General features: G+C 37.4%; 5 protein-coding genes across 8 annotated transcripts; 2 read left to right on the forward strand and 3 right to left on the reverse strand.

Moving 5' to 3' along the window:
- Positions 1 to 11,956: 11,956 nt before the first annotated feature.
- On the reverse strand, positions 11,957 to 21,744 carry LOC113053409 (WD repeat-containing protein 3-like). Of its 2 annotated transcripts, none has more exons than XM_026218402.1 (27): positions 21,622 to 21,744; positions 20,861 to 21,047; positions 20,555 to 20,764; positions 20,342 to 20,460; positions 19,796 to 19,874; positions 19,540 to 19,635; positions 19,295 to 19,390; positions 19,072 to 19,173; positions 18,792 to 18,889; positions 18,610 to 18,711; positions 18,289 to 18,519; positions 18,097 to 18,190; positions 17,416 to 17,517; positions 17,177 to 17,262; positions 16,933 to 17,071; positions 16,652 to 16,708; positions 16,460 to 16,560; positions 16,143 to 16,254; positions 15,727 to 15,861; positions 15,393 to 15,443; positions 15,246 to 15,311; positions 15,067 to 15,159; positions 14,849 to 14,899; positions 14,504 to 14,547; positions 14,288 to 14,416; positions 14,026 to 14,119; positions 11,957 to 13,932 (listed from the first exon to the last, which is right to left on the reverse strand). In XM_026218402.1, exons 2-27 carry the CDS (start codon positions 21,032 to 21,034, stop codon positions 13,777 to 13,779), a joined length of 2,817 nt encoding a protein of 938 aa, XP_026074187.1. In that variant the 5' UTR covers positions 21,035 to 21,047; positions 21,622 to 21,744; the 3' UTR covers positions 11,957 to 13,776. The 2 variants fall into 2 exon arrangements, with proteins under 2 accessions (XP_026074187.1, XP_026074188.1); XM_026218403.1 differs by lacking the exon at positions 21,622 to 21,744 and adding an exon at positions 21,414 to 21,432.
- Positions 21,745 to 22,147: 403 nt separating this feature from the next.
- LOC113053410 (ganglioside-induced differentiation-associated protein 2-like) lies at positions 22,148 to 47,392 on the forward strand. 2 transcript variants are annotated; one of them, XM_026218405.1, is made up of 15 exons: positions 22,148 to 22,358; positions 22,616 to 22,752; positions 23,184 to 23,407; positions 25,250 to 25,389; positions 25,564 to 25,717; positions 26,337 to 26,425; positions 26,547 to 26,623; positions 26,938 to 27,097; positions 33,373 to 33,523; positions 34,341 to 34,417; positions 36,323 to 36,399; positions 37,190 to 37,329; positions 38,802 to 38,856; positions 42,273 to 42,416; positions 46,316 to 47,392. In XM_026218405.1, the coding sequence occupies exons 3-15, from the start codon at positions 23,211 to 23,213 to the stop codon at positions 46,355 to 46,357; spliced, it is 1,503 nt and encodes a 500-aa protein (XP_026074190.1). In that variant the 5' UTR covers positions 22,148 to 22,358; positions 22,616 to 22,752; positions 23,184 to 23,210; the 3' UTR covers positions 46,358 to 47,392. The 2 variants fall into 2 exon arrangements, with proteins under 2 accessions (XP_026074190.1, XP_026074189.1); XM_026218404.1 differs by lacking the exon at positions 22,616 to 22,752.
- A 6,136-nt stretch (positions 47,393 to 53,528) lies between these two features.
- On the reverse strand, positions 53,529 to 59,437 carry LOC113053411 (terminal nucleotidyltransferase 5C-like). Of its 2 annotated transcripts, XM_026218406.1 has the most exons (3): positions 59,327 to 59,437; positions 59,046 to 59,170; positions 53,529 to 57,797 (listed from the first exon to the last, which is right to left on the reverse strand). In XM_026218406.1, the coding sequence occupies exon 3, from the start codon at positions 57,783 to 57,785 to the stop codon at positions 56,616 to 56,618; it is 1,170 nt and encodes a 389-aa protein (XP_026074191.1). In that variant the 5' UTR covers positions 57,786 to 57,797; positions 59,046 to 59,170; positions 59,327 to 59,437; the 3' UTR covers positions 53,529 to 56,615. The 2 variants fall into 2 exon arrangements, with proteins under 2 accessions (XP_026074191.1, XP_026074192.1); XM_026218407.1 differs by lacking the exon at positions 59,046 to 59,170 and having other exon boundaries at positions 59,327 to 59,406.
- Positions 59,438 to 64,678: 5,241 nt separating this feature from the next.
- LOC113053412 (mannosyl-oligosaccharide 1,2-alpha-mannosidase IB) lies at positions 64,679 to 88,672 on the reverse strand. Its single transcript, XM_026218408.1, has 10 exons — positions 88,534 to 88,672; positions 86,094 to 86,174; positions 76,926 to 77,020; positions 76,077 to 76,200; positions 75,917 to 76,010; positions 70,796 to 70,911; positions 70,440 to 70,659; positions 69,990 to 70,162; positions 67,117 to 67,232; positions 64,679 to 66,736 (listed from the first exon to the last, which is right to left on the reverse strand). Exons 1-10 carry the CDS (start codon positions 88,639 to 88,641, stop codon positions 66,604 to 66,606), a joined length of 1,260 nt encoding a protein of 419 aa, XP_026074193.1. The 5' UTR covers positions 88,642 to 88,672; the 3' UTR covers positions 64,679 to 66,603.
- Positions 88,673 to 110,303: 21,631 nt separating this feature from the next.
- Positions 110,304 to 117,170, forward strand: LOC113053825 (mucin-13-like). Its single transcript, XM_026219061.1, has 11 exons — positions 110,304 to 110,312; positions 113,033 to 113,180; positions 113,452 to 113,568; positions 113,660 to 113,747; positions 113,988 to 114,118; positions 114,235 to 114,366; positions 114,467 to 114,512; positions 115,782 to 115,819; positions 115,932 to 116,019; positions 116,540 to 116,735; positions 116,908 to 117,170. The coding sequence occupies exons 1-11, from the start codon at positions 110,304 to 110,306 to the stop codon at positions 117,043 to 117,045; spliced, it is 1,131 nt and encodes a 376-aa protein (XP_026074846.1). The 3' UTR covers positions 117,046 to 117,170.
- The last annotated feature ends 5,649 nt before the right edge of the window (positions 117,171 to 122,819 follow it).

A 122,819-nucleotide genomic window follows, 5' to 3' on the forward strand; every position in this document is an offset into this window, starting at 1 on the left:
ACCCTGCACTGCCACCCTGGGCGCTAGCACCCCACTGATATTCAGACTTCATCTGTCTTTGTCGGCCTGTCAAGCTCCTGTTCCTGCAGACATCCATGGGTGTAAGACAAACTTTCTGATAAGCTGTGAACAATGTTGTTAGACATTAATGATCGCTGCTGCAGAAAGATGATGGATGAGCATCCAACCCCTTAACCTCTTAACCCCTCTGCTTTATTTTATTATCCATTAAAAGGTGAGTACGTTTTCAGCAATATTTTTTATTTTTGGAAGAACTATTCCTTTAAACAATCTCTATATTGGTTCTGATGGGCCTCTGTCTGCTTGCTACAGAAATGGCAGTGACAGAGTAAGAGTTCAGTATAAAGATCCAGCGGTGGAGGACAGTGAGAAGAAAGGGGAATACTGAAAGAGAAAGCAGCCTGGGCAATAAGTCACACACACTGATGTGTGGACAGGCAGACAGATGGATATAGAGGATCAAAAGATGAACTGCAGAACACAGAGGAGAGGAAAGAAAACGTACAATGTGTGAAAACACCATCCCACAAGTCACTCATGGTCTTCATTGTTATTATTCATTATGGTTGCTGCTATATTTTAAGCCAAGAATCATACATATCAGTTTATCTTATCAAATGTACTTGTTATGGGAACACATACTTGGTTGACACAATTGTTAACTTCTCTTGGAACAGGATAAAATAAAATGATAAAATTCAGTTGTATTCCTTTCCAAAAAAAAAAAAAAAAAAAAAAAAAGAGAAAAGCAACAGAAGTTACATCCTTAAATCATAATCATATTCATATTTGTCCCAGATATGTCTTTCCTTAAAACTGTCCTGTGGTTAAGAAAGTAAAATACTCAAATAGTCACAAATGTTGTATTTGGAAATATTTAATGACATAGTGTTTGATTATGACATGAGAGACTTAGATCTATTTTTCTGACCATTTTTTTTTAGCAAAATGTGATCATGGTTGACAAGCAATGTTCGATGTTGCTGGTTTAAAGCAGAGGTTTATGCATGTGGTATATGTATGCATGCATGATGGGAATGTGCATGTATGATTATGTACTGAGTCCTGAGGTGGTTTGTTTTGCCAGCTGTTAGGAGGGAAAGCCCAGTCCCATGTGACCTGTGTTTCTCCAGCTGTTCCCCAAAGCAGGACCTCAATAAAAGCCTGTCTCTCACATGACTCAGTCTGTTTCTCTCATATTTAAACTCAGATTCCCATTGCTTTGTGTCACAGGATCTGATGGTTTGCACTAAGACTCCCCAAAGGAAGAAAAGGTTATGATCCATATACACAATTTTTATGGAATTGTTCCACCCTTCTTTATTTTTTCATTTTTTATCCCACTAGCCACAACCTATTAGCACATAGTTTTTTAATGATCTTTACTTGTTGCTGAATCTTTTCTCATACATACACAATAGATGTTTTTTCTACAATTAAATGAATGCAAACACACACATACACACATACATACATACATACATACATAAACTACAGTTTCCCCAAGAGCTTTTATTTTTATTTTTTGGTGAGAGAAGAGATTTCTTTCAAAAACATTTAAAAAATCTTAATTAATGTTCTGTTGATTGTTTTGAGAACGTTCTGACAAAATGCTGAATAATAAGATCATCTATTGCAGTGTAAGTAACAACAATGAATGAAGATGTATGGAAATTGTTGCACAAAATGGTTACGAATGGATAGAAAAAAGGACCAAAAAAGAGTAGCGTAAAAGTAGCATGACAAACATTGTACCCTTGAAAGTGTACCCATGAGGTTTTGACTGCTGGATGCAATGTAAGTCCTCTGGTCTTAAAGGGTTAACATGTTAGTGTGGATGGTCCCAGCTGGTCAGACACGTCTGTCAGCACAGCTATTACAATCCTCTCTGCCAAACGAAAGGAGAGTAGGCCAGTGTCCTTGGAACCAACTCTGAACATTATTTTCTGCCTGCCACCCAAATACACATTACTTTTAGAATTCACTCATGGACATATGTTCATAAGTGTGTATTTGGATTTATTGTGAGCATGACTGTCCAGTGCTTATAGTGTACCATGTTAACATAAGTCCTCTTTAGGAGAATGGTTTTCGGCTTTGACCCCTTAAACTTCACACAATGTGATAATGCAACAAGGGTCCGTATGCTAAGTGTGAATATGTGTGAGTGCTGATGTCAGTGAGAGACCCACCCTGAGGAGTGAAGGAGAGTGTTCATTTTGCTACTCAACAAAGAAGCTTTGTGGCCTTCAGTTTAAAGTCCCATATGGAGATTAGGGGGATCTCATTTTTTTATTGTGAGTGATAATGAGGGCTTATGCTCACTGCAACGCATGACGACATATTGACCAGAGATTGTATGAGATGCATGATCTACTTTTCCCCCGAAGGGTCAAGAAGGTACGGGGAGACTAGAATTCCACAGAATTCTGCAGAATGTTCCACAGATCTCCACAGTGGTTGGTAATTATATACACTGTATATATACATATCACATGTATTTTGGGGGGAAATGTAAATAAAAAGCTACTTTAAAAAGATTTTATGACAATTTCTAAAGTAATGGCACAGCTAACACAAATACAATGAATTTTAAATTTGTTTGAGATTTTGATAATTTAGAGTCATGAAGATTACGGAAATAAATAATTAAGATACTATAAAATACTGAAGCTTTAACTGCTGTAACTGTTGATGAGTCAACAGAAAAACATACATACATCTTTTCTCGTTCAGGCTGAATTCGCATTCACTCTGGTAAATAGGATTTATTTTGTCTGTAGTGTTGTTTGCAAATTGCCATTTTGCATCTAACTTATCAAGTTTATTTTTAAGTTGAGACCATTGTTTGTCCATTTTTTGAATAGGCATCTGGCAAGGTTGCAACAGTCTGTTGTGCTGCTTGATAGGGCAAACTGGTATGTTAAGATGATGGTTAGGGTGAAAATGCCCTACTTAATTGTAACATATTTAGATATAAGTTTAGTATATGCAGACACATCAGCTAATGAAAACAGACACATTTGCTAATTTAGTTGTCATATTACATAATGCTTAAAAGTCCAGGGCCAAAGTGTCCTCAACATAAATTACTAAATGAGCAATTGTATTTGAAAATTTTGACAATTTAGTTTACAAATGTTGATATTCAGATCAACCTTCCATTCATGACTACAATAAAATGAAGCATGGAAATGTGTAGGCCTACCTGTTGACAAATTTTTACTGGCACATAGTTTAGTATAGTACTGGGATATGATTATAATAAAGTCTGAAGCCAGCAGCTCATGAAAAATGTTGGTGAAGCACGGTGACAGGTCTGACAGGTCAGGCTCTCACAGTCCTTAAGACTTTGGGTTAAATATAGATGGAGGGATTGGATGTGCTCTTGGAGACATGAGCTGAGGCAGTAGAGGAAAGTGATGAGCTCTCCACTTGTTGGATCTTTCTAAAGCCTAGCATGTCTGTCCATCACTCATCTGTTGGCACCTCAGCGCTCAAGTCCCCTTCATCTCACGTCTTCCCTCAGCAAGCATCTCCAGCTTTTAGAGCCCTGTGGTTCTGTCCCAATACAAACTGCCACATAAATCTGGTGCTGTGCACAGGCATTGGGGGCCTTGAATGTTAAGTAAGTGTTTGAGCGACTTTGCTTGTGCAGATGAGTGAAGTTGAACACATGTGTATCTGGCATGTTTCTGGGACAAATTGTACTGTCATGCATTGCACCATTAACATTTTCGCCATCCTTTTGAAGGTAAGACTACACCACACTGGTTCAGTAACAAGCTGGCGGAGAGGCTAAACATCTGAATAGCGTGGAACAAGATGTACAGCTGGGCTTCTTAGATTCAAGTCATCATTAGAACAAGTTTTAACCATGGTGCCTTGCTGCTGTTCCCGTCCCTCAAATGACATGACATGTTTTAACTGATTCAGGCCTCTATCCAAAAGACTATGTTGACTATGATTAAAGGCCCCCTTGGGGGTTAAGGAAAACCAGTGCTTCAAATCCATTGTCACCAGCTATGGGTTCAGTGATTATGTGAAGTCATCATTTTCCTGAAATGGATGGAGGTTTTAAAACGTATTAGATCAAGCTCAGTGACTTGGTTAAGCCTTGGTCCTGGCTACCAGGTCATAAAAATGGCTCACCTCTGATCCAAATCGTGACCGAAGAGCAGCATACTGGAGGTTTCTGGCAGTAAAGTTGGCTCAAGTGTGATCCTGGCCTTAGCATCGTGGTAATGTGAAAACAAATTCATATTAGCAATGTAACTTTTCCAGTCATATGTTTAAAGTCAGAGTGAGGGAATGTAAGCCAATAGTGATTACCTCCAGTATTGTGGCCATTGCTTCAGCAAATAGATTGAGAGGTTTTTGTTCACTTGAGCTCTTAGTGACCTTCTGCAATGGCTGCATGTCACCAATGACACCTGTATATCAATGCATGTGCGGTTAGAGTAAATTTATATGGACCAGAAAGGAAAGGAGTAGAGGAGCCGAGAAAAAGGAGGAGAACAGGAGCAAGGCTGAGCCGAGTGAGGAGGTGAAGAGAGAGGAATAAATTCTTCAGAAGCTTGAGCTGGGAGGGGTGTGGATGCAAAGGAAGAAAGACCCTTAGAAATTTGCTGACAAGATTAATATGCAGTTGATGGAAAGGTTTTCAAGACAGGGTGCCAACAAATAAACACAATTCAAGGATGCCAGCTCTCCCGTGGTGTGGCTCCGCTGAATGAACACCATCATTCCCAGGATTCCATGGAGGTGATCCAGTGTCAGGTGGTCCCAGCCGCTCTCCCTCTGCCTCCAGGGACAGAAAAGTTATTTCATTCTCCAACAAACCAGAATATTGAAGAATGATAAGGTTCACCAGGACAGCTGGAAACTAATCTCACATCCATGCCGACTAAAAAGAGAAACACCAAAAGGAACTCCAAAAGGAGTCCAGTCATACGATACTAGTGAGAAACAATCTACTCTAGAAATCAAGATCATGCTATTATTGTATGTTCATCTCTTCCATTCTATTCTTAACTTAATATGTGTCATACTGTAATTACTTTGTTTAATGTACCAATGATTGAACTTATAAACTGCTAATTGGGTCAATGACATGACACAAGGTTTTCAAATCCATTTGAAACCATCATAAAAACAAAGTCTACATACAAATACATAAAAAAATACAAATAAATCATGGACACTCAAATATGCCACTGACCCATTTAATTTAGCAAATGTAAAACAGTAGCAAACAACTATATTAAATTGCTAACCTTTTAAGTATTTGTGGAACATGTGTCATGTTTATTAGCTGTTAGGCAAAGTCTCACTGATAACTTGATCAGAGATGCTAAGACTGTGCATGCAAAATTCTAAACTCTAAGAAAAGGCGGCAAAATTGTGGCCCAATGTACCGTCTTAATATGAAGAAATTTCTCATATTAATTTTTTAATTGAATTATAAGGAAATGTCTAATAACGTAACAGAAAAAATATTACTTATTATTTTTTTCAAGGACATTATCAATTTTTATGACTTTTTTTAAAGTGTAGTAGAGCTGCACGATTGTGCCAAAAATCATAATTTTGTATTATTCCCTTGAAATTGTAATTGCGAATATTAATTACGATTATCACAATTTAAACTGAATTATGTACATTTACACTGAATTTTATTTTTTTTGTTAAGAATATGTCTTTCTGTCTCTTTAAGTTTAATTTAGTTTTAATTAATTTTATTATTTCAGTTTTAATTTTAACAGACTTATTTCAGCTAGTTGTTTTTAAGTTTACATTTTTCATCTAATAATATTATAACAAAAATTATTGTAATAGTTTTAGTAAATAAGTAAAGCTGTAGTAAAGAAAAATATCATATATTTTGGTAATATAAATTTTTTTTTTTTTTTACAATTTTAGCCGTTCAAAAATATCTGACAAGGAACACACCAAGGCCAAAAACTCACATTTAAAAAAAATCAACCCATTAACCTCCTACAGTAGCTTCACAGTCTTAAGAAAATGTTTTGGTAAAGGTACAGTTCAACTTTGCACTTTTTCTATTGCTTCCCATCAAATTATCAGGTGCTTAATATTTGTGTTTTACAGGCTTTAGGCTGAACATGTGTGTTGGGAATCAGGTTGCAGGGGTAGTCTTGTGTTTTAGGGGTCCAGGGAGACCTATAGTCAAAAAGAGAGGCGAGCATGTCCCCCAGTACAGCACAATAACCACAAACACTGTGCAAAGACTGCTAGACAACACTGAAGTACAGAGCCAACATCATCATGACAACAGCTAATCATTGATTCATTCTCAGAAAAAAGACCTCCGAATGATGATAAATGATCAACAGCTATATGGCCCAGTAGCCATATTTTCAGTCATGGCTTAAACAAATGACATATAAACACCTGCAGTGTAGGAGTTAGTGTGCTACTGAAGCCCAAACGTCAGACAAGGACCAGGGTTCCAGAAGAACTTAAATGGCTGCTCACCCTAGACCCAAACTTCTTAGATTTACTGAGATGTTGAAATATGGGAAGAAGATCTGGGCCTATCAGAGTACAGCAGACTGAGTGAAATTTAGAACTGGTATGGTCATCAAAATTTATTTGCTTAAAAATGGTAAAAACAGTATGCACATAATAATGTGAATTAATATTACAATTTAAGACAACTGTTTTCTGTTTCACTTACTAATTTATTCCTGTGATGTCATTACTCCTGTCTTCAGTGTCAAATGATCCTATAGGAATCATTCTAATATGCGGATTTGGTGCTCAAGAAACATTTCTTGTTATCAACTATGTTGAAAACAGTTGTGCTGCTTTTCAGCAGAACGCTGCTTGGTCAATCAGCACGAAGGACCGGAACTAACGGCTGCTTAAATTCCATTCTGGTACTATGTAATGGACTCAGGGGAAACAAAGCCACACTTTCCCCTCTAGCACTTCAGCGAAGTGTGATTTTACATTCCTATGAGCATGAAGCTCCATAAGAAAGGGGCTGTTAAATCCCCTTCCCCTTCAGTGTGGAAAGAAGGATCTCACTGTATAAATATTACACGGTATGGTGGTGTGATAATGAGATTTGTTTGAAATTAAATACTAGGAGCCACAATAAAAACAGACTCCATACTGTAAAATGTGCAGTGATGGATTTAAACCGTTTTCTGGGGCACTGAAATAATGGCATGAAAAGAAAAATCACGTGGTCATGTAATTGAAGCCCACTCAGTATGTTATTGCTTTAAGAGATTTATGGTCCTGTGGCATGTTGGCCAGATAAAAAGAAACTCAAGACACCAAAAACAAACTTGTTCAGACTTTCGCTCACTTTTGTCTAAAATATATATTTTTTTCCTTTTCAACTAATACGAGATTATATCTTGCTCTTCTGGAGAAGATCTTTGGAGATCAGACCTGGCTCTGTTTAGCCCGTGCTAAAAAGGTTATCTGAAGCGTATGAAGGTGCTAAGCAGAGATCTTTCAGTGCGAGTGCTTCAGGGAGCGTCAGTATGTGTGTGCTTGTTTGTGCAGAACTTCAGATGGGGGTCACTCTTAATGCTTTTATTGAATTAATCACATGAGTGGGAGATCAACCTTGGCCAGAGGCTGCAGGAGGCCCGGCGTCCTGCCCATCGCGGTGATGGCAGCCCATCAGAATGGGTTGCTGCTCTGCACATGGAGAGGGAATGAGAGCGTGGGGTTCACTCTTTAACTTAATTAAACGCTAATATGAAGCAGTCAGTGCATCTGCTTTTGTTGTACGGGGGCGTTGGGAAGGATCTGGGCCACTTAGTGTGTGCTGAAGCTGCTGAGATGCTATTAGTGCAGGATTACACCAAACCCCAGGGCTCTCTGGCTGGCCGCTTGACCCTCAGAAAGGAGATGTGGTGGAGGGGGTCCTGTGATGTGGGATTGGCAGAGGTGTGATCACTGGCCAAAAGATCTACGTCTCAATCCCGTTGTGCTGACAGATAGAAGAGAAGCAGTGTGGACCCTTGAATGCTCTTGAATAGGACAGTGGCAGTGATTCTTGACTTATTTTTTTGTGCAGCGGTGAATGGAATATGAGAAAAATGTAACGTTTTAGGTAGCTGATGTGTTTATGTCTCTTGGTAAACATTCACATGAGAAATTTGGGATTTTTAGTGCTAATTTGAGAAAGTATTACTGCTTAGTCTATAAAAATGGCTGCATATGTTCGATGATTGGCAGGTCGCTCTGTGGTCTGGGTGGTCTTTGCGGTGCTAGTGTTGGGGGAGGGATGGTTATGACAGCTTGCATGCCTTCAAGACATTTTAATTTTGTCCTCCTCCTTTAAAAATAGTAAAAGAAGTAAACCTTAAAGGGATTGGCCATGGATATAGCATGGACATAGCATCCCCGAAGGCACTTCTGACATGTGGGGCTCCGAGTCCACATGTTCCCAATAAAAATAAAAACCATACAGTCTCTAATGAATACAACCTTTCACTGATTTTTTTGTGTGTGTAATTCGCTTTTTACGGCTCATTTTTGACTTGGTTTACTTTCAATTCTTCACAGACTGCAGAAATATATCGAGTCTCGATGTCAAAGGAACTTGACAGACGTTCTGGGAAAGCTTTCACAGTCCAGCTGATTTGATCCTCACAAATACATCGATCTAAACACTGTGATTGCTCTTGTCCTTGCACACACCGTATGGTTGTCTTAGATGTCCATCACGCTCTGGTGTTTACATACCAGACCCTGGTGACCTTTACAAACATCCATTAATTGGAGATAAGATCCATTAGTTGGATCTGTTTCCAACCGAGAGCAACAGCATACAAAATCCAAACAGATCAGTGGACAAAACAAAGAGATCCCTAGGACAGGAGATCCCATCATCCCCACTGATCCTCTGCTCGAAATCACGGATGTTGGATTTTCCTGCTCACACCTGTTGTCAGACAGCTGAACCCAATGATATGCAGGGAAGGCCGGGGCTAGTTGTTTCTTGTTAATACCTGGTAATATATCTGTAGCTTCGTAAAAACTGCAAATTCATTATAAATGTGAGTTGTAAGATTTGAATAATTTACATTACTTTTTTAGAGATCACCTTTTATATAACTATGATTATTTTTAAGTATTTCTAGACAGAGGGATTGCTGGGGGTTTTTTTTGGGGGGGGGGGGGGGGGGGCTGAAGGGGTGAATTAAAATAAAGAAAATATCATGTCAGAGCCAGTAGAATCCCTGTTCGTAATCCTATAACTCCCGTTTTTCTTTTGTGTGAAGTCTAACTACTGTACACTTTGAATAATGGCAAAATGGGGAAATAACTTTTTTTAGTTGTTTAGGCTTATTTTAATGCTTCTTTTGTCTTAATTAAACAGAACAACTATTGTTAAACACAAAACTACAACGACAGAAAAGGTTATAAAATTATTAAATTGCTAGTTTCGCCAATGGTAATGATATTAAAACTAAATAAAACGTATTAAAAGGGTTTTGAAATAAAAACCATCACAGAAAACTCACTGCTAAAAAAAACCCCAAAAAACAATGAATTGTGAAGTAGGATTCTTTACCGAAATTGTAAAGCCTTTGTGAAAACTTCCCTGTGTGACAACTAGCCCCCAACAAAAATATAGGCTATACATTTTCTGTAGACATCTTAAAAGCCAAAGCAGGCACAATGGGTGAATAACACGTAAGTGTGACATTTTATATTAGTTAGGAACGTGGGAAGAAAGGTTGATTTTCATCACGTGTCGCTTGTGCATCCGCTATGTGTGTATCTGAGAATAAACTTACATCCGAAACAACATTTACTTCCATCCAGATCACTTTAGCTTTCCTTTAGTAACCCCAGCTGAATATCTGAATAAGATTAACAATCATAGTATGTGTACTTGGTCTGAGATAAAGAGATAAAATAAGCTATTACTATAATCATCTAGCATGTTATATATTTGTATATTTTTCTTTTGAAATCACATAATCATATGAACTGATCAAATATTTTAGCAAATGTTAACACATTAAAACTTTTACTGGCTAACAGAAGGCTGCTTAGCTTGTGTAATGCGGATGTAGGTCTGGATATATTTAGATGATGTAGGTCAAACCTTTGAAAAACATGTCAAGGACGTTTTTCATTCATCACCCCTGCAATATTTGCATCGTAAATCGAAAAGTTGTGTTCTGTTGTAAAAGTGTTTTAGGAACAAATCTTGACATTGTGTCCATAATCGGTTTGTAGTTCTTTTCCTCGTTTAATTGGACAAATGAACTGCATTTCTCCATGAAAGTATAGAAGCATTATTGTTGGGGAAGGATAAACACGGTGGTCCAGAACGGATTGTAAAAGACTAGAATAAACACAGAGGACAGGACTGAACACTGAGGAAAGGATTGAATGTCTGTTAGGGAGTATTATGAAGTTCAAGACTCTGAAATGACTAATTACATCAGCTGTGTGGATTTCAGGGGAGAGCTCTTAAAAATGTCTCTCTTTGTGTGGGTTCATGGTTGTTATGGGGTTCACATAGCAATGGGACGCTTTCAGAGGCTCAATCGCTCTCCACCTTTGGTGAATCGGTGTGTAGTGGCTCAGAAAAGAGAACAGGATCATCTGACACACAGAAAAATACATTCTAAGATCAGGCCTCGGTTGTTTTATCTCAATTTAAAAGTAAACACACTGGACCACAGGTCAGCCATTACTGCTTGAAATCATTTTCAAGGTGGGAGTGAATTCACTGGTGACTGAATTGCGTTTCAATCCTGAAATGTGGTGGTTGTCAGCTGGAACTGATAGAACAAACCAAAAATGAAGGTGAGGGGGTGAATCAAATGCAAGTAAGGTAGAAAGACACATTAAAAGAATCGCTGATTTCGAGATTAGCCAGTGACTGAGAGCTCAGAGAGGCGTTTTTGGAAAAGCAATGGTGACACCCAGTGGTCATCCCACATGAAATGAGAAATGCAATAGCCCCTGTGTTTACTTATCATTAAACATAAAGCATATTTAAACTTTGATTTAAAAAGAAACTAAATATAGCATAATATATGTATTTATTGAACTTATACAATTTACACACTGTTATAATTTATTATCATTTAAATATTCTATATTGGTCTTGTTTATTTGAAAATAAATACATAATTAGTAATTATCTTTGGGCATTAGCTGCAGAATAACTTAAGTTAAAATAAGGGTTACACTTTATTTCGATAGTCCACTTTAGACATTCTACTGACTGTAAGTAACTTTGTAACTACATGTCGACTACATATCAACTAAATCTCAGAAATTTGCAACTACATGTCTACTAACTCTCAGAGTAGACTGTTAGGGTAGGTTTAGGGTTAGTGTTAGGGGTAGGTTTAGGCTTAGTATAAGTTGACAATAAGTTGAGAAACAAAGTGTTAGAAGATATTAAGCAGACAGTCTACTAATATTCTACTAACTGCTAGTTGACAGGTAGTTGCAAAGTTACTTACTGCTATAGAATGTCTAAAGTGGACTATCAAAATAAAGTGTTACCAAAATAAGTTACCTGCTGGTAAATCTGACCATAGTTACCATCTGAACAGCCCCAAGGGATTGTCAGTATCAGCCTCATCTAGGATCCATTTGACCAGTTCTTGACCGATAAAGCATTGAAGAACCAAAACTGTCCTCTACTAAAGCTTACTTGGTTAAACTGGCAACTGATATACACACTTCACATCAATTTTCCTACTTTTTTCCCTCTCTTAACTAAATGCAGTTTCGATCCCACTGTGCATATGCTGTATACGCTGTCCTAATTGTCCAGTGTCAAATATCAAGGCTTTTTTGCACTTTGTTATTGTTTATGTGTTGTAATATGTTGTTTATATAGAAGACATATAGCAATAAATTGAGAGACACATTCCTGTACATCAAAATAACTTGAAACAAAGTCACCCACTTTTTTTTATTTTACCATCATTATTTTTATTGAGAAGCAACACGATCACTGATATCCAGTCAAAGAAATAAAGGGGGTGTTAGGAGTGGAAAGTGGGCAGTAGATCAGTAAATCTGCCGGATGACTCAAGCGTTGAGGAACCGTGGAGATGTCAGGAACATGTCATACACACTCTCCATGCTGTGGATGTTATGAGTGTTCCGTTATTGCTATGAAAAATATCAGCCACAGTATGAAACTAAATTATTTCTGGACTCAGCTGTATAGTTTTTGAAATTGGTTCAGACCAGGACTACTATTATTCTGTTCTGTTTACAACTGAAGCAGGAGGTCAGAAGGTTATAGGTTCATTTGAAAGAAGGACTGATGTCTCCAACATGTTGAATCTAGTCATTATCAATGGTAGCCATGTTTAAATTAATGTGCTTTTCCATTAAAACAAGGCTGTTTTTGATTAGTTTGTCCTGCTCAAGAAGGATTAACACAGAACATGTTCTCAGGCATTTAACTTCAGCTTTTTTTTCAGAGGAATTTTTAATATTGGTAGGTGTGATATTTATAGCTTTGAAACCCAGACCGGTCTCATAAAATGCTGCAAGCCTTTTTACGGCTTTATAAATACACGGTTCATCTGCTTTTTTCAATACTGTTAGATTGAACTGGTTTGAAAAGGAGAATGTTGAGGGATTTGTTTCATTATTTCCAAGACACTGATGATAAGGATGTTAACACAGAGCAGGAACCTGAAGTGTGAGAGCTGGGTGAGAATCACTGTTAAGGCCAACGAGCACTAAATAGGAGTGAAATATGTCGCTGAAATAAGCAGCATCAGTTTCCAGGTGGTGGATTATGAATCTCACATACGTTCAAGCTGTAAATTTAATCCAGGTTATGAGCTCAGTATAGTCAGTGCTGAAAACAGGTCACCCCTTCTTCAGCCATACAGAAAGATTTAACTCATTTATTTCATCCCTATTGAAAGCTCTTGTGTTTTTACAGGCTTGCAGAGATCAGTGAGATTTAGAATCCGTCTTGATTACTCACTTCTTCATCTTTTCCACAGAATTAAGCATAACAGAAAACATATGGGCAATAATGTTAGGTTAATTTGGGACATTAGGTAATATGGGGCTCCAAAGATCTGATGCATACATTTCTCACTCTATCGCAGTCAAAAAAGTGCCAAATATGTCCCAGATTACTCTGATTCAATGTTAAATTATGCATATTTAACCACTGCTTCTACATAAGAAAATGGCATGATTTATTTGTGCCACTCCATCATTTGATGCACGAAAGATTTCATTATAAAACAGCACTGCTTCTCCTTGGTGGAGCTGCTGCTTCACGGTTCAGTAGCAGCCCCTGCATAAACCTGCCAGTAAAACGCCTCACTTTGGTACTTACATTTAAAAAAAAAAGCCTTTTTTTTATATTTAAACATTAATATCTAAAATTAAAGAGTCTAAGTGTTCTTAACATGTTTTCATAAAATGTGTTTCTTCTTTAAAACTGTCTTAAGCATTTCATAGCTAATTTAACAAAATGGGTATAATATGATTTTATGTAGTCCATGCAGCTACAGTATAAGAACGATGCAAATGAAAATCATAATGGCCATTGAATTGCCGGGACTCTACATTTACAAACATATAAAAAAAAAAAAAAAATAGCCTCACTAATCTGATTTGTGGAGAAATTCACCTTTATGGACTTTAGACAGGTGCAAATGACACATGAACTTCTAAAAACATCAGCGTGATGCTTCTTCAGGATGGTAAAGCACAAAGCAGTAGAGTCTGTTGACAAACACATCAGTTTCATGTGACTGTAAGGACGGCTCTTTCACGTTTCCTTCTCTTTCTCTTTTTCTCTTCAAAGCGGTCTGTGGCATCAGCAAAGAACATTACGTCCTCTTTGCTCTCAACCTCACGCTGCAGGAACTGAAGACCCGCACTGTTAAAACCCAGGACATCCTGAAAACACAGGTAAATGAGAACACACAGGCTTACACAATCTGATCATATGAGTGGTCCCATCCTGTTTCCAGTACTGAAAGCGGTACTCACCCTGATCTCTCGCACTTTAGAGATCGTGTTGGTCCTTAACTCATCAATGACTGACAGCAGCATCTGATTACTGGTGATCTGACCAAAATGGACTCTAGGAAAATGGTAAATGATGGAACTGTTCACCAGGAGCAAAATCACATCGGCCTAGGAAAATAATTACCTCAATGCTAATGAAAGCATAATTCAATAAAAAGGTAAAATGAAATGAATAAATGTAAATTAAACCATAATATGAAAAGCTACAGCTACAGATGAGTACCTGAGCAGGAAGAAGAGGCAGCGGCACACTAGCTCCACCTCCAGGCCCTGCTGTACGTAACCACTGAAGAGCTTCAGCAGATCTGGCACGTAAGGAAACGGCAGCACCAGCAGAGACACTTCCAGCTCACTGAAGAGAAAAACAGAGCCTATAAAACATAATGATACATAACAGATGAGTTAGATGCATTTGACTGGGTTTAAGAAGAGCTCTTACCTGGATCGCACCTTCTTTATTACTTCCAGAACATATCGAGAGGGCTGCAGATATAATAGCAACAGTCAGTAAATATGAGTGATGAATTTCAATTTTTAAAAAGACTTTTCAGCTAAAAAATACATTTGGCTCTTTAGTGTGGTGTATTATTAAAGATGAATTTTAAATAAGCAGTACATGATAGCAAAGATTAATCTAGATATCAAAATAAAGGAAATGTGCATGTATAGTACTGGCTAACTGGCTATTGACCGACATGGTCCTGAAACATTGTGCACCCCTAAATTATTAAACAAATATGACGAGCAAACAATCCCAGTGCTAATAATTCAAACACACGCTCACAGATATATTTCCAAAAGCCACAAGGATGGGGTTCATCTTAGGGGGTGGTAACTGCAAAAAAGAAAAACAAGTAAAGCACCAGCATCATTAGAATGAAATCCATATTTTGTGAACTCTTCAAGCTCCAGACCTAATTATGTGCAGACAAAAAGAGAACTTCAATCGAATGTTGTGTTTCCTCTCTTTAATGGGCTTTGAGTGTCTAGAAAACATCATACCTCCTTCCCCGCTGCCTTGCAAGCGGCTCTGTGCTCCTCCAGCTTTTCACTTTCCTCTCTATAGAGCTCAATAGCCTCCATTATTCGCTCAGCCTATAGAAACGCAACACAAGTGTCATTTCTCCATTACTGAATTTAAAGGAGAGGAGCTCTTTATCTGTACAGTTCGGCAGACTCACGGCTTTCACGGTCTCAATGGTCTTCTTCCCAGCGGGCTCTGCCTCTCCTTTAGTCTCTCCGGGGACCTGCGATACACGAGGAAACACTGAGACCACGCAGAGACATAAACACAGAACTGTTCTCTAGGGTTTAAGAGAACCACTTACCACAGGTTCATCACCTTTAGCTAACGACTCCTCAAATTCTGCTTCCCTTTCCTGAGGAGAAAATAAAATGTTCAGAGAAGTCAGCAGACATATTCTAATGCTGTGCATAGAGTAGATGTGCGTTTTTATAGATTAACTTTTAAATGCTGATATACTTGGGAGAATTAAGTTTCTTCTTTTCAATCCCAAAATATTTTATGTATTACATAACCATGTATAGTTTTTGTGTAGTTTTTCTAATTCAGCTTGACATGACACACTAGAGTCTATTGGAGGTGTAAATGTAAACCCGTTTTCTCCTTAGTAACATTCTGCTGAAAAACCAAGCACTCACCATCTCCTTCTCCTCCTCCAGGATGATGGGCTCCCTGGTTCTCTCCCACAGTCTGAGGGACTTATCATGCGACGAGGAGACGATGTGGTCTCCATTGGGGCTGATGGCCAGGCACCAGACCTCACGATGATGACCCTGAGGAACATCCAAGGGTCAAAGTTCAAAAATACAGTCAAGAGTATGAGCGGGTCTGCAATAATGCAACAGTTCCAACACATCTTCGTCTGTGATTACAATGATTAGGGCTTAAACAAAAGCAGACTGCAGCTTACGTAATGAGATCAGCCTCCGCTCCATATTGACTGGGCTCTTATTATAACTCTAATCCTTTCAATACAACAGCGACCTTTTTTCAACTCATTCCAGCTATGGAAAAACGCCTATTGTAAGCAGTCCAACTATCAGAGAAAGGTCACCTCCAACGTCTGGATGTGCTCGAACTTATCAGCGTCCCACTGCTTGATCTTTCGGTCCTTTCCCGCAGTGAAGAACAGATGGGTTTTAGGGACAAACTGAAGAAACATGACACTAGGGAAACAGGGAAAAAACAGTGGATGACAAATGATGACCATCTGGGCTGATGTCATCCAGCAACTACAGGGATCGACTGGAGGGATGTCAACACTGTAGGTAGGTGTCACCTGACCGAACGCTGAAATCACTGCACTTGTCATCAACCGGAATCATAACAATATAATGTGACTGGACCGGCAATGCAGCAGTGTTTTATTACCTGTCGTCATGTGCAAACATGGAGCGATGACAGTCTCCGAAGTCCAAACCCCAGATCTTGACGTTTCTGTCCGCTGAGCCTGTGGCGATTAAAGCGCTGTCCTGCAGAACATGCACAGAAACCCACAAACAACATTTGAGCATAATTACACCATCCGCCAGAATGACTTGCAGGATGTGTCAATGCACTCACATGTGAAATGTCCAGGCACAGAACGGGCAGCTTGTGTCCATACAGCGACAGGAAGAACTAGAGGAAGTCGAGACAGGTGGCAAATCTCTTATTATTCTGCACAGCTCTCATATCTGTCCTCTAAAGCACTGCTGTTGTTTTGAGTAGAGTTGGACGGTAGGTATGATTAAGTCATATTACACGAGTGGTGATTGGTTATGGATTTAACATACCATGTGAGATACCATGTGTTGCAGTATGAGAAAAGTACTGTAATGCTGCATGCCGTACTTGCGGTTTACCTTTAGAGTGTCTGTGTAAAAGATCTTGACCGTACAGTCTAGAAGAGAGACAGCCAGCAGTCTCTGGTCAGGACTGTAGCGCACACACAGCACGTCCTCATCTAACTGCAGGGTGCGTGTGTGCTTCACCGTCAGTCTCCTGTGGATTACATGAAGCAATAACACATTAAAGCCAAGTAGAGAAAGAGAGATGGAGAAGTCTGGATGAGAGAGCCATGCTTTGTGATCACAGATAATAACTCACTTGTTCTTCCCAGAGTCCTGATCCTTTACGAGTTCAAAGTCCCAGAATTTCACAGTCTTGTCAGCACCACCCGTCACAATCCCTCTCTGTATAAACATACAAATCAGGAGTCAAATTTGTTCGCATGAAGCTAAAATCCTGGCTGACAGCTTACAAAGACTTTGGAATAAAGTCAGGACTGTGGTGTTTTGTAGGGATGAGAAGCTCTTTGTCATTCGACAGAGAGATCGGTATTATACCTGGTCTGGAGCGAGACACATGGACCAAAGAGCTCCATCATGGGCATCAGTCGTCTCTAGAAGGCTTCCTGAGGCCAGGTCGAAAATCTGAATCTTCCCACTCTGTTATAGAAGACACATAAATACCACAATATGGAACGAGCTGCTAAAAATAATGCAAAATACATTTTTCATAGCAAAAGATATATGGACTAAAAGTTTTGGAACAGTTTCAGGATCTTAATCAGCATTCATTAATTAGCTAGTTACAGGACAAGCCAGATCTAATGGCAAAGGCATCTGATGCCAGTTACAGGCAACCTGGCACCATGTCTTTTTTTTGGAGCTTGATTGCCCATATCATAACCAGTGAACAGAGCAGAGCAGACATTCTGCAAACCATCTTATTTTGTGTTCCACAGAAGAAAGTCATCAGGGCTGCACGATAAATCACATGCAATATTTAATGCACATCTTGTCAGTAATGCTGGTTCTGTAATCAGTGGTAAATCACTTTTTTTTTTACTGCTGATTACAGAACCAGCTTTACTAACAAGATGTGCATTTTAAGTATCGCATTTATCGTGCAGCCCTAAAAGTCATGCAGGTTTATAATAAAGTTAAGCAAATGATGACAGCATTTTATTTTTGGGTGAACTATCTCTTTATTGATTGATGATAGAGATGTGAATAGTTATATACCTTTGTTCCTAAGATAATCTGTCTGTCTCCAGGAACAAATAACGAGCAGAGAGCATATTCACATCCCATGGTACGAATGACCTGCAAGGTGGACCTGAAAAAAGAAGATACATCCTGTTAAGGATTCGCAATCTATAAACCCATGCAAAAAAAAGGTAATTGATGGAAAACATGTGTCATCTTCACACTGACCTGTTCCACACTTTGACCGTCTCTCCAGAGGCGGAGAGGATGGCTATGTTATCTGAGCTGAAGGCCAGAGTTCTGACGTCTGTACGATGACCGCTCAGTGTGAGGCGAGAGGTTTTGGTACCAGTAGGATTCTTCTCTGAAGTCTTCAGTGTATATGTCTCCACTGTGTTATTCTGCAGAAGAAGAGCAACCTTCATCTCTCCGTTAGGAACCAGAAGGCAGTCCATTGATCTGTAGATTAAAAAAAAACAAAAAAACATTACCATCAATACTTGATGACAGTAACATGCACGAGGGCACTGTGCTTGCATGCTTACTGACCTGATCTTGGATGACGCCTTTATGTTTGCCAGCTTTTGGATCTCATCTCTCAACTTTCTCTCCACTACAGGTTCAGGCACATCATCTCCTCCTCCTTGAGACCTGCATAACATAACAGTTCATCAGAATATCAGAAAGGCTTAGAGTAACAACTTCATATTTCAAAACAGAGGTTTACACACTTTGTTTTCTTCTTGGCTTTTTTTAGTTTTCTGTCCATTTTTTTCTGGACCTCTTCCTCTGACAGTACAGTGAAGACTTCAAGCGTAGCATCCAGGCCCTGTTGAGATTTAAAGAGAAGTTATATGATGTAGGTTCAATTTTTGCCTAATTATTACATTGCTACTTTTAATAAGGGACTTCCGATCAATACCTTTTAAGCTAAGGAGAGTGGAAAACTTTTTCCAGCATGATGTGATTTTTTGCAAAACACTAGTATACACAATTATGAAATATACTTACATGGCATGCAAGCACTTTAGCTTTGGCGTCTGTGACCAAGGACACAACCCTGTCTCTGGCTTCCCTCAGAACAGAACCAGCTTTCTTACAGCTGAGAATTCGCTGTGGACAGAAATCAGATCTTTGATGAACATCTGAAGGAAACCCTTTTTCTTAAACTAAACGAAGTGTACTGTGTCATGTCAAATCACTAATATCCACTGAATACTGGAAGAAATATTACTTCTTCTGGCTCTCCGTCAAGTCCGTCCTCATCTTCCTCTTCATTCTCAAGAAGAGTTCTGGCTTTCTTTTCCTGTGGCTCCCCCACTTCTTTACCCTGTGAAGACACTTTAAAGTCATTCGAAATACATGAGATCACTTTCAGTTTTCTATATGAGAGACAAAAGATCACATTCAAGACTGTATTGGAATGTAATTCAGCCTACAACGTAACCATTTGGCACAGCATGAGTGATATTGCCTTACCTCCTCAATGTACTGAATGTCCCAGGCTCTGAGCTCACTGTCAGCAGACCCTGTGATCAACCTACTCTCCTGGTTCAACAGGACCATTCCCCATACCTATAGAGATGGGACAATGTTGCACTGCACTACAACACTCAGATATACAGATTGTGCTGGAGCCTAATCATTTACATTCATTAACATGCATTAATTGTATTGTGTAGTATATTTCAGAAAGATCAGGACAGTCTCGACAGTGTCCAGTGATCCTATTCACCTCAGTGCGATGCCCCACCATGGTCTTGAAACAATGCTGTGTGTCCAAGTCCCACCACTTTACAAAACTGTCCTTAGAGCTGAGGAAACATGAGAAACACAGATACAGATCAGCAGCACGTTACTACATCACTGCACCAAGGTACACATCCAGTTACTTTATTTTTTTCAGCATGAAGTATTATATAAAACGAAGCAGTCGGTTCAGAAAATGTAGTCAGTCAGTTTGTAGTAAGTTGCAAATTGCATTTTAGAGAGATCAGTGTATGTGTAAGTCACATTTCATTATATAAGTGAAACCACTAGCATGTGGGAAAAGGCACTATACAAATAAACTTGTCCTCATGTACTATTCACTTTAGGCAAAAATACAAACATTTAACATTTTTTACATTAATTACATTATATAAGCACATTTCAAATGATAAAAAGGCTACTTGCATTATGGAAAATGATGTGTCCATGCATGTATGTATATAATCTTATATAAAATGTTGAACATTTTCGAATGTAAATTCATTTCAATAAAATATAAAGACTGATTTACCTTGTAATCAGCAAGTTTTTGCTCTCCAAAAACAAAATCTGTGTGATTGCATCTTTATGTCCTTTGAGTCTGTACAGACCACACTCATTGATGATGTCCCACACAATCACATCTGTGTCCTGAAATACAACAACATCAAAAAAATGATTTTACTTCATACATAACTGAAAATCAATAATAACAACAACAACAAAAAACCTGTTCTGTTCTTACTCTGGAGCCAGTGACGAGACGAGCTCCCAGTGCATCATATCTTATAACCGAGACAGCTGATTTGTGTCCACTGAAGGATATGCTGCTTTCACCGTTGAGCAGACTAAAGATGCGCACACCTCCGTCCTCATAACCTACAGCTATGTGGACGCCATCAGGAGAAGGACACAGGTATGTCACCTCATGCTTTTTACCTTCAAGTATAAGAACCTGAGAATTGAAAGGTGTAAGTGCAATGTTTATGACTTTATATAAACTGATGAGTAAATGTACCAAGCAATCTTCTAAACCATTTAAAGCAAGTACCTTCTCAGCTTTGCGGACGTCCCATATGAACACATGCTCACAGGCTCCGACAGCAACATATCGACCCTTCTCACCTCCCCTGAGGGTCACAAATGCGATATTGGCCTTCTGACTGCCGATCACTCCAAATACAGCACTCGAAACATAGCGCAGGTACTGCTTCGTTAAACCCATGGCAAGCCAGAGGCTGTAAACACACACACACACACACACACAAGGTAGTGGAGTTAGATGTGTATCTCCTTTAATCTAGCAAACTGTGCACAATTTGTCATGTGAACATATATTTAGAACAAAACCAACTATATTTTATAAATCGGTGTATTTAGCTAGTAAATGTACCAAGCATTTGCTATATCTTTAATTATGATATTAATGGTGTGGTTTTTTTTTGGGTTTTTTTTTGGTTCCTTATAATAAATAAAGAAATCCTAATTGGCGAAAAACTAATGTATAAAACCATAAATATAGTGCTTGCTGAAAAACTAAATTGTTATAGAACGTTATAGATAATAAATGTCACACATTTCACGAAGCTCTTAACTAACGTTACCTTTAAAAGTTATGATTGCCAATTGTAATGTATATTAATTGAACGATCAGACCATAAAATGAAAGTGAGATCCAACGCCACGCTTCACAGCAACGTGAACCACATGCAGTCTGTTTAATCTTATTTTCAGCGAGCAAGAGATATGCAGATATTAATAAACTACAAAGTTCAAAATAAGCAACTGCGTATAGAAAATGTAGTTACATACTTTGTCGATTAGATGTATATTTTATCTGCAGTCTTTTATGATAATATTGTTTCTGTGGATGTGGAGAACTTCTACATGCTTTTTGGTCGCATGTGTGACATCAGGTAAAGACAAAAGCGGTAGATTACCGAGCGGAAATACGATGCAACAGCGCTTGCAAAATGTCGCAAGAATGTTTTTATAGACATTTGTATCACTCTACAAATATGTCTTCGAATGCTTCCTTATTATTCACACGGCTTCATGCGTTTTATGTATCTGTTCTTCTTTTGAGGCACGTGTATGGTATCGATTACTTTGGTCTGTGAATGCGAAGTCATGTAGCTGCCCACGAGGCGCAAGATGTGTTCATAATTACACTTTATTTAATTCATTTATTCATTATTATGCTTATTTTTAGCTTTGACACTGTAAAGTCGATTAAAATATATGTTAAAATCTAAATGTATGTTCTATTTGATAAGTCTGTGCGTTTTCTACACGGATCGACAACATAGCCACTGCCCCCACTGCATTCCCGGAAGTGACGAGCTTTGTCCTCGTGAATCAGCTGATCAGGAAACTCGCTGAATGTTGCAAACACGACGTGTTGACCACAAGCAGCTAAAATCACATTTAACAATGACCCATTTAAAAGCGGAAGCACAGGAGGATCACAGTGATCTTTAACTCTGTTAAGGGATTCGTTCGACCTAACGTGGGTTTGTGTTTGGGGTAGCTGCATCAGATGACATCTGGTAGGTCGCTGGTCATTGTGAGTGATTGATGGTGGTTAAAAGTCGATATAAACATTTGGTCTTGTTAGAATAAGTCTGACGTGTTGCTCTCTGAAACAGGATTATTCCTCATTGTTTGTATGTTCCTGTTGCAGTAGAGATGAAACTTTGACGTATTTGAACAAACTCATTGTTTTGTTGCTGTTGAAATCTAATTTGGCGAGTCGACCTTTACACATGCATCTAATTTCTGCTGAATATCTTCTGTGTTCCTGAAGTCCCGTCTGGCTGCACTGATACAGCCTCTCTGTTGTGCTTGAAAGTCAATTAAGTTCATGAACACTACACTTCTCATACTGCACCTGGCACACAAAGTTTTCCTGAATACTTTTAAAAAAAGACAACAATTGTAAAGGTTCGGGAATTTCTTTCCTTCTTTTATTTTCCTTGTGGTTTTATGTTTTATGTGAATTAATTTTGATAAAAGCACTACACTGTATTCAGATATAATAACAATAATGCAGATATCATGTTGTTGTTTTTTTGTAAACATCAGTTATTGAGTGTGAAACCCTTGCATGTATATGTGGGTTTAAAAAATACAACATTTACTAAATTGGTTCTCTAAAAATTACAATGTATACAATTTAAATTAACCTTCAAGTATTGTCTTGGACAATAGTGGCCCCAAAGGACTGCTTTAATTTCATACACCATTTATCTGCCTGAAACTCACTGAAGTCTGCCATTATAACCACGGTCTTACATGTTTTAAATGATGCAATGCCAAAGCCCAGGTCAAACTAAACTCTCTTTCTGTGTTAATGCACCTCTGTGTCTTTTCAGTTCAAAATTGCTCACTGAAGCTACAGGATGGATCCTTTGGGAGCTCGTTCCCAGTTTGTGGAGGTCCAGACCCTCCCCACGTGGGACCAGCCTCAGGGAGTCCAGGACGAGGTGGATAGAGGAAACCAATTACCAGAGGAAGATGAGCAGCTGACCAATCAGCTCAATTCTTTAGAGTCCCCTTTCCCCTTCAGAGAAGACATCAACAGAAAGATTGTACTATTGTGAGTGTTGTTTTCACTGTTTATTTTTGTTATTTTAACAAAAATCACTTCATAAACAGACTACATAAATCTGTTTTTTAGTACTAAAAGTCTAAACTTCAAGATTATCTATACATGTGAATAATAATTGGTTTAATTCAGTAGTTTGAGATCAATCCATTAGTAATTTAGACCTAAATATTATGATGATCTTCATGTCTGTTAGTCATTCCCTCGTGCACACAAATCCCGAAACATATTTTCCTCAATCATGTGACTGTGTAAAAGAGGTCCTTTTGGTTTTCAGACCAATGTAGCTTGGTTAGGGCAGAAAGTTAAACATCGCAGTTGTATTTAGAAATATTTGAACTGATCTAGGGCTGTAACTAATGATTATTTTGGCAATCAAGTATTCTACTGATTATTTTCTGAGTAATCTGATATTTTTTAGTAACACAAACAGACCTAAGTAAAAAACCAGGCTTTAGTATGACTATTTATATATAAACTAACAATGAAGCAATAATAACTGGCTCAAATAAAAAATCAAAACCAAGAAATTACAAGATTTTATTAATTCATAGTTTCTCTTTTTTTTTTTTTAAGAAAGCGGAAACTCATTGCATGCAACTTCTCTTTGAAGTCAAATTAATAAAACCAGTCCTTCTGGAAATTGAGTCATGAATAGAATTCAGCTGTAGGGGAATTTACGGTTAAAACCCAAGGACCAGATATGTCGCAATGAAGACCAGGAGTCAGAGATGAGTTCAATTAATAATAATAATTTTACTTGAAGAAAATAGTTTGCAATTTCATCAGCAGAAGTCAGCTTCAACACTCTCGAAGGAGTTCGCAGGCCGCCCCATACAACTTAAAATCAACCACAGTTATACCCTGACAGAGGATACTAATTGCGTCAATACATAAGTCAACAAAATTCTGATTGGTTCCAAAACCTAGATAAAACTCTCCAAAGACGTATATCTGATATGCTGGACACTGGCAGTTGATCGTTTGTCCTGGGACTGTCTGAGCTTCTCCCTGTACAGACAGATACTAACACACATACGCAGAGAACTTATCTAAAATTCAAGGCTTTCTAGTACTGGCGAGTGTCTTATCATTACGGTTGGATACACACACATAATATGTGGCAATTACTCTTAAGGAAAAGAAATACAGCACACATAAGGTTACACATTTCACGCTTGCTATAAATTGATTAATAGTCAAACAAGAAATCATGTAATAATATAATTAATATCAGTATGAAGGATATGGCAACTCGGCATCCACTCCTTCACAGCAGTACACATAGTTTTATGCTTGCAGGATTTGTTTATAGTGATTTATTATAGCGTTCATCTGATTTCCATGTATCTCATTGCAAAACTGTATTTTTTTTTTCGTTAGTTAAAAAAAATGAAAAAATCGACGTGATGGCATAATCATATTTACATTAACACTTAAAGTTACAAAATAACATTTTAAAATAGTGTTATTTTAGTATTAATAATAGTATTTATTAATATGTTGAGCTTTTATTTTCATATTTTAAGTTGAATTTAGTTTTAGGTAATTTGTTATGTGCATTTGTCTTTTTTTTGGTTTTAGTCTAATTTAAGTTCTTGAATTTCTGTTAACTGCTAAGGCAGTGTTTCTAATTTCTAAATTGACGTTTTCATTCAGTATTTATATTTGATTTTATTTCAGCTTTATTTCATTTACCAATAATTTTAAGCATTCTATTTTACAATAACAACAATGTTATTTATGCAACATTTGTTTCACACAGCTTTTTCATAGATTATATGATGTTCTGTATCTGATGTGCTGAATTTATATCATTCCCTTATTTTACAGTAATGGAGATGTGGCACTTTTAAACTGCACTGCAATCGTCAACACAAGTAATGAGACACTAACGGACAAGAACCCTGTATCAGACAGTATCCATAGATATGCCGGACCTGAACTAAGGGATGAACTACTCAAACTGAAAGGTAGGGGGCACAACCAGAACAGCAGATGGAGAATTGATCTCTAACTATGATCTTAAACTAAATGCTGTTTGTGTTTGTTACACAGTTTTGGAATGGATATTAATCGAATTTCGTTGGTATCTCATTTTGTGTCACTTCCATTGGAGTGATATGCGTTTGTGTATATTTCTACAGGATGTCGGACCGGGGAAGCAAAAATGACAGAGGGTTTCAACTTGGCTGCACGCTTTATCATTCACACAGTTGGACCCAAATATAAAGCCAAGTACCGGACAGCTGCAGAGAGCTCTCTTTACAGCTGTTACAGAAACGTCATGCAGCTTTCCAAGTAAGCTGGACCATTCCGATAAATGTTTTTGAGATTGTTGCATAAATATTAAATGTTACCTCATAAAGACTGTCTGGACATTCTGACATGGTTATACTAAGTAAATATGCTTAGATATTATTATTGTTATATCTGTAAGTCACTCTCCAAGATCATATCAGACAGTTCAAATACAGTCTAAATCAAATATTTTAGCATGAACTTGTGTTGATTGGTGGAGCAGTGAGGCGTTTAGTAAAATAACACCATCCTTTGTGTTCAGTGCTTGATGATTATTAATAACAATGTCTGATGATGTAAAGAATAAACCCAATGCGCTTCTGGAAAAGAAAGAAAATTATACAAGATTTAGATTCCGTCTGTGAATACATTAGCTTTTGTGATTTTTAACCTTGGCTAAGGATAAATGCAAATTGATTTCTTTTTTGGGAATGAGTGTGTGTGTGTGTGTGTTAACAGGAGGCATTTATGACAGGGATGCTTTACTATGCAAATAACATGTCATTAAAGACACTGCTGCCTGCTCTTAGATGGAAAAACTGGCTGACTAATGTCAACTATGTGTTATTGAAGTACATGCAAGATATTTTATGTTTATTGATTGTGTTTCTCTCCTCAGGGAACATGCCATGGCATCTGTGGGCTTGTGTGTGGTCAGCACAGTCAAAAGGGCATATCCGCTGGAGGATGCCACACATATAGCATTAAGTAATTGCTGTTTAATTCATTTTATTATACAAGTGTTATACATCACATGTGAGGTCACTCCTTTCTGATTAAATTGAGAGGGATTTCATCAGAATGTGTTCCCCCACATTTATGCTTTTAGGGACTGTTCGTAGATTTCTGGAGAACCATGGTGAAAATATTGAGACGGTAGTGTTTGCTGTTTCGGATGTTGAGGAGGTGTGTGGCATTTCATTTTCACTGTTACGCAACAGCCTCCATCCTTGAACTCTCTTGTGTGCTCTTTCATTTTCTAATGAAATTCTCATTTTGATTTAAAAGCCAAACATTATTTGTGTTTGTGGGTTAAACTAACTTGTTTTCTGAGTGTTCCTTGCTAACATTTTTTAAAATTGCATTATAAAAAAAAAAAAAAAAATATATATATATATATATATATATATATATATATATATATATATATTGCACAAATGTTTTAGCATGTGCCTGAATGTGTATCTATGATCGATTGATTAATTGATTTTGTTTTCCAGCCAGTGTACAGGAAGTTAATGCCATTGTATTATCCATGCTCAAAAAGAGAAGAGAAGATCAGTCTGCCTCTCCTCCCTGCTGACATTGGTAATGCTGAGGGGGAGCCCGTGGTCCCGGAGAGACAGATCCGCATTGCTGAAAAGCCAGGAAATCTAGATGGTGAGCTCAAATAATTGTTCACTGTATCATCTTTTCAGATCTTTTAGGCAGATTTTCTATTCAAATAATTTGGGCTGCTAAGATTTAAAAAATATATTGGCCAACCGATATTGTTTTTTTTTTTTTTTATATTGGATGCCCAATATAATTTTATTTAATATTTAAATCATTTTGAAAATGTATTTAAAAAATAAATGTCAAATTAACATACTTCTTTAAAAGACAATGTATGTTTCACAAATAAACATATATTCAATAAAAATATAATTAAAAAGGAAGTAACCACTGTAACCAACAGAGCACTCAGTATTCTGTAAGTTTGTGTGCGTTGGAAATCACTTTATATATATATATATATATATATATATATATATATATATATATATATATATATATATATATAAAGCCAAAGTAACATTGATTTTAAATACAGCACACAGTGAAAATGACATGAATCTGACTTTGGGCAAAAGCATGAAGCACAGTATAATTTGAAATCATAAGTTTAATGTATTCAGTTTACACGGAGTGACCGTCACAAAGTGCATACACTATCGTGCAGGATACAAATGCACACTTCATTAAGTTCTCACAGCTGGATTCGACAAAGTTTGCAAAGTTTGTGAAATTAGATGTTCATTAGTCATTCAAAGTTTTGTTTCAATTATATAAATGCCTATTTGCTGAATGCTGACGGTATTATAATGTTTGCCTTTCTATAACTAACAATATAAAAGCAAGCCTAATAATTCTTTTTGTATACATTTTACAAGTTCTATCTTAGTGATAAGTGAGTGATGTGACATTTAGCCAAGTACGGTGACCCATACTCAGAATTCGTGCTCTGCATTTAACCCATCCAAAGTGCAGAAGCACAGCAGTGAACACCCACACACACTGTGAACACACACCCAGAGCAGTGTTCATTATTTATTCTGCGGCGGCCGGGGAGCAGTTGGGTGTTCGGTGCCTTGCTCAAGGGCACCTCAGTCGTGGTTTTGCCGGCCCAAGACTCGAACCCACAACCTTAGGGTTAGAAGTCAAACTCTCTAACCACTAGGCCACGACTTCCCCTCTGAGAGACTGTGGACAGAACTGTTAACAACGAGAGCGAACAAGAGTGAGAAAGTGAGCACTGTGACAAACTAATCGGCCGATGCAGATATTTAAAAAATGCCAAAATATCCGCTGATATATCAGTCGACCACTAATTCATATTTAAAGTGCCCCTATTATGCCATTTTTACAATTCCTAATATTGTTTTGGGAGTCTTCTACATTAGAATTAAATGCAAAATGTCAATGTTGTTTTCTCAAAATATGGATTTAATATCACCTCATTTTCCATCAATTCTCAAACGATTCATTCGAAGCAGTTCAAAGATTCAGTCTCTCTAAACCCCTCCTTTCTGTGAGTCTGCTCTGCTCTGACTGGTCAGATGGCTAGTCTGTTGTAATTGGTCTACAGCAGGGATCCTCAAATCTGGCCCATGAGATCCACTTTCCTGCAGAGTTTAGCTCTAACCCTAATCAAACACACCTGAGAGCATGCTAATCAGTGTCTTCAGGATCATTACAAAATCATAGGTAGGTGGGTTTGATCAGGGTTGGAGCGAAACTATGCAGCCCATTGGCCCTTCAGAGCAAGATTTGAGGAACCCTTGGTCAATAGCGTACAACTGCAGTGTTTCAAGGGTTCGAGTCGTTCGCGACCGGCCAATGTAGAAAATAGGTGCGCATTATGCAAATGTGTTACCCCGTAATGTTTAGCCATCACGAAAGTGGGATTTGAATAACTAATGACTCGTTTAGGCTTTAAAGAGTCAATTTTTTGTTTTGGGAGACAGTAACTTTATTTATCTTGCACTTTCAGCACACAGATACATTATACACTGCACGAAAGGCAATATTGGAAATGGTTAAATAGGGACACTTTAAAGAAAAGTACATAAAAATGTTATTATGTGAAAAATTTTTATAATTTAAAATGTGTTTTCTATTTGAATATATTTTGAAATGTAATTTAATCCTGTGATGCAAAGCTGAATATTCAGCAGCCATTACTCCTGTATTCAGTGTCACGATCCTTCAGAAATCATTCTAATATGCTGATTTGGCACTCAAGAAACATTCCTTTTTGTATTAATGTTGACAACATTAACCTGCAATATTTTTGTGGAGGCTCTGCTACTTTTTTTTTTTTGGATTCTTCTAATGGAAAGTTCAGAAGAACAGCATTTATTTGAAATCTTTTGTGACATCATAAATTAACTCTTTACTGTCACTTTTGATCAATTTAATGCATACTAGCTGAAAAAAAAAAAGTATTAATCTGTTTCAACTTTTAGAAGAAAAACAACAAATCTTACTGAATGGTAGTGTAAATGTCTTCAGTCTACCAAACAAACAGTAGGAGTAAATGTTTGCAAAAACCGTTGGAGAACATTCATCAGAAGGACATGTATTTACAGTGTGTAATGTAAAAGTAATGTAAAAATGTAAAGTTTTTTTTTTTTTTAACAGAAGCGTATTCATGTTGTATTTGATTTACTGAATGAAAAACAATTGCCTTTTATAAATGTGATAGAATAATGATTATGAGCAGCATGCAGCTGATCAAGTCATCTCTTCCTCCCTGGCCTTTCATTTGGATCTGTTAATGGGTGTTTCATGAGTCCAGGGGCCTGTTCTTCGTACGTCGCTTATTACATCCAAGATCAAATGACACATCCAAGATGATATCATCGTGCTAATCATGATCCGGCTAATTGGGCTCTTCGAAAACACCTGTTGTGTATAATTAGTATCGCTGGATTGACTTATCTGAGATAATTGCGCGTTCATGTGTTGTCTTAAAAGGGGATATGTATCGATACTCGAAACCATGATCAGCAGTGCAGCGATTGGCTGGTGGCAAGACGGCAATGTAATGACGTCATATAATTTAAAACGACACCTGACGAAAAACTTGACAAATTTCTGGACTTTTATAAGGAAACAGCCAAGCAAACAAAACTACATAAATGTAATATTAGATACATAGATACATGTTTTTATTTTATTAGAATTTTTTTCATGATTCCCAATTATTTAGATTCGCAATTTATAATAGTTGTGCAGTCTTTACATTTTTATTTCAATGTAGAAATTATCTATTCATTTCATTTTATATTTGGACAGATTTGTTATGTGACCGCATTAATGAAAGTTTCTTAAGGGTCAATATCATGTTATCTGCATCTCCTGTGCTCCATCAAGCCGCTCTTATAATAGCAGTCATCACTCAAAATAATGCACGACTCCATTATCTGTATAGCATGTGTGTAAGACTCTAATACAATTATGAAGTAATAATTTTATGACAAATAAATATTTCAGTATTTTTAAATATATTTTTTAATAATTATTATTTTAAATTATTGTCCCTGGATCAGTACGATACTCTTGTAATAAAGTAGCGGTGGTAGCAGACATATTTTGAGTATCAGTTCTGGTTGAAAAGAAGCGATCTAATCCTGTTTACATGAAATAAGCCTGCTCCCGAGCAGGTTTAAGCTTATGGACCTGTTGCTATGAAAGCAGCTCCGAGATGAGCTTCGAAGAACCAAACGATCCAAGATCACGGCAAATCGTCAACAATCAAATCCAGCTAACTGAGTTAGCGACGTACGAAGAACGGGCCCCAGGTTAGCTGACACTGCCTCTTTCTCCTACAACAGGTGTTTTGACTCCAGCAGAATCTTCTGCGTTCAGACAGACCCACACAGCTACAGTCAAGTGTGTGTGTGTGTGTGTGTGTGTGTAGGCACCAGTGTCAAAATGGTAATGCCTGTATGAGAATGAGTGTATGTTTGGCTAGTTTGCTTGCCATAGCACTCAGAGCAATTGTATATTTATTTATTTAGTGGGAGATTTAATTTGTATATTTGTTGGCTGCCATTATTCCAAACCCAGAACACGTGGACTGTGAGCCAGATGTGTTAAGTTAATCAAGTCTCACTGTTGAGCTGTTGATCCGTTGATCCAACTCAAACACGACGCATAAGCCAGGTCATATGTTAAAAAAAACACTGCACTTTCCTGTCTGTCTACGATCCAGGACATGAAACGGCAGCCCAAGGTCTGCTACCAACTGAACTAATAAATACCACTCTTGCCAAGTTAAGGTCATTCAATAATCTGCTTGATCAGTCTCACTTCTGGTTGTTTGCTTGAGCCATCAAGAATGACAACAAACTCTAATCTGAACAAACATGATCCCTTAACCAAATTTACTTTGGTGTACAGTATACTGAAATGGCAAAACACTTCCTTGTTAATATGAAGTTAAAGGTGAAGTGTGTACTTTTTGTGCCACTAGTGTTATCAAAATGAATTAATGAAAAATTTGATTCAAATTGCCATTGGTCAGCCAGACATTAAGGGCCCTATCATACACCCAGCGCAATGTGACAGCAGGCTCAGCACAATTGTATCTCGGTAGTTTCAGTCCCACGCAGTTATCATTTTCATGTCCAGCACCACGTTGTTTAAATAGCAAATGCATTTGCACTGATGGGAGCGCTGGTCTAAAAGTGAGGTGTGTTCAGTGCATTTTTGGTGCGTTGTTGTTTTGAGGCAATTGCAAACTATTCTGCCATTGACCAGATAAATACTGGTCTAAAGTCAATGACGCAGCATTTTTTTTTTTTTAGGTTGAGTTCGTAATAGGCAGGTGAACAACACATGTACACTCTCGCATGTCTCTCGCATGATCGCATCAATCTGCGTTTTCTTTGTTTACGCTTAATTTATTATTTAGTTTTAGCCTTATTATAAATATCAAAAGGTGGGTAACTTTCAGTCAGCTGTGTCATTATAGCAAAATAAACCCAACAGTGTGATCAGGACCCTGACCCAATGCTTAAGTCCTTTACTTAACATGCTTAGTAATGGTATACCACAAGATTCGGTGTTGGGCCCTTTCTAAAGCAGATCATGTAACTTTGTCACATCTGTTTTATTACTTATAATTTCTGTCTTTTGGTTGAGCCTTTTTATGAGGATCAGGAGTGTTTGTTCCTGTGCAGTCTTTCTCAAAGACATTAGAGGACAAGTTTTAATGTTTGTAAACTGGCTCTGCTGCACCCTGCCACTGATCTGGCTGATCTCTTCAAGCTTTTGTCCTATTAATGCCGTTTCATCATGTGATTTAGGTCTGCCTGTCATTCTTAGAGTAATATTAAAGACCGCAGGTGACTAGGCCTTCACTTATACAGCCCAGCTCTTATGGATTAGTCTATGAAGCCATGTAGATGTCTCAAAGCATGCCTCAAACCACACACTTGCCTAATCTGCTTTCTCCATTTGTTCTTTTGTCTTTCCAGTTTACTTAATGCCCATTTAATTTAGCGTATTTACATTTTCTTTCCTTCATTTGCTGTGCCATAGAAATATTTGTATTTAATCGTTTACTTTTTTGATTAGATCTTTGTTTGTCACAAAGTTAAATATCACATTATGGTGAAGTGCTCCTGAAATCCAAACAAATTTCCTCTTGAGGCCATAGGCCTTACTGCTCTCTGTTCAGCGAGGAAGGATGATCATAAAAGGACCATATGTTGCATTACAAAAACATAATCTCAGTCCTTGCTTCAACATGCTGTAATGATTTTGGCCAAAGATAACTTTCGGGAGACATCTGTCTCTCATTGAGTCCTGATGATGTCTGACACTAGGTTTGCTAGCAGCATAGAGTATTTGGTTGTAATCCACTTATTTACCTGTTAAAGTCTTTTTACCTCTCTGTCAAAGGTGTTTCTTTTATTTCTGGCTAACTATTTTGTAGTATGACCAGTGACCATGTGGTTGAGCTGAGGAACTCAGCCGTTTGTTGTTCAGACTGGACTTTCTTTTCATGTCTGTTCAAATATGGCTAAGGTTGGCCTGTAATAGAGATTTGGCATACACATGTAAACAAGAATAACAGACAAGGATTATTTTTATGCTTTGCCTGGCTGTAGATCACACACACCACTTGTCTTTCCCAGCTCAGATTGAGGGAGTGAGTTCAGGCCGGGTGGAATGCACCACATTGTAGTGCTAACTGAACCTTGTAATGGTCATTACAAGTGTGCCAAAGTATATTTTACTGTTAATCACTGCAAAGCATTTGCGCTTTAGCGAACTTTTATGGTGCATTGGTTTTGCTTTTATTGTAATATTCAGATCTCTGTGTAGTGCACGAATACACCCTGTTAAGTATATGATAGTGATATTAATCTTTTTTTCTGCAGATGACTCTGGGGATGACTTACTAGAGTCCGACCTGGGGCTGGTAGGAAGTCATGCGTTTGCTCGTATGGAAGGGGATGTGGATAAGCAGCGTAAACTCATCCTTCAGGGCCAAGCATCTGAAGCAGCTCAGCAGAAACAGCACCAAAGGAAGTAAGATGTCTAGTTTTCTTATTACCGTATTTTTCGGAATATAAGTCACACCTGAGTGTAAGTAGCATCAGTCCAAAAATACTTCAAGATGAGGAAAAAAACATATAAGTCGCACTGGACTATAAGTCGCATTTATTCAGAAGCAAGAACCAAGAGAAAACATTACCGTCTACAGCCGCAAGAGGGCGCTCTATGCTGCTCAGTGCTCCTGTACTCTACACTGAGTAATACGGTAATGTTTTCTCTTGGTTCATTTCTCTTAGTTCATTTCTCTTGGTTCATGTCAAATTAATTTTGATAAATAAGTCGCACCGAACTTAAAGTCGCAGGACATGCCAAACTATGAAAAAAAAGTGTGACTTATAGTCCGGAAAATACGGTATACTCTCCACCTTTTACAACTACCAAGTTTCTTAACCTAGACACTTGCAAAATGTTACCATGATAGTTTCTGCCAAAATAGGATTGAGTGATGTTGATGCGAAGCAACTGTTTTGGTACCCATGCCATATTTATCAATTGTTTTCTATGAAGAATTGAATCTGTTGTTTTGCATTGGTCATATACTATATATACTTTACTATATATACTTATACTATACTATACTATACTATATATACTTATACTATATATTCTTAACAGCTTTTAGCCGTTTCGATATGTGATCTTACTCATATTCATTATTATTAGTACATATTTGTTTAGTGTACTGTAGAACTGTGTACACTAAACAATGTATGTGTATGTATGATATTTGTATATATGTCGGTATATTTTTTTAATAATTCTGGTTCATACCAAAAATCTTTCTTTACAGTTATAACCGCTGGCTTTGCAGAGCTCGAGCAGAGGACCTTTCAGACATAGCAGCATTAAAGGCACTATATCAGACCGGTCAGTCTTTTTCTTCGAGTGTTTTATGTATTTTAATATTTATGTAAATAAATTGTAGTTTAAATGTTCTAATAATAAGGCTGTCAATTTTACATAATGCTTTAGAACAATCAATTGTGTAGCATTAATAAATTAACTAATTTAAAGGGGTCATATGATGCTATTTCAAGTTTTCTTTTCTCTTTGTGGTGTTACAAGCTGATTGTGTATAGATAAGATCCCTGAAGTTGCAAAGACTAAAGTCTCAAAACCAAAGAGATATTGGTTATCAAAGTTAAGACTCTGCCACACCCCCTAAAACGGCTTGTTCAAACACGCCCCCACATGTCTATGTCACTATGTGGAAATATTTGCGGAATGCAACCTAAAAGTTTAAGTGTTATTGACTGTTCAAATGCAGAGTTTTGTGCATCGTGTGTGTGTGCGCTTATGTGAGAGCGAGAGAGAGTGAGAAAGAGAGAGGGTCACACAGTGGAGCTGTCTTAACCTTCCGTGGCTTGTGTACTACAAACACATACGAGCTTCATCACTGTGTCTGCAACACGATTCTGTTCCCCTTTCAGGCTTGAACTGATGGTAAAACTAAGGACATTTTTAACTGTCTTATTATTAATGAGTTCTTGTGGTGTTCGGCCAATCACAATGCACTGGGTCAGTTGGCCAATCAGAGCAGACTTTGCTTGTCTGAAGGAGGAACTTTGTAAAAAAAATATGCATTTAAGAGAGGACCTACAATAATGTACAGTATTTGAAAAATAATGTTTTTTTTTTTACATTAAAGCATGTCAAGTTGTCAACATTTTCTTAGAACAAATACACAAAATAACGATCTTTAAAAAAGCATCATATGGACCCCTTTAATCAAATTAAACTACTTTTGCCACGGTCTCAAAAATGAAACACTCAGGAATAATTAATTTAATTGGTATGTATATATTACTTTGATTAAAATATCAAATCATATTACAGCCCTGGTTCATGCGTGTTGAATTTATTGTATTAGTATAATGTGGTCCGATGTTTGCCTGTTTTATCTCACACGTTCTCCAGTACATGTTCTCTCTGTATATCTTTATGCACATGTGGACTTTGTGTTCTCTCCATCTGTGTGTTTACACTCTGGGCAGGAAACCTTTATTCCGCCTCATTGAGCTCAACATCAGGGGGTTCTGTAATCCATTTCTCTCGTTTCATAATTTCAGAACAAAAAAAATAACCACCAAAGTAACGGTTTAGTATTTATCATCATATCTTTTTTTCTTAGCTCATACAGCGTCTAAGCTGACCTACTTGAGTTCTAAACCTCATGACATTTTACCACAGCCTGTACACATGAGGTTTTCCAGAGGCTATTAGTCCTGCCAAATTTGATCTTGAATTTCTTCTTTTAATCATGTTAAAGCAAGCCACAGAGCAGTACTTTTCATAGACATTGACTCCCTTGACCAAAGGGGGGCAGACTTTCTCCAGCTGTACAGCTCAACATGCATCTTCACTATGCCACATTAGTTTGGACTGTATGAAAACATCTGGCTTTGCATATCCAGAGGATTCTAACAATATAGTGCAGAAAATGTATTTTAATATATATATATATATATATATATATATATATATATATATATATATATATATATATATATATATATATATATATATATATATATATATATATAAACACGATGAGGCTGAAATTTCCATTGTGTTTCTCCAGATTTGCTGCATGTGAGAATGTTGCCAACAGAGTAAACAAACTGGAGAAATGTCACCCTCCTAACCATCTCCTCAACCTTTGAGGCTGGGTTAGGGATAGGAGTTAATGCACCTTTTGCAGTGGCTGTGAGAAAACATCCTTCCCTAATATAGTTCTATTGCAATGCAACTCTTTTTTTCTCTCGTTTTCAGGCGTTGATTTGTGTGGTAGGACGGTCATGGTTGTTGTTGGCAGGAATATTCCAGTTACAATTATTGATATGGAGAAGGTAAATGAGAAAATGCTCATACTTTCCTTTATGATGTTCTGTGTATGACAATACATTTTATTGATCGCCCTGTATTGAGCATATCTTATGTTGCACCAACTGTTACATATATTTTGTCAGATTTAGCACTAAATCCTGCCGACGAAATGAAAGGCTAACCTAAATTAAACAAAATAATGTTTGGCTCAAGATTTCTATTTAGATGTAAATCTTTTAGATTTATATTTATGTTAAGAGATGTTATGGGATTTTGTGTTATGAGATTTGCATTGTATCAGAAACTTTGATTTTAATTAGATTTTCTTTTTAAAAGATTGACTTGTTTATATTTAAAACACTGTAAACAAATGTAAAAAATGATACTGCACTGCACTCAAAACTAAAAATCCTGTCATTGTTTACTCCCTCTCATATCATACCCATGTGGGTTTCTTTCCTCTGTGGAGCACAGGAGAATCTGAAATGTCATGTAGGTGGTAAATGATGACTGAATTTAGATTTTTGAGTGAACTATTACTTGAAGTAATACAGTGTACCTACTTAAACATATCTGGGGGACAACTTTGAGTCTAGAAGGGAGTTAAAAAGGATGAAATGTCTTCTTAAACGTCCTCATTTGTAAAAAAAACAATGTAAAAATTATAAAGCTGCAGAATGTTTTCTGTTAAGGTTAGTTGTAGGATGTATTTTAATGTTAGGTCATAGCATTTTAGCTGGATATAAAAACAATAGAAGTCTATGGAATGTGCCTTTTTAGATATCTAAGTAAAGATGTTTGTTTGTGTGTTAGGCTTTGCTGTATTTCATCCACGTGATGGACCATATTACAGTCAAGGAGTATGTGATGGTGTATTTCCACACACTCACTGGTGAACACAACTACCTGGACACCGACTTTCTCAAGAAGCTTTATGACATTGTGGATGCCAAGTAAGATTTATTTCTGTTCCATTACAGAGATACTACAAACCTCCCACAATCCCTGATCTCTAAGACCTTACAATGTTTTTGAGATGACTTGACCCAGTTCTTGACTGAGGTATTTTTTTAAAGCCATAACTCAGACTCGCATGGAAAAGCTAATCACAGTTTTGCATAAATGCTGGCTTGGTGACTATTCATTTTTAGGAGCTCCTTGTGCCCAACAGTACTGCTTCCTCAAACCCAAACACACCACATATGTTGTGATAATCATAAGGGAATGTCTTTGTCTTGGGCTTCCTGTTCTTTGAATGTCATGAAGATTTATACACAGAAGCTCAACCCTTTTGTAGCTTATGACAAGAATGGAAAGCACTGTTCAAACACAGCTGAGTGACGTTTTACCTGCTGTTTCTCCAAAATATCACTCTAAATTGGTGCTCAGATGTGGCTATGGTGATTTATTCTTCTAAGGAAAGTGAAGTAATATAGCTTTTTTTCAGAGCACTTTGGGACATTTTGAAGGGGGTTTCTGGATTTCAATGTTAGAACACAGAGCGATGAATCTGAGGTTTTGATGTTCTCCTCTCACCCAACTAATTGAGAAAAACGCAAACTAGCACCACAGTCACCAACAGTGGCCTACAAACACCTGTATTTAGGATGTAGCTCCATGGAATGCCATTGTAATTGTGTGTTAAAAAAACACATCGTTCTTTTAATCGAACAGTCCTCATAATCGCTGTTTTCCTGACTTAGCGGAAAGGTGATGGTGAGTTCAGGCATCCGTCATTTATTCAGGGGACACTCTCAGCATGCAGGCAGAGGAAACCACAGCCTTGAAATAAAAAGCAGAAACGCTCTCCAAGCTCCAGTCCCTCACACTTTCCGTACATCGTGGAGATCAGCGTGACTCATAACTTTGAGATCCGGGCCAGTTTGACTCGTGTCATTTATTATGAGGAATCAGCAGAGCACAGCAGATCATCAAGAAAGTGTTTTACAGACATTAATCCTCAGCAATCTTCTGGTTCTGTTAGCAATCACAGCCATGTTTATAGCGGAGTTAGCCAGTTATGCTATCACTCCCTATGACCCCTGCTGATGGGTTTGAACTGGATGGGCTGAGACCATCGTGGGAAAGTGGAAAGGTTGACGGACACGTTTCTTGTGCTTTTCGAACACCCCTCCACTTCTGGTCTCCTAGCCATCCAGATCTCTATCCATCTGTGGGTTTTGGACAACAGTGTGTGGCTTGGACATGGCTGCCCTGTTGGATTTGATTCACTTACGTTTGCTTGTTCTTAAAAAATGCACTTCAGCTCTCTTTCTAATGGGTTTATTGTTTTTGCTAAGGCAATAATCCATTCTTAGCCAAGTGCGCCAGAGGAATTCACTATTTGTGTAATAAGTCATTGTTTGGATTTGTTGATAATGTTTCAAAAACCATTACTTGCAAGGTTTTCCTTTTGTGTTTTCAGGTTTAAGAAAAACCTGAGGGCTTTCTACTTCGTTCATCCAACGTTTCGCACCAAGGTAAATGTAATTAGTTCATCAACTCGGATGGAAGTCCATTAAATGCAGCACTAGATTTTCATCTCATATTGAGCTTTTCTTTCTGGTTTGTACAGGCCTATGGTCTGATTCACAGTGGTCAGCTCCACATTTAGCATTGACTAAGAGAGACTGTATGTGAGTTTATGTAACTGAATATGTTGAAAAGCGTCTCTGAGACCACATTGAGATTCATGATGTTTCTTCACTAAGTGTTCCGTAGTGTTTCACAGAACCTATTCAGGTAATTGAAGTACTTATGGTAGCATGTTGCCTCTGCCAGGCTTTGCTTTCATTTGGAAAATAATTCAATAATTATTCTTTGTGCACTCCAAATGTGGAGGAACCCTGGCAATTAAGTGTCAGATAATTGTTTGTTTTAAAATGCATCCATTTCAGTCAGAGAATGCTCGAGCGTTGTAACAGTCCCATGGGTGAAACGTGTTCAAGTATCAGGGCTGAGTCATTGGAGTAAATGCTGAAAATGACTAAAAGCAACAGCTTTAGGAACTTAGAGTTTGCTTTTAGCAACAAAACACTTCATTCAAGTGCAGCTCCACCAGTTTTGTAGCTGTCTGATTTAAATTGACCTTAAAATGGAGTATTGTCTGAGCTGTTTTCTATTTCTATTACATTTGAGTTAATTTACAATAGAAAAGAATCACGCCCCCCCCCACCTTAAAATAATAACATTCTGTTGCTTTCCAGCCTGAAATGAAGACAGACATGGTTTTGTTTTATCCAGCTGTATTTACTCAGTGCAACTTATAACATCCGAGGGGAAGATATAACATCAATATGTCAGAATAATAATAATAAAAAAAACTGAATCACTGGGTTGGATGAAAGTTCACCCCCCTCCCAATTTAACTTTTAACTGTAATCAGCTGTGGTAATTTTGATTAGAAAAGAGCTTTCCTGGAGCATTTCAGTCCATTTCAGGTAGTGCAATTGAAGTGAACAATCAACTATGGGTGGCAAAGCATTGTCAAAAGGTCTTGACGGGATAAAGTTGTCGACAGGAACAAGTCAGGAGATGGATGCCAAAAAATTTCAAAGGCTTTTTCCATGCCTAGAAGCACAGTGAAGTCTATTATTAAGAAGTGTTTGGTACAACACAGACCCTCACCAGATCAGGATGTTGTTCCAAATAATCAACTTTGTGCATGTGACAACAATATCACAAATTTTCTATGAATGTGGCTTGTATGGGAGAGCTTCGAGAAAAAAGAATACAGGGTGTATTCAGTCACGACTGAGCTTTGCCCAAACCTAGAAGATTCTGAGGCAGATGAGACTAAAGTTGAATTATTTGGCCTTAACACCAAACGATATGTCTGGCAGAAATCCAGTAGAGCTCACCATTCAAATAACAGCATTCCTCCAGTAAGCATGGAGGTGGTTAGATCCTGTTATGGGGAGTTTCTCTGCAGCAGGGACTGGAGCACTTGTCAGGTTAGAAAGAAAAATGGATGGGGAAAAATATAGTAAAATTATTTTAGGAAAATCTACTGCCCTCTGTCAGAAAGATGTCAATGGGAAGAAGGTTTAGCTTCCAACATGACAATGAATCAAAGCACACAGTCATTTGAAGCAGAAAAGGGTGAATGTCGTTGCATGGCCTACTGCAAGCCCAGACTTAAACCCCACTTATGATCTGTGGATTGACTTGAAGACTGCAGTCCACACAGGGCTGCCCGATTAATCAAACACGATTAATTGCAATCGTCACGCATGTATTGTCGCTAAAGCCGGTTCTGTGATTAGTAGTAAATCTCCATCACCTGCTTTCAGATGGAGCTTCTCGGTGAACTAAGGCTCTATGTAGTAAATGATGCTCCATGAGAGCACGTGAAAATACCACATTTAAAAACGTTTTTACTCCAAACCCGCTTCATAACGTCAGTCGAGTGTTTTAAATAAATCCTTCTGTGAGATGATGTGTCTTCTTAAACAGAATAATTAAGTCACACAATATTTAATTGTGTTCCAAGCAGTGATAATATATCAATTAGCATTTCATTATAGATATATTTTATGTTAAAAAAAATATATAATAATGAGAGCTCAGATAAACCATATATTGCAGTAGTCGTGTTTCTATTAGTCATGTTGAATCAATGAAAGCAGTTACCGTATTTTACGGACTATAAGTCACACTTTTTTTCAAAGTTTGGCTGGTCCTGTGACTTATAGTCATGTGCGACTTATTTATCAAAATTAATTTGACATGAACTGAGAGAAATTAACCAATAGAAAACATTACCGTCTACAGCCGCGAGAGGGCATGAAAACACATACTGAACACACTGAACTACACTGAAAACACAGAGCGCCCTCTAGCGACTTTTTTCCCATGTTGTGACACATTTTTGGACTGATGCGACTCAGGTGCAACTTATAGTCCGAAAAATCCAGTAAATCTTCTGTTTTTTTCATTTCCATTTCCTGGATTTCTTCTAGGCATATTTGTGACCCTGGGCCACAAAACCAGTCTTAAGTGTAAATTTTTTAAAATTGAGATTTATACATCAGCTGAAATACAGCTGTTTGTAAATCTGGAATCTGAGTGTGCAAAAAAATCTAAATCCTGAGAAAATCGCCTTTTGAAGTTGTCCAAATGCATATTGCTATTCTTAGCAATGTATATTACTAATCAATGTTTTGATATATTTACGGTAGGAAATTTACAAATATCTTGATGGAACATGATCTTTACTTAATATCCTAATGATTTTTGGCATTAAAGAAAAATCCATAATTTTGACTCATACAATGTTTTTTTGGCTATTGGTAAAAATATATCCCAGCGACTTAAGACTTTTGGTAGTACTTATGGTAACTTTTGTTTGCATTAGCCTATTGTAATGAAACTGGTCTCAAAATATTAATTGACTCATGCCGAAAACATATATACTAAATATGCCAGAGTAAGATGAACTTCCTGTCCACCATTTTGATTTGTTGAAAACCTACTTTTTCAAACTCCTCGTCAAACAGTTGGTTCGATTTTCACCAAAATGGAGTCATATAATCTTCAAACTCTGTAACATGAAACCGTTTTCATAGCGCCACTACAAATTTTAGGCATCGTGCCAAACTGCATCTGAGGCTATATTTCTCAGCAAATATTTGACAATATTGACACCAATTTCATTTCCAAATTTCACAAATATTTGACACACTGACAGCAATTTCATTTCCAAATTTCAAACAAATGCTGTTTTTCTAAACTTTCTATTCTTCAACAATTCATTGAATACAAAGTTCATCATGTAATTTAAAATGTAGTCATTAAAATAATACAATTGTACCAAGATGAATTTTGTGTTTCAAGACCAATTTTTGTACCTTTCCATCTCAGCCAATCTAATGGTTTTATTTTTGATTCCTGTCAGGTCTCTACATGGTTCTTCACAACATTCAGTGTATCAGGCCTTAAAGAGAAAGTCCATCACATAGAGAAGCTCCAGCAGCTCTTCACCTGCATCCTGCCTGAGCAGATCGACATCCCTCCTTTCGTCCTGGAGTATGACACACGGGTCAGTATTCAGACATTCAGACAGACTACAGTTGTCCACTGAGGATAAAGGACATTACACTTCGCAAAAGAGGTGTGCATGCAACTTGACTTTTACTAATTATTTTAGTATTTAATCTGTATTAAATTCTGTCAACATTTATTCTCCGTCATGTTCTTCAAAACCTGCCTTACTTTCTTCTCTGGAACACCAAAGGGAAAGTTGAAGAATGTTTTAAACCTGTTTATAAAACTGGTCTGACTTAAAACATGAGACATCATCTTTGTGTTTCACAGAAGAAAGTAAGTCATAATATCTTGGAACAACATATGTTTTTTTTTTTTGAGGTTAACTATTTCTTTAAGAGAGTTTAATTTTTATAAATTTAATATTTAAGTCTTCGGGAAAATTTTATTATCTTATATTTGTCGCTATATGCAACTACAATTAAATTCTCGATTGCTTCTTCACAAATTATAGAAAAAACAGTTCTAGTTTACTGTACTACTAAACAAAAAATAATAATTCAAATAAAGTGACACTTTCTGTAATGAGCTTAAAGTTTAGTGAAAATGTCATGTTCTTAAACATTTTTAGGAAAATTATTAAGCTCAAACATGCAAAAGATTTTCTCTACGCTTAAGGTAACTGAAATGTTGTGACCAATTTTTAGATGCAATTATATGCAAATTCTTCAGACTAGTTTCCCTGTGTGAGCTGTTCTTTAAATGCAGCCTTTAGCACGGTTTTATTTTGGTGCAGCCGGTTTATAAAAATATTTACTTTTTTTTTAGTTCTTAATGAGGTCCTTTTTTGTTTTGAAATGGATTGCGTTTGGCTTGTGGAAAAGCGATGCTTAGAAACTTATTTTTAACTGTTGACCCAAAGTATGGGTGGAGGAAAGTCTTTCCCCTCAGACTGAAAGAGGCCTTGGCCGTGAGAAACTCCTCCAGCTCAAAGGAACACAACACATTTGTATTTCTTAAAGATTACTCTTAAACTTCTTATGTGGGTCAGGGTGACATATTTAAGGTTACTCTGGAAAATGAGAAGAGACAATGAGGAAACGAAGGGTGTAGTCATCTGCTTTGCAGAATCTCATACTACCATTATAACGTTACGTATCATTTAACATGTGTTTCCCTCGATAGAAGAACATTGTTTTTCATTTAAAATGATGCGTTACCTTTGTTACCACTGTTGAATCCAAGCAAACTGATTTGACACTAATGTCATAAACAGAGTTGTCACAGCAAATAGCAGACCATATCCATGCATTGATTGAGCCCATCTGGACTGCACTCATTATTTAGTTGATTTTCATCATGTCATCCCTGAGCTCTTAGTTGCACATAAACATGCCATTCTTCTAGAGTTTCATCATAGGTGGGTGGTGTTACCTAGCGGTTAAAAATCTGGGCTGGTAACCAATAAGGTTAGGTCCAAGCCCCACTAGGCATGGAATTGGGCTACCACCATTATGCCCTCAATTTACCCCATGGGCATTGTTCCTGTTGTGATCCGTTGTCCACACTGATCTAGGATGATCCGATTGCAATGGGGTCCAAAAAGTTTTGTGCTCTGACTCTCATACAAATTACATTCCGGAATGCATATGACCACATCACATATGTAATGTAAATGCTAATCTTAAATGTCTTAAAGACAGTAAAGAACCACCTACTCTTCACTGATTTCAGTAATCTTTAATACCACACCTTTTATTAAATGTATTTCAGATTCCGCATAAACCGATCGTTACACACACAGCTGTGTGACAGTAGAAGTGCCTTCTGAAAAAATTTTTCCCTTGTTGTTTTTTGTCCTTCTGTTTTGTTCCTGAATTAAAGGGCGCTGGATTAAAGTAAATGAAAGCAGGAAGGAAGGCACAAAGATGAGGCAGCTGTGAAGAATCGATCATGCCACTAATGCGTTAAATGGATGGTCTTTCTCGCGCCAGGTGCATGTCGCCCTGTATTTATGTGTTCCCTGAGCAAGAGTGCAGACACACAGGCTTGATTAGAAACATTTTTTCCCTGCAGGCTGTGTGTGTGTATTTAATTTGCATGAAAAACATTTTGTACTTCTACTTTAGTACGTTAACACAAACTCGGTGAAAAATGCAAGCTTTAATATAATGTCAGAATTGAGTTTTTAACCCTGCACTCTTCCTGTGAAAGTAAATGTCAAATCAAATTCCAATCAGATGGTCATGTTCAGGGAGGGTTTTCACAGAAAAGTATCTGAATCATCAAACTCGGGATCTCTTAGATTTGTAAGCAAACAGGGAATATTCCACATGTTGCTTCTGTTAAAAACCAAAGGCTTTAAAGTTGTACTTGACGACTCATTTGGACTCTTGTGTTTTTATTAGTACTGGAAACTGTGACATTGGAGACTTTGTAGGGATTGTTGTCTTTAGGGAAGATTCATAGACATTTTATAAATTAATGTGTTGGTCACTTGAATGGATAAACCTGTTTTCTTTTGATGTGTCTGACCTTCTTTAATGCTAGTATAGCGTGTGTTTTAGTCTCGTTTAGTCTTGGATTCACTCCTGGACTCCTGGACTTAAGTATTTCCTGTCATTCTTTGATTACCCAGGAAGATAATGGGCAGGAGGGGAAATGGCAGAATGTGTAAGCTTTTAATGCCAATTGCACTCAGCTTCTCTCTTTGCCCATATGAATAGATGCAGTGCCATGGAAAGTCCAGCCGCAGTCACCTCAAATAACCCAGTCAATTTTCCATAAAAACCCTTGATGGGCCTTTCAATGCTTTATTATTATTACTTTGGACTATCACCTCTATACTACAAGAACTGTTGTGTAGTAATGGTATACAGTGTGTAATTTGGATTATGTAATCAAAATACAAAAATCTTGTTGGATTATAAAATCGATAAAAAAATAATTGTGTTAGTTATTTTTGTATGGGTAATTGGGTATCATGATTGCAATTGATTTCTTTGACTTTGTTGTAGCTCTACATAAATAGAGTGGTCTCATTCCTCATTTGACCACAGAAACACCTTTCAATGAGACGTATTGAAAATGTCCTTGCGTTCCCAAACATGCCTTAAATCCATCACAAGACTCCAGTTTAAACTGCTAATGTTTAATGAAAGGATTTTTGGTATCTAAACAACTTCATGAAAATATAAAAAATGGGAAACCTGATATGAGGACCTTTGTGACTCAACATAAATACAGAAATCTAAACAAGAATAATATGCAAAAGGAAACCAAGTGCAAACCACATTTCAGATATGAGAGAAACCCTGCGCTGAGTGACCCTGTAGCAAAAGAAAACACACAGCCTCAACCCTCTCTTTATTCGCAATAAAGCCACACAACTCCACTTTGCGCCTTTTTTTCGTTTCTAATGAATTTCCTGTGCTCTGTGAAACAATTTACAGCATGATCTCTTTTTGCGTTCATTTGACCCGAAGGCCTGAAGCACGTCTGTTAAATTGTCCTCTTAGTTTTCAGGAGGTGAATCATCTGCCGTGCTGGGAGTCGTACAGTAGCATCCACTCATGACACTCATTCATTCCCAGCACAACTTTTTCCTCATTCGGCTATTGGAATCCTTCTTCAGAATATCCTGGAAACCACAACCTTTATTAAATAATTGTAATAAATATTTACCTACGGAATATTTGTATTCTATGGCAAATACAACCTCATTCGTTTGATTTACCATGTAGTTTGATCTAAATCTATCATCATATTTGTGCCAACATGCTTTCTTACGATGTAGGTGTGTCTTGGGTTTATGTTGTGCTGGGTGACTGGCCTCTTGGCAATTTGCCTGTGGCTTTTAACCGAGTTAGTGCCTCTCTGCCAGTCGGTGAACAAATTTAACCTTTACTACTGTATATTCGACTGTACTTCTAAATATCATCTCTGCTCTTCCAGGTTAACAGCCCTTATTACACGGCTCAGTCCTCAGGCCTGTGATGGTGCCACTTTTCACCGGGCGAACACTCAACCCAATGACCCTGACTTTGATGTGAACAAGATGAACACAGACAAAAGTGCATCTTTGTCGTTCCTGTTGGGCAGGTTTTCTCTGTGATGGTGAAAGACTCTTGATCAATAATGCTGTATAAACACATCCAGCTGAAACCTGCTGAACTGTACCAAACCCAGATCTCACTGAAGGAACCGCCTGCCTGACCGAAGCTGTTTTTGGACAAGGTATGTTTGTGTGGTGTGTGGATGAAGAGACTGAATTTGACAAACATACTAAACCAATGTTTTGTACCAATGTGAAACACATGTACCAGTGTCTGCGAGAATAATGGCTGGCAATAGCCGAAACCATCCTGGTTTTAATTTCTTATGTCCTTGTCCATCCAATCATCTAAAAGCCTCATATTTTGCTGTTTTGTAGTTTCATCTCATGTTGTCTGCAGAGTCACTAGAAGGAGCAGCTTTCTGCTTTTATCCTGATTCTCTTTTTTTTCTGTCACCAAGCACTTTTACAGCTTTATCTGAAGTGTTAAACAACCATCTCTACAGCTCCCTGAGGTTTGACAGGAAGCAACTTTTCCTCATGTTTTGAGCAATGTGATGTTGGAAAGATTGCAAAAATCAGGTTGGCCTGAAGAGATTTCCATGAGCCAAATTATAATAATCCTTTCTTCTGTTCCTTCAAGTATGGTACATCATCGTTGTGGTGGCTTCACCTGAGGTAGACTGAAATCTTGCAGTGCACCTGTTGGTGTTTGGTTTTAAGCAGATTTACAAGCTTGGCCAAAGGAATATCACAGACAGAGGTGTGATCTCTAAGTGAAGCACTGTAAATAGATAACTGTAGATTCTACAGATGCTGTCTGGTATTATTAATTCAGCTTTTTTTTTTTTTTTAGTTAGCCTTACTGTAGCTCTGCAGTGATTCATGTGCTAAATTTCATACCATTTTAAATAAAATATGATGTATGAATTACGATGATGAAGAAAGTAATATTTGAATAAACAAAAATATAAACATTTGATGTTATCATTCATCTTTGTTTGGGCGTCTTTTATTGAATTATTTTGTGTAATTGTATGATCAAGTGTGTTTTCAGTTTGTCAGCCCTTTGACATTGGTTTCAAAACAAAAGCAATCTTTTATTTTCTAATGGTGTCTCAAGTGAAATGATAATGAAAAAAGGCTAGTTTTATAAATTTTGTATGAGGTTGAGTGATTTTTAAAATTATTCCATAGACTGCAAGTACTATTGAACAAGTATAGCTGTACTTTTATGACACCCCTCACCAAACACTGTTTTCTGTAAGACATATACACACACACACACACTTCTATCATGCTGTTTGTTTTTAATCATTAAAGCAGTGCTGGAGAGGCAGCAGTCAGTCCAGCAGAGTGCCAGTGTGTCTGAGGTTGGTGCATGTGGTGAGGAAAATGAATCTGTCTTTAACCGAGCTCTCACTACGTCTGAGGAGTCAGCAAAGAATTGCACTGGACTGGACTATATTGCTATGGCTTTACACTGTGAATCAGACCGATCATCTTCAGGAATCAGCAGGGGTATCTGGGAAACGGAGACATGTCTGTGTGTTTAATCATCACTGGAAGGTCTGCAGGCTTACAAGAGCTGTCCTTAAATAACCCTCCTTACAGTCATCATTTAATCAAATGCATTCATTACCTCATATAGCCTATTCATACTACATTAATTCTCTGTTCCATGTGTTTTCCAATCATTAGTTAGTTTGGGCATGATTCATGCGCACAAAAGCCTGTCATTTTACTTCGCTTCATGCCAATCCAAACCTGTAAGTCTTTTTTTTCCGTCTGCAGAACACTGAACAAGAATGTTGGTATTCGAAATGTCTTGGTACCCATTGACATTTACTGTATTTTTTCAGTCAATGGGAACGGAAACCATTTGGTTACCGACATACTTCAAAATATCTTCCATGTTCTGCAGAAAAGTTGTTACACACTTTTGGAATGACATGAGGGTGAGTATGAGGATAGATTTTTATTTTTTTATGTTTAGATGAACATTCTTTATCACAATGTTTGCCGACATCTGGATGTGTTGTTGCACTAACTAAAAGCACTGTGAGAGAAATCGTCTGAAGTGATCCGGTTTGAGCAGAATGAAATGAAACAGACTGATTGGCCCTATAGTCAGCAGGATGATTAATTGGGTGAATGAACATAGAAGCTCGCGCTCTTTTATTAGTGCTGGAACCGAAACTATGGCATTGACTCGCGCACACCATCTGCTTATTGTCCTGCTCTTGTCTGTTCTGATGCTGCTGAAGTTGGAGGGCAGGAGCGGGTCACTGTGCTGTTAGTATCACCGCTCAGTGGGGGGCGGCAGCACCCTTACTACATTTCTGGGTTCTTGAGTCATTATGTAGAATATTAATTGTACAATTCTGACTGTAAATGTTTCTGGGAAATGATATCCACGCGCGGAAGGTTTTGGCGCGAAGATGCTTACAGCAGGAAACTTCCTGAAAGTGATGATGACACAATCAAACAGTAAGTCGTTTTTACTGACTGATATTTATATGGAATATGAGGTTGTAACTCCACAAAAGCGAGGCAAATTAAATAAAAACAAATTTGCTTTCCATGCCTGCAGTATTTGATACCAGTTCATAGACATAAATCAAATATGAGAGATGACATTCGGTAGAAACCGGATCCTGGCCGTATCTTATTGCACATTGTCAGGGTTCACAAGACAGTCAGGAAGTGCTGCATGCAGAAATCGGTTGAGGATTTTATCAGTCCATTTACGGTTAAAATGACAATGCATATTATGGTTTGCTTTATTTTCTTTCTGCTTAAACCAATCTGCTGTTTGTCATTCTCGATCATCTGATCGGAATTTTATCTTTTCACTCTCTTTGTGAAAATTGCATGATTTTATTTATTTATTTTATTTATTTATTATATATATATATATATATATATATATATATATATATATATATATATATATATATATATTAGATATAGATATAGATATATATTAGATATAGATATATTAGATAGTAGATAGTTGGGTAGATCTAGATTAGATTAGATCTTTTAGTCTTGATAGCAAGATTCTACTTTAATATACAAAAATTGCAGTATGATTTTATACAGTAGGTATTATAGACTATTAATAGATCATGTGGGGTGTGGCTCAGCGTGAAGCGAGTGGGGAGCTTGAAGTTGTTTCTCACAGGTTTCTGAGTACCGTCAAACAGGGGGAGGTGCGAACTTTGAGAGGTGTAAGATTGTTTCTGAGAAATGCTACAGACAATGTCGAAAAATGCCCAGCTTCGGTACAGTTTACTCCCCCTTACCCCCACCCCACACCCCTCTCCTCTCATTCTCTCTGTTTCAGCCACAAGAACATCTGGCATCCTTCCCTTCGTCTCTCACCTGTTTCTCAGGACCTTGAGCTCCTATAAATGGCACCTCTTGAAAGATGTTGATGGAGGCAGTTAGTGTTTGAGCAGCATGCCCATTTCCTGGCTAGGACAGACAGTTTGCTTAAGCTGCTTGATTTCTCAGAGGATTGAGTAGTTTGCCAATTGCACCTTCTGCTTCTGACGCACTGAACCCCAGTGAACCTCGACAGCTTTACGCGAACGCCATGGGAATATGCTCTGCAGGTACTGCTCAACATATCATCACAAAGAGGATGTCAAACACACAATAATGTGTTTATCTGTTCTGTTAACTGCTCTTGATACAGGAGCAGAGCAGTAACCATTACATATTAACTACATACAATTTATAACCTGGGAAACAGACATTTTCTTCGTTCCACATACTAATTACAGAACTCTTATCTCATTTTTGCCTCAAAAACACAGTGGGTCCTGAGAACAAGTAACACAACAACAGCTTGATTGATAGTTTTGTGGGAAGAAAGTCTCAGTATTCATCTTTTATAGTCTTGTAATGGTTCACTGAAATAAAATTTAGGACTAATTAAAAGTTGATCTGACAAGAGGCATAAATATTATGAAGAAACACATGCTCTCCCCAGCATAACCTCTGTGTGCACAGAAACCTGGCATGTTTTCTGCAACACACAGGCTGTTCTCTGCCTAATCAAATGGCCCTTATGTAGAACGGCTGGTTATTTCAAACAGGGAACTTTCTCTCAGCCATATGTCTCTTATAAATGATAGCAGTCCTACTGGAAAGAATGGAGAGAGGGATTCTCTAGATAATGTGCGGTACCGCTGTAAAGATTGTGCTGTGTGCTGTGCTTTCATTGTTTCACTATACATGTTTCTATCCGCACTGTTCCAGAAATCAGTCATTGTTGGCCAGCCATTTTCACTCATTATTGTTCTGGCATTGGCCTCCAGTGACTGAGCACCGGGACTTAGTGGGAACATGAGCTCTAACCGTCCTGGGCCTTTGGTGATCAACAACACATACACACCTGCATGTCTTTACCTTTCATTGGAGTGCATGGAATATGGGAGAGTTCCAGATGTTACCAAGTGAACTGTAAAAACAATCCGGCCCACAACATTTTCAGTGTGTACAATTAAACGGAACCATGGAAATGTAATTGACAGAATTCCACGATCCACTTTTTTTTTTCTACAGTTGTTCTCAGTTGCTGAAACACATTCTTGAAATTATGACTCCTTTTTTCGAAACTAAACACAAATCCATAACTTCTCACCCAATTCCCCATACTTCCTATTTTCAGGTCAAAATGAAGCTCTCCCCTCAAAACTATTCAATCTTGCTGAAAAACGAAAACTAATTTTGTCCTAAAACATGACACACAAGCCTTCAAAAAAAAAAAAAAAAACACACACACACACACTACAACATAGTCTTACACACTAATGAGGTCAAAAATTTTGAAAAAAAATATTTTGGCAATCTGGTATCATTTTACATCTAGGTAGTTTCAGTAAATGTAGCAGATACATTGAAATTCAACAATAAGCTTTTTAGATTTCAATATATCATATCATATGTATGCAGATGATACACAGTTGTTTGGCATTGCTGGGTTGTGTAAATGAGCTCAAAATATGGCTTTCAAATAATTTCCTTAAGCTTTATGAACGGAAGTCAGAGATAGTAATATTTGGCCCACCAAAAGTGAAAGATGTGATAGCCTCTCTCTTGGGTATAACTGTGCAAGACAGCGTGAGGAAGAAAAAATGGCTATTATAATCAACTCATCCCTTAGTTTTGAAAAACAGATTCAATCCTATTAATTGTTTTTAAAGCACTCCACAACTTGTCACCAGTATATATTAGTAATCTTAGGATTTTTTACTTCAGCCAGGACCTTAAGATCAGCAAAACTTCTGACACAGCCTTCTCAGTAGTTGCTCCTCAATTGTGGAATAGCCTCCCACTCTATATTTGGTTGACCTCTTCTATAGAGGTTTTTAAGACTCTGCTTGTTGAGCTTGGCTTTTGAGGCGGGGAGTTCTTCAGAATTTCTCTAGGTGCGCGTGAACATATGGGTATTGTTATGGTTCTGTTGTATTTTATGTTCCTGTATATTCTGGATTATATATTTTGGTTATTTTAGTCTACGATTTTACGAAGTTATAAAGAAATAAAGTTGAAAAGATTATTTTTATTGCACTGCTGTAAAGAGATCTTACAGTACAATAGATGAAAGGTCAAATACCAAAGAATTGCATATGAACACACAACAGGATATAGAGTCATCTCTTAGTTCTGCAAATAAATAGTACATGTAAGGAGTACTTTGCTACAAATCAGTTCAGCAGGTACAGTATGAGTTTGAGGGCTTCAGTATTTACTGTACATATTTATAAAAAGTAAAAATTCTCTCATCTGAAGTACTGCTACTGTTCTGTCGTTATATTTGATCTGTAAGTAGTACTGAAAGCCTGTAGGCCAACTGTCCTCATGCACAAGAACATGGTGAGCTGCGTATTTAATCAGGAATACATTTATTTTTAACCCATCCCCTTCAGTTCTCGTTCCCCCTCTTCGTCCTCTCTGTCCCCCACTGGTAGGATTCATTTTCTGAATCACATACAGTAATCCCATGTGCTCCTTTTTATATAAATCTGAGATTCTGACTGCGGTGTCATCAGTTTGCTACTGAATATTCACTCATGGATAAATGTGTGCTGTTTGAGTTCATTTTGTGATTCTTGAGGTTAGTTATATTGTTTTCTGAACGAGAACATGGTTAAACCTGTGCAAAAGGATGACATTCTTTTGTAAAGTTTTGCAGGAAACTGAGCGAATTGGAGCATGTGAAATGGGTTTGGAGAAATGGGTCTTTGTTCCAAGAACTGTGTGAATGGTTTGGTAAATTGTGCCAAATGACTCGGTGTTTGCAATCAAGAAAGACTGTAATGTGCATCACAACTAAGAATTTTACTTTCTCTGATAAAAGCCAAAGCAGAAAGCTTAAAATAAATACACTTAAAAAATATTAAGTAAATTATAAAAACACATTAGAAGCATATGTATAGATTTTACATGATACACATGCTGATATTTAGAAATAGATTTACTTTTAACTATATTTAAGTGAACAAATAAATAATGCAATTAAAATTTCCAAACGGGGAAGTCAGATGCACTTAATAGTGAGCAAGCTGATCCTTAATATCTGTAAGCAGAAACAGGTCCAGGAATTTCCATTCACCGTTAGAGGTTTTTTACTGGAATAGTGTTAGGATAAATAGAGACATGTGGTCAAGAAAGAGAGGCAAATAAACAGGCTTTCAACATTTTCAAATAAATGTAAAATCAAATACATGTACCGGTTACAGGCTCCCTAAAGGTTTGAAAGTTTAACCCAGTGTGTATATCAGCCTCAGAGAACAGAGACTGCTGATTCATACTTGTGCTTTTAAGGGCAGCGAGATGAACTGCACAGCAGCCCGAGAGCCCTTGGGAATGAACACCTCAGTGAACCAAGATCATTCAAACACTTCAAACTATCAGTCTCCACCATTACAAGAAAACACTGGAAGAAAGTGTTCCTCAATCTCAAGCAGCAAATCCACCGTCATAAATCACTGAAGTTGAAAGATTTCATACATTTTACTAGAGAGAAATTTAGTATTTTTATATTTATAGTATAATATACTATATTTTTATTTTCAAAGAAAAGAACATGAAAAAGAATGGGCTTTCAATACTTTATTTTTCCCCTTGATACACATTTTCCTTATTCTCAATTCCATTCAAAGGAAAATTACAGTGAGGTAAAAGTGCTGAGAAACAAAATGGCATAATGAATCTACATAAGTCACCACACCGACATAACCATTTCAAAATAATAGTGCGACTTCCATTTTTCACTTTTTTTTTTTTTAAACTCACAATCATTAGCATCCTCACAGACAAACGACAAATAATCACAGAAAAACGTAAACAAAATCTGCTGAAATCCACAACTCTTTGCAACGTCGCAAAAGGGCTTCAAAAAGGCCTCGAATCGTCAATAAGACTTGCACTTTAGACAAGCATGTCCAAATCCAATAAACCTCCCCTACACACAGTTACAGATGCATTCAGAGTTACAAAAGCTCCAACACCATTGTCTACTGAATAAAATAACACTGGGGGGATATAGAATTACAGCTGACAGAGGGGGACACAGAACAGAAAAAGAAAAAAAAAAACGACATGTTTTTTTTTTCATACATGATCCCCAAAAAAAAAAAAAAAAAAAAAAAAAAAAAAAAAAAGACAGATCAAGGTGAGATTCTGTTGACCAACCACTACACATCATACAAACTCTCACACAAAGGAAAACCAGTTCTGAAATAATAGTACTTGTTCCTGATGAGCTAACATTTTATTTACTTTAAATTCCTTAGTAATACAATGCTTTTCAAACGGTTTCACTTTTCAGGAAGAGTTGTTACCCTCAAGAGACACCGTAGCCCTTTATCATGTCCCTGAGACACCAAAAAAAAAAGGGCACCTGATAGCTTGTCACAAGGCCTGTAAAGTGCATTCATTGACAAGCATTTAAACAATTTGGCCTTTTTGGATTCTGAGAATGCGGTGTAGTGCACAGTACTTGCTTTTGTTAGGAGGGTGACATTGAAAAGACGTGACAATGACTTCGAACAACTGGAATGACTACACAACTACAATAAGAAAAAGCTAGGTGTGACAGGAGACTTAAATAGGACTTGAATTCTTATGTCATGCATCCTCCTCTGCCCTTCTTAAATGGACCAGCAAAAACTTCAAGACACCAAATTGTAGCTACAAGGTCTTTTCATTGGTTTCATGTGAAACCCAAAAGGGGTCCCTACAAAAAAAGGCACATGTGCGCTACGTTGCTGGTTCAGACATTGGTCCACAGTCTGCATGTCCCAAAAACAGCGAGGAGGAAGAGAAAAAAAAAAAAAAAAAAAAAACCCACAACCTGTTGGCCAAAATAATAAAAAACAACATAACAGTAAAAATCAGTTCCAGCTCAATGTGCTTTGGGGTGTAACCCACTAAATGGGAGGCCATGTGCCCAGTCTCCCTTTACCCTAGAAGTCTGTGAGTGCAGATAGGGGAAGGAAGGAACGTAGCTCATGGTTATCTGGTGGAGGTGCTTGTACAAGCTGAAGCAGCAGGAGCTGTGGCACGTGAGTAGAGACAGAGGAAATCGGAGGGGCAGGGGGCAGCTGTCGGCCATTACATAAGAGCAGCAAACATAGTACTACCCTTCTCTGAACAGATGAATGTTGAAAGAGGAACTACACGGGGGCCATGATGGGGGGCCAGGACAAGAATAGACAGTCACATAATTTAGTAAGGTCTGACGTACAAAAAGCATGGAACTGACAACTGCAATGTTCCATGGAGCCATTATATCAAAATCACTGACAAAGGACCAAGACAGGAGACATCGAAGCCCAATAAATATCAAGAGCAGCAACATCAATTAAATCCAAAACTGGAAAGGAATCCACACTGACATGCGTTTAAGTCCATGTGAATGAGCAAGGGTATATCCCGCAGATACGGCAACCCCTCTCAAACCTCAATTACCAGAAAAGGCTTTGTGACATACCAGCATTCACCCCTCATCTACAGTGACGCCAGTCAGAAGGAAAAAAAACTGTTGCCCCACTAGAAATTCCACCCCACATGCTGTCCATTCAAGGCACATCCCGAGAGCTGCAGGAAGGGATAATTTTAGAGTGCTGTGACACCATTTGGCTTGGCTGTTAGCTGGAGGAGGTCTTGTTACACATAGCAGTGCTAAGTCTACTAATGGTCACAAAAAGCTCAGGAGGACAAATCGTCCAACAGCTGAACCTTGCATGGACAAACATGTCCTCTCTACCCACTTAAACGCAAACAATGTTAACGTGAGATTAAGGAAGGTTTACCCACTAGAGCTGAAGATCTTCATTAATAGTCTTCATAAAAAGACCGTTTAACTGCCCTCTCTGCTTCATGGGAAAGGAAAAAGCATATTTTTGTACATGCTGCAACCAAATTCAAATTTCAGTCTCACCTTTGATGTAACTAGCAAGACCGAACAGGTTTACAAATGGCACAAATTCTCAAAAACATATGGTAGAACAAGTCATCTTTATGCATTCACACAGCACACTAAAGCGAATTGCTATGAATACTGTAACATGATTCTGTTCACATTTCTATTCGAGAACAAAAAGAATTTAGCTGCCCACCAGTGTACCAAAAAAACGAACAAAAACTTATTTCACCTGTGCTCACATTTTTCATTATCTTTTTCTTTCAATTTTTTAACTTTTTATTTTCCTCTCCAAATTTCCAAGAACATTATTTATTTTTTTTGGGCCTTTTTATTTTGTAACACACAGGAAAAATATTTATTTGTCCCAATATGAATCTTCCTTCATTTTAAGGTTAGAATATATTAAGGCACTATGGGAATTGTTTCTCTTCAATATGGAAAACAAAAAAAAGGTTATTCTCTCAAGCCAGGGACAGAGAGAGATGAGAGCAGACATATCTGAAACTTTAGAATATTAAAGTTTAAAAAAAAAAGAAAAAAAAAAAAAATTTCACTAAAATATATAACTTTGAATCAGAAATGTCTTGGCACCTCTGCAGAGAAGGAATTAAAAGAAAAGAAAACAAAAGAAAGGAAACGCTTGTCGTTTTAAATATCCTTTATGCCTACAGAGGGAAACATCCCTTACTGCCACATCTGGCTCATCTGGCTCTCTGGCCAACTCATGGGTTTTGTTGAACAAGCATCTTTGAGTCTTAGTTACAAGGCAACCAAGTTGGAATGGACTGGTTACAAGAGGCCACATAGTAGTTGTTGAAGTTCAGGTCTCTGACGTACGGAGCCGGCTGGTAGTAACAGGTGACGCTAGATGCATCAGGTATGGCATTCTGCTCGGCGAGCACCCGAAACGCCATCAGCGAGATGAGGTTAAGCGTCTGCCGCCTCTCATGTCCCATGAGACACACGGTGCTCTCGTTCACGACCCGTCGCAGGATCATGAGGTAGTTGTACTTGCTCTTCTCCTCACCGACAAAGTGGCTTTGCAGATAAGCCTCCAGTTTACGCTGTTGCTCACCAATGTCAGGAAAGTCAATGAAGAAACGGGAGCACATGTAGCGCTCCAGGGCCTTAAATTCATTTTCATCTGTGGGCTTAAAGTCCCTCACCAGGAGGTTGCAGTATTTGAGCAAACCACCTCCACGGATCTCCTCCGGCCGTTTGGTGGCGATGAGCTTGTTCCTGAGGTGGTCCAGAGCCCCAGAAAAGTCGCCGTACACGCTCTCCCCGACCACAGTAGGGTGAAAGTGCCGGGACATGGGGTTTTCAGAAAAGTCATAGTATGACAGAACGGAGTCCAAAATGATCTGAAAGGAGTCCACGCTGAACTCAAACTGTCTCCGGATCGAGTCCACAAACTTAAGTTCCACATTGCGGCCGTTGTTGTTTGACAGCGAGATGAGGGACCAACGATCCTGCTCGGTGTACACTTTGACCAGCTTCTGGACATAGGCCTCTTTCAGCGTCATGGGAGTGATCTTCTCTTTGTTCACCCCCTCTGGCAGAAAGTCCAACAAAGTGCCCAGAACCACATCTTTAATGAGCTGGAACTCCTCTTCCCGAGGAAGGTCTACCCTGAAGATGACATCCAGGTCTTTGTAGCTCCAGCCGATGTCCTTCACCAGCACGTGGCTGGCGGTGGAGCCATTCAGACGTACATCTTTGACCATGATGCCCCTCAGCTCCAGACGGGTCCTAACCATCTGAACGATATCCTTCAGCCGGACCTCCAGGGTGGGAAAGTTGCCACGTCCGTGAACTGGCACGGCCTCCATCAGCACGCCGTTCAAGCGGCTCACTTGATCCCATGTAAGCACACTTTGTGACTCACTTTCGCTGCTGGATGAGGCTGAGGCCATGTTTGCCATCTATGCAGTTTCCTGGAACAAAAAAATAAAAATCTCTTAAAACTATCTAGAGTAAATTTAGTTAGATAATTAGCTTCAATTTAAATAAAAAATGGTGTACTTAAAGAACATTACAACATATAGAACTACCAAATATTGCAACAAGCGTGATTGCATCATATGATAATTGCAGTAAATGGTGTTCATTGTCTGGTTGACTACGTCTTGTATTGATTTTTCTGAAAACTTCTGCCATATGCACATAAACTGACAGACAACACTGAAAAGCTACTACAAAATATTGTAGAAACCTAGTTTTCTGTAAAATATTATTAAATGATTAGTATCGTAAAAAGCGCTTTACAAATAAACTTGAACTGAATTACAAACAAATGTTCAACAGGTTCACCACCACTCTCTCATAACAGAAAAGCTAACAATGATTCACAGGCGTTCTAGAAGGCCGAACAAACTCCAAACAGAAACTGAAGCATTTATAGTGACACACTCAGCTGCTCCTCAATTAATTAAACATGATTCCCAATCAAAAAAATCTAAATCAATCCCAAAAGAGCACGGAGCAATCACGCACACCAAAACTTAGACACGTCTAAACCAAATTACATTCATAGCTTAAATATCTGGTCAGAATATCACTATAGAATGTGTATAGCATTCCCATCATCATTTTAAAACAACCGGATGAAGAATTTAAAGGATACAACAAGATTAAATAAAATAAAAGTAAACTATATAAAGTTTTTTTTTTTTACATATCCATAGTCTTAGAAGGACAATATATGCTATTGGAAAGTTATTTTTATTTTTTGAAAATAAACGTGTTAGAAATTTTAGATTTGTATCTTATGTCGGAATAATAAAGAAATTATTGGTTCCAATATGATGAATTTTACGTATTAGACTTTAATATAAAAGATACATGGCGGTCTGCACCCGAACTCAACACTATACATTTTATCATAACCACAACGCAAGTAAATAAAAGCAGAAGAACAAATGTTACAAACACAACGCATTTAGTTGAAAATCAAAAGGAGTTATTTAATCAGAGTACGACATATAGATAAAAACAATCTTTTAAAACAGCGCACGTGAGATCAAAATGCCACAAAACTGCGCGAGATCAGCGTTCAAACAAAGCAAACCAAATACAAAGTATGCATTAAATCCAAAACGCAAACTTTAAAGTGAACCGTCCGACTGCATACGAATCACAGAGATCCAACGCGATGGTATCGAATTAGAATTATGTCCACCTACTGTTTTCAGGAAATCCTCTTGAAGTGCTCAGCAACGTGGTCGGCACAAAGTAGTGGATGTCAAACAAGGTTTCTCACCAGCACCTCCATCCATCCGTTCCGTCGTCAAACCCCCGAGCTTCAGTTCTGAGGAACACCACGCGCGCTCTCTTATAACTGCCTACTAAGCAACCTGCTTCTCCGCACCTCCACTGCGCACTATTTTTCTGAAGCCTTGCCATCAACACACACATAAACATATTTATTTTATTTAACAGATAAAGTCATAAATAATCTACTTACCATCACTCCCATGTTAAGCCCCGCAATACAACACATTTATGGAATAAGGCTCTATATGGAATTCAAAAACATACGGCGTTCTATTCGCTGATATCAATGCGCCAGGCGAAGCCTGTGATTGGCTGAAGAGGTTTTCGTGTTGCCAGGCGACCACAGGCACGTGTCGAATTTGACGTCCGGTTTTTGAAGGTTTGGAACACATTTGGTAACATGAGGGTTGAGATTACTTCGAATATTCAGGATTTTCGTTTTCAGGAGGTGCGTCAGGTAAACGTGGCTATCAGTTAAAATATTTAAAATCCTCAGCCTCTTCTTGTTGTCAGAGTGGAAATTATACAACAAATTAAATAATTCGCTAATGCGTAATAAAGGTAAATAATGAGCTCACATGTTAAAACAAAATATAGGCCTATATTTTTTTTTTTTTCATTTGAAAAAGAACAAAAATTCTGGGCTGGGTGGAGGAGATGTGTTGTAGCTTGCATTTATAACAAAAGCATCTGTGAATCTCCTGAAATTCTGTTAAGTGTTAAAATATTCAAGAATGTAGTCTGGTAGGTTATACTGCAGAAATATCTACATATGTGATAAGTTCTTGTTAAACTATGGACAGTCTTTCCCTTACATGGTGACAGGTCTGTTCTTTTCAGTATCAGTAAAGTACGAGCAAAACAATTTATTATAAAATGATATTGTAAGGACCTTTTCTAAAATTATTCTGAACATGGATTCACTATATTTGTAAGGAAATTTGGCCCTCAAAAACATGCCCCCACACAAATGCTCTTTTGTAGGTGGTGTCCGTCTTAACTGAGAAAACAGACACTAATTAGCTAATATTTGTTTTGGAAAAGCTGGATCTGCAAAAAACTCAAATAATTATTTCATAAATTAACACTTAGTCTATAAAGAATGAGCCACGCTGTGGTGAGTGTCAGTGAAATTGTAGATGGTGAGAGGAAAATAATAAGCATGACTGGGGAAAACACAGCATCAGCACATACAGCATGTCGCTGAAGCTGCTGAGTAAATCAACAGACCTGCAGCCTCCAGAGGAAAGATGAGGGAGGGATATTCCGGTCTGTAGGTTCCTTCTGAATCTTTTCTTAGCAATGATGTGGGTATAAATTACACAAGAAAGCGAAACAGGAAAAGATTGCTCAGTTGCAGTGTGAGGAAACTCCAGTTTTGGCTGCTGGGTCTCTGAACCACGATTAATTTTATGAATGGCAGAGAAAGAGAGAATGAGATGGCAACAGAGAGAGAATTAGAAACTGGATCTGAGGGACTGTCCTAACAGTTTTGTGTTAATCTTACATAACGTCAATAGTGAGGAGTTGCTATTATTATATGAGATAAGAAAACAATTATATGAAAAAAGATGCTATTCCCCGAGCCACTGACATTTATGATGGGAGCCTCTGATTCATACACACACAGCAATCAACATTAAAGATTGTTTTAGAGAATAATTGCACAATATTTTATACATTTGACTAAAATTCCAGCCTTGACAGCAAAGCAAAGTTTTACGTTAGTCAAGCTTATACTTCATATGAAGGGTTTGTTTCAGATGTTTTTGCAGTTCCACAATTATGCATGAGGCTTGTCCAAACAGGATGGATGCATTTACATATTAAAATGAGGATGAAGCATGAAAGACATGAAAAGTGCTATATAAGTGAAGGAAACTAATGTCAAACTAAGAGCATCTGGATTATTTACAGCACAAACTGGTTAGTACGTTTTTCTTAGTTGATGACCTTTAAAAAAAAAAAGACGAGTCATAACCATAAGAGAAAAAGAGAAGGCGAAAGGAGGCGGCAGAGGTCATGAGCCGGGCGTTATTTGCCCTTTCAACAACCCTAGAGCTCTTATCACAAATGTTTGCCAACATCACATAAAAGCTCAGAAGAAAGTCACACCTAAGACTAATTAATAGTTTAATACATTTAAATCATAAAAGTTTCTGAATTATTTGGAAATTGAACCATGATCTGTCAATTCCTTATTGGATTTGCTAAACGGAGAACAATCACATTGAACTGTCAAACCAAGGTTTCTTTCAGCATCAGTCAAATAAACCACCAAACATCATGGTTAATGTCTTTTGAGAAACATCTTATATACATGAAGTCTTAGGAGGCTAAGCAAGCATTTCTTTCCCAGATGGACTTAATAGAATAAATAAACCTCACAGTGAGCACTGAATCGAGTAGAAATTAAGCATTAAGCAGTGTTTTGTTCAAAGGTGAATGTCATTTAGTTTGTATGAGAAGTGGCAATGCCACCTGCTGCAGCTGGGCTCCGCGCCAAGTGGAAATGACTCACTGTCCATGCCACGGATGGTTCACCAGTGGCCATTAACACATTAAACACACTGGAGGCGGTGTACACGCACATACGGGCCATTAACAGATTAAACACTCCACTACGTTTGTGGACATCCACGCAATTGTTTTTCCCCTGTCTATCAGTTCGATGACTCACGGAGACCGTCATAATCCTCTTTCCTGTGACATCAGAAACTCTTGGAGATATACTGATTCAAATTCAGAGCTCATAAAAAACGTATCTCATAAAAAACAGAGGGTCTCATGCATCTTCAGAAGAGAGGTCTGTTTAATACCAAAAAGATGGACAGAGCACTGGCTCTCAGCTGCTGGACAAATTCAGCTGTCAGCTGGTAGAAGCTGCAGTAGCTAAAGGGAAAGTTCACTCCAAAATGAAAATACCGTCACCACTTACTCATGTCAATCAAAACCTGTATGACTTCATTTCTTCTGGAGAATGCAAAAAACATTTTGAAGAATGTTGGAAACGAAGCAGTTTTGGTGCACATTGACTTCCAGTACATTAGAAGGGGGTGAAGAAACTGACATTTCCACAGAAAAAAAAAAAAAAGTCATACAGGTTTGAAAGTACTTGAGGGAGAGTAAATTATGACAGAACTCTAATTTCTTTGGGGGAATTTGTTTTTCTATTAAATCAGGCCGATGGCTCAATGATATGACATTATTTTTTTGGCCAGAGTATTAATTTATTCAAAAATATATTAAAATGCAAGTAATAAATAACACCTGATTAAAAAAAAGAATAAAATTCTTGTAAAAAAAAAAAAATAGTTTGTACTTTTTTGTACTGAAGTAGTTTGGAATGAGGTGGAAAAGAAACACACCAGAAAAACAGGAAATGATATCACAGCAAGAACCCCTGTAGACCCTCATAACTGTGTCAAGGTTAAGATGTCTCTTAAATGATCAGAAAATTTGACATTGTGACAAGACAAAATTATATAAGGTTGTAAAGACCGTATCATGTGGAGCAACACCACAAAAAACGTAATATTTATGAATTCATAACTGAGCATTTAAATACTATTGAAAATATTATATATTTTTACAAATTTTTATTACATTTCATTAAATTGTACAAAAGTTTGGTACGGTCTTGGGTCGCCACCTGTCCAATTGAAATCTGAGTGCTGAAGCAAAACCAGTTTAGAGCTATTACACACTTAAAAGACTCATCATTGTTAGAACTTTATAATAACAGCCCTTAGGAGTCAAAACCAGACAACAAACATCTTATTTAGCTTATCAGACAGGAATAATATTGGCACGTATAACAAATACGGCTGTGACCATGTTGTAATTTGAATTTTAAAAATGTGTTTAATACCACAGAAATACAACACACCCAGGGGAGAAAATATTTGTAAAGATATTTCAAATATGCAACATTCAATTTGACAGCCTCACTCTAGCACATTATTTGCTTGAAGTAATAAGATCTTTTGTTTTCACAGTTCCCTTTCGCTAACCTGAAGAACACAAGCAGCCACTCGATGCAGGCAGACACAGGAGTATGTAAAATAACCAACAGGATGATATACCAATGACAAAATGCAGTTATTCCATTTCTCTTGAAAATAGATAAATGTGCTTTTTCAGCAAGGGATATGTTAGAGTACTGAAACTGAAGTTATATTTCAAGTCAGAAAACTTCAAACTGGCGCTCCATATGCTCTTCTGAAAGTCAAGTCTCTCATGAACCAGTGGCCCTGGAGCCCTCTCTCTGTGTGTGTAATCGCTGGCTATCATTAGAAAAAGCTGCCAACTGACCTACCTGGTTCACAGTGACCTAGGAGCTTTTTTTTTTCAGTGCACACTTGCAACATGCCAGAGTCTCCGGCTTATCACTCATTGCTTTAAACAGAAAAAAAAAAGTTTAGGGTCAAAGTTGACCCTAAACTAGACATGATGAATCCCATTCTGTACATAAGATTCAACATTTGTTCTTGCTTCCGCTGAAGCACAAGATACTTTTTGTATCATTCTCAAATCATGCTGGATAACATGATGATCAGGGTTTTTTTTTTTTTGGAGTCTTTTAATTTATTTTTTTATTTTTTATTAAATTAGGAAAATGTAAAAAAAAAAAAAAAAACAAGCATTTCCATTAGAGTTTCCATAGAGTCTCGGACCCGGGTGCATGCGTGGAAGGAGAAATCTGTCAAAGTTCAGCGTCTGTTCAGCAGATGATACTCCTGGGTCACATTGTGTCACTAGGGACTGTTGAAAAAGGGCAAATGACACCCGGCTCATGACCTCTTCCTCCTGCTTTTGCCATCCATCCATCCTGTCCTGTCATACGGTGGTCAGACAAGACAGCTCAATGACAGAGGACAGCTTAGAAAAACAAACAAACAAACAAACGGACATTCCTCATGTTTGCCCTCAAATCTGCTGCGTCTGCAAAAGAGAGGGAATAACAAGCTCACACGTGTGAAATACTGTTTGCAATGGTGATGACGTGTATACTGAGAGCGGGGTAATGTGCCAGGACCAGTTCACCATGACCTATAATATCAATGTGCGCTGCCAAGAGTAAAGGAGCACGGCCTTAAAATAGATAAAGCCTCTATCAATAACATGAATACTGAAATAACTGAAATGTACATGCTGTAGCTAGATTCTATCTATGTGTAAGAACAGTTGCACAGGGTCACTAGAGCTTTAGACCAATGATTTTCCATGTTTCCACTCATTCATAATTATGGGTGAATAATTTAAAACATGTTTTTTTAAGAGATCACAGGAGCATATTTCCATATGTCAAGCATCAATATTTATAATAAATTGTTTGTCTCTTATAATATATTACACTGTACAAATCAATCCTGTGGTACGAATGCGGCTCATTCTTTGAGCCCTACGTGAACATAAATGGGAAATTATATTCACAACAGGAACGTGAAAGTCGAGAGATGTTTTAGATCTAGAAATTGGAAACTATGAAACTCAACTATAAAAAGTCTTTTATAGGAATCGGCAAGAAAAGACCTGACAATAAAAGCTTGTTTTGTTTTATTCCGGTCACTTTTTTTTAATCTTTATTGAATTTGTGTGGCATTTTAAACATTTACAATTTTTTTATTTTATTTTATTTTTCTCAGTAAAAATACAAATACATTAGACAGTTTGTCAAAACTCACCCAGCAACAACAGGGACAAGTGTTGGCTTGGTCATTAGTCAAAGTCATGTTACTGGGAGAAAAGAAAAGAGAAATGAGATGCACAGGAGCAGCCGGACAGCGCTGCTGCCATCTAGAGAGGAGGAGAAGACATCTCCCTCAGACTGGGACCAGAGGGACCAGAGGTTTACAAACAGGAACTGAAATTATGGGATAAAAAGAGAAGGAAGCTGATCAATGACACCCAGCATCCCATCAGTGATCCTCCAGTCTTTTCGACCGACTGATTCTCACAGTTTCTTCATTACCCGAGATGATCAAATAATTAGGATTTCCATCATCCATGAAACGTTCTGAGGATGAGGAGGAGCACATCTTCCAAAGAGACTGAATCAATATTGACTGAAGGTCAATTAAACAAAATAAATCAAATCGAATCAAACTAAATACTTTGATGTTGGCTGCAGGCTGTTTAACCATCTGATATCTGAAATCTGTTTCCCTTTCTGCCACCACCGTGTTTCAGAAAACATGTCCAGGGACATCCAGAGCGTTTACAGCCCGGGACTGAATAAGTCATGTTAAACTTCACATTAAATATTCAGAAGTATGCATTTGACTAATGAAAACATCCAGAAACCGGAATGACCAACAGAAGTCTTTGACCTCAGTTCAAGAGTATTCCCAGGTCTAAAACATCGTATGTCACAGGCTTAGTTGTTATGAAATTATATTCAAAATCCTTGCAGTTTTTTGTGCTCTGTTTACTCTGGGTGTCTTGTAAAGGGCACACAGTGTATTTGATCAAGTCTAAACCCCATATATATAAATCTCTACCTTGTTGGCTACAGTTTGTGGTAAATCTTGACTGTTGAAAGAATCTGGTCTGATCTATCGACAAATGAAAACAAATTGTGATGGCCATGAGCATTAGCATCTAAAGCACTGTGACTTTTACCCACAAGTTACAGTTACTCAATTGTTGCAAAATTAAACATCGACCCATCCTTATTTCAGAATGCAGTATGAATGACATTCCGGGCATTCACAATGGATGAAAAAAAAAAAAGATGGGATTGGAACAATGCAGAAAACGCAGGTTTCTGGAATGACGGTGGTGACTGTGTCACAGGCAGCAACTGTTCGATAGCAGCATTTGTCCATTTTTACCCGAAAACCTTAAAAGAGACACCGGAGAGACTGTTTAAAGAGAAATTCTGGAGAAAAGAACATTCCTGGGTGCTTCTGGCCTAAATTCAGCCTCGGCTGGAGAAAGATTTCACGGGAGGTCACATCCAACATCTGGCATCTCCAGGAGCCCAGCTCAGAAAGAGGCGGTCTGGTCAGAGAACCATATATCCATCGTTTTAAGTGGTTTAGCACTGAGCTGATGATATGAAATGCCACCAAATTGAAGAGAGAGAAGGGGAAAAAAAAGAACGAGTGAATGAACTTGTTAAAATCCTTCCCCAAGTGAGAAACACACCACTATTTCAGAAGGTCATTTAGTCCGCTAATGCTTGTACAGTGTGTACGGACATGTCAGACCAACGGCCATAAGAGAGAGAGAGAGACACGATCAATCCAGCAGTCTGTCCTTCAGAGAATATATGAGAGAGACATAGATAAAGAGAGATGGGTCTGTTCTGGTCCCTTCTGTTCACTGCAGTCCCTTGATTCACAGTCCGGGAGGTACAGTTCATTCCTCTCCTCTGCACTGGCAGCTGCTGTCTTTCACAAGGAGGGAGGTGTTTAGAAAAGGGGCGAGCGAGGGGGAGAGCGCCCCCCGGGTGAGTCCGCTCTACCGCTGGGTCTCGCTGCCAGGCAGGGTGATGTTGCCCAGGTGCAGGACGGGCAGAGGATGGGCCTCGGTGTTAAACACCCAGCTCTCAAGAGGCAGCAGCTCATCGCTGGAGAAAAGTAGATAGAGATACCTACAAAAACACACGCAAGGTTCATACATTTAAGATGATACTGGCACCAAACTGGGTCATGGATCTGATGTATACAATTCAAACACATCTGGTGCTGGGGAACTGTTTCACTGACACCAGCAGGTGGCAGTAATGACTGGCTGGAATTTCTTTCCACTCTAATTTACTTTGCAAATTCCACTTTGTTTAGCTGACAGTCACTGTTTTCACAGCGTTAGCCATATGTTGCATTATGTTAACCATTCCAGTAATAACTGAGCATTATTTCATTGTTTTATAGACAATAATAATGTGTACTAGCATAATGAACTGAAACAGTAGTGCAACTTTAACAACAGAGCTTCAGCACATTGTATTTTAGTAAAGGAAATGATTTTTACTTGAGCGTTTCAGCCAGGAAGAAGCTTTGCTGGACATCATCGTAGGTGGGGTTGGAGGAGTAGACGTCTTTAACACCAGAGAATCCTCCGCTTACTCGGCAGTATTTATCTATAGCCTGCAGAAAACACAGAGAAAGTCTGGAGTCAATAAGAGCTCTCGCTCTCGCTCTTTTTTTGGAAATAAATGAATACTTATTCAGCAAGGATGCATTAAATATATTAAGCACTGCTAATGATTAGAAATGCTTATTGAGCAGGAAATCAGTGTATTAGAATGATTTCTGAAGGATCGTGTGACACTGAAGACTGGAGTAGTGATGCAGAAAAAAAATTGCTTTACCAACTCAAGAATAAATTACTTTTTCAAATATATTTACATATAAAACAGTTATTTTAAATTGTAATATTTCACAACATTAATTTACTGTATTATGCTACTGTATATTTTCCAAACACCATCACCCCCAAACCTTTGAACAGTAGTGTATCTATACAATTACATATAATTATAATAATATAATATGTCCCAATGACAACTACATTGTTTATATTTTCCTGAATTTTGGTTTACTTTTTCAACTGAATATTCCAGCTAAATCTCTCCACAAATGTGATGTTCTGGAGAAAAGAAGAAAACCCCGGCACCTTAGATGAACGTTTGATGGTTGTTAAAAGACGCTCGAGTCATGACTATGTCTTTGATTTGAATTATGCACATATCTTACATAAGTGAGGACCAGACTATTGTTCTTAAAATTTGAGTAAACCATACGATATCTTGCATTTTCTGATAAAGTCACCATCCAACTGGTGAGTAACTCAGGCTAGCTCAGTTCCAGAAGTACCATTTCCTGTGCTTTAGCTCGGTAAGATCAGTATGTGCTTTATGAAGTGAAACCCTGTTCTAATCGCCACTTTATGACTGAAAATCAAATCAATGCATGACTGTGTACTCGCAGTAATGACAAGCCAAAAATAGAATATATATGAAGCCGCTCTATTTTTCTGGCCTTGTTCTCCAAGAACCAATAATGCTCCATTAGTGCTGTTCCAGTCTCTGCAGGCAAGAGGGATGCAAGCCATCTGTGCCAAGAAAACATGGCATGATGTGTTCACCTACCTGGAGCAGATCAGCCTGAAACAGCTGCTACACGGAGGACTCACCTCACACGGATCTAACACAACAGCAGCTGGCCTGAACCAGCCTCCGATGAACCCATTCAACAGAGAATCACTCATGACTTGCAGCGTAATTTCCTCGATTTTCCATTTAGATCAAATATCTTTAAAAACACTAATTATAACCGTTAGCCAATCTCAAAATCCCTTTCCATTTTTTTTCAATCCTATACCTTGTCATGAAGCCTGAATTTACGTGTAGCATTTAAAACAATGGATTTTTTTTTATTTTTTTTTTTTATGTAAATAAATCAGAGATGGCCAAACTTTAAAAAAGATTTACCAAATCTATCAAACTCTATAATAAGAAAATATATAAAATAAAGAAATGTAAACAACTAAAAACATATTTTTAAATCTAATTGATGAATGACATGTTTTGTTTTTCTTAACCGATCCCGGAGATAAGAGTGGACTCCAAACTGATAAACATAATACCGTTTATCTGCACAAAGAACAGTGATACGATCACAAAGAGAAGAGATTCTTGAGATCCTGAAAAGAAACTGGGCACAGAGAGAGAGCTGGAGACAGAAAACGATCAAATTAAAAGAAAAATGGAATTTTAGTGACTGGGAACAAGTGAGCTTTATTCTGTTCTCTTTCTCCTTTTACAGAAATGGGTGAAAATGAAGAAGAGAAGAAAAGAAAGAGCCCAGGCACCCAGCGGCTCATCAAAAGAAGCCCAAGTGCAGTGAAGCAGTACTGTACCGGCAGAACAATGACACCCAATCAGAGAGAACCCAATGACAATCCATTCTCAAGAGCACTTTAAAAACACAAACACATTCCTTACAGGTCTACACAGCCCAGATCTCACCCGAATAAGAGTAACATGAAAATAGAGGAAAGGATAGATCTAAAAAACAGTGATAAACAGATAAAGTTGGATAAGTGACATGACTACTATGAGCAGCAAAAAGATGCCACAGATAGAGCGACTGGGACTACAGATGGATACCAAAGAGATGAGATGTGGGTTTAGATCCTAAGAACATCCTGTGCCGCACACACACCGTCTGACCTTATTCTGTCTCTGATATCCAGCTGAACCCTGATGGCTCGAGATACCAGTCCTGTTTGTGTTCCCTGTGCCCTAGCTTTGAGCTGGTGATTTTTGCACAGGCACCACTTGAGACTCTTATCTTACGTTAAACTGAGTTAAACTGATATTGAAGTTCTGGCTGGAACAAAAAGGCCGATAGCCAATAAATGGCAGATTTTAAAAATCTGAAACAAATAAAAACAAAATCCCAAACCGTTTTTGCCAACGTTGAAACACTTGTGATGTTTATTGAATACAGGCATCCAAACTTTTTAAAAGCAGAGTATGAAATATGGATAACTATTTATTTTGAGGGATTACATGAGATTATAGACGGGACCTTTATTGGAAAGTGCACTTAAAAAGGGCTTTTAAAGGTTTAAATCATTGCCGTCATCCAGTGCTATCACTTAAATTCGCTATTATATGATGGCAAAAAGTAATCGCAAATCTTGGAAAGCAGTTTCTACAATAAAAAATCCAATATTTAGTTGGAGGCACTCCTTTATGAGGATATTTTATACATTTGATATTCATCCAATATTCACTATTCAGTAAAAATTGCGATTTTTAAAAAGATACATATTACAGTAAAAAAAGAAAAAAAAAAGTAAAATGACCAAATGTGTATGAATGGAAAGGTGCTGACCTGCGCAGCTTCCCAGCCCCACTGCCTGTATTTGGGATCGTGGGTAAATCTCCACATGTACCAGTACGTCTCGATGACCTCAGGCCTCAGGATATAGTATTTCTCGTTCTGTCTCACAGCCACTGCCTCCAGCCCACTGTCGAACTTAAAGGCCTCTGGACCGAGCTTCAGCACTGCAAACAATGAAAGGTTTATGCGTTTAGTACTAGTAGTTCAACCTTTGTCTCTCATGGTGCTGTAAACGTGAAACTATCTTTCGAAAAGATTGTTGCGTCTGAGCTGCAACCCATCGATGTCTTTCAGTCAAATTATGTGAAACAGAAATGCCATACTCTGAAAATAACCTGTAGTGTTACCAAGGCAACAAAACCATGCTACAAATGAGTCCAAAGATCTAATGCGTTTATTTTATACCCTCCATCTCTCTCTTGTCCCCTCTTATTCACTAACCAGTGCGATCGTAGCTTTCATGGCAGGTGTGTGCAATCTCTGCTCCGAGCTGCAGATAGTGTCCAGCTTTATCATCCGGCGACCCATCAGCCCCCAGGGCAAACATTCCCCCAGCAAAGCAAGTCAGGTGACCCATCTTACGCTCCAAGTGGCCGTTTTTCCACTCGCCGATGAAAGTAAGGCCACCGTTGGACTTCCGGATGAGGTGGCGCTCGATAGCCTGTAGGAAGAGAGAGAGAGCGAGAGAGAGAGAGAGAGAGAGAGAGAGAGAGAGAGAGAGAGAGAGAGAGAGAGAATGAACTAATGATGCAGCACGAAACACCACACTAATTGCCATGGCAACCAGCAGCCCTCACCTCGATGGCATCATCGTAGGTCTTGCGTGCCTCTGTGTCCGTTTTATCAGACATTATCCAGGCCTTCAACAGGTACTCATAGAAACTATCACCCAGTCCACCTACTGAGGTGTGATCTGCAGAGCAAGAGAGAGAAACAAGGTAAGACGAGGGGAGCTGAGAATTCAGATTTTCACAATATTCACTTTTAGTAGTCATACACTACTATCTTTAGATAAGTGAGATTTTTAAATTCTTCAAAATTACAAAACTGGTCTAATTAGATCCTAGTTTTAAAGGGTTAGTTCATCCAAAAAAGGAAAATTATGTCATTAATAACCCTCATGTTGTTCCAAACCCGTAAGACCTCCGTTCATCAGAACTCAGAACACAGTTTAAGATATTTTAGATTTAGTCCGAGAGCTCTCAGTCCCTCCATTGAAACTGTGTGTACAGTATACTGTCCATGTCCAGAAAGGTAAGAAAAACATCATCAAAGTAGTCCATCGGACATCAGAGGGTCAGTTAGAATTTGTTGAAGCATCAAAAATACATTTTGGTCCAAAAATAACAACTTTATTCAGCATTGTCTTCTCTTCCGGGTCTGTTGTGAGCGCATTCAAAAAACTGCAGTGACGCTGCTGACATGTTATCTTTGTTATTGGGCGCACCAGAAAACAAGTCGGCAGTGTCATACATCAACAGCGTCGTGAACGCACTCACAACAGACAGGGAAGAGAAGACAATGCTGAATAATGTCGTCATTTTTGTTATTTTTGGACCAAAATGTATTTTCGATGCTTCAACAAATTCCAACTGACCCTCTGATGTCATATGGACTACTTTGATTATGTTTTTCTTACCTTTCTGGACATGGACAGTATACCGTACACACAGCTTCAATGGAGGGACTGAGAGCTCTCGGACTAAATCTAAAATATCTTAAACTGTTCCAAAGATGAACGTAGGTCTCACGGGTTTGGAACGACATGATTTATTAATTACATTATTTTCATTTTTGGAAGAACTAACCCTTTAAACTCCTAATTTTGTGAAAATGCATTCAACTGGAGCTAAGACAGGCCTGCTATGATGCTTACTTTTATTCTGCTTGCTCAGTATTGGTTACTCTGTTCAAAGCTCAGTATTTTAATGTGCCCGAATGCTGCTATAAAAGTGTATTCAGGCTTGACACAGACCCTCATTACAATAAAAATGTACAAGTAAGCATGTTTTTGCGGGCATTTATCCAGCGTGGACACACCCCAGCACACACCTAATCACTTATAAACACAGCCATAGAGTGTGTGTTCCACTCTGACATGGCTAATGACTCTGCAGAGTGAGTGTGTGTAAAGTGTGAGTGTTTGACAGGCTGGGAGTCATTTGTGCCAGTAATGGCTCGTAATGGGAACCTACAACAGAACATGTAAACAATCTGTGTTGACTTGTTGGAGAGAGCTGTAGAAATTAAAACATAGAAATATTGAAGACATGGACACAAACACTAAAGATATTTATAAAAAAAGGCACTAGGTTGGAGCCATGGTTTCGTAGTTAGCTGACCTTGAATTGTGATGGTCAAGTGGGCAAAAGGAGTTTGAGTCTATTTCTATATCTACTGTATCTACCAGTTTCTATCGGTTCTTCTATCCATCCATGTTAATTATCTATGCTATATGTCTGTCCGTTCAGCCATTTAATCTGTCTACAGATCTAATCTGTATCTATGACATCTGAACATCTGTATACATCCACCCAGTCTTTCAATCTATATCTGTTGGCCTATCTATCTACACTGAACAAAATTATTAATGCAACACTTTTGTTTTTGCCCCCATTTTTCATGAGCTGAACTCAAAAATCTAAGACTTTTTCTACTGTTTGTACACAAAAGTCCTATTTCTATCAAATATTGTTCACAAATCTGTCTAAATCTGTGTTAGTGAGCACTTCTCCTCTGCCGAGATGATCCATCCACCTCACAGGTGTGGCATATCAAGATGCTGATTAGACAGCATGATTAATGCACAGGTGTGACTTAGGCTGGCCACAATAAAAGCCCCCTCTAAAATGTGCAGTTTTACTGTATTGGGGGGTACGAAATCTAGTCAGTATTTGGTGAGACCTGTGAGGTGGATGGATCATCTCGGCAAAGGAGAATTGCTCACTAACACAGATTTAGACAGATTTGTGAACAATATTTGAGAGAAATTAAAGCTTGTTAATCCATCTAGGGAACGGACAGGACACAACTCCATGGAGAACAGGAATGATGTGTACAGGAGGCAGAGGAGTATATACTGTACATTTGCTGTACATAGTATCATGGACGAGTGAGGGAGGAGCCAATTAGCACTGTCACAGCTCATTTCTGCCAAGGTTTAGCGAGCAGTTCTGCATTCAGCCTGCTGAGAGAGAGCTAGCAGGGAGCAAATGTTCAGGAGACGACTACCAAAAGCCATAATGGAAGGTCTTTAGAGGAGACTGGGGGTGGGGAACAGATGCAGAGGTGATGGTTTACAAGAGAGAGGTATGAACTCGCAAGTGTCAGAGTGAGAGCCCAAGAAATCAATGAGGCAGCAACAAGGCAGGAGGCTGAGGCACTTTATGAGAGATCCTTTACAGAGACACTGAGACAAAGTAAAAGATGTATTTTATATGAGGGACTGACCTAGTAGAGGCAAGATGGAGAAGCGGAGATAAATTATTCAACCAGAAAGAAAAAAAAAGGTAGGTGAAAAAACAACTAAATAGAAAGTGAGAGAGAGAGACTGATGTCCAATCACAGACCATTTGTAAGGAACTCTTAATAGTCCGTCCTGCCGCAAGAGGTGGGATATGTTGGAATATGAGGGGGAAATATTGTTTACATTTTCTGCAGAAAATGTCAGTGCAAAAGCTGTCGAAACAATGCTGCAGGTTATTCCCAGAGTGTGGCCATGTGGTTGCCAAGGTATTCTGTGGTTGCTAAGGCACTGCTTACAGTGTCAATTCAAAAGAGCCAAGGTCTCTTGTCCCCAGATATGGCTCAGATGTCCCAAATTGAAAAATAAATATATATATTTTTTAAATATTGCTATAAAGTAATATTACATTTTTACTCAACGTCATGGATATGTATCATTTATGCCCCAAAGACAAACAGTGCAGGAGGAGTTAGGTTACGATTTAAGTGATTTTTGCCTTTGCACGCAATACCAATAACTATATCTGAATAGAGCTAGAAAAATGTGAAGTATAATAAGAAACAGTTCAGGGAGAATGTGTGGATCTCGACAGTGTGAAAATTTTGACAGGTTGAAAACAACAGAAAGAGAAAAAAGAAGCTCAGAGACAGCAAAAGAAATATAGAAAAAAGGTACAGAACAAGAAAGCGGGCAGAAATCCTAATAAATATAATAAAATCATAAACACTACCAATGGTGATGATTAATAAATAGATGGTCTGATGTGCATAGGAAAAAAGAAAAGCTGTGGCAGTGGAAAGACTGAATGAAGCAGAGATGGTTCCGACTCATCTTAGCCTTTATTTCACAGCCTACTCTGGCATGGCTGACAGTCATCGAATGTCTGGATTTTCACTTCTGCCAATCAAAAACAAATCCCTAACGCCTCCCGCTGAAAAGTAAATGCCCTCAAAGCAGGGTGGATTTGAGTAACTATCAAAGATCCAGGCGGGAAATCTCTACAGAGAGGCTTGGCCGACAGTAAATGGACAGGTCATGGAGAGAGAATGACGGGTTGAGGAGGAGATGTGGATCTAAAACCTAAAGGCTCCTGGAGGTGAAGCTGTAGAGACGTGGACAGAGAGAACTTCACACAAAAATGTATGTTCTGTCAGTACCTGACGCATCCTACTTGACTGGAACACAAAAGGAGATGTTTAGAACAATGTCCAAGCTGTATGTGATACACGGTCCCCATTCACATTAATTGTATAGAAAATAGCAGCTTGAAAATTTTTCTGAACACACAGAAAGTCATTTGAAATGAAATGAAGGGAGAATAAATGACGAGAGAACATGAATGTTTTGGAAATGTCCCTTTAAGGGTCTACAGGGCAGATGCAGTGTTGGAGAGGGAATAATACTCGGCTGTAATGGCCTGTCACTCACTCCGAGTTTTCATTTAGAAAATAGATCACTAGTGCAACTTCATTATATTCTACCCCTTTGGATAAACACACACACACATACACACCCTCACACTTTACTGGACTTGGTCTTTTAGATGTGTGTGTATGTGTGTGAGCGTGAGAGTGAGTGTGAGAGAGAGAGAGAAAGAGTGAGAGAGAGAAAGAGATGGAGAGAGAAAGAGAGAGAGAGTGTTTTTGTTCACACAGTGTTGATCAGGTTTAGCCTTTAGAGGCAGGGCATTAATTAAACCCTCATCTCTCTCAGTAATTAAGAGTTGGTTAAAACACAGTGGAGTGTTTTCACTACACATAATTACTAATTACATATAAAGAAAGAAACTTCCTCACATCCCATCTTTATTAAAGCTCGTTGATCAGTGAGGAGATGAGGATAAACTGCCATTGTCGTATTTCACATTTACAGAATAATAAATCCAGGCAGAGGGATTATGAAAATCATCTGTGTCTATAAACAGACCTCGCAGAGTGATATTTTGGACCTGAATCCATTCTTACGATTATTGCAGAATTAAGAATACAGAAACAGGGCTCAAAAATAAGAACGGCCTGCAGGGTCGGATCCAGTGTGTTTCAGATTGCCAAGTTGTCATTATATCTTACATTTGTTAGTCATATACACTATCTTTCAAGTCTCCCCCCAAATAAATGCTGTACTTTCAAACTTTCTATTCATTTAAGAATCCTGAAAATTTTTTTTATCATGGTTTCCACAGAAATCATAAGAGGAATAACTGTTTTCAACATTTATAATAGCAAATGTTTCTTGGGATAATATTAGGAATAATAGGAAATTCTTCCATCTACTAATAAAGCATCATTTCTCCCAGCAGTCGTGTGTGCAATCTTCCAGCATAGCTTCAAATTCATGCTGCGAGTGTCTATAACCCTCTTCATTTCATAGTGTGTGAGAATTCACAAAATGCCTTTTGTGGAAAGTGAGAGATGTTTCTGCAGAAGAGAGGATGTAAGTGGGAGGTACTCACGCTGGCCCCAGCGTCCTGTGCGTGGGTTCAGGTAGTTGGGGTAAAGCCCGTTGGGTCTGTCCATCTTAGCCAACAGTTTCCGTATGTGCATCACCTAAACCACAACACAAACAGAGTTCACAACAGGACACAAACACAGCTACACAACACTCAAGCATACCTTCTGATAGTAGGCAGGGTTTCCAGTCAGATATGTCAGGTGCACAAACTCCATGTGCAGTGTCCCAAATTCAGCCAGAATACTGCTTCCAGCTGAAGCCCAGCCCCAGTTACGCCCCACTCCACTGAAACAGACAGAAGGGGAAACACATGACATTTACATATAATATGTTCATCATTAGCCTAAAGCAAACATCCACCTTTATACACCTTTATACAAAAGAGGAATTACAGCAAGCTCATTTAAGTCGAATTACTTCATTCCCTCTCCAAACAGATACACTTCCGTCCATCATTCCCCTGTTAAGTCCAATATCCTGTGCTCTGCTTGTATTTCTCATTTCCATGCAGAACGTATCCACAGCAATCACTTAGAGTGTGTGTGTAGACTGTGAGAGGCTGCTCTACATGCATGGAGATTAATAAAACAGCGTCATTTTTTCCCCTCCGGATTAAAGACACCCAAAATGCGGTGGTCTCATCTGTTCCTGAGCAATTTCTTCTAAACACCCAATTAATTCACAAAAGCCGTGTCAGACTGGATTTGACCCTCCTCCCTCCTCAAACACAAAAAAAAATCTTCATGTAAATTCATAATGCGCTCTGCAGATTAATTGTGCAATTTTCAATTTCATTCTAATGAAATTATGTGGAAAGTCGAGTTAAACGGGAAGAAAGCCACAGGGACTTTCATAGATGCACAAGGTCTAACAGCTTTCCATTATGTGGCAGCCCCCATCAGGACAATGAGTGGAGGACAGAAAGCATGAGAAAAAAGAAGCAAAGAGAGAGAGAGAAAAAATAATTGAAAGGATGAAGGCATGAAAGAGAAGGTGAGTATGGAACATACCTCTTCAAATTGACCATGGCCCAAGGGATGCCTGTTGGGGTGTTGAAGGCAGGAAGCAGTTTTTCTGCCAGCTGGACAGCCTTCAACTTAAAAACCTAAAAGAGACAGAGACATACAGAGGAGAGAAATACATTATGAACCACAAGGGAGACAAAGCAAAGCACACAGGTGGACAGAAAGAATCAAGTCAGCTCAAGGGAACAAAAAAAAAAAGAAACCTGTGTGGGTGAGACACAAAAACATGTCAGGGGCTTATAATAATGATAATTACATAATGAAAATGTATTCAGGACCATTAAGATTGATACATTTTTCATGAAAAGTCTCCACGTTCAGATTTTGTGCCATTACATTCTCAAAGGTTATTATATTCCTGTAAAGATTTTCTGCATACCTAACACACACACACACAAACACACACACACACACCAGAGTGAGTGAGTGAGAACACACATTTGAGACCGAATAAATACCCAATGAACAACACCTGAATGTATTTACTCACAAACTGTCTGAATAGAGATGATGCACTGGGGTTTGTTTGGCCTCGTCATAAAGTTCACATTTTGAGCTGAGACAATCTTTTCCAACAGCTGCAGTTTAACAACAACTACTGGCCACATTCAAAAAGAAGATGGGCCTATCCTTTATGACAGGCTACAATGACTGAACAACATGTTTTTGTCATGAGGATGAGAAAGTGGTGACAACTTTCTTTCTTTCCTTCTTTCTTTGTCTCTCAAACCACTCGGATTGCTTTAGGTGGTTAAAAGTTGGATAAAAGCATCTCTTGAATACTCAAGTCCATTTAGACTTCATGGACATATATCAGCATAGACACAGAAAGACTGACTTCACCTTTCCAACAGCACAGATTATTAGAGTCGTCAATGTCAAATGAGCACCAATCAATTTTTTTTTATACAAAAGTACTGTCATCATAATTTCGGCGAGACCGTCTGCCATCCCACTAAGTGCTTTTCAGCAAAAATCCCTTGGAAATATCTTGTGCTGATGACTCACAGCCAGACTCCTCTAAACAGGGTAAGATCTGTTGCTCATGTCAGAGCCGGAGCAGTGCGGTTGATCGTGTTTTTAGGATGGAAGATTAAATGAAGCCGTAGCAGGGAAAAGGCCTCTGGTTTATTAGACAAACCGCACAGCTGCCCGAGACACTGCAAAGGTTTTTATTTCTGGCCCATTTTACAGATGTGCACGCCACTGACGTGGAGTCTATTAAAATGCTCTGCCATTCACTAGAATAGAAGTGTGAGGAGTGTACACAGCCTATGTACACACATACAGACAGAAATACCACAATGCTGTGTTTACAAAAGGTCTAGTAAAAAGAAAACATGCTAAATAAAACCCTATTTGGGGACAAAAAAAGGCAGATGGATAATTTTGTGTCAACTTAACCAGAGGTTCCAATTTTTTTATTTTTTTAATAGTTTTCTGTAGAAAGACAAACAAACAGTGATGAAACCCAAAATATTAAATGTCACAGACGTGTATATTTTGAAGAATTTTCACCTGAGATTAGGAGCCAATTTAAAATTTACTTTATTTACAGTAAAAAGAAAATTTTGGGGAACAAAGAAAAAAAGGTAGAAAAAGGTAGACTCAACCAAAGAATATTAACAGATCTTGAATACTTTAAGAGTTACAGGCATGACAACTTTAAAAAATATATTATTTATGGCACTCAGACCGGTATGTTCTATGCCAGAGGTGGCCAAACTTTTTTCTACGATGGGCCAAAAATCTAACTTGATTGAGGGCCGCAGGCCGAAAATAAACACTACATTATACCAGACTGTATTCAATCAAAATGAAAAGTTTCATAATATTTTAAAATGAATTAATAAAATACAAAACATTACTCTGTATTTGACCTAATGCAGTTTTATTTTCAAAGTTTGATATTTCAGTTAAACTTATGGTATAAAAGAAAACATAGAAACACTTACCATTTATAGTACAATAGAGTTCAATGCCTAATAAAGCTATTCAATAGAAAAGCAACACAGCTATATGCTTGCAAAATCAGTTACCTCTAATGAGAGATATTTTTCAAATGTTTTCCAAATTGGGCTATAGCTGACTTACTGACAAAGTCAGGATATTATGTAGGTGAGAGTCAGTTAATTTGCTTCTCATTTTACACTGAATGACTGAAAGTCTTCTCACAGTGGTAGGTACTGGCAAACCGAGACTATATTACTTGTGCTTGTTTGCACAGGAATTTCATCAGGAAATGTTGTTACATTTTTACAGCAATAGGTGGCAGCAAGGAACTGTCTTTGAGTAGTCATCATTAAACCAGTCTGTGTTGTTGAAATTTAATATAACTTTGAGTGCCACTTCATAAAGTGTCACCTGGGTAACACTGAAGCTGATTTCATTTCATAGAGATTGGGAATTACCCTTAAATGTTGAAATGATACTACGACAAAGATATCGATTTCATCGCAAACTGTTTCACGAACATATGAATTGACCTGAAGGACAGATGCAGTGGGATAGCTTAAATATTTTTTGAACAAACATGTAAAGACACTGGTCAATATTGCGTCCATATAATATGTCCATATTTCATACGATAAGTAAATATAGTAATTATCGCAACAGGCCTACCATCAACAGAATTATACATATACCGTGGGTCCTTTAAGGTTAATATACCAAAAGTAAAGTTTGTTATGAACCAGAATCTAAAAGGATATTAAAAAATATTTAATACTCCTTGAATTACAGGCATGAATCCTTGAGGAAAAAATAAAAATAAAATCAGATACAGTGCTTTTTGCCATTTTTGAACAGACACAATTGGGATATAAGGCAACAAAGATTGCTAAAGTCAACAGATTGTACTGAAAGACCTACCGATGTCTGTCTAAAAATTTAAACCCCTGTCATTTTTACACCCCTGTAATTTGGCTCCAAATCTCAGGGGAAAATTGTCATTTTGACCGCCCTCTATAAAATAGTGGATTACAACGTAAATATACATCTGTGACATTTAAGATTTTGATTTCAGCTATTTTTATGCTTGTCTTTCTACAAAAATAAAAAAGGGATATATTTTAAATGTAATGTATTCCTGTTATGGCAAAGCTGTTTTCAGTAGTATCTATCACATGATCCTTTAGAAAACACTGTTCTTATTCAGCAACATTTCTTATAATCATCAATGATAAAAACAACTGTGCTGCTTAATATTTTTGAGGAAATCATGCTATATTTTCTCAGGATTTTTGAAAAGAAAGTTCAAAAGAAAATTATTTGAAATATAAATATTTCGTGATATACATTACTATTTAATCAATTTAATGTTTTCTTGCTGAACAGAAGTATTTATTTCTTTTTAAAAAAAACAATGTATATACTGTACATACAGTTAACTAAGATTATGTAGCATATATCTAGGAGGAGAAAAACAAGTAGGGGTTAGATAAAGAAATGTTATAAGTTGGATTAAACCTTGGGTTGTTTTATGCAAAATACCCCTGCACATTCTCACCACTTCTCTTAAACCTAAAAAACAGAAAAAAAAAAAAAACCCTGTTATTTTTTAGTTATTTGTTTCTAGCAGACTACTGGGGTGCAAATTGCCATGCTGTCCGTGTCCAGTACTATTTGCACCAGGTGCAAATGGTCACTCAGATGGCAATTTATTTAGGATAACAAGAAAAGGGTGACAGTACAGAAATGATGTGAAAACAGAAAAGTGAGACACAGGCAGAGAGAAAGATAGAAGCCTAATTTAGACTGAATGAGTGCTTCTCTCGGGATTACTAGTTGGAGTGGCGTGTGTTTGTGAGTGTGTGCAATTCCCAGAATGCAGATTCCGGCGCTGAAGCCAAATCTGGTTGATGCGGATCATAAGCACCAGAGATGATCCTGTTATTACACATATGAGGATATGACCATGGACATTCCCCACGATACAGCTTCTGCTCTCGGTTCACAAACACACACACACACACGCTATGGAAACCTCAGTCTGAGATGTTCCTTAAACGTCTAATGGAAGCATGTAAAGAGATTATGGAGAACACATTGGAAATGGAGGGATTGAGTGTTTGTATAGAGGGATCCACGGGGTTGCAGGCTTAAAGCTGGATGTCTGCCCTCTCTCTTGCTCTGGGTCTCAGTATGTTTTTGCATCTGCAGTCTTTTATGACAAACCTTCTGCCTGGTTTTTATTCTATTCGTCGTCATGGCAGCACAATTGGGAGCTGCCAATCAAGGCACAAACCAAGGCACAAACTCAGCCAATCTAATGCAAGTCCAGCCAATCAGATCACAGCATCAGAGATGTCGTCTAATGAAGAAATTAGGCTGTCATCTGTGAGAATGTTTAGTAAAATGCTTCTCATCTGCTCAAAGCATATAGAGACAGTGAGTGCACTTCTACATTTACATTTCAAACACATATTCTGCCTTTTTTAAAAATGATTGCTCCAGGTTTATATATAAACTGCATGGCTTCAGAAGAGACAATGTAGGAGCTATAGAGCTTAGAGTCAACATGGAAAAACACTCCGAATGCACAAGAATAATAATAAAAGAAGATTCAAACCTAATTTAAGAAGCTTCTCTTTTCTTGAATGAACTACGTATGATTACTTTTCAGGAGATTCCTCAGATTCATTAATCATGAATTCAGTGCTTTTTTTCACAATTTAAGCACTATTTAGCATTATTTAAGCCTAGTGGTAATTAAAAATCTCTCAGCAATATAATATATTTTTAAATTACGTATACATGATGGTACTGTGCTTTACTCAATTTATGGAATGTTTTAATAAAATTATTGCATCTGGACAGAATAATATATAACAAATACTACATTACTGAAAAAGAATTAAGCAAACTTCCCTCAAATTCCCATTACTGTAATGCATTAGAATACAATTTTCTCCATATAAAAGACTTGAATTGGGATCAATGGGTTAAAGGTCCAAACTGCACTTTCAGTGCAGCTTCAAAGGGCTCTATGTGATCCCACGTCAAGGTGTAAGGGCCTTAACCAGCAAAATGATCTGAACGGTCATTGAAAATTTTAAAATATAAATTAAACAAATTATATATATTTTATATACTCTTTAACCACAAATTCTCATCTTGCACTAGCTCTGTGATGCAAGTCTACAACTTCATGCATTACATAATCACATTGGAAAGGTCACATGCGGTTAGCTCCTCGTCTGTTTATTCCGGTTAAAAAGGTAGGGTGAAAAACTCATTTTCTCCTCCAACTTCAAAATTGTCAGACTTCGTTGTTTTTACCTTTTTTGTAAAGGCCGTTTGACTTTCTTTGCATGTTTGCTTTGTAGACACTGGGTCAGTGCTTCCGCCTACGACACACGTGACGTTTCCAACATGACTACATAATGTGTGAATTTGTGGACTGCAAGATGAGCATTTGTGATTAAAAAAAGTATGTAAATTTTTTTTGTTTTGTTCTGCTAGATAAGACACTCTCACCCTCTCCCCTCGGTTGGAATCGTGTATAGCCCTTTGAAGCTGCACTGAAACTGCAATTTGGAACTTCAACCCATTGAAGTCCATTATCTGAAGAAATATCCTGGAATGTTTTCACAAAAACCTTAATTTCTTTGCAACTGAAGAAAGACAGACATGGACATCTTGGATAACATGGGGGTGAGTAAATTATCAGGAAATTATTTGAATTCTGGAGTGAACTAAACCTTTAAATTAACTGTGGCTAAAAATCTGATCCAGTCATATATACAAGATCCAAAATCAGATCCCGACAACTTCCGTAACCCGACTGAAGCACACTGATGCGTGTGCTGTTGCTCTTGCTCTGGTTGATGTGTGTGCATGCACTTCCTGGAAAAGTGACCATAAAAGGAATTCTGCCTTTTATGACATCATGCATTGCCATACTCAAAATAAAAAAACTTCCTGTTACTTATATGAATCCTGATGGAGTGTATTTCTAAGGCATAGAAATACTCCATCATATGTCCAACTTGAGATATTGGGATGAAATCATTTTATTTACTATGATTTTATTTAGTATGATTTGGGATGAAATCATTTAAATTATTTAGTCTCAGTTCTCAGCTAACCCAGCATACGGCAGGTCTCATTTTACATTGATGAGTGTGGCAAACCAAACCACAGCTGGGATCTCAAACTAAATGCTATCACTGGTGGTTTACATGTACAAAGCCAACTTATCCATATACAACCACCTGTTAGTCGCTCAATGATGTTAACTTAACAGATCATAAAACGGCAATTTCCAGAGTGTTTTGGACACAATCTCAGCTACAGATCAAGGGCTGAAAAACCATATATGTTTCTAAGAAAATATCAGTCTAGAAAGCCCAGTCATTTGTATTTCAAGAGGAGATTTGATAGGTGATGGCTTGACCAAAGTCTACAGCACATCAAACACGCAGATGAGAATCTGATAAACATTTTCTCATCCATCAAATCCCTCTTAAATCTCTGTCCTTATGTGGTCTCTGCTGGGCCCAGGGCTGCGGCTCTCTTCTGCTTTTGATGAGATCCGTGTTTGACAACAGAAGTGTGCACTGCTCCCTAATGTGGCACTGCATATTCTCTACCACTGTGAAGGATATACAACCACAGGACAGCGCATCAATACAGAGAGAGAGAGAGTGATGGGGAGGGTGAGAGAAAGAAAGCTGGAGTAAACACCATTTCCTCACACCATCTCTGCATGGAATAAATGTGCAAATCAAGACAAAGAACAAATATTTGCCCATGTTGGTAACTTACAGTCTATGATCCTATATGGCTTGAAGGAATCTTAAGAAATAAAACCTCCGACAGCACTGCATTTGGAGAAATCTACTGATTCATGCAGTAATTGGGCTGTCAAACACAGTAATGGAAGCATCTCACAACGAATTGAATGCCAAAGTGTCTGAGCTTCTCCAGGAGCAAAAGGTAAAAAAATTATATTTGATAATTAGATTTGATTGAAACTGAATTTCCTTTCAAAGCCAAGAAAAGCGCTGTCTGGATCTACAAGAAAATTACAGTTAGATGTGACATCTATAAGTCATCTAAACTTTCCGGCTTACTGGTGAGGTACCTGGAAATTCTATTCTACAAGGGTCTTAACCTCAGAAAAAAAAAATCTTATTCAAATAATATGACTAATTACTAACCTAAGAATAATTATACTAATATTAAATTATGATTAAATAAAAGTTCCCTTTAACTCTGTGAAGGCCCTTTATTTGTGGGCATAAAATATGAGTGAATAAGAAAAAATAAAACAAAACATTGCAAACAAAAAAACTATTCTCAGAAAAGAACACACCAAGGGTTGACCGAATCGCAGGTGATCCTTGATCTGTTCGAACCAGGCTCCACAGTTCAGTACACATGTGATCCGTGGATTCATTGATTGATTAAGTTTATAATTTATATTCGTTTAAAAGTGATGTATATATATATATATATATAAAACTATACTAAAAACTACTTTTGGATGGCTGTCAATGAAGCAAACAACACTGTCAAGAGATACCGGGGTGAGAGGATCTGAAGAACAAGGGGGAAAGACTAAAAAAGAGATGAAAGGAAAGTATAAAAGAGAATACAAGAAGACCAAAAGACAGTGGAAGAAAGGACAGAGGAACAGCAGAGTAAACATCATCCATCACTGCACAGATCCGGCTGATAAGAGAGAGAGAGAGAGAGAGAGAAAGAGAAAGGATGGAGGATGTGGTCTTGCATAGGAGAGATAACCTCCAGAGCTGATAAAAGTATGGAGTCTTCTGTTTTCTTCCGATCAGATGCTCTTCTCCAGAAAAACCAGCTGCACATCAGTCCAGTCCACAACTCTCTCTACTCTGGACCCTCTTTCATTCCCTCCATCCCCCGATGGCTTTCTCTATCTTGCCCGATCAAAAATCTCTTATTAAAGAGGCATGGCCTTTCATTCTATGACACCTTTGCTCCGTGCTACCTCTACTGCATACAGGGGACATACAGTACATAGAGAAACTCTGCCTGCACCAAAGAGATGTAGAGTATAATACCTGGAGAAAGGTTTTCATTAGCATCCCTATACATCATATGGCAACCGCTTGGCTGTTGCGTGATCCCCTGTGAGAAAGCAATTTCAAAACTGTCATCTTTGCTCTTGGGCAGGCACTCAGTACTTTCGAAAAGGCTTTTGAATAGCTGTCAATGGAGAAAGAGGCATCGGTTCCCATAATGCTGAAGCAACCGTATCTACCAGGAGAGTATGCACATCTTTATGTAAAAGTGACTCAAATAACTGTAAGGAATTAAGGCCTTGAAATAAAAGGTAGTTCTGGGTGATAACAAAACACAGATAATTGTAACAAACGAAAACCAATAAATGGCTAATATTAAAATACAGAGATAAAAAATCTGTAATATTCCCTATTATAAAAAAATAGGAATTTAAAAAAACTACAGTAAGGAGAGAAATATAAATGCACAGTTAATCACAGGAAATGCACAGGAAATACAAGCACTAGAACATTGGACACTCTGCCTCCAACATTCAGCCCCAGCTGTACCGTGTGTGTATGTGACAGCACACACGTGTGACTGCACTGGGCACTGAGGCCTGACGCCCAGGCGTGTCAAAACACTGGACTGAAGGAACAAAAGGTCACTTGGGACAGAGAGGCAGGCAGGCATGAATTTATATGCAAGTGTGGCGAGTTCCACGTCCAGTATCTAAATACATCTAATGAAGTGTGTGGAGCGGCGATGAGGCCGTGCCGCATGGCTGCAGCTTAATTCCTTTGTATTTCACCTTCAGACTAAGAGGAGAACACAGTGATATGCAGTGGTAGAGATATGCTGCCCAGTGATAAGAGAAAAGAGAGAGAGAGAGACTATGTGTGTCATTCTCCATTAATGTCCATGGGCAGATAAGACAGAAGGGAAACATTAATTAACATGGGCTTGAGAGAGGGACATTTATTTCCCCTGAAAAAGCTGTTCTTAGTTCTCCGAGCCAACATCACTGCCCTAAGATAAACTCTCTCGGTCCAGATCTTCATCTGTGTGGCTGCCTGCACAAACCTTCCTCATCTGAAATAGCTATGAAATTGAACAGCACAGACAGAAATTAAACAAAATGAAAATCAATAAGCAATGATAGCAGCATACCTCCTGTCCAGAGAGGTAGTATGCAGCCAGAAGGCCTCCAATGAAGCGGATGTTGACCTCGAAGACCGATACTTCTGCATTCTGTAGAAACAGAGGGAAAAATGAGAAAGAGTAAGAGCAGAACAGTGATTGACTACTTTTTCAGGGTCCTCAGTTACCCAAGTATGTCATGTTTTTTGGAATCAAAAAATAATAAAGAATATAAACCTTATAAGTATTTGTCTTATGTTTTAAGAATACTTACTGACCCCAAACATTCACAAAATACAATATATTTGAAGTTCATTGCAAAATATTCAAATAGATGATCATTTTGAGATTGTAAGGGGAACAGTGCTATTAAAAATTTGGGGAAATCATTTCTTTTTATTTTCAGAACAACCCTTGCGCTATATATAATTCAAACAACGGTTTAAGCAGCTTTATTAATGTGCATGAAATGTCTTCATAACAGCCATGAAGAGCTCCCAGATGAACTTCAAATCTACATCAAAGCTGATCCAATAATCTCTCAGTGAGACTGAAATGAATACTGGAGCAGAGTGTGTGTGTGTGTGTGTGTGTGTTTGTATCATCAACATCCATCTTGTCAGCTTCTACCTTTATTTAGAGAAAATTACCATAAAGCAGTTTTCCACTTGCACAAAGATCACACCGCAAACAGCAGCTAATAGCACACACCCTCTAAGTCTGGAATAGCAAAGGAACTAATTCAACCAATGCAGAAAAACAAATCTAAACACACAAGCTCCCGAAATCCTGTTTAGCCCCGTCACAATCCCATAATCCACAGCACCTAAAAACAGCACCTGTTTTTTTTTATGCTGCTTATGAAAAATAAGCAGGTTATTCAGTTTCGAACCTAACGCAGCTAAAGCATCTCATCGACTGTGTTTTACACTAATTCGACAAGACATGAACATGCTTCAACCAACCCCTTCCACTTAGTATTCACTTAGCATGTCTATTAATTTTGACGAAAGTAAACGTGCACCAGATTAATTCAGATATGACCGTTCCCTGACCAAGGTCCATTAATTCAGTTTTTGGTTTAACAGCTGTGATTAATGCTGATGATGGCAGGCAGACTCATCCATCATCACAACAGAAACACACAGAGAGAGAAAGAGAGAGGGGAGTGCATTTCTTTCTTCCGTGGAACACATTGTACACATTTTTTTGACAGTCATCAGGGGTCCAAACAGAAGCTTTTGGACACCACTGATTTTTATTGTATAGACAAAAACTGATGTCACGTGAACTATTAATTTGATTATAAAATCAAAAATTTTAATGGAAATATATATATTATTAAAAAATGTAATGTAAAATGTAAAAAAATATTATTATTATTATTTTTAAATGTCATTTAATCCTGTGATGCAAAACTGAATTTTCAGCAGCCATTACTTCAGACTTCAGTGTTACATGATCCTACAAAAATCATTCTAGTAATTTGCTAGATTTTCAGTCCAAGGAACATTTCTTACTATTACCTGTTGAAAAAATATTTTTGTGGAAACGTGTTTTGCACATGCTTCCTTTCCTCGCTTATGCTTTGTGGTTTATTTCCCTCCTCCAAAAATCCACCCAACACATCCATCCTGCTGTGACCTGCTGAACCCTCTATGGCCAGACCCAACGGTCCAAGCATGAGCTATCCTTCAGAGTGCACATGCTTTGTAAGATATTTGTCTAAATGTAACAGTGAGGAGGGGGAGAGAGAAGAAATTAGGTCACTGCTCGAAAAGCCAAAAAAGATGAACCAAACCCACAGAGCTCAAAGCTCAAAGAAAGGTGGCAGAAGGGAGACGGGAGAAAAATCACACAACACAAAGACACAAGAGAGGTGATAAAGCCAAGACGACCATACAGGTTCTCCATATCTGATGGAGGAGAGGCCGGAAAAACAACTGATAGGGAGAGAAACTGGAGAAATCCCATTAACGGGTCAGGACGTGAATGCAGACAGAGACGGAGAGCAGGAGACACAGGGCCCCTGGGGCCACTCGCCATCCCCCGCTTCATTCTCTGACATCTCTTTTGTCTGCCATTTTTTCCTCAACATCACTGGCTAATTCTGGAGGCGGTTCACATTGTTTCCATGGCGCCAGTCTTGTCTCCTGGATACGTGATGTGTCACATCAACTCCTTTCTCGCAACACGTTTTCCACCGAGTGCCACCACAATCTGATCAAACCCTGAAAGATTCACACACACGGAGGACTGAGGTCTTTGAGGAATTATGGGGTGTCGAATGACTGTTAATACAGTTGTGTCAGCCGGCTGCCAAGTATATGGTTTACCACTGTGAAATACCAGCGCCCTGAGATGTATCCGTGTCTATAAACAAAAACAGGCACGCTTTGCCTCCAAACATACAAAGACAAGTGTTGTTGGTAAGCTTGTGTGTGTTCATGTCAGAATCACGGCCACTTACCACACTGAAATCCAAGTTTTGCTCGATCCACTCCTGGCCATCCTTGAACTCATCGTGAAGGCCCATTATGTAAAGGGTATCCAGGGCATCTACTATAGTGGCCCCCATCTGGGAATTACCTGTGGAGAGAATGTGGATATGAATATTTACTGAATACATATGCACCACAATGATTAAAAAAAAAAAAACATTTAAAGTTACATAATCAGGCCATTCTGGTGCTAGCAATTTAAATCTTTATTACTGTAAAACTAGAGAGCAGAGCACAAGGAGGAAAATGGACCAAAAGAAACAATATCGTTCAAAAGTTTGGGGGTCAAGTATGATTTTTTTTGGTGAAGGGAATTAATTTTATTCAGCAAGGATGCATTAAATGGTTAGTTCACCCAAAAATGAAAATTAGCCCATAAATGACTTGCCCTCAAGTCATCCTGGTCATATATGAGTTTCTTCTTACAGACAAATCCAGTCAGAGTTTTATTAAAAATGGTCTTTGATCTTTCAAGTTGTTTAATGGCACTCAGTGGGTGTTGCAGTGCATCAGTCAAAAAGCTGAAAAATAAGAAGCACCCATCAATAAAACTAAACGTGTCTCACATGGCTCCGAGGGGTGAAAAAAGAGACGTCAACACCCGCTGAGTGCGATTTTTAGTAGAACTCCAACTGGATTCGTCTGAAAGAAGAAAGTCATATACACCTAGGATAACTTGTGGGTGAGTCATTTATGGGATCATTTTTGGCTGAATTAACCCTTTAAAACTGATCATTAGGGAAACTAAAAGACATTTATCATTTTACTAAATATTAACATTTTCTAAATGTATTATTCTTCAAATAAATGCTGTTATTTTTAACTATGTTTATGAAACAACCTTAATATATAATTTCAAATAGATTCAAATGTACAATTCAGACATCACTGCTGAAAACAATATTTATCTTAAATTAATTCTGCATTTCTGATTAACATTTAAATTTTTTCACAAAAATCTGTTTGAGACCAAACAACTTGGGGAGCCCCTGCAAAACTACCACTACCCCCTGTTAAACAACCCTTTTTAAAGTTCAAGATAATATTTCAATAACCCCATAAAAAAATTAAACAAATAAAATAATAATCTCAAGAGTGGAAAACTGTTTAGAGATGCTGTATGGCATTTCTCTCTCTCTTTCAATCTGTAGAATGGCAGTGTTATCATAATCATCATCGTCAGGTACTCTAAATCACTCTAAAAATACCCATCAGCCTCTTAGCTCTTCTAATCGGTCCAGACCGCTGCTTCAGTTGGGCCAGAGGCACCCCAAATAGCCCCAGCCCTTCACAAAGCACATAAACACATATACTTTTTATAAGACTTGAATCCCCTTCCCCATACGTCATTTAAGACTATAATATATTTACTCCCTTCCTCTTTATCACCCCTTCAATTTTCAGTGTTTTTTTTTTTTGTTTGTTTAAAGTGAGAACATTCCTATTTGACTATGGCACAGTGACAAAGGCTGGATCTCACCTATGACTTCCCTTTGAAAAAAAAAAAAAAAAACATTTAGAAGTAACCCAAGACCCACTGAACTGGCTACACATTCATCCCTCACCAACTCATTTCCATTCCCATAAATACAAAGCCCATCTTGAGCAGAGGTGGGTAGAGTACCCAAAAACTTTACTCAAGTAAAAGTAAAAGTAATTCTAGAAATATTTACTCAAGTAAAAGTAAAAGTACTAGTCTTGAATAGTTACTTGAGTAAGAGTAAAAGAGTATCGGATAAAAAATCTACTCAAGTAGTTAGTTACTAGTTACTTTGGGTCATATATACGGAGCCTTTTTTTATATAGATATATAGACAAAAAATGTATGTAATGTATGTGTGTGTGTATAAATGTATATATTTCATCAGCCTTTAATCCAATTTATGTAAATTATTATAAAACCCTGTCTGTTTATTTAAGTAACAAATATAGGTGTCATGCCATAACATATTTTTAATACGACTGACTTTATTTTAAATGTGAATTTAACATTGAAAGTTAATGTGATATAAATATTGCTACTAATCTTTCATTGTTCAGAAAGAGAGCAAATAACATTTACATTATTAAACATAATTTTCACTGACAGTCTAGATTTCATTCACTCTCAGAAACTACCATTAAAATCACTGAAACTGTTAACACTGTGAAATCAATATCTTAATTATAGATTCGTACACACATCTGCACTTTGTTGTTTCTGACGAGAGAATTCGGCAGAAAGAGGTATTCAGTAAGTGAGCGAGTGAAGGAAGCACCGGCATGTCAGCGATGACTCATCGGAACACCTCTGATTGGCCATTGCATTCAAAAGCTCAACAGAACCGTGTGTGATTGGTTATAATGCGCAACGCTGTAAAACGCATCTATCTCTGGCTTAGCGCCAGCAAGCGATCACAGATCTGAATTTAGCAGCTGATGATATGACTTGCTGAACGTACTCGCACTGGTGTGATTGTATTAAAATTAATAAAATCTTAATCGGCTATTCTTTGTCTTTTGGAAGCTGCATTCAACCTGTTATAAGCCACACACATACAACAAACTAATGTCACAGTGGTATCGTGTACTGTAATCGAATGTAGCCCAAGTTATTACCTGTTAAACAGTAGACAGCACACGCGTTCATCTAATAAGGATCTCCATCGCAAGCAAAGAATAGCCTTTGCAGATTAGCTTTCAATTCAGTGCAGTTCCATAGCCCCGTTTTCAACGCTGCTAATATTCTTAAACGTTACAACTCTGAGTGAACCGCTTCAGAGCTCAGCGCGTTCAGCATGGAACTGAACGACTCAATCAAACTGATTCATGAACCAATTCACTCGTTTGCCAATTGTTTTGATCAAGCCTTTGAACAGAGTTGACTCAAAAGAATGAATCATTCGCGAATGGGCATCGCTCATTGTCCAGAGAAAAGTAGACGGCGCGTTTGGAATAAATTGAAGCATTTATTGCATTAAGATAAAGTAACGAGAGGGGCTTCGCCCACAGTAACGAAGTAAAAGTACAGATTTTTCCCAAAAAATGTACTCAAGTAAGAGTATAAAGTACCCATCTTTAAATATACTCCGAAAAGTATTCGTTACCCCCGAAAAATTACTCAAGTAAATGTAACGAAGTAAATGTAACTCGTTACTACCCACCTCTGATCTTGAGTAAAATCCACACTCTCTGCCTTTGTCCTGGACTGGAAATCAGGCCTCATCATTCTGAATGAATCCTGATTGGCATTTACACAAGGCTGGCATCCTGGATGCCAGACTTTGCTGGTGTAAATCAAATTAGACTCAATAAAGATACTTGGGGAATTCCAATGGCAATCAGTCCAAGCTCCTCTCTCTGCTTCCTACAAGCCATCACTCCATCCCACGCTTCCTCACTTTGTGTCATCCCTGCCAGTCTCATTTGGCGACAGATTGCAAGCTGCTTTAATATGAATGCACACGTGGCAGCCAGATTCACTTTTTCTGAAAATTCCCCACTGCCTCATCTTGAGCAAAAACCAGCAGAGAGGTTTTCAGTGGTTGAGAGATTTATTTAGTTAAACGCAGGTGTGTGATTGTGACTGTGGATACTTATGTATACATATAAAGAGGAGGATCTTTAGCCAAAAGCATGAGTCAGAAGGCTTTCTCTTTCCATCCGTCTTGTCTCAGGGGTTTATAAAGGGAATGGAGTGAGAGAGAGATAGTCAAAGCCTCTCCATATCTAATAGTTTAATAGTACCCACCATTTCCGCTGTCACTGATTCTCCCTGGACCCTGACTGCAACATCTGCTGTGCTCATCAACAAACTGCTCTGGCTAAGTGTGTGAGTGTGAGAACAGTAAGAAAAGAAAGTAATGAAAAAGAGACATTAGACAATACACATCATCTTGTGTACTGTATGTACACACGCAATCTTTCAAAAGTTTGTATTTAGTGTGCATACTGCATTTATGCACAAATAGCGTTTATTTGCAGGCTTGGTGAGAATAAGAGGCTTCTTTTAAAAATATAAAAATCTTTCTGTATAATAAATTCACATTACAAACACACACACACACACACATATACATATACACACATATATACACACACACACACACACATATATATATATATATATACACACACACACACTTTATCCCCTAATATAAAAAGGGTACACTATAAAGAACTATTTAAAGATTTTAATGCCTGACATGATTATTTAAAGCACTTTTAAATGGCTTCTATGCTTTAAGAAATTATGTCACAACAGTACAAATGAGGGATCAGATCTCCAGAAAGACCTACAATTAAAATCCTCAAATCAAACGGTTTTAACCTAAGCATCTGTAAGGCACATACTACGTGGGTTTGAACTAAATTGCCTTGCGGCTCTATTCTGTATGCAGCATCTCTCTCAAGGAATGTTTTATGATGGCCAATTTGTACTCCATAAAGTGCATTGAGACCAAGCGCATAAAGAAAAAACAAAAAAACATTTCCAGTGCAATTTCCTCAAATGAGTCATGAGGCCAAATGCAATGCTGAACTCTAGATAAAAGTCAATTGTTTGGCTGGTGAACACAGCTGCGGTGATCAGATGCTGTTTAGATGCATCTGTAATGAGCAACCATAAATGTAAGGTTCCAGCATTTTACAAGGTCAAGTCAGCACGCTCCCAGTGAATCAGTGCATGATGAAACTATTGCTGAAAAATGCTGCCTTCAGGAGTGTATAGTATACGGAGCTAGAAAGGTAACAAGGCATCTGAATTCGGTTTACGCTACATCCTGAACGAATAAAAATGCCAGTGGAGTGGTTTTTAATTATTTATAGTGATTTCCGCCCCCAACCCAATTTATTGCTTACCAAGAAATAGGCATCATAACGATATAATATTTGCTTAGTTGTATCTAAAGCTCATTTGAATTGTTTTAGACTTGACATTATGATTTTTTCTTTCACAAACGCTACCTAGCAGTGGCCTTCGGTGTCTGAGGTTCTTGATCACATTACGACACACATGTTAGGTATTGCCGACTATTTCAGACAGACTTGCCTTTTCCCCAAGACACTTAACTTTGCTGATGCTCTTGAAATGAAAATCCAACATTAATTTCAAGCTCCAGTGCTGTTAACACTTAGGATATTAGATGAACTTTTTAAGGTCACAAACTTATTTCTGCATTGCCCCCCACCCCCCGGAGAAATTTAAGGAGAAAGCATCTGAAGCAGAACATGAAACATACTGTATACTCTGTCCAGATAAAGCGCTGCACTGTCAGATCACCTTCAATCATCAGACTGGCCCACCAGTGTGTTGTCTGGGGGTATGTACATTTGATGGAAGCCTTTGGCTGCGTTTTTCCATCATTTCAGCATATACTTTTATTTTGTACAGTCTTAGCCATTACTTATCCATACAGGCTCAGATTACAGAACCACTGGAGTGTGACTGGAAATGTGGCTTCTGCAAATGAAACTACAGGATCTTGGCTAGTGGAAAGAAGCAGCAGGATTCAGTAAATATTGAGAGAGAAGGCAATACTGGAAATCTTGAGCATGTGGACTGTGAATAGATGTGGTGGAGGAATTCTTCTGAAGACTGTTTTTTTTTTTGGAAATGAAAACCAATCATATTTAAATTGTGGGGTTTCCTGAGGATTCTTTCCTCTTGTATTAACCCCGTTGCCATTTGGGTTGTGATTTTAAAATTACATTGCTTAATACTACCAGCCTCGATCTGCCAAGATGGAGTTGTGAAATGTCACTGACTGATATTAAAGAAAAAGTTCACTAAAAATCAGGTTTAGGTCCTCACCCCAATTAAAGTGTGTTAGTGAAGGAAGGATTGTCCCATCAAGTATCACGGTCACAATTTAAGCTAATGAACAAATCATGCTCTACAGTTACATTACGGATTCTGCTTTGATATAGTAACAACTTATTATTAGCAGTGCTCACAAATGTAATTCATTCCAGTGATTGTCATTACTTCAGTGTTCATTGTCACATGATCCTTTGAAAAAAACATTCTAATGTGATGATTTGGTGCTCAAGAAACATTTCTTTTTAGTAATGCAATGGAAACCTTTGTTTTGATACATTTTTTTTTTTTTTTTAATGAATAAAGTTCAAATGAGCAGCATTTGTGTGAAAACATTTTGTAATGATGTAAAAGTCTTTTCTGTCACTTTTGATCGAATTAATGATTCCTTGCTGAATAAAAATGTTGACCTCATAGTTTAGAAAGGTATTCGATAGACACTAAAAACCACTCAGCAGAGCAAATAAAGTATAAAAAATAAATAATGACTATGACTTTTTTTTAATGTATATATAAAGCTGGGTGTACTTTTTCAATGAGAGAAAGCTTGAAGTCCAGGTGCCGCCATGTGCACCTTTTTATACACTGTAACACACACACATACACACACACAATCAGTCCATGTACATATGCTCATGTCCAAATAACACCTCAGCACTCAGGTCACGTACATTCAGCTCTCAAGGGCACAATAGTGTCTGTCTGTCTCTCATGATCTCTTTATGAATAACTGCACAGGCATTTCAACAGCTGATTTTTTTCTATCAACAGGTCTCCTTTCTCGCAAAACCTCTTCTCCCTCCTGCACTCCTCTATCTTTGCTCTGTTTGTAATTTGGTGTTTGCTGTGTGATGTGCTTGCTGTCAGTCACAGTAAGTGGCTGATGAATATTTACTGAGTCACAGCACTGATGAGCGGCTGTAGTGGTGATGCCGAGGGAAAAGAGTGATCCCTGTTTTTTCAGACACACAGACTCTTGCACCATTCTAATGCTGCAGAGACTGATGGGCACGGCACTCTCTGAGTAGAGCGGCAAGGACAGGATGGATATCGGATTTACCAAATAACTGAAAATAACTGACTGAAAAAAATCTGTGATGCCACTAACTTAACATTATACAGTAGAGACACATCATTTCAGCAATTTTCAAATCAGAGCAGCTTTTTCAGTAAACGGCTACTATTGCAAGCAATTGATCACATGAGAAAATGTCAATAAAAAAAAAGAATTTTCACAAATAATAAAATAATAAACAAATAATAAAATACTAGTTAAATGGTGATATTAGTACATGTGACATTTAATAGTTATAATAATTTAAGTAACTAATTAACAATTGCTTATGTGCCAAATAAATAGCCTACTGCTGAATGGCAAATGGGATGTACAGTAAAAGAAAGAAACAAAAAAAAAATTCCAATCACAAATAAGATATATATAAAAAAGAAAACAGTATAACACTGGTTGTGTGTCATGGTATGACTTTCATTCCACTTTTTCTTCCTGTTAAACTCCATCTTCCATTTCTTTTCTGACTCTTTAGACATTTGTTTCTAGGTCTTCTGTAACATGTCAAGGGCTTACGTGCATTCCTGGTGGACTGCACAGAACTAAATTTGTGTGATTTCCCACTTGCGCATGGCATCTTCTCATCTATTAAGAGTTTAATCCCACTAGAATCCTGGGAGAGCTGGAAAAGCAGCAGGAATTGAGCTGGAATCAGTCAGTCAGTTGGGAGCATTTGCAGCATTTTCTTTCTCTTACCAGATGGAGCATCTGAACATCAACTATTCAGTCTCAACAAAAGGTCCAGTTAAAATTAAAGCTGCAAGCAGCGATGAACGGGCCCTCGCACCCGGGCTCACCGCCATCGTGTTGCTCTAATAAAAAGGTGAACGTTGAGAAATATGCATTTAATGTCCTAAATATAAGTGGAATATATCAAAGTATATCCCATCTATGTGCCAATCTTACCGTTGCCAGCAGGTGGCGCTATCATTATAATGGAATATTGGCCTTCAGATGTGTTCAGGCCAGGACTCTTATCAAACATGTGAAGTTTGGGGAAGATTGAACATTTTATGCTTAAGTTACAACAACTTCTCTTGCTGTGGCAAGACATCAAATTTTGTCATGGCGCCATGGAAACGGCCTTTAACAAAACCTCAAGATCTCCAAAAGTTAACATTGCACAGGCCTTTAGATTAGACTGACCACAAAATATATGTTAATCTCAAAAAAATTATAGGAGTAGTTTGTCGCAGCGTAAAACATGTCACTTCCTGTTGCCAATAGGTGGCGCTATGACTATAACTGAATGTGGGCATGTAGATCTGTTAAGGGCAGAAGTTTTATCTAACATGTGAAGTTTGGGGCAGATTGGACATTGTATGTCTGAGTTACAGCAACTTCCTTTTTCATGGCGAAACATCGAAATTTGTCAGGCCACCATGGACACGCCCTTTAACGAAATCTAAAGATCTTCGCAATTTAACATCGCAAAGGGCTTAAGATTACACTGACCAGGTTTGGTGTTGATCTGAATAAATCTCTAGGAGGAGTTCGTTAAAGTACAACCCCTGAAAATGGCAAAAACAATGCCAATATTGCAGAGAAAATTCTAAATAACCGACTTCCTGTTGGGATTCGGATTTCGTACCAAGAGACTTTTTTTTTAGGTATTGGTGTGTTACATGTGTATACCGATTTTTGTACATGTACGTGAAACATAGCTCGAGGCGCACTCTGTTGAAAGTGTATAGGTGGCGCTATCGAGCCATTTTGCCACACCTGATGGAATTTTGGCCTTCAGATGTGTTCAGGCCAGGACTCTTATCACACATGTGAAGTTTGGGGAAGATCGGACATTTTATGCCTGAGTTATAACATCTTTTATTCCCATGGCGAGACATCGAACTTCGTGACGGCGCCATGGACACGCCTTTTAACGAAAACTCAAGATCTTCACAACTTAACATCGCACAGGGCTTTAGATTAGACTGACCACAAAAAATACATTGATGTCATAAAATTTCTAGGAGTAGTTCATTGCAGTGTAAAATATGTCACTTCCTGTTGCCAATAGGTGGCGCTATGACTATAACTGAATATGGGCATGTCAATCTGTTCAGGTCAGGAGTCTCATCAAACATGTGAAGTTTGGGGCAGATTGGTCATTGTATGTCTGAGTTATAGCAACTTCCTGTTTCATGGCGAATCATCGAAATTCGCCAGGCCGCCACGGACACGCCCATTAACGAAAACTCAAAAGCTTCGCAATTTAACATCGCAAAGGCCTTCAGATTAGGCATACCAAATTTGGTGTTGATCTGAATGAATCTCTAGGAGGAGTTCGTTAAAATACAACGCATGGAAATGACAAAAATGACACAAAATTTGCTCATAATATTAGTAATAACCGACTTCCTGTTGGGTTTCGGATTTTGCTCCAAGAGACTTTTTTGTAGGTATTGGACAGTTACATGTGTATACCGATTTTCATACATGTACATGAAACGTAGCTCGAGGCGCACACCGTTGAACGTGTATAGGTGGCGCTGTTGAGCCATTTTGCCACACCCACTTCTGAAACCCATATCAGACGTAAATTTTCGCCAGTTCTGAGGTGTGTGCAAAGTTTCATGACTTTTCGAGCATGTTTAGGCCCTCAAAAATGCGATTCATTTTGGAGAAGAAGAATAATAATAATAAATATAGCTGCAAGCAGCGATGGCGGGCTCAAGCCACCAATGCCATCGCCACCCCGGTGGCATCAGGTAAACTGTGCCCAACGGGCACATGCATTCACAATATCCCTCTGGCAGTGAGGTTTTAAAGGATACGCCAGATAAAGGGTTAATCCGAATCATCTAGACTTTAAAATCACATTCACAGAACAATGTATATTTAACTTTAGTAACACTTTACAATAAGATTTCATTTATAAACATTATGTTAATATGAACAATATTTATATAACATTCATTCATGTCAGTTCATATTCCAAAATTAAACATTAAAACATTGTTTTATTGTGATTTTTTTTCCAAGCACATTTGACCAATTCCAAACCATATCAATCTTAATAACTACCATTATTTTTCATTTAATCATTTATGATTGCTATACAATAGTCCAGGAAAGCTGGAAGAGAAAAACTCCTTATATTCATGTGTGCAGAATTATTAGGCATGTTTTCTTTTACAGATGAAATGCGCTAAAAAAAGAGCTTTAACTCAAACTGTAAAGTCGAAAATTATGAAATACCCATGATAAATATCAAACACACATGCAATACAGAAATGGATAAGTTAAGACTTGACCATTGTACAAAAAATGCTGACTGGGTCATGAGGTCAGAAAAGAAGAAGAAAAAAACAGGTCAAGAAGAACTGACAAAAAGAATTGCAAAATAATTAGGAATTAATGTGAAGATTAATTTTTAGTCAATTCTGCAAGACAGACTTTCAGGAAAGGAGGTGGAATAAAAATGAGCTCCTAAATCTTAATCCCGGATTCTGGAAGATATATTCCTCAAACCATCGGACAAGAGGAGGTGGTGCTGGTCCTTCACGAGTCACTCTAATCTGTTCATAAAGCCTATATATAAAGTCTTAATATATAGTATTTCACAATACTTCATGGTATTCTAATTCAATCATTTTTTGGAATCTTAGATCTCTCAGAACCTGACACATTGTAATTCTGAGACTCCAGGAAAGTGGCAGTTCTGTAAAATGTTGGCGCTGGAGACTAAATGCTCCCTGATAGTTTCACACCTAATTCATTTAACACACACACACACACACACACATTACCCACAGTAACAGAGGGACAGAGTGACATCAGATGTATGATAGTTTTTTAATTTTCGATCATCCATATAGTGTTGTATAGTCATGAAACTATGCATATTTCCTCAGAATGACTTGTCTTCTATGTGTACATTTTTTTGAAGCATTTATAAGCTGCACTTTAAAAAAATAAAATACATTTACTGGTTACTTTTTTACTGTTATTTAAAAAAAAAAATCACCACGACAAACCATTCAAGCTATCCAAAATTCATTCGCACCTCTTCTGTAAGATAAATTCTTTAAACAGTGGTAAAAGAGGATGTGGTGCTGATCCTTCAAGAGTCTCTGAAAACGTATCTGTCCATAAAGCCTATAAAGAATTATTCTTAATATACGGTTCACAATACTTCAGCTTGTTTTTCTAATTAAATGAGGGTCATTTTATCAGTAAAATACATAAAATTCATATTATTTTTCTTTGAAAGATTTCTATAAATGATTTAAATCATACTTGTTTCTACAATAATTATTTAAAAGTGATCCTATAGCTCCATCTGGTGGCCATTATTGGTACTAAGAATTGCCAGCTTGATTTATATGTTATGATAGTTTTAATTTTATGCTGGCTCTTGAAAATGATAAAGCTATGAAACTTACTGTGCTTCCTTCAAATGATGACTTCTAGGTATATAAAAAATTATGAAGAGTTGGAATTAAAATTTTTAAAGATATAGTAAAATAACTATGGTATTTTTTTATGTTACTTTAATAAATCTCTATGGCCACACCATTTAAGGTATCCTAAACCCATTCGCAATTTAACATCTTCAGTATATGGCTTCATGTTAAAAAAGTTTGGTGTGAACTACTTGTGTCTTCTTGGAGGAGAATGAATTCATTTACAGGCTGAGTTTATCATAAATCCACAATAACATTTCTGAGTTCTGTATCAATCAGTGTTGTTGTTTGTTTATTTTTATTTTTTTATTTTTCATAGGAAGATAACTGACCCTTTACTCTCCTTTTTAATAAATGAGCTATTTATAGCTGTATTTATAAACTGCTTACTACTGACTATTAATATTGGGACAAGGCTTTATGAAGCATGAACTGACTATTTACTAATGAGTGCAGTTATTATAAAGTGTTATCAATGCATTTGCTAATGTTAACAAATTAGACATTATTTTACAGTGTTATCAAATCCCTTAAATGATTTGTAAGTGTTTTGTAATGATTTTATTGACCTAAAAGCATTTGTGAAAGTTCTGCTTGCATTACAGCTTAGTCTTGATCTGTGAGCTGAACAGATTTACTGTTACATCCATGAGATTATGTAAATTCAAATAAATATCATGTCACAGGATGTCAGAGGTCAGTATCAAATGAGTTTGAAATTATTATCTGCAGCACAAATAAGGTTTTTTAGGATTTTTAAAAATCCCTAAAACTGTCAGAAAAGGATAAGGCCTAAGATTTCTATGTGAGTGGCTAAATTTGTTTGTTTTTATAACTATAATGCATAAACTATGAAACTATACAAAATGTATAAAAAAGTACAAGTTATTCTTTTCCAATGTTTTTTATTTATTTACATTTTTTTTTTTTTGGGGGGGGGATTTACATTTTTAAAAATTAGCCTATGGCAATCATTCTAAACAGCTTGAATAAAACCTGTCAATATTTATTATAGACCACTATAACTGTGTATAATCTAACAAACGAGTTTATTATGAAAATAAAGTGTGTACACCAGATAAATTGGACGATAAAGAAATTGCTAACAATAGTATAATAGAGCATGTTTTAGGTTTTTAGGCGTTTAGATGCAGAAATGGACAAATCAAATGTAAAATCAAATGTAACTGATTTAATTAAATATAGATTAAGTCTTGTTAGAGCAAAATAATAAATAAATACGTACACACATTAAAAAAGCAGCCAAGATGAATGAGTTTAATTTTTTATATAGATTAAAATTGAAGACAGAAGCAGCTGGTATATGCGGTCACTTAATATTAAAATCCAGTAGATCCACTTCAGATTTATTTCTCAACAGTTTATGTTCACGTGGCTGTTTTCGTTTATATTAGCCAAGCTATTATGTATTTTGAAATAATCTTGTCCGTGATGTGTTCGTTCTTACGACGAAAGGCAGAATCCTGCAGCTCGAGAGATATATGTTATTCTGCCAGTCGCGCTTTCAAATAGTCTTGCACACTTAAACGGGTCACAAACACCTGCATTTAGCTCGTGTTGTGTTATAATGGATGTATTGTGTGCATTTATGGCAATAATTTATTTTGAAAAGCTCTTAAACAAGAATAAATTCGTTTGTTTTGAACTTGTGACACTGTGCGCGCTGATCGGAGGCAGTGATTTCAGATTCAGATTTCATTTTCACACAAACAGTTCAAAAACATCTTAATTTAGCCCTTGGTGTGCTCTAATTGGTGAATTGTGTGATATCGCTGCAATACTTTATTTTTAATAGCTATAAAACAAGAATAAACTCGTTTTTTTCTGAGCTCATCATTCCACACGCTCCTGCTCAGAGCGGTGATTCATCTCTCGTGTTTCTCACGTATCACTGACCACACATCAATTATTAATGAGCAATGACCTTATAATAATCATATATGTTGGTTTAGCTTGTCAGTGTGAATTAAATCCAAGTATTTATTTGTATTTTAACCGATTTAAAATCGAAACCAAAAGACAGTCTCCTCCCTTTTTTATTCCGGTAACTGAACCTGTAGGGGCGCTATTTCTCTCAGACAATGGAAGTCTAAGCACACACACTCAAACAGAGGGACAGAGTGATATGAGATGTCTGACAGTTTTTTAATTTTCTGTTATCCATACAGTGTTGTAAAGTCATGAAACTATGCATATTTACTCAGAATAACTTTTTTTCTGTATGAAAAAAGGTTTTGAAGTGTTTGGAATTTAAAAATGCAGGAAAATTAATAATTCCATCTTTATTGTCATTTTAAAAAATCCCCACGACAAAACCATCCAAGCTATCCAAAACCCATTCACAATTTAAGTTCCTCAATGTTTTTTCAACATGTACACCAAGTTTGGTGTGTATAGTGTTACTCTCCTCTGAGCAGTATGCATTAATTCACAGCTAAATGTAAAAAACAATCCACATTCAAATCAAAATAGCCAGCTTCCTGTTGGTCGTAGCTGATGACTGTGAATTAGAAAGTTGTCCGTCTTGATAAGAACAATTTTTGTACTGAGTTTGGTGTCTGTAGCTAAAACTAACCCCCCCACTTTTGACAAAAGGTGGCGCTATAGAGTGCCTCTTCCACGCCCTCTTATGAAATTTTGCCAGTGTCTAGCTGTCACTAATACTGACATGTGTTCTGAGTTTGATGAAATTCTAAGCATGTTATATGCCTCAAAATCACCTGAGAAGTATTCCAGTTTGACATGTTGCCACGGCAACAATATTTTTAGATATCAATATCCCCCCAGCAGATTTATATCGGCTGTGTTTTAACATTATTCTGATGAAGTTTGAAGCAAATCGAGTAAAAATAAGATGCTAAATTCAAAGCATTTTGAAAATGACACACTTCCTGCTGCCACTTGGTGGCGCTATAACTTTGACTCCTAATAGTCACATATATGCGATCGACATCATACAATGAATAATCTGATGAAGTTTGATTAAAATTAGGAAATGTATGTGGATGGTATTAGACACTTCCTGTTTCTCATTTCTCGCCATAATTTCAAAGCCTCGCCACGAGCAAACCGTTTGAGATATCAAAAATCCCCTGGCAATTTTTCATCCCCAATGTCTTGAGATCATGTTGACCGAGTTTGGCGGCAATCGAGTAAAAAACCTATGACAAGTATTTCAAATTCCAGAGCATGCGCTTTTTACATAACTCTAAATAGCTGACTTCCTGTTGGGCGGAGCCTATGATATGCAATACGAAAGTTGTTCGGCACGATGAGATCTATATGTGTACTGAGTTTCATATTAATACGTGCAAGTATGTGTGAGCTATACATCAACATTTATAACTGTGATCCAGGGGGCGCCGTAGAGCCCCTGTGCCACGCCCAGGTCTCAGCCTCTGCAGGCTCCTTCAGGCCACAGATTCCAAAGTGTGCACAAATTTTCAAGAGTTTTTGAGTATGTTAAGGACCCCAAAAGCCCCCACAACTTTGACGACAAATATGAATAATAAACCCCAAATAGCCAACTTCCTGTTGGGCGGAGCCTATGATATGCAATACGAAAGTTGTTTGTATTGATGAGTTCTATATGTGTACCGAGTTTCGTATGTCTATGTGCAAGTATGTATGATATATGGCCCTCCATATTCCAGGGGGCGCTGTAGAGCCCCTGTGCCACGCCCGTGTATCAGTCTCTGCCCGGCCCTAATGGCCGCAGGTTCCAATGTGTGTGCCAATTTTCAAGACTTTTTAAGCATGTTAAGGGCCCCAAAAGCCCCCGAAACCTTGAAGAAAAATAATAATAATAAATAATAATAATAATAATAATAATAATAATAATAATAACAAATAATCCTAAGGAAAACAATAGGGCTCTCGCCCTCCAGGCTTGAGCCCTAAATATAGCTGCAAGCAGCGATGTCGGGCTCAAGCCATCAGTGCAACGCCACCCCGGTGGCATCAGGATAACTGTGCCCAGCGGGCATAAGCATTTACAGTAACCCTCTGACAATCAGTTTTAAGGGATGCGGCAGTTAAAGGGTTAATCCGACCAATCTAGACTTTGAAATCACATACACAGAACAATATATATAACTTTAGTAACACTTTATTTTAATATTTATAAAAAATGTATAAGGTGTGCATTGTAGCTGACACCTATATGAACACATTACAATTGCTTTGTGACTGCAAGTCTTTCTTCTCAAATGCTATTGAGCTTCAAATTTGCATTTGAGCCCATGTGAAAAAGTTGCATAATTTACATATGACTTACAGTTTGTTGTAATAAATATCAAACATTCAATTTAATTGTGCATTATAGCTGTCACCTAGATGAACAATTACAGTTGTTTTTATGACTGTAAGTCATTCTCTTCAAATGCTACTGACGTTAGAAAAGTGTATAACAATATCACATGTAACTTTAGAGACCTTCCCTAAATTTGAGACTCTAGAAAGTCCAATGTCAAGACAACTTTATGCCTGTTTTATTTTCTTTAGTTTTCTTTTCTCTGTGCCGGATTGCTGATGTCCTATACCCAGGCATAGATGTCCATCCATCAATTACGAACATTCAGCCGCAAACATGAGGTGTGAGCGGTCGCGAGCGCGGATGGGAGAATGACGCATGTTTTTTTTGTTTTTTTTTTTTTTTTGAGCAACTGGGATGGTGCCCCCTCTGGGAGTTGGTGCCCTACGAAGACTGCATACTATGTTATACTGCATAATGTTAACAAATTAGACATTATTTTACAGTGTTACCAAATCCTTAAATAATGTATTAGTGTTTTGTAATGATTTTAATGACCTATAAGCATTTGTGAAATAGTTTTGCTTGCATTACAGCTTTATCTGTCAGTTGAAGAGTTTTACTGTTACATCCATGAGATTAATAAATGTCATGTCACGTCACAGGTTGTCATAGGTCAGTATCAAATGAGTTTGAAATTATTATTTGCAGCACAAATTAGGGTTCTTAGGATGTTTTTAAATCCCTAAAACTGTCAGAAAAGGATAAGGCCTAAGAGATTTCTTAACCTGTAATGAAAGGAAAAAACACCACCATTAGCAACAACAAAAACAATAACAATTTAAAATACAGATTTTTTTTTTCCTGATTATTAAAGGGATGATTAGGTCTCTCTGTCTCTCTCTCTGCCAGACAGCCCCTCCCTACAGTCCACACACACTGTCACAGTCACCAACCCCCTCACACTCCCCCTCCCTCTCCCCCTCCCTTCCCTCACACAGACAGGGTGGCCAGAGTGAGATCATGTCAGTTGAGAAGTCTGACAGTTTTTTAATTTTCTTTTATCCATACAGTGTTGTAAAGTCGTGAAACTATGCATATTTCCTCAAAATGATTTGATCTTTGTATAAAAAAATGCTTTGAAGTGTTTGGAAGCTGCAATTTAAACATACAAGGCAATTAATGTTTCCCTTTTTACTGTCATTTCAAAAATTCACCACGACAAAACCGTTCAAGCTAACCAAAATCCGTTCGCAATTTAAGTTCCTCAATGGTTTTTCTTCATGTAGACAAAGTTTGGTGTGTATAGTGTACTTCCCCTGTGAGGAGTATGCATTAAATCAGAGCTCAATTTAAATATTCAAATCAAAATAGCCGACTTCCTGTTGGTCGTAGCTGATGACTGTGAATTAGAAAGTTGTCCGTCTTGAAAAGAACAATTTATGTACCAAGTTTGGTGTCTGTAGCTAAAACTAACCCCCCCACTTTTGACAAAAGGTGGCGCTATAGAGTGCCTCCTTCACGCCCTTTTAAAAGCTTTTGCCATTGTCTAGCTATCACTAATACTGATATGTGTTTTGAGTTTTATGTAAATCTGAGCTTGTTGTCTGCCTCAAACTCACCATAACAGAACATTCAAGTTTGACACGTTGCCATGGCAACACTATATCAGATATCAATATCCCCACAACAGATTTACATCGGCCGTGTTTTGTCATTATTCTGATGAAGTTTTAAGTAAATAGAGTAAAAATAAGATGCTGAATTCAAAGCATTTGGAAAATGGCACACTTCCTGCTGCCAGTTGGTGGCGCTATAATGTTGACTCTTAATAGTCACATATATACGATCAGTATCATACAACGAACAAACCAATGAAGTTTGATCAAATTCAGGAAATGTATGTGGATGTTATTAGACATTTCCTGTTTCTCATATCTCGCCATAATTTCAACGCCTCGCCACGGGCAAACCGTTCGAGATATCAAAAATCCCCTCGCAATTTTCCATCCCCAATGTCTTGAGATCATGTTGACCGAGTTTGGTGGCAATCAAGTAAAAGACCTATGACAAGTATATCAAATTCCAGAGCATGCTTTTTATAAACAGCCCTAAATAGCTGACTTCCTGTTGGGCGGAGCCTATGACATAGAGTGCGAAAGTTGCTCGGCTCAATGAGATCTATAAGTGTACTGAGTTTCATATAAATACATGAAAGTGTGTGTGAGCTATGGTTCAAGATTTCTGACTGTGTTCCAGGGGGCGCTGTAGAGTCCCTGTGCCACGCCCGGGGCCCAGTCTCTGTGGCGTCCTGATGGCCGCAGATTCCAATGTGTGTGCCAATTTTCAAGAGTTTTTGAGCATGTTAAGGCCTCCAAAAACCCCCGGAAGGTTTAATAAAAAATAAAAAAAATAATAATAAATATAGCTGCAAGCAGCGATGTCGGGCTCAAGCCATCAGTGCAACGCCACCCCGGTGGCATCGGGAAAACTGTGCCCAGCGGGCATAAGCATTTACAGTAACCCTCTGACAATCAAGTTTTAAGGAATGCGGCAGTTAAAGGGTTAATCCGACCAATCTAGACTTAAACCATGAACAATTAAATTATAGCTGTATTTATAAAATGCTTACTAAAATATTAATTTTGGGAGAAGGCTATATAAAGCATGAACTGACTATTTACTAATGCTTAGCTAAGAATTGCAGCTATTATGAAGTGTTACCAATGCATTTACTAATGTTAACAATTGAGACATTATTTTAAAGTGTTACCAAATCCTTAAATAATTTAAAAGTGTTTTGTTATGATTTCATTAACCTATAAGCATTTGTGAAATAGTTCTGCTTGCATTACAGCTTAGTCTTCATCTGTGAGCTGAACAGTTTTACTGTTACATCCTTGAGATTATGTAAATTCAAATAAATGTCATGTCACAGGGTGTCAGAGGTCAGTATCAAATGAGTTTGAAATTATTATTTGCAGCACAAATAAGGTTTTTTAGGATTTTTTTTAATCCCTGAAACTGTCAGAAAAGGATAAGGCCTAAGATATTTCTTAAGCTGTAATGAAAACAGCACAATTAGCAACAACAACAAAAAAATAACAATTTAAAAAACAGTTTTTTTCTTCTTCTGGTGATTAAAGAGATGTTTAAGTCTCTCTCTCTCTCTCTCTCTCTCTGTCTGTCTGCCACTCAGCTCACACCCCTCCCCCACTCACACACACACACAGTCAGCCCTCATACATTCCTCAAACAGAGTGACAGAGTGAGATCAGATGTCTGACAGTTTTTTAATTTTCTTTTAATCATACAGCGCTGTAAAGTCATGAAACTATGCATATTTCCTCAGAATCACTGGTTTTCTAAATGAAAAATGTTTTTTAAAGGTTTGGAAGCTGCAATTTAAAAATAGAAGACGATTAATGTTTCACTTTTTACTGTCATTTCAAAAAATCACCACGACAAAACCGTTCAAGCTAACCAAAATCTGTTCGCAATTTAAGTTCCTCGATGTTTTTTCTTCATGTAGACAAAGTTTTGTGTGTATAGTGTACTTCCCCTGTGAGGAGTATTCATTAATTTTACAACTGTAAAATCTCAAAAATACACATTCAAATCAAAATAGCCGATTTCCTGTTGATCGTAGCTTATGACTGTGAATTAGAAAGTTGTCCGTCTTGATAAGAACAATTTATGTACCAAGTTTGGTGTCTGTAGCTAAAACTAACCCCCCCACTTTTGACAAAAGGTGGCGCTATAGAGTGCCTCTTCCACGCCCTTTTCAAAGCTTTTGCCATGGTTTAGCTATCTTTAATACTGATATCTGTTTCGAGTTTCATGTAAATCTGAGCTTGTTGTCTGCCTAAAAATCATCAGAACAGAACATTCAAGTTTGACACGTTGCCATGGCAACACTATATTAGATATCAATATCCCCACAACAGATTTTCTTCGGCCGTGTTTTGTCATTATTCTGATGAAGTTTGAAGCAAATCGAGTAAAAATAAGATGCTGAATTCAAAGAGTTTTGAAAATGATTCACTTCCTGCTGCCAGTTGGTGGCGCTATAACTTTGACTCCTAATAGTCACATATATACGATCGGTATCATACAACGAACAAACAAATTAAGTTTGATCAAATTCAGGAAATGTATGTGGATGTTATTAGACATTTCCTGTTTCTCATTTCTCGCCATAATTTCAACGCCTCGCCACGGGCAAACCGTTCGAGATATCAAAAATCTCTTCGCAATTTAGCATCCCCAATGTCTTGAGATCGTGTTCACCGAGTTTTGTGGTGAACGGGTGGAGTTCCTCAGAGGAGTATATCAAATTCCAGAGCATGTGTTTTTCATAAAACCCTAAATAGCCAACTTCCTGTTGGGCGGAGCTTATGACATGCAGTGTGAAAGTTGTTTGGTTTGATGAGTTATATATATGTACCAAGTTTCATATGTATACGTGCAAGTATGCATGATATATGGCCCTCAGTACTACAGGGGGCGCTGTAGAGCCCCTGTGCCACGCCCGTGTATCAGACTCTGCCCGGCCCTAATGGCCGCAGGTTCCAAGGTGTGTGCCAATTTTCAAGAGTTTTTGAGTATGTTAAGGACCCCAAAAGCCCCCGAAACCTTGGAAAAAAATTAGAAGAATAAAGAAAAAAAAAAAAAAAAATAATCCTAAGGAAAACAATAGGGCTCTCGCCCTCCAGGCTTGAGCCCTAATAATAATAAAAAACAAAGCAGATACAAGAGGGTCCTCGCACCTCGGTGCTTGGGCCCTAATAAACTAATTTACTTTAAAGACAACTTTTATTTAGGAACTTACCGAACACATAAAGGTGGGATGTAATCCTCATCTTCACTGGCCTCCTCTATGGTTTCCTCTTCCTCTGATGTTAAACTTCTCTTGTGTCCTCATGTGGAGCCCATGTCCTGTCCTCAGCCCAGTCAATACTATGTAGTGAATAAAATATTAGTCAATGACACTCAACACGTCCAATCTCAGATCAAATATATATAAATACTACTGCTTACACAGAGTTTTGAATGTGATTGAAGTCATTTTCATCGATGTCATCATTAATGTCGAGCGATGACATACTAACAAAAAATTAATAATAACATTATATAAAATTGATGCAGATACACATAACAAAAAATATTGTAATCCATCAGAATTGTCTCAATACCGTTAATCCATTACAGAAGTTCAGTGTTTTTTCTTTCTACGTTACTTATAATTTGACAGTAATATTTTGAATGCCTGACTGCAGAGCCAATACTGAACAAACGTCTACATTACATAAAGAAATCTCCCAAAATTAGCTTCATGTTTATCTCTACTATACTTTATTTTATTTTTTAATTATGTTGCACTGAATAAGTTTAATAAACAAACAACCTAACAACCATACTTCATTCCTTTCCTATTGTCCTACAACCAAGATTACCATCAGAGCTACACAAGTTATATTTCAAACCAGAATAAATTATAATATAAGTAAAAATTATATCATGACTTACCTTGTTTGTAAACACAAATAGGTGTCTCCCTTAACTTCACTGCAACACAGACCCTCCCCAAAATCATCATCACTGTAGAAAATCAAATAATTGAGCTAAAACCATTATCATATTTTTCACACATTTATCACAGATTAAAATGTACTTCAGCTTGATTGACACTCCTAAGACACTCCTCCTGGCTCTGATTGGTTGTTTCTTACCGGGAGCGGTGCATTTCTGCAAATGGCAATAGGATCACTGGGAGGAGCCTGAGGGGCTTGATTTTTTCACAGATTATCCGTCTCATATTCTACTGTCAGCACATAATGAAAGTTTTAATAAATATGCAAAAAATATTTTTTTACAAAAGTTCCCTACTGCACCTTTAAAGGGGACATATCATGAAAATCTTATTTCTTCCATATTTAAGAGCTATAATCGGGTCCCTAGCACTTCTACCAACCCAGAAAATGTCAAAAAATGACAACCCAGTAACTGTGAGTGTTTTTCTGAAAACTTCTGAAAAAAAAAAATTCTGAAAAAATCAGTAGATCAGATTTTGCTCCTACTGATGTAAGAAGACAACCTTATTATAATATTACCGTCCCTTAACCTGCATGTTTACACGCATGGCACTGCCTTTTAGCTTTCTCAAGCAACAACGGTGTACCAGCTGTAACACCATGGCAAAAGTTTGAACAAAGCATGCTAACTGTTTTGTCTTAGGATGCACAGGCGAACACAGAGATGTTCCTTTTCAGATCTTTTCCTTGCTTGTAAAGCTGTATGTCATAGGAGATGTGTGATCACCTCTGCTGTGTAATTTTTTTAAAGAATTAAATGTATCCAAGAAAACAGGCCAATTCATATACCAGTATGTCATTTTACACCAGATTAAAGCTAAAGATCTTTGCCCAAACTTTGGTTTAAATCCATATACAGTTTCAAGTACATACCACTTGGATGCATGGAATCTGAAAGTGTTGTATTTCCACAAAATGGAAAAGTAGCAAGTATTTTTGAAGAAATCTTTTTGAAATAAAAATCTTGAGTGGCTTACAAAACAACACCAAAAAAAAAAAAAACACCTGACAACTGGTAGTTGTAAGCTGGACATCAATATGTGTCATCTGTATCAAATATTAATTAGAGCAACCATTGCTCAAAAAAAAAAAAAATTATATATTACAGTTAAATATAGATTACAAATAAGGAGACATAATACATAAACAACTATGTAACTGGGAATGAAGTCTGTAAACTCCTTAGAATGAGTGAAGCAACGTAACTACAATTCTCAAATCACTCTCTGCTTGGTCATAAATGCCTGCCTGCTCAAATGCCTCGCGGATCATTTTTTCATCCGAGTGTGACGGTCTCTGGCTGTGTAGACTCCGATCATCACTGTATATGTCTGCAATACCTTTATGCCGGGAGGCGTGACTTGCCATCGAGTCACTTAGTTTATCTTTAACATTCCCCTCTGATCGCTGCATTTATTCTGGTCTTATCTATCACCTTCTAATCACTGAACAGACAGTAGTGCTAAGCAGCCTGGCACCAGAAGATCTTTCTTCTTTTGCTACTTCCACTTGGACTGAAATCTGAAAATGATTTTATCAGTGAAGATCATTTTGATGTTCGGCTTGATGGCTGCAATGACCGCACAAGACCGTGAGTGTTTTTGTTCCCCTCCTATAACAATGTTACAATTCAGCCGTTTTGAAGTACTATCATGTGTAGCTAAAAAAAAAAGAGCAAAAACTCCTGTACTTGTAGCTGAAGACACATATGAACATCAATATTGTGGTTTTTACAGTACTACTGTACCTGTGGAAGTAGATTTGCCGACTTTTACCACTGAGGAGTATTTAATAATCCTACATAATTTTAGGACATTGTATTGTTCTGTATAAAAGCAGAACAGATTTTCTTCCTCATCTGCTGATAGGTTGGTCAGTTGGGTAAAACAATTATACGAGTTTTGATCAGCAACTTAAAAATGTGATTCTTAACCTCACTAACCTCATCAAGTGCAGGGCAGGGTGGTGATGTGTCTGCCTTTACTCCTAGTGCCTGATCCTACTTGATGTGCAAAGACAGATTTATCTCTATTATTAAATAACATACTGTATAATGGTTATAGGCAATCAATTAGTTTTGCTACCTCAAGTGTACTTGTTTTGTTTATTATTTGAAAAACATAATTAGATGTACATATTCATGACATGCTTATAGTGAAAGTGTAGTTTGAATGTTTTATTTCTAGTAAATGTAATATTGTATTATTATTAATAATAAGATAATAAGATAGTGTGAACTTTTTGATCTTTGTGTCACTGCTGACGTTTTTATTGCTTTCAAAGTCATTAAGCAATTTGTATTGGTTTAGCTAGATGATTTCTCACCTGTCATGGTAAAGCTTCACAACTTGAGCACTTATTTGATTACAAAAAAGTTATTCCATGAAGCAAGGAAAAAATAAATAATAATAATTTTTAGGTTATTCTTATCTTAAGAGTAACATTTCTGGTAACATCCACCTGATCACATTTACAGTAATCACAAAATGTATTTGGGTACTTCTGGATGCTTTACAGATCACACTTTGGATAATGAGATATTTTCATCAGGCAGACTAGACTATGGAAGAATATAAGTGATGGTGTATTTTCCCAGCTGTTTTAGTGAGAGAGCAGTACAGAGAGAGGTCAAGCTAATTTATCACTGTTCCCAGGTAATATTTGATGTTCTTCCAATGTTCTTCACAGTAACTTTTAAATATAAGAAGTAATTTTCCTTAAAGGGACAGTTGACTCAAAAATGTTAATTCTGTCATTGTCTACTTTTCCCCACCACAGTACACTGAGTCAATATTAATATTTTATCATTGTCTTATCCGTCAGCTTTTGAGGGGTCGGGCAGTGAGGATACTACAGCCACTACACCAGAAGGTACTCTAATCTAATACTCTAAAGTCTGACACCCCACCAGCACACCTAAAGCCTAAATACTGTAGTAACAATAAGAAGTTATTGTACTTAAAGGGACAGTTCACACAAAAAATGCTAATTCTGTCATTACTGTTGTGTTGATGGTTCAGATTCTCTAGCCTTTTTTCCATCACAGACAATAGTTTTCATATGGAACTTTATTTTTTCACTGTTTTATCTGTCAGATCCTGAGGGGTCGGGTACGGATACAACAGACAGTCCTGTCACTACAACACAAGGTACTCACATCTCCATATCCAGCAGGATCCATTTTTTTTTTAAATAATAGGACAAAGTTGTACTTAAAGCAATAACTCACACACAATAGCTTACCCACTATCACCTCATTACAACCATGTATGATTTTCTTTCTAATGTGGAACCCATAGGGTCCTCATAGGTTCAAAATATCCTCTTAGAATAACCTTATTGTTTATTATTTTACAGGGCCCTGTGATGCAAGTCCTTGTATCGGAGAGAGTACCTGTGATGCACGGTTTGACGGCACATATGTTTGCCTCTGCCGGCCTGGACTGGTTTACGATCAAATAAGCGGCTGCGTTCAAAGTATGACTGGCTCACTTTTCAATACTTTTTTAAGTTTTTGAGACCGCATAAAACAGTCAGCCTTGGTACAGAAATTAAGCTTAAATTATTAAAGATTCTGGTGACTTCTTTCATGTGGTGTGACCAGACTTTAACAGTTAGAGTACAATAACTACCTTGCTGTTTCACCATTATGAATTTGGAATCAATGAACACATTCACATATTTTATACATTTGGTATCCTTTCACATACTAATTATGTTTTATACTTCTTTTTTTAATTAATTGCAGCAAAGATCTTCCCCGGAGCTTTAACATTGTCCGATATGTTTAAACCAGAAATGACTGACAGGAAGTCCGAGGAGTTTCAAATTATATCAAATAGAATAGAGAAAGAGGTAAGAGACTGAATTGGGGAAGGATTGAAGTGTAGTCTTTTTTTCTTGCTTTGTAAAGGAGGATTGTTATAAATAAACAGATAACAGTTGATGTCAAAAAGCATTGCTTTGTAATTTTTCAATCCAAATACAGCTCAGTACAGTCCTTGATGGCAATGGCTACATACGTTCCATCGTTTTGAGTCTAAGGTGAGTAACAACTTTTACAATATTAGTATTTGCTTTAAACACTAACCTGTTGATCTTATAGATGCAAACAAAGTTGCCACTTTGACTTACCGTTATGTTCTAAAGTTTTGAAGCTTCGATATGGTAACAAGCTAAAAACTACGAGTTGAAGTGCTTTACATCTCCACATGCATATTTCATGTTAAATAAGTTTGATAGAATGTGTGCTCTGTTGTAATTTCCTTGCATCCACCCTTACAGGCAAGGCAGTATAATTGCAGAAGTGCAGAATTTCTATGACATGTCATCCACTGTCACAAAAGAACTGGTTGAATCTCAGATTGAGGAAGCAATTCTTGAAAAGAAAATATCAGGCGCCACCGAATTCAAAGGTATGTCTAATGCTTCTTGTCATTTGTTTTCCAGCAGTACCAGAGTAATGAATGATTTGTAAAGCATGAGAAAGAAGGATACATTAGTAAGTTTCACATTTTTACTTGATTCACAGAAAACTCAGTGTGTGATCTTGGAGCTTGTGACAATACCACCACAAACTGTGAGGAACTGGTTAGTGGTGTTGCAATGTGCACTTGCAAAGAAGGATATGTCAGATCACAGTCCACATCTCCGGCCTGCCTTGGTAAATGTCGTGAAACGTAATTACTCACTGTTATTATGTACACACAACTTCTGGTTGACACTCAGACCCTTTTACAATGGCGCTCTCAATCTCCTTACAGCTTGTCCAAATGGGGAAAAGGCAGTGGATTCAAAAATCTGTGAAAAGTAAGCACTTGGAACATGTCATATGCAAATTTGTATGATTCTATATGAAAAATAAATGTCTTATTAGAATCATTTCATGCAAATTCTATTAATATTGTCCCGGGCCCACTGCGGTCCTCTATGCTATAGTATACTCATTATGCTCATCCAATGAAATTTCCGTCTAATCCCTGTGAATTTAAGTGACAGATCTGTAAAATATATATTAAAGTCACCATGAAATAATTCTTTTGAAATCATTTTTAATAGAATATTGCTATCTTCTATATTACTATACATCGTTCATTTTTCCAGTGCACCTTATAATCTTCAATCAAAGGAACTCAGAATGATATCTTTTCTCTGATTGTCCTCGTGTTTAAGGACATGAGAGCGGGACAAACCCCTCCCCAGCAACCCGTCACTCACATGCGATTGCAGCAACAGATCTTAGGAAGGTTAGAGCCATAATTTGTTTTTGACAGGAATGAAAATGAAGCTGTGAGGGTATGTAAATGATAAAAAATAGCTGTAAATGATATGATATAGGACCTTTATACAGTGTGTGCCATAGTAAAGTCTGTAAGCCTATCCCTCACAGCCTTGTTTTTTTTTCATGTTAAAAATAATATTGCATCTAACCTGATAAAGGTCTACAGCAAATATTGCTGCCATCATATCACCAGCGTGTGAGATTGCGTGTGTGCGTGGGTGGATGAAGGTCAAGAGAAAGAGTATATGAACTTGTCATAGGCTCTCTCATAACTTTTTGGTGTTTTAAACCATGTGTGCATGAGAGAAAGCCTATGGAAGCGCCAATGATTGAAATAATATACTTTCAAACATACTGATAAAATAACAAACTATTTAAAACCACGTTCACATATATTCGGATACAACAGTCTTACACCACTTTTAGGACAGCATTTCCTGTGACTATATTTGGAGTAAAGTTCAATTGATACATATGCAGCGCTCCAGACCGCACACCCCATGCCGAGCCCTGTTTTAGATTCATAACTTATTATATGCATATTTTTGATGAATAAGCATCAATATGTTTTGTTAATGTGCTATAAAGAAAAACAAAATGCTGATGATGATGCTATTTATGGCATAAATAAGGTTTATGACCTTACAGTTCAATTTTAATGTGGCCATAGATTTATAGTCTGTTTTTAAAACTTTTCCGATGAGGAGAAGCCTAATCCTTCTTTGCTTGTGTGTGTGTGTGTGTGTTTGTGTGTGTGGTTGCACAGTATCACAAAGAGCTCTTTTTTCTCATTTTAGATGTCCTTTTGGCTTCGCTGGGTTCAACTGCAGTGATCGTAAGTCATCCGTCCACAATCATCTGAATCAAGCTGCATTTCTCTGTTATGTTCAGTTGGTTGGTTTGAGGAACATTTATGCATCTGTTTGTAATGCAAATTCTCATTACAGCATATCTTTTGGTGGTGATCGTGGTGTCCACTGTGTTGGGTGCATTGCTTATCATCTTTATTGTGGCCCTGATAGTTGTAAGCTTCAGGTGAGGGTCCACAACACAGTTTCTAGAAAACAACATTCTTCCAATGTTACCTAACATGGTAACACTTCATAATAACTTTCATGAATATAAATCATTAACAAACTATATATAATGCTTAACGGATCATTAGTTAATATATAGTCAAATAGCTAAAAATGAGATAATGTGCTTACTAATATTTACTAATAAACTCAATAAACATTACATAATGATTAACAGATAATAATTTCTTGTAAATGAAAGTGCTTACACATGTCGTTAGACTTTTAATTCAGATGATCATGCACATCTCGAAAATCTACAAATTACTTTAACAGATATTGTGATCATTTGTTAAAATCATTTGTAGATTTTTGAAAAGTGCATGATCATCTGAATTAAAAGTCTAACGACATTTGTAAACATCAACTAGTGATCAGTTAAGCATTCATAGTGTTTGTTAATGATTTATTAAGAAAAGTGTTATAAAGTGTTACTTAACGTACAGATTTTTTTTTTGTGCATCCTTTTATAATTGTAGGAATCAGAAGGAAGACTCCTCATCTGAGGTAGACTTTAGCTCAAGCTATGGAAATAAGGAATTGCATAAACCTACAGGGATTCCCAGGATCCCTCGGGCCAACCCTGATGATGGCTGGAAGTCTAACAATCTGGAGATGACCAATAGTGGAAGAAATCAGGCACTGGTTGTCAGAGATCGGCCAGAAAGCAAAGCGGTAAGTCCAAAAGTACAATGTTATTCACTGGGCTTATTACAGGCCAGTGATAAATGTATTATTTATTAATATATAATGTATTTATCTAATAATTAATTTATTCTATAGTAAATAATAAATCAATTAATTAAGCATCTGCAAGTATTTAAAAACATTATTTGTGTTTTTGTAGCGCTACACTGATTTCGATGAGGACATGAGCTATAGGGGTCCCTCAGCGTACTCGGTCTACAGTGGGAGAGGAGTGGACAACGGTGGTGTCCACAACCCATCCTTTCGACAAGATGATGACAGAACGCGCAGATACTAAGTGCTTAGAAAAGCGATGAATGAATTAATGAATTAAAATTATAGTTAACACCAATTAACCAGGGCAGTTAGATGATTTTTCGGTAACACTTTAGAATAAGGTTCCATTAGTTAATGTTAGTTAACTACTTTCGTTAACATGAACTAAGCAAGAACAATTCTTCTACAGCATTTATAAGTCTTAGTTCATGTTAATTTCAACATTTACTAATGCATTATTTAAATCAAAATTTGTGCTTGTTAACATTAGTTAATGCACTGTGAATTACCATGAACTAACAATGAATAACTGTATTTTCATTAACTAACATTAACGAAGATGAATATATACAGTAATAAATGTATTATTCATTGTTTGTTCATGTTAATTAATACATTAACTAACATTAACTAATGGAACCTTATTCTAAAGTGTTACCGATTTTTCTTCATCTTCATGTGGAATTACATTTTTTATTTATTTGTTGATCAAAGTTCGAAGGTTGCAATGAAAAGCTGTTATTGTCATTTTATAATCATCTTACAATAGGAACAGGTCAAATTTACTTTATATTTACATTTGGTGGCATTAGCAGCTAATAAAATTGAGCCATTGGCTTTCCTATTGATCTAAGCCTCAACTTAAAACATATTTGACCAAAATGTCTTTCCTGAATGTTTGAATGGAAGCTACCCCCAACAAAACATTTTTAAAAACACATCCATTTATTCAGGGAGAGAAATGATTAATAACTGTTATTACTGTAATTATTAGATTTGAAATATGTCATTACTATACAGTACCAATGGATGTATTTCATTACTAAATATATTTGTAAAAGGACAAAAACAGTATAATTTGTTTGTATTAAAATAGACAATAAATAATTAGATTTCTGATTTTCAAAGGTATTTCTATCTTCTTTTTTCCAACCAATTTCTATGTTTTCTGTTAGTTTATGACATGAAACAAATTATATATTCTCATCAAATGTTGCTCTCATTTTCACAAAGTCCGTCAATGTCTACATTTATGGAACGCTTAGGATCTCTCACTTTAGACAAAAACAATTAAATAGATATGACTATTAAATGCTTAACTTTTGTTTGTTTGCAATATAATCTATGCCTATAAACATTTTCCTTCCTACTGTCATTAAATTTGTTATTTGATTGTATAATGTACACTAAGTAGACATCGAAAACGCCTCTTTTAACGCCACGGATACCGCCGCGGCGGCGGTTAAAGTGCATTTGCAGCTTTTGACCACTGAGTGGCGCTTTAACCACAAGTTATCAAACAAGCGCATCAAAGCACATTTTCGCAAATAGACGTCAGTTTTGCCTCGCTGAAGTGTTACATTTGACTGCTTCAGTCACGGAAAATGAAAGAAAAACACTATAGTTTAAATATTTAATATATTTAATATTTAATATTCACAGATGAAAGTTTGGTTTTTATGAAGTAATGTGCATTTCTTAGAACAAGAAAGAGAAAGAGTCTGTGCTTATATTTTCTAAGCCACATGGTATTAAACCATATTTTAGATTGGACACATTTAAAAGGTGTGCAGTATTATTTATATTATTAATTATGCATTATATTATTCAGAAATTGAGAAATTAAGATTAAGAAATTGTTGCATGTTTAAATGTGAAGCACTGTATAATTTCGTTCCCATTATTTAGGCCTAATTTGCCTAAAACAAGAAACGAATAAAATTAAACCAGCACGGTTAAATCTTTGAAACTCTAAAGAAGCAATAAAACGTCCTCACGATTAAACTCAAGTTATGTCATTATAATCAACAACATTCACACGATGTAAAAAAAAAAAAAAGCTTTAGTAATTTACAACTGAAGAGTTATGTTAGAGTCTACGCTGCGGATCATTTCAGAAAGATAACAGCTTTAACACCAGTATTAAAGACTTTTTAAATTAAGTTGAGCTCAAAACTCACTCTTAGTTAGCAGCAAGTGTTTTAAATAACTTGATCTGATGTGGATTATAATCACTAAACAAGGCAGAAATATTTAGAAGCGATGTAAAAGACTGTGCACGCTAAACATTAACGTTACCATAGTAAACATGGTAAATATGACGTTTGGAGAAATCATACGTCAACTTCTTATTCTCTATCACAATTGTGTATTTATTAAGTAACATTTTATTTGTGATCGTGAATGTTTGAGGGAGGCTTTAAGACCAAGCGGAATTCTCTGTTCCCGCCTCACAGCGCGCGGGTCTCAGAGGCTTCACTGTCTGCGGTTTGACTTTACTGAATCAGATTGAGGCGAATACAACTTATTGATCATGAGCCCAACATTTAGCAAGGCAGGAAAAGTCTAATGGAAGGAAGACGTAATATCATTGAGCTAATGCTGTTAAAGAGAGAGAGAAGTCTAGGACTATTCTTAAACTTGGAGCTCATTATATTGAAGTACAAATCCAAACACCAGAAACATTACGCATTTCATGAATAATGAAATGTTATGAAAATTATGCATTTTATCTATTCACATGCTGTATGGTTGAAATAATATTTTAGTTCACAACTTTAAGTTCCGTTGTTTAAAAAATGCTTTATTGGCTAATGTTTCATAAACCTTCAGTTGTTATGCTCTAAAGTATTTTTAATGACATTATTTTATTATTATTATTTGAATAATTGTAGCTTACATAAATAGGTAAAGCAAGACAAATATTCGGATTGTCCCTTATTTTTTCCCTTGTTTTCCTAAAGAATAAACAAATTTTTTACAAGAATAAACATGATAACATATTATTAATTAATAAAAATAATTTAAGCAATTAAAAACTTATTTTTAAACTTGAATTTAAATACTATTAAACTAACTTTAAATTCTCAAGGAGTTAATAAGTTAAAAAAAAGTTCTAAATGAACTTGTGTTAACAATATAATTAGAACTAACAATATAATTAGATTTTTTTTAAATGAACAATTCCTGTATAAAATGGGACAGCAACCTTTATATCATTGGTTCTCAACCTTTTTTCCAGCGAGCCGCACTATGGTCTAAGTGCAAGTCTACGCATATAATTTACATATTACGTAAGCAATACAAACCAACCTGATTTATAATATTATAGCCTAACTATTATGATATATATTACATTAATTGAAACAAACAATTCTACTCCCCATAAATAAAACACCAGATGCTGTCGGGAGCTGACCAATTTTGTGAGATTCAGCTTGAAAGGAGTAACACAAAGAAGTTGTGATTGTAACGCCTGTGTTATACTTTCCGCATGAGCAATCCGGACGCGTACACGGTCAGCGCGGACGCAGACTTCTTCAATTTATACTTCTGAATGCGCAGGCTGATGGCCAGCTCTGCAATTGCCCAGAATTATTGTACATCTGACTCTCTTTATATTCTTTTATTGACGGATTGTACAGGTTCGAGTAGCAATGAGCTTCTTCACTCTGCCTGGCTGCACATGTGCAATTTTGTTTTTGAAGCCTACTGACCAGGCGCACCTGTCCGCGCGGTCGTCTGCTAGAGCCTCTGCACGCACTCTCCAATGACGTTTTTTACTACATCACGCCTACCTAGCGGTCCATAGCGGACTCGCGGACGCAGAAAGTTTGACAGAGGGTTTAAGATGCAGGCTTGCATGACCTGATGCGCAACATTTCAGATGTGCATTCACAAATGTAGCCTATTTTGATCCAAATATGGAAAGCACTTTTGAATTTAATAATATGAGGTTCTCTCTTGAGATATTTTGCCACATTTCTTCCTTCAATTAAGGATTGTTATGGTGTTTCCATTTATCTGAACTTCTTCAAGTGAATTGTGGGGCAAAAAATAACCGAAAATCCAGCACTTCTCCTTCAATACTGATACTGTGACTATTGACAGTTTGTACATGTTCATTCGCTGGCATTTTTTTGAATCTCATGTTTTTTTGGTTTTTTTAACAGGCTATTAGAAAATATTTTACAATCAAACCATTTCGCTCTGCATATGGAACCTGAAGATTTTTTTAAACCAAGAATGAATCGAAATGAAAATAAAATAAAAACATTTAGCTTATATATATATATATATATATATATATATATATATATATATATATATATATATATATATATATATATATAGGCCTTATATTTATTTAATGTTTAATAAAAATAGCAGGCATACGATCCTTTGTGTTAAGGTCTTTTAATTTTTGTTCAGTAGACTGTAGTCTAAGACTATCGTACATTTTAAAAATTAACAAATTGTAAAGCAAACTGGGTTTTTTTTAAATGTTACAATGTTATATCATAATGTTATTGTTGTTTTACTTCCTCCTTTTATCTCATTTTACAATTACATTCATTTCGCAATCCGTCCCTTTGCGCTACCTGGCGGTAGTTTCGCGAATGATTTTAACAGGCGGCTGAATTACAGTTACCACCACGGTACTGCCGCGGCGGTACACGCGGCGGTAAGCCCCAGAAAGGCTGGCCACCTACTGTAAAGCGTGAAGAGTAGCGGCCCTAGTACTGAGCCTTGAGGTACTCCATACTGCACTTGTGATCGATATGATACATCTTCATTCACTGCTACGAACTGATGGCGGTCATATAAGTACGATTTAAACCATGCTAACGCACTTCCACTGATGCCAACAACGTGTTCAAGTCTAAGCAAAAGAATGTTTTGGTCAATTGTGTCAAACGCAGCACTAAGATCCAATAAAACTAATAGAGAGATACACCAACGATCAGATGATAAGAGCAGATCATTTGTAACTCTAAGGAGAGCAGTCTCAGTACTATGATACGGTCTAAATCCTGACTGGAAATCCTCAAATATACCATTTTTCTCTAAGAAGGAATATAATTGTGAGGATACCACCTTTTCTACAATGTGTTGGCAACAACACGCAAGGAAATTGCAGCATATAAAGAAAGCATGTGAGCCACAGGTACATTTTATTTTAGCTTATTAAACCATTTTATATTATATGATTGTCTCCATGTGGTCAGCAGCTGAGTTCTTGTCAAACAGGTGGGGGCCCTCCATGTAAACCTCTGTCTGAGATTGGTGAAATAGTAGAGGAGATACTTGCAATGGCCAATCCCTCGATTTGAGTTACAAAGATGGTAAGAAGAAAATTATGCATGTAATAATGTATGCATGTAATGTGTCTTTTTAATAAATTGATAGGATTTCAGTCACCACAATGAATTGAATAAACATGTTTGCACGGTTTAATATTTTCTGCATGTGAATGTAGTGTGGATAATTCAGGATCCGGTCCATCAGATGCATCTTCTCCTGTATCATCTCAGGACATCTCCGTGTGTCCTCCAGATGAGCTTCTGCCTCACAAGACACTGGATTTGCACAGGGCACAGCCACTGAGGATCACATTTAGTCTTTTAAAAGAAAAAAGCTCAAATTGCAAATTAAGTTGCTGGAAATTCAAAATGAATATTACTCATTAAAACTGAAAAGAATTAAGAATACTCAATGATTGTACATATGCTTTGTGTAATAAAATTGTGTAAGGAAAAATTTGTTTGTTGTTACTTATTATCTACAAGTTTGCTTACCCAAAATGTGAGTTAGCAAAGCAGTCCCTGAATGATGCTCTCCCCAAAATGCGTTGTAATGTGTGTTCGGTGGTATTGTCATCATTCTCATCATAATCATGATCACTGTCATCATCACCATGGTCCTCATTTTCAACGTCATCATCATCATCATCATCATCATCATCAAGCAATGGGAGGTTACGAGCTTTGCAAATATTGTGCAAAATGCCACAAG

Source organism: Carassius auratus, chromosome 34 (assembly GCF_003368295.1).
Source record: "Carassius auratus strain Wakin chromosome 34, ASM336829v1, whole genome shotgun sequence".
Lineage (NCBI taxonomy): Eukaryota > Metazoa > Chordata > Actinopteri > Cypriniformes > Cyprinidae > Carassius > Carassius auratus.

Excerpts from the sequence above, each read along its gene's own strand:
- LOC113053410 (XM_026218405.1), top strand. The coding sequence starts at position 23,211 with ATGGATCCTTTGGGAGCTCGTTCCCAGTTTGTGGAGGTCCAGACCCTC. Across the intron at positions 25,718-26,336 it reads AACGTCATGCAGCTTTCCAA|GGAACATGCCATGGCATCTG; the intron begins GTAAGCTGGACC and ends TTCTCTCCTCAG. Across the intron at positions 26,426-26,546 it reads TGCCACACATATAGCATTAA|GGACTGTTCGTAGATTTCTG; the intron begins GTAATTGCTGTT and ends TTATGCTTTTAG.
- LOC113053409 (XM_026218402.1), bottom strand. The coding sequence starts at position 21,034 with ATGGGTTTAACGAAGCAGTACCTGCGCTATGTTTCGAGTGCTGTATTT. Across the intron at positions 19,391-19,539 it reads ACATTCAGTACATTGAGGAG|GGTAAAGAAGTGGGGGAGCC; the intron begins GTAAGGCAATAT and ends GTGTCTTCACAG. Across the intron at positions 15,862-16,142 it reads AGCACATCCAGACGTTGGAG|GGTCATCATCGTGAGGTCTG; the intron begins GTGACCTTTCTC and ends GATGTTCCTCAG.
- LOC113053411 (XM_026218406.1), bottom strand. The coding sequence starts at position 57,785 with ATGGCAAACATGGCCTCAGCCTCATCCAGCAGCGAAAGTGAGTCACAA.
- LOC113053825 (XM_026219061.1), top strand. Across the intron at positions 115,820-115,931 it reads TGGGTTCAACTGCAGTGATC|CATATCTTTTGGTGGTGATC; the intron begins GTAAGTCATCCG and ends TTCTCATTACAG. Across the intron at positions 116,020-116,539 it reads CTGATAGTTGTAAGCTTCAG|GAATCAGAAGGAAGACTCCT; the intron begins GTGAGGGTCCAC and ends TTATAATTGTAG.
- LOC113053412 (XM_026218408.1), bottom strand. The coding sequence starts at position 88,641 with ATGGGGGCCACTATAGTAGATGCCCTGGATACCCTTTACATAATGGGC. Across the intron at positions 70,912-75,916 it reads CACAGGACGCTGGGGCCAGC|ATCACACCTCAGTAGGTGGA; the intron begins GTGAGTACCTCC and ends CTTGCTCTGCAG. Across the intron at positions 66,737-67,116 it reads TTCCTGGCTGAAACGCTCAA|GTATCTCTATCTACTTTTCT; the intron begins GTAAAAATCATT and ends GTGTTTTTGTAG.